This window comes from Vanessa tameamea, chromosome 22 (genome assembly GCF_037043105.1).
Source record: "Vanessa tameamea isolate UH-Manoa-2023 chromosome 22, ilVanTame1 primary haplotype, whole genome shotgun sequence".
In the NCBI taxonomy this organism is placed as follows: Eukaryota; Metazoa; Arthropoda; class Insecta; order Lepidoptera; family Nymphalidae; genus Vanessa; species Vanessa tameamea.
This window is the reverse complement of record NC_087330.1, coordinates 5,725,736-5,869,914: the sequence shown is the minus strand read 5'-3', so window position 1 is coordinate 5,869,914 and position 144,179 is coordinate 5,725,736. Positions and strand designations below refer to the sequence as shown.

Below are 144,179 nucleotides of genomic sequence, written 5' to 3'. Positions count from 1 at the left end.
GTATTAGTATTCGGTCAATCACCCTTGTTATTAAATGTAACGGTAAAGTATGATCGTAGCCACATCTTGATTGAATTATGATTATCCATAATTCAATCAATCAATTATAAGCCACTGCTAGCCGTCTTCTTGATTCTTTGCCTTCCACATTTAGTCGGCTTCCACCACCAACTTAGGTACGAAAATATGAAAGAAAGTTTTGTTAGTTGATGATATAGTCATTCAGTCAGTTCAGTAATAAATAGTTTTACTCTAGAGTTTAAACCAGTCAAATTTAAAAACCTTTGTGTATTAGTGAATAAATACACAAAAGGGCATTTATAATTCCTTCGCATTATATATTGCATTATAATTTAACTGCGAACACGAAGAAAACAATTACAAGGTCTATTTGATTAAAGGAACAAATAAACTATCTAACCTGGTTAGAGCGAGACAGCACGTAACCTGTTCCAAGCCCCGGTGTCTGACATGGCGTAAAAAAGCGAAGAAAAAAATATTAAGATACATGAAGGTATTTTATTGAGCCCCGCTACCTGAGTTACGCGGCAACATTGTTGGTAGAAATAAGGTTTTTTTAAAGACACAATGTGGTTTACCGATGCTTTTATTTGAATTTCGAAATTTAATTTAGTACGCTCTACATATTTGTTATTATTATCTGTGCATGGGAATGGATTTAATTTAATTTCGTGTTTACATTATAAAAAACCTTTAGAGTTCTATTTAACTTTTGAAAAAGGAAGAGCGAGATGTTATCGTAAATTACTCGACAAGATTTTTATAGTTATTTTTTTACGGTAGTTTTTAATAATAGCAGGTATTTTTTCAACGATAAAATTCTTTACTTACTTAAGAATAGTGTTTTTTCTATACATGTTAAATTCAATTCCTAATTACTTTTTTATAGATATGCTATAAAAGTCTAGGCTTTAAATTGATCTACCTTTGTTTAAAATATTCTATAATTCTTAAAACAAAGTTTGATTTGCGTGTTTTAGAGAAGTTGTGGGACCTATATACAGAATCGAATAGAGGTACGAGGATGTTCCTAATACATCTACGTAACAAAGCAGAGGCTTTTGACCTGGAGATATTTCTAGGTTTTTTATTTGGCAAAGTATGGTCCGAAGACCTTAAGTTCAGTCCACGTTCAAGTATTAAATACACTGAATTTTCACATGCTGTTTATTATTTTGTATTTGGCATTGAAACTATGCTTTAAGATAACTTTTGTCATTAATTTTCAATATTAATGTTTAGATTGTGATGCTGCCTCAAAACTTGGCATTAAAACATGCAGACAAGCACATTAAAATAACATAAATCAAATTATTAATGATATAAAAAAACAACAATAAAAAAAAGGATTTATAAGTCCTTAAACCCTTTTTAATGCTTAATGCGTATGGTATCGTTAATATTTAAAGATCGTCGTTTTATATTTAAACATACATTTGAAGTCGCATCATACTTTTCCGAATTGCTTACAAGTAACAACCTTATAAACATACGCCTTCAACACATAACTTAATCACATTGAACAAAAAAAAAAGTTTTTTTTTTAATCTGTATTCAATTCGGGTATTACGTTACATTTAATTTAGAGTAAGTCGTTAGATTCCTCGAAGCAAAGGTTCACTCGCCTTCCAAGAAGTGCCTTGAGCGATGTTAACCACAGATCATTTCGTAAATTACGATTGTAATTTAATGAGGGCCTGAAGATTGCTGCTGGTCATGCCATATTGGGATTTGCATGTTAGAATACTTTTATTAACACGCCTCTATTGATTGCCTTTATTGACTAGCTTGTTAAACACGTGGCTAGGTTACAAAATTACGAAGTCTAGGTCCTATATTCAAATTGTTTTTAACCTAGGACCCACATCAACACAGTCTGTAGCAGCTATATATGTTACACTTACTTATTGATTCTCAAGAAATACAATCTAACACCGATTCGGAAAGAAACACTTCAGACCTGAGAAGAACCGACGAAAGAAATAAGTTTAATGATTATATTGTTTTGTTTATTATATAATTCCCTTTGTGTTCATTGTAATTTATAAATGTATTAATAATCTTCTATTGTAAGTGTCATCGCAGTTCTAACCTAATTTACATAAATACGTACCTATGTAAATCTGTTAATCTCAGGAATTTAATATTAGGTATTAGTATTATGTTTAATAGTAGTTTAGGATACAAATGTATAGTTAAATAATTGTACAAAATAATAATGTTTACCTTACTTTATGAACGAACTTCACGGGAAAAAACGACTCTGATGAATACGGATTAAACTATTTAAATTTTTGTAATATTTATAAATAAAAAAAAAAAAAATTATTATTATATTTTTAAATCAACGCATCAGCTTTTAATTGTTTAATATTAAAATTGAATTATAATAATAAATATTACGTAATGGTTATAAATAGTATTGATATATAAATTAATTTAGAATTCGATTTTGACATATAAACCGAATAAAAAAGCACATTATAACCACAGATAATTAAAATACAAATCGCGAAATATATTTTCTTTATAGCGAAAGCAAAATATTAAACATTTGTTTATCAACAGAGCCTGTATATACCGTTATAGGTTAAGGAACTTTTGAATTAAAGAATGTCAATAGTATTGCAAATTTATAACCGCTAATCGTACATTTATATGTATGTATAATGTACGATTAGCGGTTCAGTATGTACAACGTACGTGCACTTATTCGTGTATTAATACTAGTAAAATAAGTCGACTTTGTCTAACGTTTACATATTAAAAGGTGGTTTTATAACAGGCTTTCATTTAACACAGGATTTATCCGATACATGCTTTCCTCACGATGTTTTGATATGAATTGTTGTAAATAGAAATACAGCAGCTGAAAATTCAGTGGTGCTCAGAATTATATCACCATAATGGCGTATATTGGTTACATTTATCATCATAAATCGGTTGTCAACGTTTAACGAGTGAGAAGAGAAGTGTATTCTTAGATCGGACTGCTGAATTTTAAATGAGTTCTACTAAATTGATCAGGATGAAATTCAGCATAATTATCATATTTAACTGACATTTTGGTTCTGGTTAATACAATGACGGATTCAATGTATCACAATGTGTTCAAAATGGCTTTAAAAACAAGTATTTTTTTGTTAATTTCGATGATTTGAGAAAAAAGTTGTATACTTTAATACAATAATGTTTATATGTTAACCGGTGAAAACAAAGGCAATGGCATATTATTGTTTAGATAATTGTAAGCCCAGCCTATATATTAAAAGCGATTACAAATATATTTATTATTAGGATTTCGGAGGCAATTGTAAGGGCATAATTCACGATACATATTAAAAAAAAAAGAGCTGTAAAATTTTATTTCTATATTATATGAAATAAATGTATCGTTAGCTAAAATAGATGGTATTTTGTTTTATATTAAATATAAGCATATTAAAAATATTTATATTTAATAGATTACGTAAGAATTAAGATTTGCATAAAATCCATAAATAAATTATATCGTTTAAACCAGTGATACCCTAAGTGGTCCAGTTGGACCCCCAGGGGTTCACGGGAGACTTGCTGGGGGTCTACGTAGGCGTGAATAAAAAATGGGGGTCCATAAGATGTTAATGGGGGTCCACGAAAATTTATCTGCTTTTGATACTAAAGAGCAAAAATGTAAGCATAGTTTTTATAAACTTGCGTATTCGATATTACGTACAATTTCGTGTAGACTTGCAAAGCGCTATCAGCCCGACAATGCTTAATGCTTGTTCAGACATGAACTTGATCACCACTATAAATACTTGATGCCAAAGGTACCTAGCTTTTTTTTTCGTCATCACTGAGAGAGTCACTAACAAATTCATAGATTTTAATTGCTGAAATACTCGTAGGGTTAAATTAAATAGTTAGTTAGGTAGTTTAAAATTTAGTTCATATTTTAGTGTTTCTCTCAAACTGTGATTACGGACACATGCCAATAGGTAGTCCACGAGAAAAATAAGTTTGGGAACTACTGGTTTAAACAGATAATGGCTTGTGCCATAAAGTTCGATAAACAATTAACAGCATAATTATTTTAACGATCGAGATATTTTTCATCACATACCGGTTTTAAAATTTTAATTCACTGATTTTCTTTAAAGCATTTAGAATCATCGATGTTCGATTGACAAATAAAATAGGTAACGGAGCAGTAAGTACAACACTTAATACTTGGACATGTACGTAAAAAAGTAAAAAAAAACCGTATCGTCTGTTCGCAGTCACTTGACGAAATGTCAGGCAGACATTTAAATTATACGTCATTGAATGAATGTCCTTTGTCACTCTTTTAAGGGCCATTAAAAAGTCAAAAGGATTGCCATCATTAAAAAAAATGTATTTATATCAAAACACAATTGCGTTTTTTATTACTGTGACTTAATTTCTACTATTCTTGTATTAAGTTGTTAATTTTATTTGAATCCTTATTGCATGCTGTGTTTACCTATAATTAGCTTGTCATTTCGTTTCAGAATTTTATAAATTGTTGGTGAACCAAATAGAGGAAAAAATATAAAACTCTGTATTTATGGTGTTGTAAAAAGTCCATATAAATTTTTCAATAAACATAAAGGAAAATTTCAAATCAGTGTCTCATACTACTCGTGTAACTTACACAGAAAACTATGCACATAAAATTATACCATGAGTTTGTTTGTTATCGGATAAGCCCAAAGCAGACGTTATCAGGGCACGGGCGGTCATTCACCGGCCCGTGCTTATTGCATTATGCACACTCGAGTAAAAAAGGTTGCAAAATATTTGCACAATTATATGTCATTTGCGAAATTCTAATAAATAATACGACGATTTCAGTCAAGATCAAACATATTTCTTGCGTACGATTTTGAAAATGTGACAAAATAAATTAATTCTAATGAATGAATAACACGTCATAACGAATGCAAAGATATACCTATTCATATCTTATATTTAATACTTTAATAATATAATTTTTAACTTAATAAGTACTCAAATAATAATTGATATTAAAATTATATTACTACGTTTTTATATTTTAAACCTCATATTATTTTATTTTTAATTTATGAGGTGTCTATCGGAATGAATGCGAAATGCGGCTTTCATATCCAAAGTTCCTCACGTAAATCGCCAATTGTAATACTTCATCAATCTTTCAGATTGTATTTATTAAGTTGATAATCAGCATTTCATTGCTTCCTTTAAAAGGCATGACACGCAACTTATCAGTCAACATAAAGTAATGAATAGCGGGCTGTCTGATGAAACAAAATGGCTGACATTGCTACTACATTATTCTGCGTATCATAATGAAACTCTTTGTATAAATTTTAATCCGCGCTACTTTCGACTTTGTGTCTAGCCCTTTAGGGTTTTGTTTATAATGTGACTTTAATATTTATAAGCTATCGCGTGAACAAAATTTTCAAAATTGGAATATTTCAAATTTTATTCCGTCCGCTGATTGTATAATGAAAATTTTCGAAGAATTTCTACAGATTATATATAATACCGTTTCCGGTGGTTCATTAATCGTTTTTACACAATTTTAAGCGAATTTATCTACATCAGATGTCGAAATTTAAATTTAGAATACATTACAATTCTATACGCTGTGTGCAACAGAGTTGCCAAAACGTGTTTTGAAAAAAAAGTCGAATTGAAAGGTCAATCCTCTTTAACCCAGGAGGGAGGGAGGTACGCCATTAAAGAGGTGTCAAATGATCAGTTGGTGCATGCATCCTCCTTGTTGCATTGATTAAAAAGTAATTTCCATGTAAATATAACAAAAGCAACAAGTCATCCTAAAATCTTTGAAATAAAGAATTATATATCCTTAAGATAAAAAAAAAACATACACGAACAAAATACTATTCGATTCATACATATTGTGTACTAAAAACAAAAATGTTTGTAGTTTTTTAAATAGCTTTAAACATTCAAAAATTATAGCGAATAGGTTCATTTTAAATGTTCCCATAGACCACGGCAGCGGTCTCCCTACCGTCACGGCCCGTGATCGTTACGGATGACGTCACAACGGAATATAAATTTTTTTTTTTGTTTAATTTTGGTTCCATACCGTTGCATTTAAAATTTGAAGTGCAGCTTAATTTTATTACAATATCATTTAACATAATTTGTCGTAAGAAGACTATGATTAATGGAAAAACTTCACCGATTTAGCAGAAGTGTAAGCCACTCGTAGTAAAGTAAGTAACAATCTGTAGATGTCCTACAGGGTCAGATAAGAGGTAATACCATAATTAGTTTGGTAGACACATATTAAAGATATTTATTCAGATTCAACGCCAAACGCAAAATTAACACAAATGATGTATATGAAAATTCAGTTGCATTTGGGCAGGTTTGAAGCAAAGTGATTGACTTAGGTAGGTGGGCCACTATTTTTTTTTAATGTTACACGACATATCAGTAGGTTATAAATGTATAAAATGAACACGAACTCGACAAAGAGGAAACAATAGAACAATACAAGGAAGCGACCGTCTGTCCGTCAGTCTATTACTATTTCATTGGGATTTAGAACTCGGAGATTATTGACCTTATAAAATTCAAGTTCTCGTAGTCCAAATATTAGCTATTAAAGTAAATGTATGTAATTTGTGAATTAATTCACAAAAATATTTTTTACTATATATATTTAGCATAATAATAATTAATAATAGTTAACGCCCGCGCCCGGGATAGCGGACAGGTGTTAGGTATCCCTTTACCCTTTTTCTACCCCTAACAATGTGTATGCAAAACGTCATGATGATCGGTTGAGTAGTTAAGAAGTGAAGGCGAAACAAATAAACAAACTCATTATCGTATTAAATAATGTTAGTTAAGATTCCGTTTTCATCATCGATACGGAGAACAGAATATAAACAATACTTATTTTGAATATATGTTATCTGTGCCTACATCAAGCTGACATTTCATGTATTTAAGCTTGCAAAAGAAATCGTTGTTGCTTATCAATCCTGGAATATATACGGAAAAAAAAATATCGGGTACAAACGCATCCAAGCACCACTGACTTTTCATATGCTTGATTTGTGTTAAAAATAATATATTTAAATTGTATTATGTAATCAGATTATATTTTATATCTGTTTGTTTCCCAAATATTAAATAAATAAATAAATAAATATCTTATGCTCGATGGTAATATCGTGGGATGACATGTATTGACTCACCCGCATTAGTCTCCTTAAATAAGCTCCAAGCTTTCCTCCCAAAAGGCTATTGCCCAGCATTTATTTAAAAAAAATAAATTTAAACGAGTATACTTTACTTAACTAAATAATTACAACATAATTGAATGCAAAATCTATAATAAAAGTGAGTATACGATGTTGCTATTTAAAAATATTTAAAAAAAAATCATTTTTTAATATGTTGGCGACCCTTGTAAAAATTCACGGGAACTCAATCACTAAGTACGTCGCTCGTACTGGAAAACTTTTAAGACATCCAATAAGCAATTGTATCGCTTTTAATATAATAATATTTAACAATTTTTTTAATTCTATTTTTGTGTATATGCCTCTGCTAGCCAATAAAGTATTCTGCTAGCATTTCTACGAAGACTTTTCCAGTAAGTTAGGGCACACATAATTATGTGTTTATAGATATGTAAGTATCGTACATCAGTATCGTATCACATACTCATATTTTCCTCTATTAAGGAGTCTCGTACTCTAGAATACAAAATCACAAGTGCTTGGATTCTAATTAGTAGTCTTCGGTTAACATCTCAGTTCATTATGCAAGACCCAAGTCAATTATAAAATCTAAATATTTTAAATAAAAATAATAGAACGATATTACCGATAATATTAAACTTATATGTATATACTTATAACAAATCAAGGAACATATAACCCATCAACAACTAATAATTACGTCACTTAACCGTAATGACTGACCACACCTGACTTAAAATGACTCATGTCATGGACAAGATCGAACCTGTAATGTGAATCATGCCAGTTTTTGTTTCAAATGTTTATTAGTTTACGAATCAAATATATGGCTATGGGCGGTGGTGGCCACTTACCGTCAATGTTATTTTCGAATATGCCTACCTAATTTAAATAAAATAATTATAATAAAAAAAGTACAGCTAATATCAGAAATGAAATGACAACAATTCTTCAAAGCTATTACTTTGACAAATTTTACAGGATTATCCTATTTGTAAGGCAACCAGCTGTTCAGAACGTAGATTCTACCGACAAGAATGAAAAAATATTTTTTATTGCCTAATCACATAACCGAGATAGCCCAGTGGTTAGAACGTGAGTATCTTAACCGATGATTGCGGGTTCAACCAGGCAATCAGGCAAGTACCACTGAATTTCCATTTTTATAATTCATTTCGTGCTCGGCGGTGAGGGAAAACATCCTGAGGAAACTTGCATGTGCCTAATATCAATTAAATTCTGCCACTTTTGTATCCACCGAACAGCGTGGTGGAATTAGGTCTAAAAGTAATCACCCGTGGTCCAATCCCGGGCCGTCACTTTACTTTTTTTTTTTTATAATACTACTATATACTTGATCTTTATATTTAAATAGACTGATATATTTTACAATATGACATTATATAACCCCAAACAATAATACATAAATCTAAACTCTTAAGAAAAATATTTGTATAATACAAAAAAACATATTTTGTAAGTACAAAAAAAAAGCTTAATCAACATGTAGTATTTCAGCAAGGTGATCGGTGTCAAGTGGCCAAGCCTCTATTTGCCCCCAACGGAATGTAACCTACTATCCTTATCGTGTCAAATAACTCTGTCCTGCAACTATTGGATATTCGAGTTTTGGCGCTTAGGTGGGCTATAAAATATTACTGTTTAACTAGGACAATTTTTATTGTTCATAATTAAAAAATTACATTGAACATGTCGGAATTATTGAGACCTTGCCATACTCCTAACGCTTACAATAAAAAAAAACATTCGATATTTTAAATATGAAGTTCCTATCAACATCAACAACATAAATATGAAATTCACATTTCCCGACGATTTGCTTAACCGCCTAATATGGGCGAAATTATTCAAATACTTATATATTTTATTATTTAAACTGTATATTTAGGTCTTATTCATAAATATTATAATATAATATAAGAAAAATTGAAAAGACAGCTTATTTCTTATAATCTCCACGGATGTATTGTTATTGTCTTTGGTATCCTTTTCTATTATATAATTATTAAATTTTCAGCCATTAACACAAACAAAGTTTCAGGAAATTCCAAACGACCGACAGTTTAACTAAAATTATTAATATTGTTATAATTGTAAGAAAATCGTATTTTATAATAGCAATCACTGAACATCTCCAGAATTCATATCAAAGTGTAACTACAGTTTAATTCAGTTCAAATTTAAGTATAATTTAAGCTTTAAAATTCTTTTGTATCAAACGATATTTTGGTTATGTAATACAGCACATTTTTCACTAACCTCTGCATATGGAATTACAATTCATCATAAAGTCTTCTTTGAACTGTAGTCTATTTTAATTATCAGTATGTTAAGTTTATAGTTTTTAAAAGTTAATAAATATACAAAAGAATCTTATATATGAACAGTTGAACATTGACATTTCATGTGTATATTAATACTTGTAATGTCTGATCTCATAATCTAAATATGTATGTTACATACACTAGATTTTATTTGTTTCGAATAAGAACCGTACGAATAAAATATTATTCGAATAAGTAGAAAAATATTTTTGAAGGTACAAAATAGGTTTCCAACGAGATTATATGAATATAAAATTTTCAAAGGATTTTGGTTACCCTAATTTTCGTCGTCTTGTTGTCTAGATTTTATCGGAATGTAGGTTATAAAAGAAATTGATAACTCAAATGTGTAACTGTTCTAATTTTGATACGGTAACAAAAAATTCTATGTTTTTTAAATGTTTTCTATCCTCGAATATCTTAAAAGGCAAAGGAAAAAGTATTATGCCTTATTAATCATTATAAAATAAATATATTCTAATTTATAATATTAGTAATATTTAAAAATATATGCAACGCTTGTATCGTCGAATATATATATATTTTTAATTATTTAAGTTTAGTATGATGTTTTCTTTAATATTTGAAAATAAAAGATCGAAAGAATTGACGAACCATAAAAAAAACAACATTATTACCGTTTATTAATATTATAACATTCGGTCGCTGAACTTTTAACATCGTCATATTTGTAAATTATTTGTTATAAAAACTCATTTAATTTTTACTAATTTAAGTATGCATCTGTACTATTCTAAAAATAAAAAAAAAACAAAGTCAACGTTCTGATATGATGTCTAAAAAATAAAAATGGTTTAATGAAATATTCTAAACTAGTTCATGCGTCGACTACGTGAGTTGCAACACTATTATTGACATGAATATACGTACCTATACGCAAAGGTGCGGATTTTTTAATTCATTTTCATATTACATATAAAAAAAAATTGTATCAAAAGATAAATTGATTATCTTAGTTGGTTTAAAATTATCACACTATTTGCACATAGCAGAAATTAGTCGTAGTTGTAGTTTTTGCGTGCGTAGACATGAAGTACGTGTAAGAATTTTGTATATTATATATAATTTATAGAAGTATGTATTTCAAAATGATTTAAACTTTTCACGTGTGTTTTCTTCGTTGCAGTCACGTATTAAATTGCGGAATCCCTCATCGTCACGACACGATCTAGTTACTACTAGATGAGATTGGTGTATTTAAACTTATATTATACGTATATTATGTTCAATAATACATACATATTGAAAAAAAAAAACAAACATTTCACAAATTCATATACGTTGAGTAAATGAAAAAACTACTTACTAAATGGCATTGTATCAAAAATGCTGACATAGCTTATGGTACATTTCAGTCTTAATTCTAATTAATTTTTTTAAATTATATTTTATTATTAAGAGACAAAATGTCTAAATAGCAATAAGTCATGGTTGTTATAAGTAATTATTTTTTTTGCTACTTTTATTATAAATCGCGTTAATTTTGTTTCAAGCAACACTAAGATGTAAAGCTGTCAGAGAGATGAATGTTTTAATCTTATGATTTATTTAAAAAATATATATTCAAATACGTAATAAAAACCTGATACAAACATTCAAGCACTAAGTTATCTATAACTTGGTATAGACGGCTTTAAGTTAGACCTAAGATACAAGAACGGAGATGCCGCATTCGTCTCGCCGCGGTACAACGACCTCGATGCACGCTCTCAAATCAGCTCTGAATAGACTATTATATAACATTATTTACGCTGCATTGGAAATAGGAAACGGGGCGAAGATATTTAAAATACAAGCTTCGCCGTGTTCAGTCTATGAAGAATACGAAAATACATTCAACTAAACCATTACAATCATAATTAGGACGTTAATTTTATAAAATTATTAAAAAAAAAAAGGAACATTGATAGTTGTTGCCTTTGTCATTAATAATAGAGTATTTTTAAAAATATGATACATTTAATGTCTACCGTGAAGTGTATGATTTTAGCTGGTGATTAAAGATTGCTAATATTGTATCCTCGCAGCCCCATCGTGGCTCACAAGCGTATCTGACATCAAACACATTTTCTTACAAAACTAATCGTAATAGAACTGTAAATCTCATAGGAACGAGTTCATTAACCGATGCCATAACTTGTGAGGAATCTGTTCTGTCATTAAACTCGAGTAATGATACCCTCTTTGATCTATAGGATTTTTTGTCATCACTGCGAGCAATGAAGCCGCACTCGACGTACAACAGTCTTAAAAGCGATCCTTTAAGAAAGTCGTTCACTAAACAAGAAATTAAGCAGTAAGCGATGAAAAAAATTTGACGGCTGTAAGAGAAGCTGGGAATTAGAAGGTGGAACAAAAAATGTAATGGTGTGGACTAAAATGACGCAACGGAGCGATGACCCTAAACCATGAGTCGGATTTGGACGGTCATGGTATGAATATCAAATATACAAATGTATTTAAATAAACACATAGAAATTAAGAAAGAGCTACTTCCTTCCTGTAAAGTCAAATCAAGTATTCATTTCGTGTATACTATACAGTATTTTTTACAATGGATAGAAAATAGATCGTTTAAATAAATAAAAGGTAATACATAAAAGAAGCATTTGGTTACACGTGGCTTGTAAATAGTCATCGTTGTTAACATTGATATTAGATTATATGTTTTGAATATTTTTGGTTATAGATTTAATCGAAACGGCGGTGAAAGCGATCACGAACATAAACAAAAAAGATTATTATCATTATTTACGCAAAGTTTACTCGCCTTCCCTTGCACTTGCGCAAACAGCAGGTAACCCAGACCTTAGATTTATTTAAATGCTAGCCACAGATGCATATCTCGTCAGGATCATTGAACCTCGTTCATGATATCCGTGTTATGTGCTACATTTAGACTTGATATAAGGTAAAAATATATTATTCTGGGCTGAAATGAATGATCGCTTTTAAAGTATAATTAATGGTTAAAATAAAAATGATTTTCATTCCTTAATTATCATGATAATGAGATCAATTAAACATCCAGCAATCATAAAACTTTAAATTAAATTAAAATGTGTAATTGTCGTTAGATATTATAATGTTTAGTTTACTATAGTTTTAATCAAATACTTGTTAATCCATATCAACGATGTATTTCATTTAAATAATAAAGGTTTTTAGAAAAATAAGCTACAAATTTATACAAATAAATAATTATTAAAAAAAATTTTGTAGGTTCCATATAATTGGTTCTTGTTTTATAATAATATCATTTTGAACACCAAGTACATTCTGTTCACATTCATCTAAGCGTAAAGTTCCCCTGTCGCTTAACGCTTAGCTGACTCGGGAGTCGAACCTTTGACCCTGACAATTTGTTCACTTTATTACTTATAAGATTATTTCTTTACATTACAATATAGATAAGACGAGAATGCGTATGATATACTATTTTTATCACTTGTAAAGTAATTAGGCACGTGTTACGAATTATTGTGTAATATTAATGATCGATATTGATTTATCAAATCAAACAAGTTACGGCGAGCATGTTTAACCTAATGTGACCTCATAAGCTGACAATAGGCCGATCAGCTTAAAGATATACGGATACGCCTCGAATACAAATGAAGCGAAGCGCGGGAACGTACTGTCCATCTGCGTATTTTACCGGGTCTTTTTTTCTATTTGCACTATAAATTATCTGTATATAACATTTACAATTATCATTTAATAAGTCCTTTATATCGTCAGTGTTGGGCAAAAATGTATTAAAATTTGATACTCTTAGTTCACACACACACATAAAACACTGCACGTAGAAGCGAAAGTAGTTTATTAATAGACATATTATTCATGGTTATAAGGTTATTTAATGAGATGAAAGAATGAAAAAACACGAATACTTGTGACGAATATAGATTTTTTTATAATATAATGTAAATGCTATTTTAGTGCCAGTACTAACCTGTCATTTGCAATTGTCTTCTCGACGCTGGAGTACGCGGGGTCCTCGGAGTCCTTGATGCACGAGGAGTCTTCGGAGTTCTAGGAGTCTTCGACGGGGTTCTTGGCGAGCTTCCAGCACTGCGTCTTGAAGGAGACCCTAGCATCCGGAGATCTGTGTTTTCAACACACGCTAATGCCTCTGCTCCCGTCCTAGGACTTCCATTTTCCTTATCTCCGTCACAAAACTTAACAGGCGAATCCAATTTACTCCCCTTATAAGAGCATTCTGTTTCGACGTCAAAGTTGAATCTTCGGATGAATCTTTTTCTATCTCTAGCGTACTGTTCCGCCATGAGACGTCTTGTTTCGTCTCTATCCGGGGCTCCAAATAAACACTTGCAGCTACCCCGTCTCCTTCTAGGAGTATTTGCGGTTCTAAGAGCCATACTAGAAGCTATCTCGAACCTCCGTTGCTTGGGTGTACGTCCGCCCGCTGCCATAGTATCGCGTCAGGTGAGCACCGACTGGTTCACAGAAACATCTGACTAATAATCTCCCGAGAGAAAACAGCTGTCAGGTAGCGAGACAGAGACGGAGCGCGGCGTGCGAGCGGGGGCGGCGAGTGCACCTGGCCAGCGAAACCGCGCCAATTCTAACCTAAAACACGGTGGCGTGCGCGCGCGCTTGCCGACGTTATACGACTGACGCTTCGTTTCCCGCGCATCGCCGCGTGCGCCGATTTTGGCAGCCACTTGGCGCGCAAACCCTCGAATCAACAATAGTCCCAAGGACGCTTTTTATACGTCTCGGGATACAGGTGTACTTCTTAAAAGGGGCGAAAATAAAATGTTGTGTATCAATGGTGTTCGTAAGATCCTTTTTACTCAATTATTTACAATTTACAAATAGACACAGTACAGTGACGTCGTTATCACAGCGATAACTAAAATACATGATTTATTATTGTAGTTGTTACATAAGATTGAAATGAAATAATTATATTATTAAAAAAATATTTGAAGTTTAAGTTCAAATATATTATTTATAATAATTATCTAGAAGAATTTGTAGTACCTATTTTAAGCTATCTTTCTGTGGTTGGGTTGGTACTCGTATTAGTCATAGCATCAGGAAAATTTGGTAAAGAGGTTGTTGCAGATCTGGTTTCAAGATTTTAAAAATGAATGACTTAATCAAATTTGACAACCGATGCTCGAACAAGTCCTGATTTGCTATTTCGATGCTTATATTCTTCCACTGTACTGTAGTTAATGTCAATTGATTTGATGATCGAGATCTGAGTCGAGTATCGAGTTTATTTCTACGGAATAACTATATGGTGCATTGAAAATGTCAATGTCATATTCAGAGAAATATTGTGAAGCCTTCAAGGTTTGCAATACATTATAACGTCTCAATATATAATATAGACAAATACTAAACAGCTCGGTATTTTGTTTTCCTGCGTATTTCAACCGTATCTGTTTTATATTTGGTGGTAAGTGCCACCCACTCATCATATTATCTACATTCTACCCCTGAGCAACAAAACTTAGTATTGTTATGTTCTAGTTTGTTAAAAATAACATCTTAGTTCTCAAGCTTGGTGGCTCATTTGTGACTTAAGGTATGTTGGATTTTTTAAGATGTGTTCGACCGGTGGTGAAAGCAACTACTGTCAAGCTACCTTGCCAATTTGCCTACCTAATACAAAAAAGAGATACAATTTTCCTTTTTTTTATTCTGTAGCTATTGCATAGTGTTCGATTATCATTTTTTTGGAAATAAGTGTAGATAAAAAAGCATCCTTAATACTTTCAATAATGATTGATTTGATTTTCAATAATTGATCATTTTCAAGCAAAAACTAAATGTTTGGAACTAAATCACAAGTTTTATGAGGAAGGATTCAATGACAGCATCAATACATTGAATTACGTTTTGGACACGTTATAAAAATGAAATTCGAATAACCTTTATGACACCAATAAATTGTTGACCATGAAAATAACGCATTTTCTAAATATTTTCTTAACACATTCTACTTATTTTATGGATTAAATGGATAAATATTACATACAGAAGCATGTAAAATCCAAACTACAATAGAAATATAAATAATCTTAAACAATAAGGGCCTTGATTTTTAAGCGACTTCAAAAAAGAAGGTTATTAATTTAACATGTACATATGTATGTAACATTGTTAGAATTGTATAATATTTGAGTAAGATAATTTCATTTAGGCTTCCAAGCAAGTGTGCTTAATTTCGTAAGTGTATGTATGTATGTTTGTGCACGAATATCTCAAAAAATAAAAGTCGCATTGAGGTGATCCTTTTTAATTAAAGTTAGGTACACTTCTACTTAGGGAACTGTGTAAGTTTCAAAATCGGTCCAGTAGTTTCAGATATATAGGTAAACTAATCATAAGAAAATATAGGTAGGTAGTTGTATAATTATATAGTTGATGCAAAAGTTCAAAAGAATGTGTTTGGTACTACTTCTTTACGAATGGATAAAGATGAAATTTGGTTCTTTGTCCCGAAATTCCTGGGATAACAGAATTTGATGCAGGTGAAGCGACGGGGCTCGTACTCCTATTATTATTAACTAGCAGTGGGGCTTTAATAATAATAAGGGTTACTGAGAATTATTACGTAAACGATATAATATTTTTTATATATATAATATAATAATTGTAATAAGTACCTCTAAATAACAAATAACGTCTCCGTTCAAATGGACTGACTTAACACGCTTCTGCTGCTATAAATATAATATATAAAATTAAACATATATTTTTATATATTATTATATATAAAACTCTTGACACCGAACATTCCGTGTGTGTTCACTTTAATATCGACGTTTTTGTACGATTTCGTCAAGTTTTAACGAACGAAAATCTTTGATACGATCTCTCATATGTTTCAAACGCGTAGACCTTTGTTCTTCGACTTCGAGAGCACGTGTATATCGATTTTATTTGGCGACTTTCTGAAGACGTAAAGCTCGTTCTTCTTCAGATTCAAGTCGTTTTGATGCTACCCTCTGTCTTACGATACTTCTTTTTTTAGCAGAGCTTTTCGATAAGGATCTTCCCATTGTTATGAAGTAATTAAGTGTTTTAAATTATTATCTATACTGTATTCTAACTGATTACGTTTAATTATTAGAACTAAACGTAATCAGTTAGATTAAGATTACCTTTTATAATATAATAATAAGTAATAAATACCTATTTACTTCTATATTAACTTAATATACTAAAAAAAAAGAAATAAAAATAATTCCGTAAGTCGTAAAAATATTATTTTTTTCTATTTTTAGTTAACTGGCTGTTTCTAATTTTGAAGTCGGTTTAATTTTTTTATAAATCATTTTTATTGTCAATTTCAATTATATTTGCTAATTAACTTCATGCTTCTTGCTTCGGAATATAACTAGTGAGAATTATTTGTTACAGAATGTTCGTTAATTTTAAGTATTTCGATATTTTAAATTATAAACTTATTAATTTTATCTGACAAATATTTATGTCTCGTGGCATATAACACACAACACTCCGAATCTTATATATTCACAGTGTAAGCCGATTTTTGTTCTGGTTAGAGAGCGGTACCACGGCTGTAAAGGAACAAAAGAAAAAATCGTAAACACATAAGTAAATTGTTTTCGACATACTCCAATTCTAACTGAACTAATGTATTATATAATTTATTTGATATTAAAAAAATCTTTTAAAAGAGATTTCATCATATTGGCGCCAAATTTAGATGAGTAACTTGCAGTTTACAATGAAATGAAATCGAAACTCAACCTGTCATATCTTTCGAAATTCCTAAAAAATCTTTTGAATAAATGCCAAGTTTCTCAGCACACCACTAGTATACCTTACGTAGGTAATTGAAAGACTAAATCAACTAACCAAATGCTGGCCAAGGCGGTTAATCTCTAGGATTAATCATCTGCCCAGAAGATTAGATTAAGGACTGGATACCTTCGGGTTTCTACTGAGAAGTACTTGCAAGAGTAACTCAACAATTTGTTACTGACCTGACCCAACATTTGGATCCATTTCCTCGGGAACTGCACAAACGTGGCACTCAAGTAATTACTAGGGTATCGAAAATATAAACAGTAATTATCATTAGGATGAGGTTCTTCGTACGTACGTTTCATTTTCTCATACGAAGATATAATAGAAAAAAAATATATCTTTTTGTTTCTCGTTTGTAATTTATTTACGAACACGTCCTAATGAGATCTCGTAAGATATATTTATGACTTTTATGACTCGTCAATATTTTGCGGGCGAAGATAAGTCGATGTTGTAGAAGATAACTCATTTTTGCCGCTGTTTTTACAAATCAGTAAAATATATAGTCCGACGTGTAGCTAACTTTTATTGATTGCGTTAAACGATTCAAAAGAAAAACCTAATCCTAAATAGTAAATTTTATTGCAATGAATTAAATTGCAATTATACATACTTTAATATATATACCTAGTTTCAGCGTAATAAAGTTTCCTTCTTAATCTGTTTTTATCTACAACCAAATAATTAAAATGTTAAACGAACAATTGCAGACAGAATTTGAGCTTCTATAATTGCAGAAAAGTTTTATTTAGCATAAACTAAAACGGTATCATCCTGCCATAAGTCCAAGTAGAACTTTGACTTTGAAATTTCAAATAACGAAGATAGTTATATCTTTTATTATTGTATGAAAACAATAATTGTATATTACGACATTTTATAAAAAAAACCCTGCTGAGTTTCTTTCACTGGTTCTTCTCAGGTCTGAGGTGTTGGTTCCAAAATTGGTGGTAGATTTTTGATAAACAACAATCAAATGTGCGTTACATTTGATTGTTGTTTATCTATATTGAATAAAGATTTTTAACTTTGACTTCAATTGCTAACTACTAACTAAATTAGATTCAGCCCAGTGTCCGTATATATTAAAATGGCAAAGGGTCTGAAGATGAACAAATCTTCGCTTTATGCACAACAAACACTTCTTGATTAATATTTTAATTATAATACAACACTATATGACTTAACAACTTATATCAATTTAAATTCTGCTTCTAATGTTCCTATAACAGCATCGCCGATATTCAAAATTATATTATTATAGTACCTATATTTTAAATGACTAAAAATGATGTCATGACAATTCAAGTTCTAAGTTGTTTATGTAATTTTACTCTTTCATATATAATATAATATAATATTATATTATATTATATTATATTATATTATATTATATTATATTATATTATATTATATTATATTATATTATATTATATTATATTATATTATATTATATTATATTATATTATATTATATTATATTATATTATATTATATTATATTATATTATATTATATTATATTATATTATATTATATTATATTATATTATATTATATTATATTATATTATATTATATTATATTATATTATATTATATTATATTATATTATATTATATTATATTATATATATTATATTATATATTCCATATATACTATCGACAATAAATAATATATTAAACATTTTTTCTGTTCATTTTTTTTAATTCAATAATTTTAATTTTTTTAGTTCAAGTTTTACCGTCTTAAAGAGAGTACATATTCTGTAATTATACAATTCTTTCGTATTTATATAATTCAAATTTGAATTTGTGATCTTTGTGAATAATTCGGTATACAATATCGTTAGGCTAACTGTCACTTTGGTCTAATAGTTTGCTTATAAGGCTCCAAGAGCCTGAGGTCCTAAATTTAAACTCTAATCGAGTAAAATTAAAAGGTATTGAGTTTTCTCTGTGAAATCATTCTCAACAATGGAATTTATAATTTGGCATTCTGCTGTGCTTCAAAAAGAAAGTTCCGATCTTCCGTAAGCTTCTCCGGCGGTCTCGTGTTTGCCATTCCGTCTACGTATGAGAAATGTTGACTTTTCCACACAAATTTGTGCCCTGTAATAACTTCTTCACAGACTAGTCCCACTTAAGAATAGCCGCCAGTGAAAAATCATCATCATCATTCTATAGCTGATTAATAAAATCGATGGCTAAGTGTTGGACCGTGTTCACTTGTCGCTATACTGAGAAGTATCGATATTTAGAGGTCGATATTTTTTTGGTATCGACGTGTAAACATTTGATACCATTTGAACATTTGGTTTCGATGTCCAAGGTTGATACTTCGAAACCTTTTTAAAAAAGGTAACAAAAATTTGACGTTACGTAATCTGTCCTTTTAAAAGCAGAGATGTTTTGATTATTTATTTCAAAATACAGTACATGTGATTATAACTGCCTTTAAGATCCTTGGAAGAATGAAACCTCGTACCCGTGCCCCATGTGCCCTTATGGTAAAGAAGGCTGTAATCTAAATAGACCCGTTCTTATTATTTTATAAAATTATGAGTCTAAGTAACTGTCTGGTTCCTTACTAGTTGCTAGTGATGAGGCCGCCTCTCGTACAGCTCCGTGTATATGGTCTGTGGTGGAGTATTTATAATAATAAATTTAACGTGTGAACTATTGATAGATTTACAATTAGATACCTATCAATTGTCACAAAAATTAATCAAAGATGAATCGAGTGACATTTACAGATACATACAAACAGAAAAACTTAGTATTGTTGTTCGGAATTGTGAGTGAATCAGTGTGACCACATGTTGCTATGCACCAACAGAGGTGTTAGGAATTGTTAATATTTCTCAGAGCGCCAATGTCTATGGGCGATGGTGAGTGGTGACCACTGACTTTATAACCAGGTGGACCAATCTCTCGTCTGTCTACCTAGTACTAATATTTATTTTTATTTGATCTTGGTTGAATAATAAATACTGTTTCAAACATAAAAATCAAAAAACAATAAGCATTACAAATAACTAAATATTCCACTACAGAATATCAAATTATACATTCGTAAAATATTCAACTTACAAATTATACAGAAGTAGGTAATCCTACTACAGCGAGTGAGACACGAAATTATACAGCCCATTGTGTTGAAAACTGAATAGCGGGAACAAAGTACACTTAATTTGCAAAAATTATACATCCTGAACATAACGTGAATTGTTAAAATATAAATACCTCAATAAAATTGTATTTTGAATACTAAAACTATTTATTTTATACTCGTAGAAATATACAGACTAATGTTTATAGAGAAAGCATGAAGCTGTTTCTCAACAACCATTACATACTTAATATGTATATGTTAATAAATAACATAATATTTAATTTACTAATACAAACCAAAATCAAAAATAACTAGAACCTACTGTACGGATTATGTAGACCGTTGTATCGCAATTCCTAAACTTTAATATAAAATTAGAGCATAATAACAATATCAAAAATATACTTCTCTTTAAATCTTATTAGATTTACTATAAAATGTATGTAGAGAAAACTTCATGTGGTTTTATTTATCATTTAGATAATCACACACAAGAAAAGACACACGCATAAACATACTTATTATGTTCTTTAACATCTATAGATGTCGTATCGTTGTTACGTCAATACGTAAAATTACTATACTCATATTTAAATAACAATCCAATTTTATTAAAGAAAAAAACTATGAATATTTAAATTATTATTTTGTTCATGAATTGAATCAATTAAATATCGCTCCTAGGTTACAATTCTGAATAATAAATAAAGAGACGAGACTATCCACCGATATTAATTAATGATTGCGAAATATGGGTATTAAATATACTATTAGACTATTTAATTTGGCAATAGTAGTGTGGGCGTTACATATGGAAATAAAAGTTATTAACTACGCATAAACGTATAATAAGGATCCTCTTGACCAATTTAAACGGCAGACATTCTTAACGAAAGACTCAACAGTGCGCAGGAGAAATTATTATATATGTAGTACGCAAATATGCGCGCAGACATACGTTCTACACTCCTTTGCTCTCATTGGTTGGTTCTCATTACGTCATGACAGCGATCAGGCAAACGCAACGATGAAAGTGCTTTCTGATTTTTATGTATTAAAATCTCTTATACTTAACGCATAAATTCATGCAAATATATATTTTTTTTAAATAATAAAGTAAAACCTTTTAGGAATAATGATAGTAATTTCGTGTATGTGTAAATGTCATTTTCTTTGATTAGATATATGGGTACTTTTACTAGATACTATTACATAGTATACTACAATAATAATAATATACGTTTATAGACTTAGAACACAATATTGATACTTATACAAAAATATATTAAAGTTAAAGATCGTCATATCCTTCTTCACACTTAAGATCTATTATTCCACAATTTATATTAATAAATTATTTTGTCTTTTTAAACGTGAGTGCATACGACGACCTCCGTGGTCGAGTAGTGTGTACACCGGTTTTCATTGGTACGCCACTCCGAGATCCCGGGTTCGATTCCTGGCCGAGTCGATGTAGAAAAAGTTCATTAGTTTTCTATGTTGTCTTGGGTCTGGGTGTTTGTGGTACCGTCGTTACTTCTGATTTTCCATAACACAAGTGATTTAGCTACTTACATTGGGATCAGAGTAATGTATGTGATGTTGTCCAATATTTATTTATTTATTATTTAAAACGTTGTTAGGAAATTGCTTGATAAGAAGAGCTACACGAGCTATTTTCCCTGAGGATGATCAGAAATAAGTGACTTATTATGCTTTTTCTAGTGACCGAACGTTGGCTGATAATGATATGGTATTATTTAATATAAATAAAACGTACCTAACGTTTGAAAGAGTGAAAAAACAACGGCAGTCTCTAATTGCTTAGACAAAGCTGACGTAATGTGCTACCCGCAGTAAGTTGACCGTGTATAATGTCGTACATAATTGCTTATTATATTTTTCTAATAATAATAATAATTTAAGATCCTTTTTTGTGAGTATGTAAGTCCATAAGAATATATAGTCAGTCAGTCATTGCCTTTTATACTTGCGTAATAAAAAGTCTTTTTGTTACTGTAAAAATATTACACAAGTATAATGCTTTACGAATAAAAGATTGTTTTTAATTGTTTCTGATCGGAATCATTAAAATCTCAGTATTTTTTTTTGTATTTTAAACGTCAGCAGAAACATTTCTTGCATTTAAAATGACCTATAAATGTGAAGGGAAATGTTCTTACATTAAGTTTTTCTTTTTTTTTTAATTCATTCAAAATTTTGATAATAAATGAATTTAATAATAAATAATAACTATACATTATGTAATTGTTTTCTTTAATAATGACGATAATTTCCAATAAAATTGTATATAAATGTATCAATAAATTTATTCAGATGACGTTCAAAATTTGTGTGGTCTTTCAAGGTTTAAAAACCGGGAATAGTTAGCGTATTTTCGACAGTTCCCATCGCAGCATAGTTCTGTAATGAGTTCACGAGGAAAGATTGCGGATGCATCGTTAAGTAAAGTTATCTCAAATATTTATGACACGAATGTTTTGCATTACTTCATTTATTTTTGTAAGTTCAATTAAAGTTTTTTTCATACAGTATACATATTTATTATGTATCGAGTCAAGGTATTTATCTGTGCTAATACATCTCACAAAACTTACGTATTACGTAAAATGTTTTTTTTTTTTCAACAGAATAATTTTAATATTAGAAATGTTTCTTTAATTTTGATAAAAGAATACATTACCTTTTTAATTGTAATATTTTATTGTATTGTATTTTTTATTGTATATTAATATTATGCTTAAGATTACAAAAAAAATTATACATTAAAAAAGCCGATACTTATTTAAGTGTTTAAAAATTCTCAAGACTGACAAGAATAATCGACGTGTCAATCGCTTTAAGCTAGGTTCCCAGCACGAAAAACGCATCTATATGCGTTGATCCGAGAAATTCATTGAATGCAGTATGCTAATACAAAGTTACTATAAACGTTAAAGTATTTTCAAGAAGTGTTTAGTACACTATTGTGTATTTAAGATTCTCTCCTTAACAGGTTTAATAAATTAAATGATTAAAAATAATTTAGACATTTGTTTGTTTTTTCAACTGTTGTGCTCGAAGGCATAATTTTTTTATGGTATAAAATGCATTTTTATTTGGAATGCTATTTTTATTGATTAATAAATAAATATAAAACGTAGTTAAGTATGACCTTTTTTAGGATATAACCATAGAAATTTGTAAAGCGTTTCAATTTTCATTCATGTTCACAATAATAATAGTAATTTCACCTAAAATGTAATGTTTCAAAACGGAATATTGTAAAATATATACTACAAACACAGAGCGGACCGCAAATTTATTTTAAAATGTATATAATTTGCAAATTAATTGTTGTGTTGGATCCACCTTGCACCGCATACTAAGGGCTAAGTTTTATAAATATATATGTATGTCAGCTTAGCACGTTATTATTTTGAAACAATTTTAGCTTTATTGGTAATAATATATAGAATACATATTATTATCATACGTAGTTAAATTTCGACATTTATTTCAGAGTTATTTTGTACTTTTCACATAACATAAATTTATTAAATACTAAAACTACCTTTAAATCCAATACTAGAATAAGCAACGACAACTTTCGATATCACAAAAAAAAATAGTAGTTTTTAATACCAACCTTATAATATTAATTTAAGGTGTTAACTACAATGTAGTTAAGTAGCTAGGCTCTATATGGATACTGTTCATTGAATAACCCGGTCTTTGTTGTCTATGGAGTTTAGGTGTAAACATTCGTTTCTAATTGCTAACAATATATGTGTGGCATTTACAATTGAAACACATAGGCAATAACATATAGACAGATAGTGAAAAAAATGTTCATCCAACTTATTGCAGCCGCTTGTAACAGAATTTTCGTTTATTATTTCATATAAGCGTTTTCTACCCGATCATACTCAAGGTAAACGAAAGGATAACGAATTTTACGAGTTCGTTTGCTCAAATAATGAGTTAAGTCCACGTCTGACAGACAACAGGCAAAACTAGAACACATGATTTACATCTAAACATATATTCCCAGATTTCTGTTTAACTTTAACAAATAAATTGAAAAGGATGTTTATGTAGCGTATTAAAACCCAGGGCGGTTAGCAGTGTATATATTGTGTCATGTATATCTACTGTGCTTGACCGACGTCTGCAGAGGTCTTTGCCACGAAATCATGGTCAAGAAATTATCAGTTTTTTAACATAGGTTGGCGGACGTTTGGGACACGTTAGGGTAAGTGGTCACCATCACCCAAAGACATTGGCGTCGTCTGTTCTTGATCATATTCATCATCATTATTCATCATATATTCATCGTTATTTATAATATAACACAATAGTGTTGTGGTGGAATATCCACCTAACTATTATTATTCACTTTAATTTTGCTTCCAAAGTTTCGAAATGTTTTTTTTATTCGGAAATCCATGGTTAACATCGTAGATTATTGAAACTCTCGACCAATGATATCGTCTCAATTTTTTCTTATTTACAGGTGGAAAGTGACTACCACCGCCCATGGACATCTGCAACACCGGGAGGCTTGCAGGTGCGTTGCCGGCCTTTCAGGAAAGAGTACGCTCTTTTCTTAAAGGTTCCCAAGTCGTATCGGTTCGGAAAAACCGCCGGCGAAAGCTGGTTCGACAGGTCTCAATTCGATGTCAAATGTTGTTTATTTGGGTTTTGTTCTCTATTGGGTGGAATTGTCTATACATAGCTTCTATAGATTCTACAGGGGACGACAATGAATGGTGTGTACCTAGCTCCTCGACCTACGCATGATATCGTATCATATCGGAATGTTTGTGTGAATACGTTGATCACAGGATCTACATTTATAGTCCTATGTACAATTATTTACATAAAAAGGCTGTATGCAACATCACGCTATACCCCACGTGGCAAAGCAAGTTATATTATATTTATATTTAAAGCATGTGGAACCGCGAGGAACAACTTGTAAATAGAAACTTAGTGTTATTTTTATATATTACTCATGTTCTAATGTTATTTGATTAAATATAATATAAATTTTTAATCTAAAAAGGTAATTAATCCTAAGATGACAGGTCGTGGTCACGCTTGTTGAATCTTGAAGCCACGCTTGCGTAAGCGCAGACAACGTAAGATTTAAAAATAATAATAAAATTAATGTTTCGTATATGAACACGTTTTTTTATTAACATGTTTGTGAACACCTTTAAGTGGAAGTTAAATGGTAATATATTATGTCTGTATTTATCGTATTTCTTTTTGCCTAGAACAGAAAATGTTTGACAAATATACCTCAGGGCTGCTGATGGAATATCTTGTTTTTATAATATGTTCAAAGACAGATAAGAGAGTGAAGTGGTGGACTTGTTAGATTATATGGCTTATAATCTAGCATGGCTTACTTTGCACAGCGAAAGGCATTAAAGTTATTGAGAATTTATTTCAAGGAGTATTTTTTTCTTTGTCGCGCATCCAAAAAATGGAAATCTCTACCAGCGCACGTTCCCTCCTCTTATAACCTGGGTTCCTGGACATCTTGCGGCCCGGCATGGCGAGGGCGACTAGTGCAGTTCATTCTCCCTGGCTGTACTGGCCGTATTCGCGTTCGGACTCAACTACCACTTACCATCAGGTGGAGTGGAGTCATATGCCTACTCGGTGTATATAAAAACAATTTACACTCTCGTAATTCCATTAGCAAGTAAAGACGTTGATGACACTCTCTTTTCTTTCGTATAGAATGTGAAGTTTCATTGGAATATGCGATTATTGAATTCTCGCGTTTCATTGGCTAGGCTGGACTTAATATATTCTGAAGCATCTTCAGATGATTTCATAGAGAACGAAATTAATATAATTGAACGTGACATCATCATCAATATTCAACGTTATTAGTAATCGTTAAATGAGACAGTCTGTAATTAAAATGATGGAAAAGAGTATCTACTGAGTTTCTTGCTGGTTCTTCTCGATAGAATCTACCTTCTGAAGCGGCGGTAGCTTTACCTACATTTAACTCAGCACTGTAACATGACGATTCAAAAGTGCTTTTATGAGCCTACCTGAATAAATAATACTTTGATTTTGCTTTTGATAACCTATTTTGATTATGACCAATAATATTTTTCTATTTAAACGTTATCAAAAACAAAAAAACCAATATGCAGATCTATAATTGAAAAAAAATATTCGAAACGTGACATCTGTTATATAAGTTTAGCGCGTGGTGGTTATTACGAGTTAATTTTCGGAAATCGTCAGCCAAATTACCTACAATCAATAGTTTTACCGGTAACGCACAACACGCATATTGGTTTGAAAAATGCAATTAATTTTTTTGTGTTTACATTGCTGCAGTTTTAAGGAATAATATAAATGTATGTATTATATCGGTAAAATATTTTTTTGTCTGTTTAGATACGAATATTATGTCAATAAAACAAATTTATATCTGTCTGTTCGTTTTGTATATAAATCAAGTTTCTTACGCAAATCCATATTATATTATTAATATTATAAATGCGAAAGTAACTCTGTCTGTCTGTCTGTCTGTCTGTCTCGCTTTCACGCCAAAACTACTGGACCGATTTAAATGAAATTTGGTACACAAATAGTCTAGAGCCTGAGAAAGGACATAGGCGACTTTTTATTTGGAACAAAGTGCTGTAAAGGGTTGAAAATGAGGATGAAAAGTTGTTGAAAGTATTGTTATTTTTAGAACTAGACGCATAAAACTTATATTTTAGTCTGTACGCTTATAAACTAACATATCATGACACCTACTAAGGAGCGAATTTTGGAAATTCTACCCCTAAAGGGATGAAATAAGGGTTGAACGTTTGAAGGATTGAACGTATGGAAGTCCGTAATGTTTTTAAATTAGAAACGTGAAATTTTAGTTTATAAAAATAAGTACCGAACTTTTACTTTAATTATATATAAAAAACCATTATATATCCAATCGTGGGGCAAACGCTCCTTTCTCCTCGCAGAGTATGCTCGGTGTTAGTTCCACCACGCTCCTCCAATCAGGTGGATACTAATGTGTCAGATTTTCAACCACCATTTGCTGAATTCCTTACGATTGACACAATCATATGAATGTACTAAATTCGGTCATTACCCAGTTTTTAACCCGAAGTTAGAATGTGTAGTTGGTGTTGTTTTCTTGGAGCAAATTACTATTTATCCAGAAAATTCAAAATCGTAAAACATTCGAAAATTAAAACAGCAATGTACGCAATCGTTTTCAAATAAGGGATCGTAAATTACTTATTAATTTTACAATATCGTTCAACTGTCAAAATAATTATATCGGAAATGAAAACAAGCTAAAATTAATAATTGAAAAATGGAAACCAATGTTTGGGTTCAACAGCGTGAAATTAGGGTCTTATGCTGTTATAATGTTAACTTTAAACACGTTGGAAAACTTATTTTGAATCGTATTCACTTAATATTAAGGATTTAAATACAGAAACTTGACATTAGACCCATATCGCCGGGGATAAATGTGTTTGAACATAATTTTCCAGTATGTACAATATTAGGGCGAGGCTCAGTGGATTGAACAGGTGGAGATGTGGTTTTAAAGGATTTATTTTATTACTAACAGGCCTTCTGGTTTGTCGAATATGTTAATTCATGCAAATCCATCCGGAGAGGATCAGTAGTGTCCAACTGTCCAGGTACAATCCTTTCCTTATCAAATTCATCCATAATACTGGATAATAGGATTTAACAAAAACAAACTTTCTTAAAAACAAACCTTTGGAGGATTTGCATTGGTAGGATGAAGAAACATGTATTTAGTGACAAAGAGGTTTAGTGATCAATTTTGGTGTGTGGCTATTATTAGGATGATCGTCAGCAGACTTGATTGCTTGTATATCAATCACTGTTGTGCAATCTCTAACGGAATGGCGCAGCAGTGATTGTTAACAGTTCTTTTAAATTTTTATTTTTGTATTTGTTCTATTTAGTATTATGTATTGTACGGACACTACGATCAGATAATTGTTACTAACAAAAAATGGGCATATAGTCTGAAATAAATGATTTATTATTATTATTATTAAAAGTAACAGCTACTCAATATCCTAAGCCTATCTTTTTTAAGGAGAAGGCTTGGAGTGTACCTGTTCGTTCTACTGGCTAGGCTAATGTGTGGGGTATTTACAAGCTATTGAATTACTCATTTCCAAGTACATTAAATTTTAAATAGGAGCCCCTATCATTGTTACTTTATATTGATGATTTAATTGATATATAAAATAGCTTAAAATCAAAATATAAAATAAATCCATTCACATGATATTTTTTTTAATTCTCGAAAATGGGCATTTTCGCATACGCGAACATGCCGCCCTGTCTGAGTATACAAAAATAAAATATGTTAAACTTAAAACTATCTTAATTAATCACAGTTATATGACTTAATTTGGACAACATTTTTTGCGAGATTTGACGTTGGATTTGCCAGAATGGCCTTGCATTGTCCAACAGACTTTAAATGTAACTCAAGTGTAGTTCTAACTGATTCGTTCTGAGCTCATTTCATCAACAAAATATTTTGCAACATGGAGTGCATTAGGGCATCGAGTCCCATTCATCTGCGCCTGCGCCGTAAAAATGGCGGAAACGGTCACAATAAGTACTTACATCATGCCGGCTTCCGGTACAATCGAGAATACAACATGTTATGAATACACCTGTCTCTCTATTTTAAGACTTGCAAGAAATTTTAGTTTTCGTTTTTTGTTCAAATATTTGACGTAAATACCATAAAAAAATAAAAACATTTATTTTAATATTCATTGAAAAATGTGTTTAATTAATATAATTAATACCTCAAGTACCTTAAACGGGAAGAAGTAATATTACAAGTGTCTCAAATAACACTAATTAATAGTAAATGGCTGCAACATATTGGATATGGTCTTGGTAGAGACTGCGTTTTAAAAATTCAATTATTTCAACGACAGTTTTTTTGCATAATGGCGTCTTTATCAGCAAATATTAAAAAAAATATATATATAAATTCTTTTTTTTTTTAGTTTATTAGAACTATTGCAAATTATTGTTGTTAATTAAAATTAAAAGGTGTAAAAAGAATTTTAATTTGTTTTTATTTTTTTAACTATTAACCTACTTACTCACTTTTCTCCTCGTCTCTCCCCGACTCTACCTGCAGCTCTCGGAAGTGGACGAGTATTGTCTCACGCCCTTGTGACTCGAACACTAATGCGATTTTTTTTTTGTTCTTTTGCTTTTATTACTATTTCCTACCGCTTTGTGCGAAGTTTGTGCGTTTTGCACCTTCCGTCAGATTGTCTTGAATAGGTATATATGATGGGATATCTTAAAGATAAAGAAATAGGATGGAATATAAAATCGTATTAATCATATGGTGTACACAATATTTTTTACTCATTATCTTAATATTTAGGTTTTTTTTAGATATTAGTTCTTATTAAGTACACTTAGACAATTAATATTAAATGAAATAAAAAAAATAATCATAAGTTAATTATTTTTAAATTTATTTATAGGTAGGTAGATGGGCAAATGTATCACACGATGGTAAGTGGTCACCGCCCATAGACATTGGCGCTGTAAGAAATAATAACCATTCCTTATATCACACCAATATGCCAACTTGGGAGCTAAGTTGTCATGTCCCTGGTGCCTGCAGTCACAGTGGCTCACTTGCCTTTCAAACCAGAACACAATAATACAAAGTATTGTTAGACGGTAGAATATCTGATGACTAGGTGGTACCTACCCAGACGGGCTTGCACAAAGTTCTACCACCAAGGTAATAGAAAAGTAATTTGTAAAAATGTATTGCAAAATGTTCACATTATATGCTCACATAATATGTTAATATATATTTTTCAATAAAAACATATAAGTGATTTAAAAAAGAACATGAGATTTGTATCAAAATTATTATATCGTACTCGTAGGTATATATACATGCCAATATTATAAATGCGAAAGTAACATCTGTCTGTTTGCTATCTCGCGACGTCTAAATCACTGAACTGACTGATCGAAATTGACTTTGATATTGGATCTGATTAAGGACATTGGCATAGGATTTATGAGACAAAAAAGCTTGATGAGAACGGAGTTGCAGGGAACGGTTAGTTTCACTATTTTTAAGATATTTAATAATTAGAAATATATGGTTACAAATTTTATGATGCGGGTTTGTAGGACAATTTCTTTCGAAATTTTATCTCTCAAATAGTCTCGTTTTCAGCGGTGTAGAAAAATCGTGAGATTCTTAGCACGTGTCGAATAAAAAAATATTCCAATCATTGGAGCAGCGTTACCACCTATAATTTTATATTTTTATTTTAAGTTCAAAAGGAGAGGCCTTGTAAAAGCCAGGGGCCATTTATAGACAGAAAATTAAACAATTTTAATGACGCAAGTGTATTTAAGACCTGATCAGAAAATATCAATCTTTTATAGGGTAATATTAGTGTTAGTGAAAGAGCTTTGGCCACGTACCCATATAAAAAAATATATACAGCCATTTTTAGATATATATTTTTACTAGGAACCTAAATACACCTAAATTACGATATAGGCCTTATCAAAATTAACTATTGTTCAGAAGAAATAAGCGAACAAGCCATCCGGCGAAAGGGGCTTTGATATATCCTATCTAAAGATAAGACACAATATACCTGGTTTTTTTTTAATTTTACTTTTAGCTAAAGTGTCATGTATTATTTTTTTATTGAAATGTGAAATCAAGACGGAGATGTCTCATCTATAAAAACAAATCCAAATACTTGAAGGGGAACGGGAAACATTTTTGCCCCTCGTTAAAACGGTATTACGTTTTTGTAATAAGGGTGTGTACACGTTATATAGATAATACCTTTATCGTTTACTTTAAGTAATCAAATATATTAATATATATATCGCGAAGTGATGTTAAAACGGCATTTGTCGCAATTTAAGGCATTTAACTCATATGTTACTTCTGATTCTGTAACATTATTTCCAAAGAGTTTCGTTTCAGCTTGAGTAACAAGAAGGTTTTTTTCAGTTCCATAAAAACCAGTATTCTGTTTTTTTTTTAAATAGATTCCTAACGACCACAATATTTTGTGCAATACAATAGTAATAGTTATTATAAGACGAAACGAAACGAAACGAAAGTAATAACATAATATTTGTCTGTTCATAATATCGAGTGTCTTCCGTCTGGACTCTACCTAAGGACAGTCGACAGATGTCCGGATACACAGTTCCGTTCTCACTCCAGGATAGAGATGTGCGATATAAAATAACATCGATATCCAATTAAGGATAATTATCGAAATAAATTGTCTTTAACTACAACAGCAGTTTTATTACACTCGTTTTCCTATTAGAACGAGTACATTAGCAAACAAGGCGTCTATTGAAAGCTAATAGACCCTGTATCTGTTTTAAAAAATAATTTTGCTTTGGACAAATATTCTGATATTATTGTCATTGTAGGAGTTTTGTTTAGTATAGTATCTTCTATTAATTTAAGAATTTATTTATGACGTCAGCAAGGCTTACAAATAACATGTTAAAATTCACTCTTAAATATTGAAACATACAATACTTTTGAAAAAAATGACTACACTACTACACTAGGAATTTTCCTTAGTATGGCACGGATTTCAAGTATTTATTTTTAAATATGTAATATAAACAGTTTACATATTGTAACGTACTATATTAATATTTTATTGTTTGATTTTTTTTTATTGTTATATATGTAAACGGGGTACCCAATAGTTAGTTGTCTAGTGGCGCCGAGTGAAATTATAACCATTTCTTACAAAGCGCGGTTATTTTAAAACATTAAATATCGATATTATGGTGTTTTCGATAAATATCATCCCTAAAGCAAGGCCGGTCGTGTCTAGCCCATCTCAATTAGGAAATATCTCAATGTCTCGCTAGAACCCTATTCATCTTTCATTCTTTGTTCAATTTGGAAAAAAAAATGATTTATCTTTCCTAATTAATTTACTTTTAAAGTATTAAATTATGTACTTATATATAAATGTCACCACATTCTTCGTTAGTTCTGGAAGTTTAATTTGTATCAATGTCAATTAAAAAGATTATGCGTATTTTAATTTAAGTGTGTTATCAATAATCTATTTTTAAGTTCAAATAAATTAAAATAAATAAGTTCCAATAAATAAACAAATAAAATTGACTACAATTTTATTCAACTAATAATTATTATATCACATACTAACAAATTAATATTCGTCACGTTTATTTATTTTTTATTTTATATACATGACACACATAGTACAGATATTGTTTTCATAACTTAAAAGTTCCCGAATAATTTATCTTATCTTATTTACGTAATAACTTTTCCTGTATCTTCAATCGTGCGTGAAATTGGATTATTATATATATCATATATGATATATCTCATCTCTTAACAACTTACCGCTAACTAAATTAATTGTAGTAAATATATTACATTTCAATTGCACAAGGAGTAAACATAAACAAACCTTATATTAACATAATTCAACATTTATATTTATATACAGATTAACATAAACATGAAAACATTTCTTGACTATTTTTATGTCTCTATAATACAACAATATTCTAATTTAATACTAATATCCACTTTAATTATAGTACCGATTCCGATAACAACTTCGTCGACATTCAAAGCGCCATTATTTTCACGAAATTATAATTAATATATATGGTACACATTATCCAATGATGTCATGTCAATTTCAAGGTCATAGTTGTTAATTTATACATACTCCTCCAACCATTGAAATGAACTGCATATAAGTTTTTTCTAAGGCTGCCTTGCTTCACTTTAATAGCTTCAATCGTCAACAGCGTAACAGCTTACAGAACTTTTCTTGTAATTAATTAAACCATTCCGTTTTCATTGTCTCATTGTTTGGTTCTAAACAATAGTCCCGTTCCGGATACAGGTAACTCGATCACGATACATTACATATTATGTTTTCGTTCTAATAATGTTTTCATAATGATTAATTTGAAGTATTTAAGTTCTTTTTCTAATTAAAGCCCAGAACGGTGCGTCAGAACTCTCTCAAGTTTTCTACATTGTTACGAATATGTACGCGCTCACATTTTCGTTTCGATTTTTTCTTTCTGATTTCTTTTGTCCTGACAAAACAAAAATAAGATTTAACAGCTTTTTGATTCTCAAATATATTGTTTCATTCTCTCATTTTAAACAGCCGTAAAAGATTGCTAATGTTGATAAAATGTTTTCCTGACTTACAGCCTCACCGGACATTCTCAAGAGAGACTATCTCTTCACTGCACGGGACATAGTAAACACAACTGTGACTTTTTAATCTTCAACTATTGCTTTATTGACGCTTAAACGAAACGACCTCCTGTCCTCAAACAGAAAGAGTTCAGGCACAGCTACAACGGCTTTATATCAAAGGCATTTGTTAAAACGCTGTCAACTGCCAAACTTCGGGTTGCTACTGAAAATTTCTGGAGACACCCACAATCATTTTTTCATTCAGCATCTCGAGATCGGCTTATAAGCTACCCATAGGAGAAACGAACTAGTCCTAATGTTACAATTACGCTATGTCAAGAACATTATGGATGTTGAAATTGAATGTTATAAGCAAGCATATTAATAGCACGAAATTCAAAGCTGATTAAAAAAAGCTAAGAACAAATCGTAAATCTTGTATAACGGCGGTGCCTCTCGGCAAACAATACCAGCACCAATAAACGTAAAATTGCGTTTAAGAACTGGAAACATTTCTTTGGTACGTATTCATAACGTTATAATTGTTAATACTTGAGGATTGTAAAGATTTTTTTTTATTTTCAAAGCAGTGTAGGATATCCATACTATATTATCAATTTGGACATTTTTTTTCGAAGCTATAGCCAAATTGACCATGTTTTACTTTGATAATTTATGAATACATTTCTATTGCAGTTTGTTAGAGATAAGGAAATCTGGGGAGCAATTCTTTTAATTTATAACGGACAACGGTTATGATGCGTTTTCTTTTCTATTTCGATCCAAATTCGACTATTTTTGAGGGACATTTTTAGTCATTTATATCGATACGATCCCGATTCCATTTCGATCTAACTGAGACCGAACCGCAACTGGATTTTTGTGTTAGTAGAATAGGAAAACGATTGAACGGCAACAATTACGTTTCGATTCGATTGCGATAGTGACAATTTGTTAGTATAATTGGTACCCTGCTCACTATAGACATGGCGATGGCGCTGCAAAAGCTACTCTTCACGCTTTCAATATCCCGCCAGCCATAGAATCTCAGATGTTACATAATAATTGTGCCTTAATTATTTTTTTATTATAAAATAACATGTAATATTTTATCCTTTTTGATAATTAATATTTTTCGTAAAGTAGTTTTGCTTAGAGTGCACTGACAATATTCCAAATAAATCAAAAATTCGTCCACCCTGTCATGTACGTATTAAGCCCAGATGTACCCGACACCTTTGCGAAAGGTGTGTTTTGAATAAATCGGCGTCTGTTTATGTTCCTAAAAGGATTCATTGCCATTCAAGTGTTGAAAGCGGACACAGCGTCCTAATACGGTAAAAGGTGTTTAGTGAATCTATAAGTCGATACTAACCGATGTGCCAGGGTAACGTATTTGCAATAAAGGAATTGTTATTATTTTTATCACTATCTGTGCCCATTCATTCACTCGAGTTTAATTTTAATTATACATTTATAACCTATTCAATATCAGCGCTATTGGTTACTGCCCCTTATAGGCGTGCAGTTATATATCTTTTAATCTTACTCGATAAACAATCGAGGAACAATCTCAAAAATAATTATTCAACTGCGCTAATATGACATTAGTGTGCTACCTTACAAATTCTTCATTATACAAATAAACATTATATAAATAAACAGTATAAAGCACCGTGGCACACTTGGTATTTAATTTAAAAAAAAATCGTTAAATATATATAGCTATTCTAAATATATCTACGGAACGAATTAATTATGTTCAAAAGTTAATAATTTCAAATCCATAATATAAAGAATAGGCATTTATTTAATGGAGTTGCTATTTTTTTACATAATCGAAATGTTCGAAATACTTACAAAATTTCGAACTTTAAAGTGGGGTGAGTCGAGACCGTATTCAATATTCCGTAGATGTATTGTCATAAACAGTATTTAAATATTCCTAGTTAAAATTGTATTTACTTCCATTTTATTCATCAGTTAAGTTTGATTAAGCAATTTATGTTCTCTAATTATTGTTTTTATACCACAGATAAAAAAGAACGATTATTAAGAATCAACCGAATACATGGTACGAGTTTGTGTTAGTATTACTCAATAAAAAAAAACTTAATTTTACAATCCATAAGAACGTAAATAACTTATCATTTCACATATATTTATTTCTTTAGGTGTATTTTTCAAACCATCTTGTTTATTAAATTACCGATCGAAATAAACAATACCGAGTTACAATAAAACGTTAACCTCAAAAGAGGTTTTATACCAGTAATCTTTTATACCAGTGCTCACTAAATGGCGCTCAGATTAAATATATTTTTATTACTTATGTAGTAATTTGTCATCATAAGCTATCGTACAATTATACATAATCATTATACAACATACAACATATAACATACAATGTCTGAGAAGTTATTGACTCTGGGTAAATAGAAAACAAAAGTATTACTTTTTTGAGTATTTAAAATAGAACCATTTGGGAAGTTGTTTTATTAAGTCGGCAACAATAACACGGTACATTTAAAACACTCATTCAATTTGCACGCTGCAGGTGTCGCATGCCATTTATCATTGCATTTCGTAAATAAATTAAGCCACGTGACACTCGTGGCTATTACTTAACACGTCTAGACAATTTCAAAACATGGTAATATACAAAATAACCAAAAAAATGACATAAAATCTTGTATATCTAGCAATAATTATAGTTTGTTGAGTTTTAATGAAATTTGTAGTTGTGTCGTGACATTGAACTAAAGATTTTTTTGCTCTAATTCTAAGTAAAATAAATTGATAGAAGTGATATTTCTTTAGATTACATGAGAGTAATATTTTATTATAAAAAAAAAAATGTAATATAATTCCCATATCAAACGTTTTTCACGCAAAGAGAGATTTATCTTCTGTCACATAATTTCCCTTAAACTAAGCTAAGAATTGAATTTTTTAGTTACTTATAAGTTGTAGCGTTACGCTTTAATTCGACTTTGAAATATTTCTAACAACGAGCGCGACGATCTTTGCAAAATATTTTTTCACTTATTTATTATCATAAAATATTTTAAAACCTTGTAACTGACAATGTTAACTTGTGTAACATTGTCAGTTACTAGGTTTTGAAATGTTATACCTGGGTCCGATCAAGCATAACGTTAGTGAGACTGACAAATAGTTGTACGTTATAATAATAGTTTTGATATAACAGGAAACGTTGATATTAATATTAACTCGCCATTTTATTATGTCACGCGATAATATTAATTTTACATGCGTGTAATGACACTGCGCACGCGTCGATGTAATTGTAGGTCAGTGTGATGAAACGTAAAAATAATAGTTAACACATGTTTTAAAATTTTGTAAATTTGAATTTAATGTATCTCTTGCATATTCTAACAACGTCAACACGTGAATCGCACGTGTAGGTAATTAGTGAAAAAGGTTAGATCAAATAAATATTACTGATCAATTTTAAGACATGGCTTCCCATCTTCGGGCTGCTACTGAGAATTCCTTAAAAGAAAAACGCAAATTACTTTTATTGAGATTGATTGAGATTGAGATTGAGATTATTGAATTTAGATCCAAGACCTCATAGTGCTGCAGCCTCACAAGTCTGGCATTTAGACGAAAAAAATTGCACTCGCTAGCAATATGTTCGCTTTGGCTTAAATAAGTTTTAATTACGAGTATACATATATATATATATGCAATTAAATCATGAAAAAATATATGAAATTTGAAATAGTCAGTTTAAATAAAATATGGTCCGCCGGTAATACACGTGGATCTTAATCGAAAATGATCTCAATCTCAGCAAGCGTCACTAAGTTTAGGTTATAACGTAAATATATTGTGTATTATACGTAGCAGGTTTTTTGATGAAATAATATTATTCTAAATTAAGGACGATCTAAATTTTTATATATTTTTGCCCTGATCTAACGAATTTAGGTCACGGGCATATTAGAGATATGGTTTAAAAAAAAAACAACAAAACATTATTTAGTTCAGATTTTCATAGGATATCGGAAGAACTGTTTCGAGAAATTTTTATTCGTGTATATAATTGGATGTGACGTGAATGTGATGCAATACCTTAATATATTGGGAATATTCGAATTCTATATTTCTATTTGTACTGTTGGGCGAAATACCTTAAGATAAGAAATAAAAACAAGAAAGAAAAAACACAGGTTAAAATTTCTCCGAAAATATTTACAAAAATCGCATCGCATATCACGCATGCGTGTTGCAATGGCACCGAATACTCTTGTAATATAACTGAGACAACCCTTTGAGCAGATGTGGGCCATCCTGCGAATACCGCTTGCTTTCGCCTTTTTCGTATTCTTGTGATGCTAGTTTGATATTGATAAGATTTTATTTTTATTAACTGTTTTTATTAGTTGTAATACATATCTTTAAAGCTATATAATTTTAAACATGGAAGAGTTCTATATTGTTCTAGTAGTTTAGCAATATATCACTGTATAAAATTAATTTGGCTTTAATCATCTGAACTACAAGAAGCATATACCACTGTTTACTCCGTCAATCCAAAACTAACCATGTTATCTGACGTGCTATGATATATTTAATAAAATAATTTCCAAATTTATTAAATATTAGGTAGGTACTTGATTCGTGAACATATTAACTGTTAAGAAACAGTTAATGTGCCATTGTTTTCGTGCATATATCGTATAGTTCGTGCATAAATCGTGCAGATATATATGAAGAGAAGAATTGAATGTAATTTACGACGAAATTATAACAATTATATGACAACTAGCTGAGCCTGGGACTTTACACGCGCGACATTTATAAAACTTTACCTAAACCATCAACACACCCCCCCCCCCCAACATAATCCCATGAGGCGTGTATTACAAAAAAAAGAGACCGAAGTCCATCCCAAACTATCACCATACTAATATTCACCTCTATCGGTTAATTGTTATATTAGTTTAAATTTAGATCTCATTATACGTCTTGCAATACACAGAAACAGTCGTCGCGTTAGTTTTATGATAATACAAAGATTAAAGAATATTTTAAATAATTTATTGGGGTATGTCCATATTATGTACGTCTTCAACAGTTTGATAACAGGTGGTCCGGTGAGCGCTCGCATTTTATCTGCATTGTTTCATTTCCTTGTAAGTGTAGTATGTATACTGATCTTAATACTTTTTGTATAATTGTATAATAACGGTTCACGTATTATAAAGAATATATTTCAAAAATACTATTCGTCTCTCTAATAATATATCTTTTTAGAGAAAATTTAAATAAAATTTATTCAACTGAAATATAATATATTTCAGGTAAAGAAGTCATAAAACTATTCAAGTATTTGGTGTTCTATTCATGCGTATGTTGGCATATTTCTATAACTAAATATTTCGTGTTATATAAACGAGTAGTAACATATAACCTTTTATGCAAATTGTTAGTCAAAGTAAATTTGTTTCTATAATTTGTTTCTGAACTTATTTTCATTTTGTTTAGTTTACATTTTGTTTAGTTTAGATTTGTTAAATACTTTTCGATAAATTATTTTATTTCATTGTTTTGTAATTATTAGTTTTAGTTTTTTCTTTTTCTTTTATTTCTTAAGTTTTGTTTTAGAGTTCAATACTTTATAAGTGCATGTTGTGTTCTCCTATAATTGGAGGTACATTTAATGTTTTATTGTCTTAACTTGTATTTTTTGTATTACATATGTACCTGTGTTGGAGTTCCATATTAAATAAATAAATATAATTCTATCATATGTTTCCAAAGCTGCGCAAAGATATCTTATATAGTAATTATATTATAGAGTCCTCCGGCAGATACTTACTAGCATAGGATTCTGGATTACTAATCAAAGACAACGAGATTTAAACATAGACTATTTTACTAAACTACTTTCTACAAATTTTTTTTTAAATTTCAAACAACGATTGAGAGCTTATATATGACAGAATTTCATCCAATTCCTATATAATATGCATGCACGTTAGTTCACGTTTTGCTACGGCGCAAAGTCCAAGGTGAGTTTAAAACAATTAAGTACGTGAATGTTTAATTTTACCAACAAATTATTTCATAGATGCTAATATTATAAACGCGAAAGTAACTCTGTCTATCTGTCTTACGTTTTCACGGCCAAACCACTAAACCGAATTTGATAAAGCGAGCTTGAACCACAAGGAAGGACTTAGGCAACTTTTTTATACCTAGCACCTGACGACCAACCCCTAAAACGCTAACGAAACCGCGGGCGGCTAAAAGTATATACAATTTTGTAAGTATACTATAAATAACAAACCAGGTAATTATAGATTCGATCATTTTTATTCCAAATTAAAGTTAGTTAGCTAAAGTTTTCCCTTGTACTAAATAAAAATATTTATTCTCGATAAAGTTTTTTGTAAGTTAAAACGTTTTAAACATCGTTATACGTGTAAAGTTAATTAATGTTATATTTGAACTGAACGCAATGTAAATAAAACGATCATAAGATAATAACCGCTAAGCATAATTATTATTATAAATTAATATTATAAGTACATCTTTATTTATTAAAAACATTGACTGCATCAGGTCTAATGGCTAACATTGAAATTGCATATTGTCTACTGATGAAAAAAAACGTTTTGTTTTTCACTTTGTGGCAAGTGAGTGATACTTGTGAAACCTAAAATACTTGGTATTAAGACTGTGCAATCCCATCTTTGTAGTTACCACCCACTCATCATGTATTCAATCCCTAAACGATAATACTCAGTCATGTATCCTAGTTTTAAGGTTGACTGAATCAGCGTAATTAAATAATAAGACTCAAACATTTTAGCTGCCAATTTTGGTGGCACGTTAACCATGAGAGGAATGATTAATATTTATTACAGTGTCTGTGTCTCGAGCTGGATTTTACGCATCCCCCTGTCGGGGTGTGGTGATGGCAGTTCCTAGGGCCATGCCCTATCTACTGCGGTGTCCTGTTCACCGTCCGTTACTACGGACGGGTCGATGGGGTCAGGTAATTCAGTGGAAGTATCCTAGTGGCGTGTGCAGCAGCCATCTCTTGGTCCTCCGTACATTCTCAGAGCGATCAAGCGCACCGGATGAGATCCCGTAAGTGGAGGTCCAGTGAACGACCTGCTCTGCGAATGTCTGCGCACGACAGATGTCGTGGTACAGAAGGAGGGTTCGGAGATATCTTGCTGCAGTCTGTGTCTATGTGCGTTGGTTACTTCTTAACATCAGGTGGCCCATTAGCTCGTCCATCTACCTGTATTAAAAAAAAAACTCATACCCAAAATATCAAGGCCAACGGTTTTTCTTTCACTTAAAATACAAGACACATTTATTTCAGTAATACTTGGCAATTCTTTTTATTATTAGTGTACTGCATACATTTGGTAATGTTAGTATTTTCGAAACGCTCAAATGGTCAATTTGAGCAAATTCTTCGCGAATCAAAACAACTACAGACAGTTAAATTATACTAAATAAAACATTGTATTATTTAAGAGTTTTATTGTCTTCTTGAACTTCGAGCAATAAATACACTATAGCCTATACAAATCATAAGAGGAGTAAACTTACACAACCCTTTTCTTGGTGGTAGGGCTTTGTGCAAGCCCGTCTGGGTAGGTACCACACACTCATCAGATATTCTGTACAGTACTCTGTATTTTGTGTTCCGGTTAGAAGGGTGAGTGAGCCAGTGTAATCACAGGCACAAGGGACATAAGATCTTAGTTCCCATGGTTGGTGGCGCATAGGTGATGTAAGGAATGGTTAATATTTCTGTTATAAAAAAAAAAAACAACTTTGTCTTTGAATTGACGCGATGTCATTGGTCGAGAACGTGAATAATCTATGGTATTAATTATACATTTGGGAGAAATTGCGATATGCGAGCATAGACACAAGTAGTTAAGTGTAATATTATACATAAAAACATATTAAGCAAGAAACGCCTGTAGTGTACGACATAGTAGAGCTAGAGTACTCTTAGTAAATCACATGGTAATTAAAATCTGTTTCATTTATCTTTCCTCCTCCTTCGATTGGAATAACTTATACAGAACACTATACAATTACAAGACATTAATTACAAAACATATATTACATATAATTCTTCTATAATTTTTTTTATTACGATTCGGATAAAGAAACATGACAAAGAAATAATTTGTACGGACTATTTAAAATAAAATAAAAAATATTTCTTGTTATTAATTACAATAAATTTATCACATACATTAAATAATTATTATATTAATATATTTTTATATAATCTTCATACTGCACCTATCTGAATTATCGGCAATGTCAACTGGAATGCGTTTTCTATATACTTAGAACTGTTACCAGCCTGAAAAAAAAACATATCATATTGACCTTTGCATGAATAGACTAGAAAAACCTAGCAGACAATTTACCTTTGTATATATTTATATAGCAATTGTTATGGTAATCGGTCGGACGGTAGTTGATGTGCTTCAGCGCCATCTACCGTTGAGTGATTATATGGATTGTATGAAAATGTTTTTCATTAAAAAATTTAAATGGTAATACTATTGATATCAAACAGATTTGCCAAAATGTGCTTGGTGGTAGGGCTTTGTGCTAGCCCGTCTGGGTAAGTACCACCCACTCATCATGTATTCTACCGCCAAACAGTAGTGCTCAGTATTGTTGTATTCGGGTTTGAAAGGTGAATGAGCCAGTGTAACTACAGGCACAAGGGACATAACATCTTAGTTCCCAAGGTTGCCGGCGCATTGGTAATTTAAGGAATGGTCAATATTTCTTACAGCACCGTCGTCTATGGGCGGTGATGAACACTTACCATCAGGTGGCCTATATGATCGTCGGCCAAGCTATGACAGAAAAAAAAATTACAGTCAATCCAAATATACCTTACACAAGCATTTGGTATCATCTTTGTACATAACTATATTAAGACGTAAAGCTACCATTGGTTAGGGATGTAGTTTCTACCGAATAGAACCGGCAAGAAACTCAGTAAGTACTTAGAATATAAATTCTAAGCAGTTTATTAATTAGGTTGTCATATCTTCTTTTAATATAATGCTAGGGACACCGCCCGTTTCGCAAGGATGTTATTTATAATTAACGAAAATTATATTATATAAATATCATTTATACCCCAATAGAACTCAGGAATAATATAGCTTTCTACCAGTGAAAACATTTTTAGAATTGGATCATTTGTTCCAGTGTCCACAAACATACAAACAAATTTGATATTCAATATTAGTTATAAAACCCTAGAAAATATTAAATATTAGAATTATTGAAGATTGTTAAGAAATAAAAAACCAGCTTACCTCTAAAAATACATTAGTGATGTAACCATTTATTTGCTCCTTACTTTCTGATGGATGACCACTCAGTTTCTCTGTGAACTGTGTTGCTAGATCGCTTATATGCCTTGTCAGTACTACTGTCATTCTGAAACAAGTATTATGTCATTATGCCTCAAATAATATAGATGCTGATTCTATTGTATCATAATATATAACTGGCCTAATATGTTTTAAATATAATATTAGTAAGATTACAATAAAAACAGTGTAGTTGATGATACTGAAATCTGAGTATCTTGTTTCAATGTCTTCGTCAAGTACAGGTAACAAATCAAATTTTCGTGTGAGTGAGCAAATGTAGTTACTGGCAGATATTTTGTTTACAGTTTTAGAAATTTCATTGTCTATTGGGAAAACGATACATAAACTTTCGGAAATAAAATATATAAATTGATATCAACATATTGAGTTGACAGTATATTCTACTTACTGCGTAAGAGCATCAGCTTCATCAGCGGTGGAACGCCTGTTCTTCACGAGAAGCATTTCAGCTGTCTTATGGTACAGTTCCACGCATAACGCTGTGGTTTGTGCGAGGCCACTCACTGCTCGCTTATATATTGCCTTTCCAGCTATATCTGTTTCTGTTTCTTCGAACCAAGTTAGAATTTCTGTGTACTGTCTGAAACAAGTGAATAACATTTTAAAAATATTTGATTAAACTAGTTTGAATTGATTATTATAATTTTTATTAGTGCTGGCGCCACACAGTAGAAAGAAAGCACACATGATTTATGACTCCCATCTCTGTATCTATCCTTTTAGCTTTCATGCACCGTCTCCTATATTTGATTTAAATTTAAATTAAATGATATTTAAAACTTCAAAGTTTGTTTTTCGCTTTATTCAAAATCAGACATAAACCTCTGCTATGTCCTGGCTATCATTGTATCTGGTAAAAGTGTGATATTTTGTTGTTACCCCCCGTGCTGCCTTATGAGATCTTACAAGTGAAACCTCTTGTGTGTCTGCAGCTGTTTTTAAAGCTCTAGGTCTATGGATATATTTTTTTCTTTGCCATCTGACCATTCCTTAACAGCTTGTGAGACGGTATAAGAAAATACATACAATCTTAGTAAACAAAGATGGACTCTGTCTTTGTAGTAGCGTTTAAATATATGAACATAGATTGTTCATATAATGTTTCTATAAAATAAATAATTTTCTATCTAAATTTGTAACATTTCAGGGGCTTCAAACAAACTGAGCAGAACACATTGCTATATCTCTATTGATTTTAAGTGACATTAACGAATTAATTGCAATAGCTAAGAAAACATTTATTTGGTCAATAATATTGTATCTTAGAATAGTATAAAATTTAACAGATTTTCATTCTAAAAATTAATTAAGTATCTTGTTATAAAATTGATTTTCCATATGATTTATAATGAAACAATAATTATATAGCAAATAAATTTATCTTGAATGCTATAAGCAGTTAACCAACTTTTTAATCTTTAGATGTTGCAGTTATTTTAATCTGTGACAAATACAGTAGTTCCTCGATAACTCTTACTTTGCACTTATAAATGTTTTTACCTTACAGAAGTTTTTGAAGGTAAGTGTTCAAATTGGAGAAATTTTCTTGCTCTCTTGGTTTAAAGAAGTAGACACCTGCACTACATATGATCTTTTAACTTACTTAATTAAAGGTTGAAATTGTAATTTTAAGCCAATGTCTCTTGTAGCCCGTTGCAGCCGTTCGTGGAATGCATCAGGCTTCGATGTGTCTTCTGATATTTCTTCTTGCTCCTCTTCATCATCTTCTTCTTCAGGCATTTCACAGAGTTCTGCAAAGTTTTATAACAACTATTTAGTTTTGATAAGTTGGATGGCCAGTGCAGTACATTGTTGGTTTCCACCACCATATGAATTGTGGCAGCCTTTGATTATGGTTTTTTTGTATTGATCGTTTACCCAATTTTTTTTTACTTGCAGTTCACAAACTGAGCAAGCTCCAAATAAAATGAGTAAGGGCTAATAATAACCATAACATTTATTATTGTAGGTATATATAATTTAAACATGTACGAACTTATTATATAAATATAATTTAAAGTAACATGACTTAATAGGTTTGTACGTGCATTTGGTGTATCTTTCAATCATTTTCATTATGTTAAGTTTGATATGCCTGCATTTTTTTATATCCAGACAGTTCACAATTGAAGTTTCATGATTAAAATTTTAATTGCCTCCTTTGGGTATTTCTTTTTTATTTCGATCGTTTCTTCCCAGAAGGAACTTGAACTTATTACAATAGATTTAGTAAAAAAATAAAAATAAATGCTTAAATGTTGTGTATGAAAATGAATAAAAACTAACCGGCAACCTGTTGCAGTGTCTCCTTAATGTCGTGTCGCTTGTCTGGCGCTGCGTTGCGCAGTCGCTCGTCGATACGCATGCTCACCTGCTTCGACAGCATCTCCAGCGCTTCCAGGTGCACTAGACCTGAAAAACGTTATTATATTTACATATATACTGCTTATCAATATATAATTAATACATATACTGATTATCGTTACTCACGAGAATTGAAAACGAGTCAGTACATAATAGTACATAATACTTGGTTGAAGGGTTTTGTGCAATGCTTAGTTTTGTTGTTCCAGTTGAAAGGTGAGTGTAATTACAGGGTCAAGGAACTTAATACAACTTCCCAAAGTTTGTGGAGCATAGGTGATGTAAGAAATGGAAATTGTGGTGACCACTTAGGTGGCTCATTCCCATCCAGTCAGGTGGCCCATTTGCTCATTCATTTAAGATTAACTTTAACGATCTTATTTAAAAAAAGGATTAAAATATTGTATTCTAATATATTTTAGAAATAATTATTACAAATAAATGAATTTAATTATTAATGAACTATACTTATATTTTTATAAATAAGTTATTAAGCATTTATGAAGAACATTACCCTCAAAATCATCAAACAGTGTTTCATAATGGACTTCTTTAGCCTCCCTCTTGGCTTCCCTCATAAGATCCTCTTCATCAGCCTTAGCTTTTGCCTCCCTCAACACCTGAGAAAGCACGAGTTTGTCACCAGAGTCAAGACCGAGCATAGCTCTCTTCTTGGCCAGACCTGGATCACCATCCTGAAGAACTTCCATCGTCTTCTTACCTATAGTTTCTAGGGTATCTAGTCCACCTGCTATTACTTTTGTACCTAAAAATAAGTAAAAGAATATCGGTATAATTTTTTTCAGATGGTCAAACAATATTAGAATGTAATTTGCTGGAAATAATTATGTAGAGCAATATTTTCTTTTTATAACTAAGAAATTCCAATGCATGAACCCTTGCTGAAGATGACCATTGCAATATAATATACTTTGGATATAATTATAATTTTCGTAATGATGTCTTTTAACAAGATCTTGTTCCTAGCACAGAAGATATATTAGTGATAAGTGTATATACAGACTCAGCATTCTCATGGTCCGAAGGGGACATACCAGGACCGTTCAGGACAGGATAAAGTTCCTATATTCTTTCCGTGGCATAGGAGCATAACATTAACATGTTCTGCTACTGAATTTCTTGACAGACATTTTCTCTATGGTCTCTTAAGGCTGTCACTAGACCAACAAGGCATACTGTATTCCCATGGCAGAATATAAACAAACCTTAGATTTTTATAGTGTTTGCTATTATATAATACCTTTGCTATATACAGTTCAATATTAATATTATTAATAATACAACACTATTCTACTTCACTAAATAAAAATATTTTTAAGAATATAGATAATAAATTTGTCGACAGTCAAAATATCATTTTCAAATCTATCAATATTTAATACCATATATTTTAAATCTTGACTAAAGATGTGACATCAATTCAATGTTGTTTATTGTTTACTCTTCCTGCCATTGGAATAGGCTAAAGTATATTATTTGAAAATAAGAAAAAAGTTATATCAACACACCAGTAGTTTCAACAAACTTGGTGACACCAGAGAATAAGCTGCCAAATTGAAAAGCACCATCATTCACATTCTGATCTGACTTTGCTTCTGTGTTCTCAATCTCTTCACTCTCAGCACTTTTTGGTTTACTGTCGTTATTTTTCACAGATATCCTTGCCAGTTCTTCAGGATCTGGGGCACCAATACCTGTTTCAAGTACTGTTGATATTCCCTGCAATTTAAAACAAAATATTAAAGATTAAGATTGTGTAGAAATATTGAGCTAAGCATCAGGACAACAGTAACACAACGGGTCAGTTTATACCTGCAAATATCACATAGCTAGGCAGCCTAAGTACTGTCAAATTGTTGAGGTTCAAAAATAGAGATCACACAAAGAGAGAGTAAATTTATATATAAAACAAAGAAAGATTTTTTAATCAACCCCCAATCAATACAAGTAAAATTTAGTTTTTAATTAAAGTTATAAGCATTATTACTACTACTAGATCATAAACATCATACTTCTTAAGAATACTTACTTCTTACAATAAAATAAAGCATATCAAATTTAAACAGTGTCATAACATTTTTTTTATACCTGTGAAACTTGTGTTGTTAAATTGCTGATACCAGCTGTAGCTGTACTGAGGAGAGAATCAACACCCCAACCCCAGCCCCATCCTTCACTCTTGGGTTGAGGAGCTGGATGATCTGTCACAGGTTGTGACACTTCTTGCTTTTGATGTTTCATTGTGTCCTGAAATATAATTTGAGAGTGGCTTAAAGTGTAGTTCCATAATTCTTTGCTATAAATATTGAAATGTGTATTCTTTTTTAAGAAAATTAAAGTCCAGCGCTGTATTTATACAAGGAGTCTTCGAGGCTAGAGCCCAGGGCAACAAATTTTCAGGGAAAACATAATCAGGGCCATTATCGAAAAGGCTTTTCTATCTTCCAAAATTGGAATAATTCAAAGATATATACATAATTTTCTATCATGTATGATTAATTTTACTTATTTAAAAAATTGCATATTGAAATTTTATCTACTTTATTCAAAATTTCAATAATAAGTCAGAATTGTTTACAGTGTGCAAGGGCAGTGCTGTATTTGAATCAGGAACCATTAAGTACTCTACCTTACAAAAGAAACAATATACTTCATTAAAAAAAAAACAGTAAAACTATAAATGCCTTTATTTTAATATTTTGCAGTGACTACTTGCATATCACTATATATAATTTTCAAGTTTAATATACAAGATTAAATTTAAACCAATTAATTACTCAATATGTATATCATTATAATAAACTTAATATTCCACAATGTTACTCTATTATGAATTTTTAAAATTAAGAATCTCTGAGTGTAAGCTTAGAGATGCAAAAAGTATAAATATCAACAATGTTCTTTCCTGCGCTACCTGACCTGGGAATATAATGACTCAAGTTTCTAAGCTAGCATAATAATAATAATGGTATTAAATAAAATCAAACTAATAGCAGGATTGTTAAATGGAGATTTACATCACACATGTACAATACCTTTTACAAGTCAAAGTGTGGATTATGTATGTTTGTTTTATTAATAATTCTGTAATTATATACCTGAGATTCCTCATTGACTTTACTGTCACCCCATTCACCAAAGTCATCCCAACCTGATTGTGTTGGACCCGTTTTAGCAGTTGATTCTTGTTTTGAAGTATGACTTTCTTTTTGTTCAGTAACAGTTTCAGTTGCCTCTTCATCAATGTCAAAATCATCCCAACCATCTTCTGGATTAGCCTTCAAAATGTTAGAAATAAAGTATATCAGATAACAATAATATTATAACAAAATATGCCATAAAAGAGATAACTAAAAAGATATAAATATTATATTATATAATTAATAAATGAGTGTATTCATATTTAATTTATATTACAATGTAACAATTATATACTATAATGTATAAAAAAATCTTATGTTACGAATTATTAACATTATATATTATAATTATTCTTATATGAGGACATATTTTTTTGATTTTCTTTTGCACAGTAATTACTTTTTCACTAACCTGTTTTTTTGTTGATTCTTTTAATGTTGTTGAATGTTGATCTTGAAATTTCTGGGGTTCGTGGTCCAACTCCAAATTATCACTATAATTTGACGAGGATAAGCGCTTCTTGCGCTCTTTTTTGTTAGGGCTGCTATGACCTTCATCCGCACTTTCAAAATCTTCGCTATCGCTGGAAGGCATTTTTGATAAATATTAAATATTGTAAAAAATATTGAATCCTCAGACTAACTGAACTACGTCTACGTGTTTGACAGTTTTGACAATACCCAAAAATTTAATATGACATGCTCATTATATGTCAAAATAAAAACATTGCATATTATAAAATGAAATTAAACCCTAATCAGACTTAATTCTTTATATAAAAATATTTCAATAATAATATATATTGTTACCCTCAATTTATTACAATAAATATAACACGAGCAGTATTCTTGGTACTGTTTGTGCATCATTCTTTATTAACGTGTATTGGAACGTTGAGTTAACGTAACGAATGACGGATTATCATTGATGTCAGATTTTCAGTTAAATGTTAATTTAAAAATGGAATATTATTAGGTTCATTGTCTTTTATTTGAAATCAGTATTTAACATTTATTTATTTGTTTATCGTGAGATTGCTTTTTCCTCAGTCATTTCAGTGAATTCTTCAATAATAGTAATTTAGAATTATTAAGTAAAGTTTTATTTTTATAATAATATAAGGTAACAGATATTATTAATTTAAAAAGCATTTACATTAGTTTTGTTTTCAACTTCGACCAAAATAATTTGAAATGTGTTGAAATATTAGAAATTTAAAACGAGGAAATATGTTATCTAAGGGTCTAAACTTCTAAAGCTTTGTGATCTTAAAATAATACACATAAACAATATCCTATTTGATTATCAAAAAATGATTGGTGAGTACATTAACAATGTTAAATATTACAATAGTATTTAAACAGTCAATATTTTATTTAAACTAAATTATTCATGTAATATTTCGTCTTTTAATTTTCCCATTAATAATAAAGATTTGTTTAATTTTCTCCCAGACTTCCATCTTCGCTATCGGGTTTATGTACGTAATATGGTATTAATTGTATTGTACATATTTATTTGTAAGTTTTACTTTGTTTAAAGTGTAAAGGTGAATTCTTTCTCTTGATTTTACGAAAAGTTTCTTGTAAGTTACATAATATGCGGAGTTACGCAAGGGTATGGACGTACATAAAATAACATTTTGCCGTATTCAATTTTATATGGTATATTATTTTATTTATTTTTGTTAGTCTTAGTTTTTACTGGAGTTGGAGCTCTATGCAAGCTCTAAGATTCCACCTCCTTGCTAGTTATTCTATCGCCACATACAAGTATTTCGTGTTCCCGTATTCTTAGTGTAAGGGTCATTTTCATTTTCAGTTCAACTTCCAAGGTTGACAACGTATTAATTGGACCGTAAGTTTAGGGAGCCCTGGGCTAACACTACTTAGAGGCCCATCTAAAACATATCTGAACGTAGACTTGAATTAAATTAATTGAATGGGTTTGATTAATTGCAGGACTCGCAGGGCTGCAAACCATACGATCTGTTTAATTAAATAAAGTTATGGATTCTTTCGCTTTTGTCTTTCGCTTGTTTTGACTTTGACTTGACTTAGCTGGGGCCCTTTGAATCCACGGGGCCCGGGACTGAAGCCCAAAAAGCCATATGGTAGATCCGGCCCTAGATATAATGGCCTTAGGGGCATTTTAAGTCACGGTAGTCTACACACTTCTAGCTTCCAAATTCAAGGCTATTAATTTAGAAAACTCCAATAATAATATATCGACCCGACCTGCAGTCCTTGCAGGATCTGCGGCCTCATATTGAGACTCTTGACCAACGAGGTAGTCATTTGAGACCTAAGGTGTTGGTCTTGGTGCCTGTATTTACACTGCTTCACTCACTCTTCAAACCGGAACACAATAATGTGTACTAAGTATTGCTGATTGGTGGTAAAATATGTGACGCTCTAGTGGTATCTCTTCAGAAGCCGAAGTAACCTAAGATCGAGAAATAATTCTCCAATCATACAAATAAACTTTTTTGCTCTTTATAAAATATATCAGTTTTGTTTAATATTGCAAAACAATAATAACACTTAGTATTTATATTATGCTCGCTTTGATCCGGGTCTAGAGCGCGATCTGTGTCTGCTTAATTCCATTTATTTGTATTGTCCAATATGCATAACGCGATAAGAAAATAATATAAATAACAACTAACAAAATATACTAGTCCATTTTTATATTTAATGTTTTTTTGTGTATAAATGTGGCAAATGACGCAAGTCTCATTGAAAACGTATGTTTGTCAATATATAAATGATTTATTTTTGCTGGTTTCTGGACTGAATTAAATAAAGTAACAGCACGTTAATGTCTCACACTCAGACTTCCATTTGGAGGTGATCGGTGTTCCCATAGCTTAGCAAAAGCTTCCTTCTTCAAACTGAGCGGAGGCGGTAATGATGTCGTATAACGAAATTTTATTATGAAAATTGTTGTTTATATGAGATAATTTTAATATGGCAAGCTAGTTAAAATCGGTTTATTCGTGTAAAATATTTTTAAGGAAATATTAAAGATTTTTTTTAAATTTTAACAGGTATTTTAAGTGGTCACCAATGCTCACAGACATCGGTAATTTAAAAAATATTAATCACCAATACGCCACCGACCTTGGGAGCTAAGATTATTCACCCTTAAAAGCAGTAGACAATAATGTTAACTACTGTTTGGGTGTAGAATGATAACTAGGTGGTATCTACCCAGACAGGCTTGCGCAAAGCCTTTTTTCGGACATCAAAGCATGAGCGGTTTTGGAATGAGCAGTGACGTAAATGTTTTGGGACTGGATTGTGAGGTCAACCAGATTTTTTTCTAGACTTGATGAAAACAATAATTTAAAAAAAAAAATCTGATCGCTCGTCTAGTATTTGTTCCATTACATAGCGTACTATCAATATATACTGTAATTTTGATTGCTTCCTTTATTTCCCTTCAAATATAATAGACACATAATATTATATGGAGACTTATAGTGAAGTAACTATTATATTTGTCCAATGCGTATAATAAAGTCCTGAAACTTTAATGTATTCCATTATACACCAACGTCATCTAATCCAAGCTGTAACAGCAACAGATCGAATGTATGCAAATGCAAATTGACTTCACAAACTCGACGACGACGGTTCTAAAGTATCACGATCTAATATAGTCAGATACGTAGCTATCTGTAATGTATGTATGTCTACATACGCTGTGGAATGCGCGCCATACCCATACAGCTATAAGTAGGTACGTACAGAGGAATCGTAAATAGATTGAATGGATATGTACCTACTTACTTTTTGCCTACATATATGTTTATTTTGCAGTATTGCGGCATACAAAGCTTAGTCAGTAGGTACTAGATCATCGTTGTGTGTGCCAGGGCATCGCATGTAATGTAAACATTGTGGTCAGAAGGAATGCATTTAGACAGTAGGTGCTTGAGGATATTATCATGAACGGTGATAACGTGGCGGCGAGTCCGCGCGCCTCAGTCAGCGACGCGGGTTCGCGTAGAGCGGTCGCGTATAACGTTAGTGTCGGTCGAGTGACGTGCGGAACTCTGTGTTCGCGCTCGCGTACGCGCCGCATTCCATCGTGGGGGCCCTTCGCCGCCATTGGCCGATCCCGCGTGACGTCACTCCTCGTAATGAGGTATTCAACATGGCCGTGTAGCTAGTTCGCGAGTGTGCTTCGTTATTCGTTTGAATGGATTTAATCAGTGAAATATGCCAAGGAGACGAAACGGTGAGATACCCTTGCCCGACGGATGGGATTATGCGAGGGACTTTGATGGAAAATTGTATTTCATCGACCACAACAATAGAAAAACGACGTGGATCGACCCGCGAGACAGGTAAGTTTTCCGAAGAGAAGTGTTAACCCGTAAGAGCCCCATGTCAAAACTTCACATTCCAATGCGATTTATAGTGTTTTCTAATTGAATTTATGAACTGTGGACTGTGCGTTTAAAAGTGCATGTTATAATCTTCATTATGAGCGCGTAACAAAAAGTAAACATATTTTTAAAATAGAATAAATCGTGAAAAACAAACTATTCTCGCCGCGATGCTGCCGCTGTCTATCGGAAAATATGTGCAACTGTCTCGATTTCACACGACATTCCACAATTGACTAACAACAAATGACCTAAACACAAATTATGGTTATTATCATATTGTTATCCTTTGGAATGCGAGTTGTTTGGTTTGTCTCATTTTGGTAAGAGGTCTGATTATTTCGTGAGTGGCGATGGAACGAGAGTAATGAGGCCACAGAACTGGTTCATAGTAATGTTAGGCGCTGAACTGGCGCAGAAATAATTCGATGAAGCATTTGTATTGGGCTTGAATGTGAGCCTGTTGTCTTGATGGTGCGCTCAACTGTTTCGTAAGGTGCGCGTGTGTACGTAGAGCGCGATGCGTGGAGAGCTCGGTGGGAGACGGTATGCAATGCATAGGCAAGTTGTACGGTGTGAATGACAGGCCGTAGAATGCGGCCCGGGCCTGCGGCGATGGTCGCGCCTTTCTAAAGCGGCGCACGGCCCCCCCTCGCACCCCGCGCATTGCCGCTCTACCATCGCACCACCTCATCCAAGTGCAGGTGCTCCACAACACATCCCTATTAAATACCCATCATGTCTAGCCGTATCTATTTACCATAGTTAAACCGGCACCTGCAGCATTGTCTTAAAAAGTTGACCTTAAAACTCCACCTGCACTTTAAAATGCGTACATGTCACCGTTAAAATGAATTGATGAATTGATAGCAATATAAAAACAGCTATAAATAATACTGACATCTTGTCAGGAGGTTAAGCATTAACAAGCATTACGGTAAACACGTCTACTTGTTATTCTTCTATGCGTTAAATAAATAGGATGATCGAGACTCGACCGTAAAATTACAATAAGGTCGAAAATATTGCATACAAGATAAATTTTGAAGCAATGAAAATGATACTAAATAATATTATAGTTTAAATTTTAGATTAAACTGATTAATCTTATGGAATGAAATAGGACCCAAAATAAAAAACAAAATCCAAGTTTTAGTATCTTTTGGGAAATTACACAGTCAGCAAATGATAGCTAAATATCGAAATGGTAACGAATATAGTCGTTTCCATATTATATTGTTAGTTAAGAGGAATAGAGGAAACTACTATATTACATATATTTGTTATCACTATAAATTAATACAGACCTAAGTAGGTATCGTTGACGTCGTTCTACTAGCAACAAGTACTGTAAAACGCACACAATAAACCGAGTCACTAAGCCAATTTATGAATGCTAAAAATAACTGCCATGTCTCCAGTGCATTTGATGATATTAACCATTTAAGAGAACCTAAACATAAAAGTGCTAATTAAGAAAGAGTCCAAGCCCACAAATTGTCTCTGGACTGATCGCACTCATTAAATAATTTAATCACACTGAATAAAAGACTCTTAATACATCAGTATTTAAACATTACGTGCAAATAGCATTTTGCGGTTTTAGTGCGTAATATAAACGATGCTAGAATGATCTTCCAAGCTGGAATAAAAACACTAGTGCACGATTGCTACGCATTTAAATTGAGGAAAAACCGTCCATTGTATTGTTCAGCTAGGAAACTGGGAAGACAATGATACTGTCGATTTACAACCCAATGGGAATGTATACGTGATGTTTGCCGTCTATTATTTTAATTATATCACTTGAGTGCATTTTCACTCAATACTTTGTTCGACTCGCATACTTGCATACAAGTTTAATGCATAATTCTATGGTACGGGTGAAATTCGCTTTGAATACCTATGCGTATTCTACGTACATTATAACATGTGGGAATCAGAGTCCTTACAGCAATGGAATGTATCAATACAAATTTACATGTTCATGAGCTATAAGATTTGCTTATTTAATATTTATCAGGAGTCCACTTTAGTTTGAAATTGATGAAATAAAATCCGATCATAAACAGTTATGATCGGATTCGCAACTCGTTTCTCGATTGATTCATATTTTATAAGTATTACTTATATTATTGTAATATAGCTGTCTTGTAGATTGTGTAACCCAAGTATGTGTAAAGCATCTTGTGGGTACTTCCCACGCACCACGCGCGCCTTCAACCGTAACGCTTAAGGGGCTGGGCGTTTTACAGCGTTTCTTGACTCTAATCGAATGGGAGCCCGATCGCTATGTAATTTAAAATTCTCACTTCTCGATTGTTTCATCTGTCTGAATTTAAGTAATTAAAATACCGAACCACTGTTCCGTTACTGAAATTATTTTTGATGGATAGTTTGTAATTGAATAGGTAACTAGTGAACGTCGAGCAAATAACTGGTCCGCAGGGTGCGGCAAGCGAATGCGAAGTATATTGTACAGCAATATTGACTCTAGGTATACCTCTCAGATAAAGATGTCCTTGGCGGTTTTTTACTCAGACGTACATCAACTTTGTCACTATATTGCCAATTTATTTTTATGTTTATGAATGCACACAAATTGTCATTGAGCCTTGGAATGCTAATAGATAAAAAAGTTATGTTTGGTAAAGAATGTATTACCAAATGCTATGTACGTAATCGATAGTCTGACGTTTTGTATTTAAGTGCAGTTCGATAAGCATTAAGTTTATTTGTTTAATATTCGGTGGATTTTATTGAGTTGTATAAAAATATGACGTCTAATGTTAATGACTATATAATTAATCATATTTCAGATTTATCTATGCAATTATTCGATAATAATGCTACACCACTACCGTTTATAATCAAATGAAACATTCCTCTGTTATCTGTTTGTCGTCACATGGCTATTTATTATTTACCTGCTATATCATTAGTATTTATTACGTTTATGCTTCGACTACGAACGCAATTATGAAAAATATACTTCATTAACTACAAATTAAATGATTCACGATCAAAATATATGAAAAGTACTGTTTGATGACGTCTGGGTTTTATGACGGAATTTTTGCTTGTTTTCATACTAGGTTTCACCAAAACATCAAGCTACGATAAATCTTAGAGCGATAGAGACCATAAAACTTATTTACTTAATTTGCATAAGCTTAGAGTTGTAGAGGCCGAACAAACTTGGTCAAGTGAAGAATGTTGCCCATACTCGTTTCCTCTTTAATTTTCGTCGCTTCATGCTTCATTTGACTTTCGTCTTTAATAAAATAGACTTAAAGTTACGTTTCCAATGCTAAGCCTTAAGGAGGTCTAATAAAAATTAAACTAATTTGTGCACTGGTGTCGGAAACGTTACTTTTGATTGGAAAGCAATTAATGTACCTAATTTAGTAAATGTCTAATGGTTAATATAAAAGATGAATATAGTATATATATGTATGATACGATGGCTATGTACGTGTAAGAATAGTGTAAACGTGTATAAATATTAAAGCAACAAAACAATAAATTTACTATCGATCATAGTTATTCTTATATTATATTGTTATATTTTTTATTCGAATCGAAATGATTTTTGCTATTTAGGAGTCACAAGTCAAAGCAATAGGTCAATAATTATTATTCTAATCCTTAGTTTTGAATAAATCATCGATGTATTTCAACGTGGGCGAAATATGCGACCATAACTGGATAACATTCTAATGTCTACCTTGTTCCATAAATGTACTTCGGTATTCGAGATTGTAGTGTTAAAATTGTGTAGGTACCAAGATTGTAATCGTATTGGTATGCAAACACCTGTACGATAAGATGATAGTGGCAAAGCTGGATTTTATTTAAGCCTTAAATATTAGTAAAGAAGCTCGTAATACTAGCATTTAATTATAAAAGATAATAAAGTATATCATCGCCTTATTATTAAAATTTTATTGAAAGACGAAACAGATTATAAGGTGACAAGAGAAACATTTTCTAAATACTGATTATAATTTGCCAAACAATGGACACCAGGAATTTCGTTCCTCGACAAACATTGACATTCATCGGGTTCCATTCATTCGATGGATACTGTTATCTTGTTGTTTAGTTTATGTTTAACTATTCTTTCCGGTCCCTACCGTTGCTCTAATAACATTGCCACATGAATGGAACGACTTAATACCAAACCTTATGTTTAACTTTCTATTGCTGAGAAAGTATCATTTGTAGAGTCGTGATGGTGTGGATAAACATTGTTATCAGCTATTAGAAGCATTTGTGTTTGAACTTAAGACCCTCGTTTTGAAAGGCTCAATATTTCAATGCGGCTATAGTGTTGAATGGCATATCGTGATATTAATTTCACTTGTCATATTAATATCAGCGCGCAATTGTTAATTTTAGGTGCAGCGTTCAGATGAAACAATGTAATACATATTTTGTTACGAATTCGATCTGAATGGTTGGAAATAAATTCTGTAGTTGTCTCTAAAAGCCATATACAGTGGTTTACTCACAGCACACAAGTTGTTTTATTTCCTTTTAGGCTTTATATTGACGATCAAAATTTGTAAAAATCGTGATGCACATTGTGTCGCATGCGTCCGCCGCCACCGTGACAAAGCCGGCTGGAATGCATCGTGATTCAGACAGAAACCTTATATATTCGATGCAATGTTTATGTAATCTACTACCCGTCTGTCCGTCACTTTAGATAGCTCTTAACGTTATAAATTACTAATTCAATTAATACTGGAATGTTAAGTAAACTTAAAGCTAGCCTACGCTTGGCTTTAATACAATTCATTGAAAGGATTATATTATTTTAATCTAACAGCCCCAAAGCCAAGCTTAAGACCTTGGTAAATTAAAACGACGTGTGTTTCAAGTCAACGCCACACGTTTGTTCTCACTTGACTTTGGAATGTCGTTTGTCAATGATCGAATAACGTATGACGTCATAACAATACATTAACTGCCATCACGCATACCATCGCACAGCATAATACAGCTTTCGAGCGAGTGCTGTGTCAATTTGGGGTATAAATTCAGTGATCGGTCATGACGTAAGCCGTTAAGAATGTTTATAACTGTGTGGTTACTTTAATGTACGCTTCGGTTCAAATACGTATTTTTATAACCACGTATTTGATCATCCGGTTGGCATGCTTCGTCGAACTGATTGCAACTTGTGTTTAATTTGATTATAACTGCGCTGTTCAGTTTGTGTCAGCGATTTGGAATGCGAGAGGAAATCACGTTGACCCCTAACACGCTTCCTTTTTCGGAACGGAAAGTCTAATATTGCTGTCTCTGTGTTTTGTTTAGATGTTAGCTGAATATACATTGCCATTAATAAGCTTATGACATAATATGATTGAAATATCGTTTTTAAGCCGTGCCAAAGTTAATAAAGATTCTGGAATAATCAAATTAAAATGTGATTTTTTCAGATGTCGAATGTATATTGTATTAACCACGCTATGCGGATTAAAATATTTCCCGAACGGATATTAATAGAATATAAGTAGGTGTGAGTGTCCGTCTGTCGGTCGTTCGATATGTGTGAGACAGCGTGGCACCGCCTCCGACCAGACGGGATCCAAGTTTTGTCGTAATCCAGGATTTGGTAATAGATGTTTAGATATTTTTGTGCTGATTATACGTTTTAAATAGTAATGTCGGTACAGTACGTTTTATGCGAATCCTTATCTTCTTTAAAAAAAGGGAAGGTCTTTGCCCAGCAGTGGGAAATTAACAAGCTTTAAACGTCACTAAACTAAACGACTTCTTTATATTATTGATAATTTTGATGCCTCGCTGAATAATTAAATATTTGTTTTCCACTATTCACTCAAAAGTTTATTTTATATATCCTAAATATTTTTATTTTTAGTAAGTATGTATAAAATGTATATAAATTCTTGGTTAAATAATCCAAAGCTGGTAGCAAGTTTCGCTTCTATTTGCGGATTGTGTCCGTACGTTGGCCTTCTTCGCGTCATATTCCAAAGACTGAGACTTCTACTAACAGAAGTAAACCTACTTTCCTTTGCTTTTATTTTTTTTTTATTGAAATTGTATGTTATATTAACAGAAAATATATTTAAATGCAATAACAGTTAAATATTTTATTGATTTAAGCTTTAATGTTTGTGCTTTTTACAACTTGCAGTCGTAAAAGTTAATGGATATTTCTATCGATGTATATATAAAAGACTCTTTAAGAAACTGATCCATAATAATTTGTACAATATCTTCTGTATCAAAACTTATATTTACTTATTGGAATACATTTTTTTTAGTTAAGCAACAAAGTATTGATATTATAATATTTTGATGACAAAAAACGCGTTCTTAAATATTATTTTAATTGAAAATAAATACGAAATCAAAATGAATGCAAAATAATTAAAAGCATAGCATCAGTACTTTTACTAATTTATAGATTATATTGTTCGCTCAAAATATGTGTCAAAATTTGGTTCCGATCGGTTGAAAATAGTATACGAAAACGAATGTCTGTGTAAAAGCTTTGTATGTGTGCGATTAGGGATTCCGTGACACGGGTCACCGTTTCCAAGAACGCGACTCGTCTTGATGTCCCGCTGACAGGACTGGTTTTGCCGTTCTACCACGACACGGCAACATTGTAAGATGCTACCATCTCTTTTACTCTTATGTAAAGAATGTGGTTGTCTCTTTCTACACGATGCAATGGATGCGCATACGCACGCGCCCTCTATACCCTCGCTCCGATAAGAGCGCTCTGTAATGTAATGGACGCCGAGCTTTCGGTAGCTGCTCGGAAGGAGTTACGAATTTCCATTGAAGATTTGCCGAGTATAGATTAAGTTGGCCAACGTATAACACGTTGCTCTCCTATACATATATATATTTTAAAATAACGAAATAACGTTAAAATATTATTATGTATTAGTAGTAAATAAATATACTAAGAAGTTCTAAGTTTTAAATGCAATTTATTATTAACATTTTTTCATCGAACTTAACATAATTTTTAAAGTACATAATAAGGTAATGTTATATTAAGGCGACACCTTATTATTGAATCTCGTGACTGGAAAATGTTACTCACAAAATATCAAATTAATGGAACACAATCGTCACGAGATTGTAACAATTTCAACAGACAAGGAAAAAATATCCCAAATCACCGGGGGATACTAGATAATTCAACATCGCCGTAAAAAGCGTCGAATTTAGAGACCGTTAAATGGATTGATTTATTTCGTCATACAGTAGTCGAAGTTCACTTTTTAAACCTGCCGTGGAATCATTCTTGAAACTTGTATCAAGTAGAGCAAGTTACTGGCGCCTGCACACCACGCCCAGCAAGCTCCCGGGCATCCAGTACCGGCTATCATTAATTGCTCTTGCTATTATCTGCACCTAGCTAGACCACATACTTGTAGTTCAAGAACGCCCTTTAATTTATCGTTGCAAGAATACACCTCCAGCTTTCTATAGCTGCGAAATTGCTTGTTTGTTTTAGAGCCATAAATGGGTTTATATGTAGATGATTTATTCATGCATTCACAAGTTAAATGAGATTCACATGTTGTGCGGAAATTATCTTTAATTTGCAATTAAAATAATGAAGTAATACCGATATTAAATTGTTTTACATTATAAAAGATGAAGTAATTTGCGATAATGTAGATGTTGTAATGAATTTATACCTGGATACTTTTTTACCTCAGAAAAACAGGTACTTTGGAAAGATGATCAAAATATACGGAAATCAAATACGTTGTACAAAAACACACATGTACAGAAGCTACCGCGCTTAGTGTATATAATTAAGTAACTAGTCAAAATTAGCCGGCTTAAGCTGGAAATAATTTCGGCGCTCGTTATTTTTATTTGGCTTTAATGATAGTAGTAGGAGTAATTTTAATAGGTTCGCCCCTTGATTTCGTGGGAAGTAATCATATTTCAAATTTGATTCATGGGAAATCTTTCTCTTTAAGACACATATAATTTTTCTGTAGAAATCTTCAAGTCGAAGTACAGACGAAATACGAAAAAAAGTATAGTGTAACAAGTTCGTTTAAAAGAAAAACACGTTGCGAAGTTTTGTTTTGGTCGTTGATTACGTATACTTTTTATGGTAGGAGTTATGTAAAACTGTATTGTACATTTTCATTTAGAAGAAATTTTGTTGCATAAAATCCGAGTTAATCGTATAACAAACGAGTTTGCTTCGTATCGTTTCAATTGAATGATTCTCAGTAGTGACAAGAAATAATCATTGTTTCAGATACACAAAGCCTCAAACATTCGCGGACTGCATCGGGAATGAGTTGCCTCTGGGATGGGAGGAGGCGTACGATCCTCAGATCGGTCCATATTACATCAATCATGTCAATCGTGAGTATCATTTTTATTGCCACTTCCCTTTAAATATTCTCGTTTACTTTCTTAAGAATCTTTATTTCCTTGAATGATTTACCAATCAAGGAAGTAGGGACGGGCCAAGCGTAGTACGTTTGGAAAGTTAAAGAGTTACTTTAATACACACTGGATATAGTATTTATACTAGGGAAAGCAAAATTCATTGTTACATACGCAAAATATTGTTTTGTACATTTTTTGTTATTTTACATCTTGAGTTTGATCTAATACATTATATTTTCTGAAATATATATGTTTATAGTAAAGAATGTCAGGAGTTGAAAATTAAGATTGCGCAAAACTGGACGCGTAGTGGACAAGTGACTGTAAAGTCGACGCTGACTTTAACCTTGATAATTATCTTAAGCTCACCAACGTATGAATTATATGTATAATTTCGACGAAGAATTTTTGAATATTTTTGATATGATTAATTTCGTTCGTATGATTAATACGACATTGTGAACGTTGTAAATAAAAGTAAGTCGAATGTTTACAGTATACTCTTAGCTCTGTAACAACAAGAAGTCTATCGGGTGCAACGAGTGTTATTTATGACTTTTGGATTATTCAGTACGTCGAGTGAAAAATGTTCGACGCGGGGGGCTTATGAAGGTCCTTGGTGCTTTAGTTATTCCGTATGAATTATGGAACAGTTTGATTTATGTCTAGCTTATAGAATTTTAGAAGCCTCACCGTGTACTCAGTACTTGAAGTCAAGTGATGTTTTTAGTAAAGGCCTTGCAAAAATAGATGGCGTTATGCTATATGTTGCTCTGTTATATTATGTCAATTGTTGTTGCCCCATTGGTCTAGTATCTAGTTTATAAGGCAGGTCACGAGGTCCTAGATTAAAATTACAAGACAAATTATTAATATATAATTGGATTTTTCGGTCAAAATATTCATAGCAGCTCCTAGCTTAGATTTTGGCAGTGATTTTTGTACCTTGGAAAGTACGTTAAATCTTGGAACCTACGTTCGTGCTGGATTACCGTTCTATCGGATTATGAGTTAGAGAGTTGAGAGTGCATCTGTGTTTGATCACACTTGTGTGCTATAATATTTGCTGTGCGCATGGCCAGTCTTCCTTGAGAATGACCGGAATCATTCGTAGTATTAAATTGCCATGATCGAACATGAGAATTTGTTTTGACAACGTGTTGTATTCATATAAGTTAGGGTACCATTTATTTATACTCAAACATGACATTTAGTTATAGTTTCTGAAAAAAAAATCAAATTAAAAACTAATGAGTACTTAACAGTCGTATGTTGTTTGTGAAATCTGTTCTAATTATGCAAAATAAAAAATAAAAAAAAAAACCTGACTGGTTCGGTTGCACACATCTTGAATGACAGGTGTTTTGTATGAGTAATATATTACATATATTATATTTATGTATGTATATATCGTACTATAACGTTACGATTTATGTAATAATATGACTGTACTTTCGAATTTTTCTTTCAATGTACATTATCCGTGCACAGCGTCAAAATAACATTCACATTTTTTCAATATTTATTGTAAACTATCCATTGGTTATTTATGAAATTAAATAAAAACTATCATATATATGTAACTGAGATCAATTATTGCGTGATATCTGAATCAAAAATAAAAAATAAAAAAAATCTTTATTCAAGTAGGCTCATGAAAGCACATTTGAATCGTCATGTTACAGTGTTGAATTAAATTTAATGCTAGCACCGGTTCGAAAAGTAGATTCTACCGAGAAGAACCGGTAAGAAACTCAATACCCTTTTCCACCATTATAATATCAGAATATGTCAATAAAGAAACGTTCTTTGTCAATGATTTTCTGTTATTACAACATGCGTTATCTGAGCAAGTGAAGAGCTAAACGCCTCAGAACAACTGATCGCAATGAATATACTAAATCTTAGATATTTATCGGCAGAGCCCAAGATGTTGGGTAAATCTTGATAAAAGTATGTTGTTGAGGGATAAAAGTATGTTGCAAAAATTAAAGGTCGCTATGGTATTGTTGGTTCACTTTCTTGTCTTAATAAGCTTCATACCATTTCTAACATACTATTCACTGGATAACGGTCTCACAGAACATTTCGCACGAAACGCACGCGCATTCTTTTGCATTATTTATGATCTGAGGATCTTTTTTACAATTTTCTGGATTATTTTAAATGACCAATATATTAACTGCGGTTTGTGTTTACTTAAATCAACAGAAATCAAAGGATTTTTTTTGTTTCTTTCCAAAATTCTATAACAAAATGTACTTGGATCTCACTTTAAATTGTTATTTGACAAGAAAATCAGTACTTACTCTTTTCCACCAACTAAATGTTACCTATGTTTAAATAATAATATATCAAGTAATACCAACACTGTATTATATTCGTCGTCACGATAGAACAATATATTACAATCTACTAAACATAAATAGGTAAATAAAAAATAAAGAAACAGCTATTATTTGTTATTAGTAGCTTAAACAGAATCAACAGACATACATATACTCGTACATATATAATATAATATATAATTACTAAACAAGATGGTGATTTCACTTAAGATTTTAAATCGAAACATGTTGGCGTAAATTGAGCCTTTATTTACGGTGTTGTCGCTGAGAGCACTACTCTCATAATTTAGACTCGTACATGCGTGTGCGCAGATTTCATTTGGATTTGTTGTATAGTCAGCAAACGAACAGCTAACCAAATTACATTCAGCATGGTCTTATTCTCGGCCATAGGGATCGACTTGAATTATTTATTTGAAAACATAATCAGTTCCTTTTAAGTACCATAGCAAAACTAAATTTAAAAGTCACTTATAAATGTTATCTGAATTAGGTATTTGCATGAGGTATTTATAGTATGTTTCTATAATCGTTAATAAAAGTGTGATATGAAAACACGTACACGCCGTTGATTTCATTTCGCTAAGATTTACGATAGTAGCAAAAATACCAATTGAGTAACGGGACTCGCCTGCCTTGAAGAGGTCCGGGTCAGGCGCTATCTTTTCTATTTTTGCTTACCTTTAAATCGCTATGGAATTCTTACTTAGTTTTCTATGTTTTACATTTTTTATTATTAATTTTATCGTGACGTTTGATCTTTTGTATCTATATTTAAAACGTTCTATTGATATTTTCAAATTCCCTATCGCAGGAATACTCATATTCTCCATCAACTTTACTCAATTCTTTTTCATCCTTCAACTCCGCTCTATTTAAAGGTGAATTTTAAATTTGTATGTACTATTCATAATCGAACGCTTCGATCTGAAGATAATTTACTTTTAATAATTCCTTCTCATTCGATTTCATTCTACACAAATTCCTTTACTGTTCAGGCTATATTCGTCTGTGGAACTCTCTTCCTGTTGAAGTAGGACGTGCACAATCACTTGCTTCAATTAAAACTATCTTGAAACAATACTATCTTGCACTTTAATGTTGTAATTAGTTCAAGAGAATTTTAGTTTTATTTTATATATAATTTATATCTAACGAGATACATACATATATGTATGCTTGTTATCTACCAGGTACTGTACATTATTTTATTTTAAATATATTATTATTTCACTGTAATGTATTCATATATTATGTTTATATCTGCCTTGTACACCCCTATTTCTTTATATATCTGTTTCTTTCCTTTACCCTAAGGTTGCCTGGAAGAGATCGCTGTTTAGCGATAAGGCCGCCTCTTGTGCATCTTTCTTAAATGTGATTCAACTTTATGTTTACTGGTGTACAATAAAGAGTATTTTGATTTTTGATTTGATTTTTTTTTTTTATTTCATAAATAATATACTTACACATTTAATGATTTTGTTCTAGTTCTGTATATGGATAGAGATCTATGGAGATAAACTTATTATTGTTTTTTTTTTTATTTACTTATTATGTTAACGGCACTAAGAATGTATTTTTTAAATTAAATGAACGTAACCATAAATTAGATTGTAAATAATCGATTGCTATCACATGACTTGATCTTTATTTCGTACATTTGTTAACCAGTGGTCAATTATTTCAATACCTAGGTAGCTTCCGTAGTAACCAGTTAGTAGGTTACAATTACTGTCTATCTTGTGTGTCTAGTGAGTAGTTTATAAGACCCCAAACCTAGATCTTGGATTCGAACCCCAAGTTGGATCAGTAAATTAGTCGCGAGAATTCTCAGTAGAAGCTTGGAGGCTGGAAGTTGGCAGAGCTTACGCTCCCGTACCTCACACAGCACGTATAGTCTGACCAGCGCCTGAAGTCTTTCCTGTCCTGTCTGATTTGCCATCTGATTATGAGAATACGAGAAAAGAGAGTAAATATATAAAAGCTACTCTCAAATCCTCAAATTAAGTAAGACAATCAGCTTTTCTTTTTATATAAGCAGGAAATGTTCCACTGCAGTCATCATCATCATCATCATTGTGGTGATGTTCGCTTGTTGCTTAATATTATATCATATCTGATATAACATTAATTAATTTCCTTTTAAGTTTTTAATCTTATAAATGATAAATAATAAAAAAAAACTGATACTTGAATATTGAAAATAGTTGCTAATTTAAGTTAAAAAACCCAAAGGCTATCAAAGGAACGCTGAATGAAAAAGTACCTTCTATTTTTTAATTAAATAAGTATTATCTTCCAAATAGCTACTCCTATTTTGATTTAGTATAAATTCATATCTAAATTTACATACGCAAAGTTGTTATTAAAAACTTCTTATAAATGTAAACTATTTGTTTTAATTAAATAATCAATTGAATAAATAAACAGTATTATTTATAATATATATTCTATTAAGATTCTATATAAGATTTTACTATTTTAAGAACCAGTGATGGCTCATTACTTACTTTAATGCAACTGCTCGTTAGTGTAATTATGATACCCTATCTTATAGTTAGCCCATTTTGCCTGGAGCTATTTTTTTGCATAAATTCTTGTCCGTAATAAGTTTTATACTTAATTCTCCTAGCATTCAGATTATATCTTGGTAGTACTCTTACAAATAATACCTCTTTGAACGCTTCGTTACTGGCGTCTGCTCCTGGAGTATTAAAAGATAATTAATTAATAATAACTTTGAAGTAAAAACTCCATAGAGTCATTACTGATTTATCAAACATTATAAATATCGGCTAATTGAGAAAGATGAGATATGTTTAATATATTAAAATTGGCTAATGATTTTGATGACATCGTTTTTAGATTCATTGGGATTGCAATGTCATTGAATTATAAAATCTAGCTTTAATGTATTTTTACAGTGAGTATGCATTTTCATAATTTCAATCAATACATAACACAATATAATCAGGTTGAGAGATTTTGTAAACAAAGTAATAAAATCATTTTAAAGATTCTTATGCAAATGAATACTGTATTGCTAGGAATTTCGTTTCGTACATTAAAATATTTTATGCGACCGCTCTGAATTAACTCGAGAGACGAAACACGATTAGTATTTGACATTTATATTGGTATAGCAAATTTGAAATCTATTTCTTCATCAGCCCATACGTATGTAAATTAGCACCTGACTCAATAAAATTTTAAAACTCTCAATATTATAAAATATATGAGCTCGGTTGTGGCAAGTGTGTGAACGTAAATTCGTATTTATGCCTTCTCCGTTTTGCATACTTAGTTTACTGCCTCGCGGTTTGTTATCGTGCTATGCAATCACCCCCTTACCTATTTTCTGCATACGCTTGCAATATTTATGTGTTGCATCTTCCTAGCTTTTATTTTTACGTGATTTAAACGTACCTTCATAAAATATCTGTTAATACACATTTTAATTTTTTTTAAATGCATTTCGTCTATCTCGTTTACTCATTACGTTCAATTAACACATAGGTACCTATTTAAATCAGGTCACAAGTTGATCACTTTACACGTTAACAAAATAGGTCAACCTAATTTTAACGATCATTCCAAATTGAAGAACTCATACTAAAATTGAATTTATTGTTAAACGAAATACATATGTGTTTTTTTAATGCTTTATTATATGTGTGGTCGTATTTAATAAGTTTTCCAAATACAAAGCTCATTGTTCGATATTCTTAAATATAATGCGTCTCACGTTCGATATTACTTTGATATCACTGTAATTTATTGTTTGTTTTATGGTTGGGACTATTTGTTTGGAATAATTTAATAGTTCGTGCATTATTGACACGATTTAATTTAAAATTTAAAACAAATGAAATTCTTTTGTACACCGACAGACGAACGCCATTTTTAACAAGCTCTTATTTCATTTTACCTTTATGTGGTGGGTTTATTCTCGCAATTGAATCACTACACACCACTGGCAATTTTACGTGCTTAAAATTAAATGACTGCTAACTCACAAACTCTCGTCTAATAGCAGGACTTTCTTAATTAAAAAAAAAAACGCACCATAATATTTTATAGACTGCAGGTTTGTAAGTAATCTACTAGACAAGTTCAGACGATGTAGTTGTCGAAGTCACAAGTAGTGAGTATAAAGTTATACAAAAGCATTTTATCAATATTTACATCTAATAATTGTGTACCAAGGCAAAGGCAAGCAATATCTCGGTAACTGTTCGAAGTCTACATTGTAACAACATTGATCTGATTTCCATAATTTATATATATCTTAAATAAATGAAGAGTTACACAATGTTCTGAGTGATACAATGTGTATACTAATTAACAAACTTAGTGTTATTAATTAGTCTTAATACACATATAATAAAATATATAATAAAAATATCGTTTCGTTTATTTTATGTGTCGAAATCTATGATAATCACTTAAGAAATCACATTTGTATAAATCGTTGATTTATATTATTGGTAGACTCAAGATATCTTCTTGTGACATTTTGTTTTAGCAATTAATTAATTTGCATCCTTGTCATTAGCGACGATGAGTCAACTTGCATTTATTAGCGAGTAACGGAAGTTTGCTCGGCGAATTAAATTCTTTATTAGAATAAGGTGATTCATTTGTTGTTCCTTATTATTATCTAGTTTAGTAGCGTTTTAGCGACCAACCGTTGGTGATTATAAATATTCACCATTCCTTACATCACCAACGCAAAACCAACGTTGGTAACTAAGTTATATATACTGGCACACTCGCCCTTCAAACCAGACCACAGGCATACCAAGTATAGCTGTTTGGCGTTGCAATATATGATAAGCCCTAGCACCGAGTAATTATGGGTAATTACAGTAGTTGTATAATGATTTAAAATAATGATAATTTTATATATTTAATACTTAAATTAACAGTACTAAATTCCTAAAGCCAACTTTAATGACATCAATATTTATATCTATGAAATTCAAAAGGAATTCATTGGCCTTATTATAACGACGTTAGCAATTTACGCTTTAGTTGGAGAATTATCAACAAGCTATTTTATCACAGCAAGTCCTTTTCCAGCTATTCGATCATCTAAAGCGCTTAAATATCTCGTTATTTCATCGTCTTGAATGTAGGTAGGTAATATTGTATTTCTATAAATTCCGTGACCGCTTTTGATGGTAGATATTCAATTGCCATTGTCTCTAATCTGATTTGAGTGGCAATCAGTTAGCCCCGGCCTTGTGTTGAGAATTGAGCATAATAATTGAAAGATCGTCCGCGCACTTTGGATGACACGAGGATGGAGAATGGGTTTGGAATGCAAGTATTATTCCATTAGTGATTTTTATTACCGTTGACGTTTCATTGTATCTCGTATGTCTGAACGTTTTTTCTTATCGTTGACGGTAAATTAATTTGGCACTTTTAAGTGTCAACACAATGCTGATTGTATATTTTCATCAATCATATGTTTTCTGATTTCGATAATATTTTTCATTTAAGGATCGTTTCGTTTTTTCGTAATATTTAAGTTCTGTTCAAATTTGTTTTGTATTTATTTTTTCATACTTGAATTCCATTCGTTTCTTTTATGTATGTTATGTTGTGTTTCGTTTTTTTTTTTTTTTTTTATCTACGCAAATAGTGTTCAAATATGTAGACAAACATGTTGAGATATGTTGTCGATTGTAAAAATTATCGTTTTTATTGTTTTATACGTTACCGAAAATATGATGTTTTATTGGTTCCAATTTCTTGTTTTAATGTTTTATTTTGAAACTTTAAATGTCATTTCGTGTTATATTTTTGTCTCGGAAGTAGGTTTACAATCGACATAGTATAAATACTACTTCAATTATATTTTAATTTTGGTATAAGCCCGGGTATCGAGACCTCGGATTATTTTTATTTACGTTTCAAATTCCACTGATTTTATGCATATTCCATAAGTATTATTAATTGTATTTTATGTTTTATGTACATTTTATTGCAACAAAATCTGCTTAATCTAGACTAAGCTTGTTTCGAATGCAATATTTATAATTACTTATTGTGTTTGATGAATAACATAAACATATAACATAATCAGCCTGTAAATTTCCCACTGCTGGGCTAAGGCCTCCTCTCCCGTTGAGGAGAAGGTTTGGAGCATATTCCACCACGCTGCTCCAATGCGGGTTGGTGGAATACACATGTGGCAGAATTTCGTTGAAATTAGACACATGCAGGTTTCCTCACGATGTTTTCCTTCACCGCCGAGCACGAGATGAATTATAAACACAAATTAAGCACATGAAAATTCAGTGGTGCCTGCCTGGGTTTGAACCCGAAATCATCGGTTAAGATCCACGCGTTCTAACCACTGGGCCATCTCGGCTCGATGAATAAGTATAGGCCGATTCATATAATTGTGATATTTCTTTGTGCCTGTTATCATGTGACGTTTTTATGTGTCAATTTAAATACAAACCTACGACGTTGTTAATCAAACAATATCAAAATAATTTTATTTAAATTACAGGATCTTTTGAATTTTCTCGATAGAATTTTCATTCTGAACCGTTTCTAGGTTTACATTTAATGATTTAACTCGTGTGTCTTGTTTAATGACTATTCGAAAGTACTCCCGAGAGCCTACTTGAATAAAATGTATACTGTAATGCTGTTCTATACTTACCTCGTATCTCACAAGTGAAATGTTGTATATCGACTACGGCGATACGAAATTTTGACTCGTGTATCCCTTAAATGTTATAATTATTACATTCAAAATCGCATATCATTTTGATTTTTGACATTTCACAATCGTTTTCTGTGGCCAGTTTCGAGTATGTTCCGATAGACCAAGAGTTTTGTTGTGATATAATTTTAATAATTCTATACAATTGATCCGCATGGTTTGCTCGGTAAACGTTCTTGCTCTGCTATTGTGTCTACGGCACTACGGCCTATCAAAAGTAAATATTTTTCAAATTCGTTCGATAATACTATAAATTAGCGCGTTCGAACGAACTTTTCAGCTTTATTATATAACTATAGATTCTTCTCATTATTGTTTCAGTGTGAAGTAACCCTAACAAAAAACAAAAATGAGTCCATGAAGCGTGATATCTGTCTTTATTGTTCAGTAGCCGATCGCACTGATTGGGTAATACTTTTACGATGATACCGATACAAAGATCGTATATCAATTAGTATAATAAAATATTAATAAGTAATGGAATTTATTTATTATAATTTAATTAACACAGAAGATATACATTTTATGATAAAATACTAGCGACATATAGGACACATATATTTTTTAAATAATTTTTAGCATTGAAAACTTTTTTTATATCAACCTCTTTGCACGCAATAACAATAATCTCGTAAAGTATTCTGTCTGTATTTCATAGAGTTGGTATTTATTACTATTTATGATCTTGTGAACAATAAATATAACTAATGATAGATACAAATTGGTTAAGACGTATGTAATGTAATCGTGAAAAATGTTAATAAGTTATTACTAACAGTTATTACTAACTTTATGGAAATAGAAGATTAATGAAATAAGAGTATGGACTCTTATGATTGGATGGGACGGCAATTTCATACGACCGAAAAGAGTTCAGGGGCAGGATCACCATTATTGTTGACTTGTGTACCGTGCTACAGTGATTCGAATATAATGAATTAAACAACACTTACAGAATAGATCTACTGTTTTTTTTTGTCCTAGACATCATGGTATATTGTATTTCTAGTATTATTATTTTTTTTTAATTTTACTTAAGTTATCTATTAAGGAACGCTTGCGTTCTGATCAACATCAAGCAGATGCGTCGAAATCACTTTGTTGAATGGTGGAACTGTAGACTTCCCGGAACATATCGAGTATTCCTCATCAAATAAATCTGATAAACCTGGAATGTTTAATAATAAAATAATAAACACTTAATACTTTTATTTAGTAGCAAACCATATTTTGTTTTTGTTTTATATTATGTATTTCAAACTTCTGAGACGGCGTTTCGATAATCAATACGTTCGAGGATTACAATTAAAATTAAAGACGCGTCACGTTTAGGCTCATTTAGTTACATGAAAGAAAAGAAAGATGCGATGATACGTAGAGAAAGAAAGAGAGCCATATATTTAAGCAGTTTCACGTCTATCATTTGTATAATAAGGTTAGATTATAATAATTACCCAACTCACATACCGAGAAACTACATATATGAAAAAGTCTAATTGCTTTGATATTTATCTATATTTTGAAACAAAATACATAATATATCAATAAAATATATATTTAAAAAATGTGATACCTGTATCATTGCATTATATTAAAATTTATATTAATTATCGAGGAGTTATTTTATCGTGCTATTAGGAAATGTTTTGTTGGAAATGCGTAAAACTCAAACGCTTATTCATGCCGATAACTTTTAACGATCATGTGATCGCGATTGTGAAATTATTTGAACATAATACGTGTTATTAATGATCTGTTGACGTGTTAATAACATACCTATTTTCAATTTTTTTTTGTTTAAATGAAATCCAGCCAGCACCACCTACGTTCTACCAGTGATTTTATTCTATTTGTTATTAGTTCCTAAGTACCTACATACAAACAAACACATTTTAAATATTTATAAGTATTTATTACAATTTTGCTACTGTTACTCATTTGAGTTAATATCAATTGGATGTAAAAAAAAATTGTGTAAGTTATAACATACTTACATCTTATTTACAATATGTCGGTGTGTCTATTTGTGGTTTTTATAACTATATCTATGACTATGTTATTTTCGACCGCTAAATATCATGAAATGTTGAAAAAATATATATATACTTTTAGAAGTTTACGTAGAAACAAAAATTTAGTTTAATGTTAAAAATACTCGTATTTAATTAAAGAGTTAATTATTTATTATATACGTAGATATATAATGCAACAATATACTTAATTGAATTTAAAAATTATAACAATATAAATCATAAACGAATGAGTTAGATCAATGTCGTATTGATATCTCAAATCGAATAGAACAGAAATAAAATCTGTTTCAAAGATTAAATGAATCGGTGACCGCATACATTACTATCTAAATGGCATTACTTAAATCTATAACCATTAATAATCTAACATTCGAAATGGTTTCTAATATTATTAATATATATAAAAAAAAAAAATGTCTTTTTCAGAGGTGACGCAGCTCGAAGACCCCAGGCTAGAATGGCTGAGCATTCAAGAAGCGATGCTAAGAGATTACCTCCATACTGCCCAGGAGGCTCTCGAGGTGAGTTATTAAATTTAACAATTGAATTAATGTTATGTAATAATCTCGACTCTTATCTCGCCCAGTGGTTAGAACGCGTGCATCTTAACCGATGATTTCGGGTTCAAACCCAGGCAGGCACCACTGAATTTTCATGTGCTCAATTTGTGTTTATAATTCATCTCGTGCTCGGCGGTGAATGTCTAATTTCAACGAAATTCTGCCACATGTGTATTCCACCAACCCGCATTCAAGCAGTGTGGTGGAATATGCTCCAAACCTTCTCCTCAAAGGAAGAGGAGGCCTTTAGCCCAGCAGTGGGAAATTTACAGGCTGCTAATGTATGTATGTAATAATACTCATGTAAAACATGACAAAATACCTCGGTGATATGTATAAACATTAGACTTCTTCATTACGCTATTGATGATTAAGAATCTATTAATTATGGTCATTAATAATCGTATCGTATGACCTGATTACGACTTACATAATTATCATATTATAATATCGATTAATCTATGGAAAATTTGCAGACGTTCAGTTTTTTTTTTTTTTTCTTATACGCTGTGCGGGTGTATTTTTGTATATCATTTATGATATCGCTTCGGTATTTTGATATAATTATGTTTCTATTTTTTCCATTTTAGTGCATTAAAATTTATTACACATGCCCCGTTACTTGTTAACGATAAACAAAATATATAGCTCCATCTAAACTCGACAAAGATTCAATTAATAGTCAACGTAATTTTTCTACTCATCCTTATCTAAATCTCGGAAGTCGGAAACCTGTTCCACTGCTCAATGAATCTTGGAAAGCAATTGACTTTTAGCGTAGCTGACATCATTTTCTCGTTTAGGTAGGCGACCTGTCATTCGATATTATTCGAAATTCATCCGACGGAATGTCGTAATTAAAATGAGATAATATCAATTTAATTGCAAGCTATCTTCAAAACGTACTCAAAACTACATTAGGTGATGCTCTCTCGGAGATAACAGAGGTATGCGATGGCTCTGATAACGAATGATAAGATAGGACTTATATTGTTTCCAATTGAATACGCAATAAGATATGAATATCATATATGAATACCGCTTATAAAGACAGAAGGAAATTATATTATACTAATTATTAATTATTGTAATTTATCTATTAATATATCAAAACATTAAATAGCTATGATATTACTCAGACCAGATACCATTAAGTTTATAAAGATCGTATGTGTACCAGTTTCTATGGAGTCATGTATCCGGATTATTTGAATCGTAATGGTCATGTAGTTCGCTAAATACATCACGTCTGACGTAAGTTCCAGGTATCATGTTATCATACATCTGTGTTACTTTAAAATCAAACACGATAAAGCTTATTATTAATCAGAATAGTGTCAGCTGATTCTTGCGATATAAATTTACGTTATATACGTTATAATGATCCTTTAATCATAGCTACATAAAATATTGTCATACAATGTTTATTTTTTCATTTCATATGTATTTTGTTCATGATCTTATCAACTTAAAAAATCATAGGAAATATATATACACCAGCATACCTTTCTTTTCGTGTAAGTTAAATATTCATCTGTCGTAAGCATCCAAATATGAAAAGATTTAAAAAAGAACATGATGTATATCAATTTTGACGTTAACACGTGACCTGACCTGACGCAGACGTAAGTGATAACCTGACAGACGTCAAATGATCGATAGGCAAGTAAACAAAAAGATTTAAAATCAGATGTTAATTCACCTTAGACCCCACTTTGCCAGATATCTTTGGAATGTGACCTTCGACCCCATTTCTATTATTATCGGGATTTATCTAATTCACTTGATCGAATAAGAATGTGTATGTTACTTATATGTATTCCAAGGATGTCTCATTTTTGGCTTTCAAAATTTTAAAGATTTACAATATATTTAGTACTAAAATGAGTGTATAGTTATAACAATTCTAGCATTCTTATTTTACCTCTACCAAATGTAAGAGGTCGAACTAGAAACTCAAGGGTTAACGTATCTAGAGGTCAAAAGTGTGACACTGATCAAGATCCAAGGTAGAAATATACCAAACTAAATAAATCGAAACAATTGAGCTACGAATTATTTTTTAATATAAATTTAGGAGTTTCACTCAGTGTACCCGAACAGTTGAAGTTTACTACAAATATTTGTTCACACACATGCAAATTATTTTCCGTCATCACGCAAAAACCACTGTTACAACCAATACATTAAGAACGATTTTCAAATGTACGAGATTGTTACCAAAATTGTGCATACTCGATGTGATAGGAATTTGCTAGATTTCGACCGGAAAAGCGTCGCATACCAACCGTATTTTTTCCGCTTTGTTGGTTTACAGTTAGTTCAACAATACTGTGAATCACAACGTACTGTATGGGAAGAAGAGTATTTGTATTTAATGTATGCGTCGAGATTTCCCAGCGGATTGAAGATGTTGATCTTAATCGAAGGTCACGTACTAGCATTACTGAGTTTTTAAGTATTCAATTTGTATTTGGAATTCTTCGCATGATTGGTGAAGGTAGGAACGTAATCCGCACATAATCCACAATACTCTACATACATATGTCCTCCGTAGTAAATGATTTAATTATTAAGACCATGTTATTCCTTGAAAGTCAAATAATATTAAATTAACAAGCGAAAATGTGAATTTGGGCACACAAGTGTTTGACGAGAGAGGTTATAAACGACGATATATTTTTATTTCCATGAACATCGCTTATGCAAGACTGTTTGGATATTAAAATTAATATAAACATTGGCTGAACGGAGTCGACCTTCGATAGGCTTAAAAGTTGTCGCACTTCAACTTGTTACTCGTTTACAAATAATCATGTTATTACAACAATTTCCACTGTCAATAATGCAGGTAAGTCGCTTAGTGTGAACAATTAATTTAATAGAAGATGTAAAATAGTTTTAAGAATTTTCTATAATGGATTTCTTTTAATAGTAAGTCTTAGATCGTTATGAAATTCCATGGCTTTTAAAATTTCACTCAACTATAATTAAGTTCTCCTTTCTACACGCATAGTACTCCTTCCTTATCTATCTTTTATGGCTGCAAACTGAATTCCTTCGACCATTTTAACTAGTTTGTAAACTTCTGGTCGGATATTGCGTTCCGTTGCGCGATTCAATCACTCGATAGCCGCTCCAGTTCGCCGTAGTTTGGATTCCGCGAATAGACGCCGCGTCTGCGCCAGCGCGCATATCTGCAGACAGGCTTGACGGATTAATCCGTATTTATTTTAAACGAACAGTGTCCGCGACTTTTTTTTTTGTTCGGTGGCTGAAGGTATATTTTTTGACAAAGCGTTTCCCCTGCCGCATAAAATACTTTTTTATCGTATTTAAAAATCTTCAATAAGTATGACGTATAAAATTTCTGTTAATATCTGTTATTTTATATAAAGAAAGAAGTTATGTGCCGATTCGTTATCATATTAAGTATGCTCAATAATATGATTCTCTTAGTAACGATAGTCTTACACATATATCGGAAATCAATGAAAGCGACTACGTGCTATGTAAAAAATGAATATATTGACTGTCGAAATCTACAAAGGATATGTTATATTTTATCATCATAAGAGATCGTACCGATTACTTTCAGCTAATGCAAACATGTTTCTGATTTGATACACTTGATGTAATATTGTTTTATTAATCGAAGGCATGTATTGTAGACTACACGGTGATCGGTAGGTATGTAAAACACATATGTTTATGTGTTTAAACATAGACATAACAATGTGAAAACTTTAAATCATTCCTTACACGGACAATGTGTTTCCAGCCATGTTATATGAGATGATAACACTCGTGGTAATTACACTGGTTAATTTGATGATTAAATTTTGATGGGATGACAATTATTAAACTTAGACCTCTTTTCTCGAGGAGAACGTTTGGAGGTTAGAAAGACTGCAGGATGGTTCATACGCATGTGGCAGAATTTCATCCAAAATATGCAACTACCTATACTATAGATAACTCACTATATTCGTATATACCCAGAGTACATAAATAATTATTAAAAACGTGAAAAATTTGTTCTGGTTTTGAATACGCAATCTTCGGTTAAAATTTACATGTTCTAACAACTGGGTCATCTCTGCTCCTGTCGTATATGGTCTGCAGGATTAAATTTGCCCCGACCCTAAGTGATATCATTTAACGAATGCGAATGGAATAATTTAGTTTGTTTATTGTTATGTAATCACGATTGCGCTGGGTACTGACCTGGCCAATAAAATTGAAGTAATGGCCTATTACCGTTCCGCGGAGCAAAGGCCTCTCGCCTTCGTTACTTGCTAAGTGATACTCCTAGTTTGTTTTTTACTTTTAAATATCTGACATTGAACAACTTAGGTTGAGAACAGTTATCAAAGCTATAAGTATGTTTTTTGGCCACGGCATTTTCTAAGAGCACTGCCTCAGTCTCATAACCCAAGTAGTTCGTTAATCTGATACTATCAGACGCTTCCTACCTCCAACCTCCTACTCAGCGAGCCTGCAGCCATATTTGCTAGCTACTAGACTAAACGGGCAATCAAAACAACAAAATAATTATCTATGTTCACACATATCAAAAATTTGATATGACTATAGTTACAACTATTGCCTGATTAGTGATTACAGATCGACTATCATTGGATTGGAGGTTCAAAAATTATGACTTAAAGATTTTTACTATCAGATTTCAAATGCAAGTGTAATTAATGCATCAATTCTCGATTTTCGAATAGTTACTAGACCACACATACATATTTCAAAGCACACAAACCCTGCCTAAGTTCGTGGTACATGTACTAAATAATTAACGTCATCATAAATGGCCTCCTATTTACCTATTATAAACTTATTTTTTACTATATCACACGAAGGTTGCATAAAGATCTGTCATAAGTCACTTAATATGCTGCGAGCATTTAAAAAATCACCGTCTTATCTTTCCCCGAGTCTAATACATAGCTGCGCGGTGGTACCACTTCAGACTACGTGGAGTTATGCACACAGAACAAATTTATATCAAGCGTTACTTAATTTTAATTCAACCAATAAAGAGCCTTATGTCAACGGTGTAAGATATACGATCTTCAAGTCCGGTTTCGTTGTAATGGTTTCTTATGCATGTGCTAGGTTCTACTTGCGCAAGGCAGATGTGACATAGTCCTTGTAATAGTATATTTGGCAATGGTAACTCGTGAGCTAAATAATTTAAAGAATTATGGCCGATAAGACAACACACAAGACAAAATTGTTGAAATAGAGAGTCATAAGATATTTTAAGGAAAAAATATATCTTTTTTAATTTTATAATAATTTCACCGAATAAAATGGATTGAGAAAAAATCGTATATAACAGTCAGGGCCGGATCGACTGGACTTTAGCCCAGGGCCCCGTGGATTCAAGTGCCCCCCAGCTAAGTCAAGTTAAAGTAAAAAATAGACGATAATGAGAAAGAGTCCATCATTTTATTAAATTAAACTGATCGTAAGGTTTGCAGCCCTACGAATCCTACAATTCATCAAACCCATTCAATTAATTTAATTTAAATCTATGTTCAGGTGTGTCTTAAGTAGGGCCCCTAAGTAGTATTGGCCCTGATAACAGTAGATTAACTCTTTTCATAGGCGTTGGGTCAAATCATTTCGCGGAAGGTCCCACCATCTCTCGTTTCTACGAAACTGTGCGCGTGCGCATCTATATCATATGACTTTACTACTATCCGCTTACGGCTATTGCAAATTGCAGACTTGTTATTTGCTGTTAATTATTATCAGCTTAATTATTAATGATTGAATTCCATTATTAATATGTCATTTATATATCAGATAATCTGTAGAAAAACGTCCGTTAAATTCAGAGTAAAATAGAAAGTTTCAAAACATTCATTCAAGTCTACGATATTAATGTACGCCATGTTTCAAATATAATATTAATTCCTTCATACTTAATATTAAACTAGATTAATATACATATGTTTGTCTCATATATATTCCCAGGAACACTTTAAAACTATTATCGTTATACAAAGAAATGGCTTCCAGGTAAGTATAAAAAAACCGTTTATTCGTATTGAAAGTCGTGATGTACAAATCTGCTTTTTAATATTATATAACATTACGGCATTTTAATTTACCGCCTAACGGAATTTGTCATTTCGAATTTCGAATTTTAATGTCGTGATATTTTTTAATTTACCTGCCAGAGATTTTATGGAAGTTTAATAGGATTTAAAAAAAGTTATTTCTTTTGTGGTCGACTAACAGTGACTTAAAAGATATATACGAATAAAATGTCTTATCTTCATTATAAATGCGATTGTTATGGTTATTTAATTACGAACAACAGGAATGATTCTGATATAATTTCACAACTTGAAGTAATCAATTATATTTATAATAATTCACAAAACAAAAAAAAAAAGACAAATAACTACACATTAATTTACGTAAACAGAACTGGAATGCATATGTATAATACAATGTATATAATTTTATACGATGACTCTATACCACGATTGCTGCTGTTCCCAACCTAATGGGGTATGATCTTTGAGTGGTAAAAGTTTTAAACAGAAGACATGAAAAAATATGCAGTTCTAAGAAAGATCGTCGCCGTGCAAACCAGCTGATGTTTTAAATCGTGACTAGTTTAAACGTTAATAATAAATTTCCGTTCTTTTTTTTAAATATAAATCAACTTTGACAAGTGCTTTTGAACTCTAAACAGGTGTTGAAAGAATATTTCTTTTGAAAAAGGCTTTATATTAATGGAAATTACAAAACTAATTGTTTTTTTTTATCATTTGATGATCATGATCATGTTTATTTTTTCGTAAATTTTCGCGACGTGAACATACTCAGGGAATGCTAAACTTTTATTTTATACGATAGAGTACATGTGATTATAATTTTTTTGTTTATAATTCATCTCAAGTTCGGCGATGAAGGCAAACATCGTTGAGGAAACCTGAACGTCTCGCATGGAATTATGCCACAGGTGTAACCTTGTCATAAAAAGGACACCAAAGGCTCTTTACCAAGTATTGGGTCTGTTATGAATTCTGACAAAGAGTATTGCTCAATAACTGTTTTACAAATCAAAATTATACTTTATTCAACCAGGCTCATGGAGATATCTTAAATTTTAATTCCGGATCATCTTTTTACATAAATCACGTACGTCATCAGTATAAATTTAGCATAGAATAAAACGTTTGCAAATCATTAGTATTCTTAGTGCATAATTACAGAACTAATAAAGAACGTTTCAAATCCGATATGGCATGGTTTGTATTACGCTTCCATTTTGTAATTTGATCGTGTTAACTTTCGGGCCAGTGTTGACATTATGATGTCACTCGTGTTTTGCTAACGTACAATCGAGCCTATATTTATTTTTTATCTCGTCATTCCAGATGACGTGTCATTAAAACATTCGAGATGTGTCTGTTTATGGTTATCTAGGGTTCGGAGTATAATGAGGTTAATTAATATCAAAGACGTGTACAAAAATGTAAAATATACCTACGATATTAATGGGACTAAGGTGTTCCTTAAGCTTACATGTTGGTATGTATAGGTCAAATTTGCAACTGAATTTTGAACGAAATCCACCCAATTGGTAAAATTTCAGTGAATCTCCATCTCAGCAACGTAACTGGATCAACTAACAATTATTATAACTTTGTGTTGTTTTAAAACATTATTTTATTTAATTATACTTAATGTTCTATTTTATAAGAAGTATTTATTTGTATAATGATGATATCGTATTGACCGATTTCGGTCACGGCTTTAGAATAATGCACAAGTGTGTGCATTATACTATGTTTAACTTTGCCGTTTCATAAATTGAAATCATTTGTAAGAAATACATTGTTAAAGATAATATTATTCAATACAAGATTATATAGATGATAAAAAAGCGTGGAGTTAATACTTGGTGACTTCCAGACTGGATATATTATATACATATAGAATGTATTTAACTAACATGATTTTGTATTTTTAAATGTTGAAAAAGAGTAACTACAGAATTTCTTGCTGGTTCTTCTCGGTAGGATCTGCGTTCCGAACCGGTGGTAGTTTCACTTAATATAGTTGGTTAAATGACGATTTAAAAGTGCTTGTAAATAAATAAAAAAAACCTAGTTGAATAAAGTATATTTTGATTTTGTGCGCAAACATAGTTGCACTCTCTATTCCGTCACTGGCATAATCCGATGGGATGGCAAATTCGACACGACGAAAAGACTTTTCGCGAATGACATTTTTACGTGCTTTCCGAGACACGGTAGTATACACACTGCCAGATTCTGGGATGTTATCGAAAGTTTTCGAATTCTATGTAACTCCACATGTTATTACGTCTTAATTTTAAAATATTTCGACTTGATTAATGAGCTGATATTTTACCCTCATTTTTAGTGCATGCAACAATAACATCTATATTTCTAAATACTGTAAATTATTATAAATATCAAGTACTTTATGAAGAGGTTTCCTTACCTGTCGCTTATGTCAAAAACATACGTGTACATTTCCTACGTAGATAACCTAACTGTTACGATTTCAACAATAAGGCGACTTTTAAAAATATCTCGCGTGTTATGTCACTATTAAATATAAATATTAGTAATGTAATCTTCTGACAGATATACAAATCATTTTAAAAAAAACAGTATTTTGTAAATCACTGATAAAATTACACGATAATAAAAATGTTAGATTACATATTATGATATTATGTCATGCGTAAGTTATTTCATTGATTTTTTTTCTTTCCCATGTTGTGTAATTCAATATTTATGTTTATATTCAGGCAACATCTCTGTGCCGACATCGTAGAATAAAGTTTCTACAAAGTTCGGCTCCTATTTCCCTTTCGTTGAAATTAACGAAAATCCTTTCTTAGGATGCCGTCATTATAAAACAAACTTATGTTCCAAATAGTCGCTTTCTTAACTTAGTAGGTTTGGCAGTGCGCTAATAGTCAGATTTTATAAGTATGATATGACAATAACAATAATAAAATTTACGTTATCTATTTGACTACAAGAAGTTTATTTTAAATGATCGCTATTAAGTTTGTTTAAATATATTTGAATAAAGAAGCAAAAAGATAAATGAAAAGGAACAGGATGTAACCTTATTCTGAAAGCTGTTGTCTCGTAAAGGGAATTAAATCGCTAACTGTTGTTTGGCGGACGCGCCGCGAAAATCAACTCGTGTGATTTCGATGCAAATCCACGCTTAAGGAGGCGTTGAAAACTTCGTGTGTCCTTGCTTTAAAGATGCAATTATTCAAATGTCCGCCTCAAGAAATGCTAATACATATTTGATTGCGCACACCCTGATTATTTAGAGCGCATAACGACTGTTTGAATATACATCGTATTGTAAGATAATCATCGTTTCAAATGAACGAATGGATAATTGAGAACTAAATTTGATGATTTAACTGATTTAGTAAAAGTCTTCGTGGATTAACTCGAGTTACGGGTTTCTTAGAAAAGCGCATTAGATATGCTTCAGATTAGCCAATTTTTTAGCACTAACAACATCGATAAATATCCAAGCATTTATTTTGATCAAGATTTAATTGATTAAGAATTGTTCTTTTTTGTAAAAAGGTGCTCTTTAAGCTTGGAGTATTTTAATTTAATTTCAATTTTAAAGTAGTTTTAATATCGTATTGCAAACCTGTTTTATATAACTACCAATGTACAGGAGTAGCCCAAAATGTTAGTAATTTACATTTATGGTGTTTTTTGTTGGATATCCATTAATTATTGGGTGTTGGATCAGTGTTCTTTGTATCCTCGGGCTGAACATATGAGAGGGCGGGAGTCTGCTTTTCGTTTTGTTTTTTTATATAATATATTTTTAGATTTAATACAATGAACAGTGGCGATAATAAATTATTAAATTTATTATTTTTAGTATTTACAAAATGAGTTCTGTTTATGTATATGTATAAATACTAAAGCGTTGATTGATTTTTTTTCTAATATTTATGGGCGGTTTGGCAAATGAGCTATCTGATGGTAAATGGTCACAGGCCATAGACAGTGGCGCTGTAAGAAATATTAACTGTTCCTTACATCGTTAATGTGCCACCAACCTTGTATACTGAGAAGTCAAGTTTCTTGTGTCTCACTCATCCTTCAAACAGGAACACAACGATATTAAGTTGTCTTATCTTGTATTTAATTGATGAGTGGATATTGTATCTCATTAAAATCTCAGACTTATAGTAGATAACACTTTGATGACATGACAGAAAAATATTGGTAATACTAGTAAGACTTTTTTTGTCTTCAGATAGTTATGTATGATTCATCAAAAGACGTATGACATGGACAAAGTCGCGTTAACCAAATGGCAACCGATGTAGGTTTTTAAATTCCAAATGTATTTTATGGACATAAAACAATTTTAATGATATCCTTCTTGGGGTCTGCTGAAGAGGTAGCAATTTATGTTTTTTTGCTTTTTGTACGCTTGATCCTAATTGTTGGGGTCGGGAGTTTGAGATCGCTTTGCCTTGGGGCCAGCTGTGTGATGAAGCGAATGAAGCTTCTGTCATTTATAAACGGTTGAATATAATTCAATGTTCTTAATTTTTCTTATTTATTTTTCGTTCTGAATTCTAGAACTTTGATCTTTAACATTAAAATGTATCATCAAACATAAGTACTCAAATTGTATATTTTTCTCTTCTTTTAAAGGCGTACTATACTAGTATTTATTTGTTGTCAAGGAATTTCTGTTTTCCCTTTAGATAAGATCAGTATAGTATTGGCGTGTATGAAAATGGCCTAAGACGACGGACCCTGAGACTTTCACAAATATAATTCTAATCAGCAATGTATTAGTTGCTCAGATAAAGTAATACAATAGTTCGCATTTGATAGAAGTCGGTATATCTTATTCATAACATTTTCTTCGTCGCCAACACCTTGAATCTTTCTCGGAAACTTTGATTACTGTCATTATATACAAACGTACAAATGTCACCAGATGCTTGTACCAAGTCAAGGCTGAGTTATTGTTCTCATGCCGATGTAATTGGTCATTTTTATTATTAACATTATTACCGTTTGTTGCAAGTTCACCGTATCCGGAAAATTAATCTAGGTATCTAAACGTTGAAGAAAACTATCAACTATCTGACTAGCATTTGAACTTTTTACATAGTTGACCAAATCAAGTGAAAATTGGTATCGTGATCGTTTTTTTGTGATGAAATTAAGAATAATCGCAGCAAATTTTATGTCTGTCGTATTCAATAACACAATTTAGATATACGTATGGAAAGATCTATGTTTATATTATATATAAAAATACTTATAGATGTGTCCACAGAAACAGTGATTTAATTGAAGGTGGCTAATATCATTGCAGTTAGATATCACAATGAATTCCTTATCATGAGTTATTTGTGCTATTTTAAGACAAATTATTACATAGTCTTCTATGTGTGTAATATCGTATCTGGTTGTATAATTATTTAAAGTAGAATTATTATTCGTCATATAATAGTAGTCTGTATAGATTTTACTGTTTTCAAAACTCAAACTTAATTCAATGAAGATATTCTATACTACATCGTGGATATAGTTTTTGATATAATTAATATTTATATTATCAATGATTTAACAGTTTTAACAAATACATCATTTTAGATGTATAAGATCACAGTAAAGTTTTTTTTCTAACAAAAATATTTGACGCGATGCTCAATCTGGTAAAATATTAAATACCGTCTTCAGTTCAGTAATTTTGATGCGTGTATCCTACACGTATCAGAATCAAAATTATAAAAAAATATGTATTATATTCGATGCAGCATATCACTTTCTGACATTTCACTATCGAGTTCTACGTTAAATTTCGAGTTTGTTCGTACAAATAGATCAACGGTTCTGTATACAATAACCGTGCCAGCCGTAATATAAATTATCAGTGAATATCTTAAATTTTGGTACATTATAACGCCCATACGCCGGCCGGGGCGATGTACGGCGGCCGCATTCCATGTGAATCTACAATACGATAAATAACTCGGCCCATTTATCACTGGCATTGTTTTCTCTGAATCATTATCGGTGTAATTTGTATCGGTTCAGCGTTTTACCTCACAAATCTTTAAGTTTCAACTGGAATTTCAGAGCGCGATTAAGAATAATGGCATCTAAGAATGCTGTTGCGGTGTTGGTTATTCGGGGACTTTTTAAACTTATACGCAACGATTATCGAAATTTTATTTCTGTTTTGGGTATATGCAATGTCAAAAATAATTAAATTTATATATCCTGTATCAAAATCAACGAAAAAGTACTAACTCTAAGAGTTATGTTTTATTGTAATGAGTTATTAATACTGTTTAACGTCATTATTTGTTATTTTATAGTTAAACGAGTATATCTTGTTGGTTTGTATTAAACAACAGTAATTAGAAAACAATGTGTTATTGTTTCTGTACTTAATAGATTAAAAGTATTTTCCATTGTTACAAAATAATCTATCCACGTGTAATAATGTGTAACTTCAGCAGCAAGAGATTTATTGTATTCGTCGTACTCATTCAAACGAATTTACACGAAAAAGTGTATCGAGTCCCCCGTCATGACAAGTTGTATGAACTCGAACCACGATGATAGTTATTACATTAGGTGAAAGGTAAACATACATTTTGAATTTAATGCCTTTTCTAAACACAACGGATAATCTTACTCTACCATAAATTATTTGGAACGCTCAGACCCATAAAACCACGGAACGGCTACTTTCGTTACTAAGCTTCATGAAAACTATTAAATGTATCACAGATAAACTAAAACCCTACCAGTTTTGAGTTATACAAGAGTAAATTTATTTTTATTAAAATTTTTATTTAATTAATATATATTTAGTTTGTATGGAATGCGTTTATTGTTTTTTTTTTTTTAAACAAATCCGGTATCGTATTCACGTATTAGCGGATAATGGAAACGTTTGAATAATGTCGCCATAGATTTTATGAGAGAATAATCTTTACAATAATCAGAAACTCATGGGAACAGAGCAGCGAACTAAAACTAGCTATGAATTTAAACGAGACGATCAAACGTATTACCATAATATAATCGATACAAATCACATGCGACCGCGCATTTGTCATTAGAATCGACTATATATCCCCGTCTGGATGCGTTCGTGAACGATATTAGCAAATTTAAATATTTGATTATAATCTTTATGATTAATTCGTTTTTTTTTATTTATATATATAAATTAATACGTCTTTTTTATTCATGGCCTCTTTTGACTTTCCCGCCCATGAATTGATTTAAACATCGCGTCCATAATAATCGTGTACTGATCCGATTATCGACGGACGCTGTAAAATGTATAATTTTAACATCATGTAAACGAGATTTTTTTTTTCACATTTATTAAGTTAATAAACGCCTTTATTAGTGAACGACTATTTAATTCCTATATATAATTTTGATCGATATCGATTAAAAATCACTTTGTATTCATCGATAAATAATGTGACATTACTAGCTATTATATTAAAATGATTATTTATATTTGTTTTTATGTTTTTTACTGTTTCATATAACGTTATTGTAGAATCATTTGTATTCATTCAATATTATAATATCACGCATCTAAATCGATTGTTTAGTGTATCACCAACTAGACTGACTGTCTCGTCTAGAATTTTGAGAATATTTATCTAAAATAATGTATATATATCCTCCGCCCGCGACTTCGACTGTGTATGAGGGGCGATCAGGTGTGTAAAGTACCCTATGTGTTTTTAAAATATATTAATTTGGGTAATTATATCTGATTTAATATTTAAAAGAAATGAAATTCTTCGTATTATTTTATTATCACGTATGTACATTAGGTTTCGGAACAGTTTTGTGTTGAACAATCTTTAACCATTTCAGAACAGAATTATCAGGTTGAATGCGCCTTATAATAATAAACACGTCTGCAGACATTACCCTTCATATTTGAATACCGTTTTAGATTAGGCGTTGTACAACCTCGCGACTTATTTTTAAATGCAATTCGACATTGATCTTTTCATTGATGTCTTTCACGTGTTTATTGGTGTTAAAATATAAATATTATTTAAAAGATAACAAAAATTTAATATATTTTTATGCCGCTAATATCGATGTGTCTGGTAGGTACCACCCACTCATCAGATATTCTACCGCCAATCAGCTACTGCTGTTGTGCCTAGTATTGTTGTGTTCCGGTTTGAAGGGTGAGTGAGCGAGTAGTGAACAACTACAAGCACAGGGGACATAACATCTTAGTTCCCAAGGTTGGTGGCGCATTGGCAGTGTGAGGAATGGTTAATATTTCTTATAGCGGCATTGTCTATAGGCTGTGGAGACCACTTAACACCAAGTGGCCTATTTGCTCGTCCGTCTACCTATATCATAAAAAAATATTTTAAACTTTTTTGGTGATTTGACTTAATCGTTTTTGACGCCTTATGACTACAACAGCATACAAGCACGTTGCGACATCGTGTAACGTTGCAATGTCGCACATTGTAAAAAATCACGTCACGATATCTTAACGTGACACGTAGCGACGTGTCATAACGTGATTATTTGTGGTAGCCCTTATTGGTTTGAATTCTGCCATAAGGAATGCCTACTGAGTCTTACGCGCTAAGATTTTTGTTTAGTATAAGATTTTAGTTGCATTTTATATATGTTAGATTAATTAAAGTATTCATGGAAACCCTTAATGGAAATAAATAGGATACTTTTGAAAATAATGTACTTTAAATGTTCAACATATTATGTCTTAAATTTGTAGACATTTTTGAATGACTTGCGTTTGTTTTAATATTTCAATTGAACAATCAGATGAAATTGTCGCTTACGTGCGTGCATCCTATAATTGTTTAGGCCACGTGTGACATGGCTCATACCCTCGGAATGTCTATAGATATTACATGCACTCACCATAGAATAAGTTTATGCTTTTAATTCCTCTATATCATTCCTGAGTCTTGTGACTCATACGCAAGGTATTCGAATTATACCGGATTTTATTTGATGCTGCTACGTGACGTCTATATGGTCTCCTTTCTGGTATTCTATAATTGCGGTTGTTTGATCTAACGTTGATTAACATAAATATTTTTTGTATCGTATGACTTAAAAACTTTTTGGTATATTTTCCCGTGGTTCCCATATTATCCAGTGAATTGTATGACTATATCGATATTCTGGTCTTAGGTCTATACCAAAGATCAATACGATCATTCTGTTTAAGTTCTTTATAGGAACATCAGAACGATCGTACAAATAGAGATAACAGTTGTTTATCAACGAAATAAAATCGAACAAAGAAATTAATATACATACATTCGAAACTCAATAAAAGTAATCTTTCAAAGAATGCATGTAACAATCAGTTAACGAATCGTATCTTTGTTTAAAATACACGACATCATCGCCCCGGGCACGGGAGATGTAACTTCGTATGGTCGTTCATATTGGAATTTTAAGAGTATTTTAACAGTAATTCCGTTTTAAACTCCGCCCGGTAGCGTTTTAAATGTTCATTTTATAATCAGGACTGGATATTTTAAACGTTTTTGAATTTGTTCTGTGTTTTATACGTTCTTGTATGTGTGATGTGGCCGTGTGTGTATGCGTCTGTGTTTTTTCGCCTAAAACACTAAAACCTTAAGAAATTTGTGTTTTTTTTTTTTGTTGAAACGATTATTTTTATGATATTTAGTTTGTTTCATGCTTCCCTTCCAGTATATTGTTGGTGATGATATAAAATATATTTTTTTTAAAGTCATGTAATAGCTTTTATCTATATAGGCTTAGGAGTCGTCTTAGGTTTAGAACTTATTCCTCCACGCCGCTCCTTACGAATTGGTGGCTAAACATGTGGTAGATTTCCATCCTATACATGCAGATTTTGTCACTTGTTTTCAATCTATGTTGAATGAGATGAAACAAATTAATCACATGACAATTTTATGATACTTAGATTTGATTCAAGCAATCTTTAAAAATCAAGCGTTTTAACCACTGAGCCGTTTTGACTCTTTTCTTTAATATATTAAAAAGGTTAAAGGTATTTTCAAGCGAAACACTTGACTGTTTCTATTAAATTATTACAAGCTAGAGGCTGATATATAACTGTTGGTTATTAGCGTATCAGTTAACTAGCATGTAAACTATTCAATATTTTATTTAAGAAAATTACATTGAACTTAATGAAGCCAAAATCTAACCTATATCTAATTCATTTATTCTGTTCACTTGGTCATTTTGACCTTATAACTTTTTTAGTTGGATTTCATTTATATGATTGATATTTTAATTATTATATTTCATTCAATACGCATATATAAATATATTTGTTCCGTGGTTATAAATACATCTATAGCGCCCGAATTTAAACAAGAATTATGAGTTAACCTGTGTTATAATTATGGGTTAAAATCTACTTACGACGAGCAATTGGATAAACTGATGGTGAGAGATCACCTCCACCCATTACTTAGAAAAATTAGTTATTACTTACACTGTCAATCCACGCCATGGGAACTCAGATGTTATGTCCCTTCTCCCTGTAATTTTACTGCCTTAATAATCCTTTATACCGGATACCAGAAACACAGGTGGTGCTGTTTGGTGTGGTACTGATGAGTGGGTATCAATCCTGACGAGCTCATTCGAAGCGTTAAAAATAATCAACCCATCTATCAACTTAGTTATCTCAGTAACGTTATTAAATAGTTTTCATAGTCAAAGAATTCATGGAAATCGATGTAAAATGGCTAGTGTTACACAACTTTTGCAACATTCGTTCTATGAATTTCGATTCGATCATAATTAGACATTTGTATTTCGTAATTTATGCTTGAAATATTTAACAGAAAATGTTTACATCATAGATTCATTGAATAGACGAGGAATGTTCAACCAAAACAGCATCTAATTAATTGTATTTGCATTGAAACGATGAAACTAAATGCTATATTCGTTTGCATTTCGATTCGTATGGATGTTTCTCGTGAATACGAAATTTTGTGCGCTCTTATTTAGCCTGTGGTTAATTTGACACGAAAATACAAAACATTTTTTGAAAGAGAAAGGCTTTAGCGCTTAAATATAAGAAGAACTTACTGTGGTTTAAATATGTATATTAATTCAAAAATTCAATACTGTTATGATTACTTCGGTTATACTTTGTTAATCATTCAAGTACATTCTCATTATAGTATAGTTTTGTGTTCAATGCCTATTAGCGTTACTATTTCTAGAAGTGTAGTAGTTTTGCCGCTAGTCGTCGTTTCGACATAGGATTGAAACCAGAAACAGTCAGATAGGCAAAGCGAGATAGACGATACTGAAATAAAATTAGCGACCCATCGCTGACTTGTATATATTTTAACTGTTAAGGCGTTCACAATACTAGTTGTAGCTCGCGGCTTCGCGTGTTAGGTGTTGGACATCGTCAGCCGTTAGGCATAAAAAGCCTATGTCATTTCTTGGAGTTCAAACTTGCTTTATACCAAATTTCATCAAATTTAGTTCAGTACTTTGGTCGTGAAAGAGCAACAGACAGACAGAGCTACTTTCACATTTATAATATTAGTACAGATTGTAATAAGATTAATTAAACTTACATAACGCCGTTTGGTTGGTACACTGTTTGAATGTTTTTTTTTTTTTGTTATTAAATGTACAATCAAGTTTTCATTTAAGTTGAAAAGGAAGGCTTATGGTAAATTTCAATTTAGGTTTATAACTGTATTCATTTATACGTCGGCTGTGGCTTTGTTTCTTGATTAGGGGTTGGTAGCAATCAATAATTGTTGTCATGGTTACCGAAAATCGACACATCATTATCATTCGATTTTTAAAATGCAATTATTTAAATCTTAAAGAATAAAATAATATAAATATTACAGTTATTTTCACGTTTCAACAGATTAACAAAAAGTATATATATCGAGTTCCGTTTTCGTATTCTCTTATTCAAATTAAGGGTATTTTAAATAATTACAACGAACAGACAGTGCTACTGTTGATAAATTATACACTACGGATGAATGATTGTCGAGATGTGGACGAAATTGTCCGATTAACTGACGGTTTTGACGGTCCCGGTGAGAATCGTGTTTCAGTTAAATTAAAAGATGAACATATTATTTAAAATCTTTTAAATTTCGAAAGTATTTATGGGATTTTTTTTTCGTGTTTATCGATTAATATGATTTCTGTTATTAATTGTTATTAAGATGATATTTCTATTAGAGGAAAGTCGTAAACGCCACTAATTTGGTTTTTCGTTGTATCGAGTAATTATATATTGTATATTGAAAACATGACTATTCGTTGATCAACAAACGAATGATCGAAATATATCAAGATATCTCGTTTCACGTTCCAACGATAAACGTTTAGATTTATGGATGTCACTTAGTTTTTTAATGTAAGATCACTTAAATAAATTCCGATGTGAAAATGAAGATCAACGCCTAAAATCCTTGTATATAATTTATATATATAAAATATATTTTATTTTATATATGATATCTTTAATACATTATCTGTACCTAACTCTCGAACGTTTTCACGTTTCGTTACAAAGGCTCAGATTAAAAAAATCTCATTAAAATTTAACCATATAATTGTAATTTAAAAATAATTTATCCATTTTTAAGTATATTTTAAAATAAAGCCAGTTACAGACGAGAAATTAGATCGGTCGAGAGGTAATTAAAATTTTATTCATATAGCGTCTCGCATATTTGAACGGGTACAGTTTCCTGCGTGCCTTGGATGCTTTTTTGAGAACATGTGGACACCGCATTACACGGATTTTACGACTTTTTGCCATATACTTGTACAGTCAGCATAATATTAAAGCATATTAAATTATATGTGTATGATTATAATGTTCACTAAATTATATATGTAAATGTATATTTAAATAGAATGTATAATATAATTATGATTATTATATATTCTATTTAATTCTAATGAGACGAAATATTATTCTTTTGTTTAATATCAAAAGATGATTCAACATATTTTTAAATTTAGAATCTTATAATGTTTTAAAATAAACTCTAGATGGTAAAACTGCATATAGTTGAACCCCTTTCCATAGTCTTATTACAAGATTCGTCTTTAATAATAAGCGATTCATATTCAATTACGGTGGAAAAAAACAGTTAATTCATTGAAAGTAATAAAATTTGAGCCATCTTATAGTTAAATGAGACGGGTAATAAGTTAGATGTTTTGTGTTGACCCTACACCGGTCGTAAACTGTGGAATCACCAATAATAAACATTCCACATTTCATCTTAAACCACATTGACCGTTTTATGTTCGAAACAAGTATCGTCCGTGACTTTGTTCGTATTGTTTTATAATTAGTCAATTTCCAAAGTCTATTGCAAATGTCAAGTAAACATGTTGGTAACGGTAATTTTTATTTTATACAGATACGATTGTAATTTCGAATTACCTCTGTCCTGTATTTTGAAGTATTGCTTTGCGATATAAAAACAATATAATAGCTATATTCAATATCCATTCCAACCATACTTATTCTAGTTCAATACTTATATGGAAACCGTTCTTGCATTAAAGTATATCAAATTTTTCTTACTATTTATTTTGCCAGTACTAGAATTTTAAAGTCTACAATTTATGGGAGCCTTCCATAGTTATAAATAAGTAAGGAATGTCACCCGGACGGGAGCCAGTTTATTTGTTAAGCTACAGGGCGTCTCAGGTGTAACGTTATCGAATATAGCTCTTATTCTCATAGTGATAAGTGCCAATAAATTTTGGTATGCTTTTCCCTATACAAGGACAATGGGACAGCTTCTGTACTACGCACAGATTAGATAGGTGTTGTCACGGCTGATGGACATACATCAGTTTAATTAATGGAGCTGTCTGTAAGGTTTAAGGTACACTTTTTGCTGAATTCCATCAGATACTAACTCCAAAAAGTCGTACCGCAATTGGGAATGTATTTCTTATGTTAATTCTATGACTTTTTTATTCGTATTAAGCTTAATTTTATTCAATTAAAATTAAACATATGTCTCTTAACACGTTTTGGAATAAGAAGACATAGCTAGAAGTGCCTTACTAAAATAAATATCAACTTTGTAGTAATTATGACCGAAATATACCTAAAGATATAATGTTTTTCTGTAAAGCGAAGTTGTTATGCTAACGCTTTTCTAGCACAACGCCGTATGAACGACTATTTTAAGTTTCAAAGATAGTAATCTAAATAAAGCCATTCAAATTACACACATAATTACCATTATAGACTTAAAGTTTTTATTCCATGGAAACACGTTTCTTTGGAACGTCAGAATTCTCCACCATTGCAGTCAAACTCAATGACGTAAATACATATGTAATGGACCATCAACGATAATCTTAATGCTAATATTTAAAGTGACACAGCATAACATCCACTCATCTCTGAACGCTTGAAATAAAAGTATCGCTTTTAGATAAAGGTAAAAAACCTTCGAAGAATGTCACTTAACAAAGGCCATGTCAGTTGTCAACAATTTATGATCGTGAAAGTCGCATTCCATGCCTCGGATTCCTATCCTCATGAATTCAAAAGGGAAAAATAAAAAAAAAAGACGCATAACAAAATGATCTGTATTATGTACTCGCAAATATCATAATCGCGTGACGAATAACACTCCGATGTGGTACGGTAGGAGATGGGTGACGTATTTGAGTGATTGCCCGAACCGGGTATTAAGGGATTATTCTTGGGTGATACGAAATTCGTGAGGTCAAGCGTTATGTTTTAAAATTGTGCTCGTGATCGTAAGTACATTTTAAATTTCGAACGGTATCTTAGTTGGAGTCTTAGCGTACATAATAAATTTAAATAGTAATTAAAACAAATAAATGTAATCTTGATTAAATGAGAATCGACACTGGTGTTTTCCAATTTGTGCATTTGTATAAGCTCTTCGTCGTTAATGGTTTTCTGTGGCGAAGGCTTGACGGGTGGTGGGGAGGGGGAGGGACGAAGGACGGGGTGCGCGTCCTCGACCCGCGCGGCCTCGGCGTGTGCGCATTGTTTCAGCTTGCGTTACTCATAAAAACGTTAGGGTCACCACGCGAAAACAATGGCTTTATACTTTTTATAAATCGCCACGTAGACTATACAATATTTTTTAAATTGATTTATAAAATGCATAAAAGTCTAAATTATTATTGAGATGAAATAAAGTAATCTAAAAGATTAATTAATTCGTGTTTTAAATTTTTATGTTGTCTCAACTTGACTTCTCATATAATATAATATTATATATAAATAACGTAATATTATATGTGTCTGTTTTAACACAAAAACACAAACTGCAATCATTTCACTAAATAATATATGGGACTTACTGATAATCCCAATAAGTAATTAAATAGTAAGTTTTCACACTCTGATGATCTCATACAACGTCCGGTCTGTACAACAATATATCTATATTGAAGATATTATTTATCACTTACTTCCATAACTCGTAAATCTCATAATCTATTATCAATTATTTAAATGTTGTATTGGAAATGTATGTTGTTTGTTTTGAAGAGTGTTTGAGATATATTTTAAAGTTGATATAAGGCTGATTACAGATTCTATTGCAGTAGATTTTTTTTTTCGTTTGTACATAACAGATACAATAGAAAAAATAAGAATGTTATTGCTGACGATACAAGTACTTACCTAAGTGATCCTACAAAAGTATACAATAAACAAATGATATAAGATTTTAAATTAACATGGTTATTTTTATTACTAACAGTATTTAAAACGGGATATTTACCATGTTTTTTATTTTTATTTGGTGGAGCTCGATATTTCGTAGACATCTACCCGCAAACGTCAGTCTCGTGAACAAGACATTCGTAGATAATGTCGAAATATCGAACTCCACCAAATAAAAATAAAAAACATGGTAAATATCCCGTTTTAAATACTGTTAGTAATAAACAAATTATTTACAAGATCAAAGTTGTTTTTCCAATTAAATAAGGATATTTAGAATACCGCTTTTTATATACAAGAATAATCGCTACACAACACATATTTGATACAGATAATGTCGCCTAGAAGTTTGATTTATTTTATACAAAATTTTATATTTCAAAGTATCTAGGTTTATACAGTTAATAAATACCTCCATATACCGAGTCACAATAGTCATTAGTCATCTGACTAATAGTCATTACGATTATAATCTATTAAAATGAAGGATTAATTATAGTTCTGTGCATAAAAGATGTATGTAGTGTTGTGTTGTGTCTTTTATGTAGAACAATTATATGAGGTATGCAATGATCATATCCTTTATGAGTCCTCCCAAAACCCTTCCACATATTAACCCTACACGGTAACCCGAGATTGTTTTTACAGTGTGACGTGCGCGTGCGCAGGCGATGTCGAACGACCTCCGATACGGGCCTTGAAGCAAACGCACTTGGATTATGTGATTTCATAACAATAACTGAATACGCGCAGTCCCTTTTAAATGGATTTAGATGTACAAACATTTTGACAAGTTAAGCTTTAAAGCTTAGTTTTAATCTTAACTAAAGTATACTTCATTCCGTTTAATTTGTTTAATTTGATGTTTGTTTTCAATTACATTATGTTATGTAACGACGTAACTATATATACTAAAGTTTGCTTCAAAAGATAATCTTTATTGTCTGATACTTATTTTTTGTTTTCCTAAATTAGACATTACGGGACATAAAGCTATAAAGAAGTTTATGACTCAGAAGTTATTATTTAAAAACGTTTGTTTTTGCACAGACAAAGGTTTGTGCTTAGATTTTGTTTTGATAATGCAGTTGTTCAAGGAATCTTTAATTATATACTAATATTGGTCGTAAAAACCGAGGGGGGTCGATATTATTAAAGGTATTCGAAAGAAACCGCGGATACAACTGTTATAATATTTTAAGTGCATTCCTTAAGAGACACACCCGTCATTTATCAAGCTATGCGTGGGCGCACTAAACTTAAATGTGTAGCTAATTGTTATAAATGATCTAATAATTAATTTAGTCATGGCCCTAATGAAAATAACTTCTAGACGTTTTAAAATAAGCTATGTTTTTAAATTTATTAATTTAAACATAACTTTGGTTACATATTTATGAACTGTTTTCTGTTCGACTTGTTGGTGTGTGGTTGCATTAGTTTAATGGAAATTATATGATATAGGTTCTTGTGTTTAAGAAGATAATTTTATGTAAATGCTATTTCGCTGTTGCTAATATTTTAAGCGTGAAAGGTTGGATGGATGTTAGTTACTCGAAACACGCCAGAACGGCTAAATGGATCAGAATGGGATTTGGTTCAGAGATAGATTATAGTTTGGAGTAGTACCTACATAGGTTACTTTTTATCCCGGAATATGGAAGTAACACTTGCATCCCCATGCATTAAATGAGTAATGTTATATATGTAAAGAAGGATAAAACAAAACACATTCATATCGAATTAATAACATTTTGTAGGGATGGTATTTTTATTGCCTGTAACCAAATTGTAATCATGTAACACTGTTGCCATTAATTTACCAATAAATAATATTCACAATGATTTATTCAATTTATAACAGCAAGGTCTGCAAGTAGTAGACATAGATGTATTAACAAAACTAGAGCCTCGAGGGACATGGTTATAAACGCCCCTTGTTAGAATGTAACGGCTTGTTACTTAGTGAGTTAGTATAGAAATGAGTATCTGTAGTCGCTGTGATTTTATCTAAGTTCCAAATAGATTCGTGTATAATGTTAGATGTAAATTATTTATATTAACTATGTTTCGTTATAAGTAACTATATGCTACTCGTCCCGGCTTCGCACGGGTAGAATAAGAGTTTATATATATAATTATAAACATTTAATGATTATTTTTTTGTCCTAAACCTTCCATTGTGTAGCCAAAATATCTTACTAAAGTTTCATCACAATTAGATAAACAATTTAGGAGCGTTTAGAGGACATACACGAGCCAGTGTAACAGACAAAAGGCAAGACATCTCAGTTACCAAGGTTGGTTGCGCATTGGCGATGTAAGGAATTGTTACAATTTCTTATGGCGCCAATGTGGTAAGTGGTGACCACTTGTTCAGGTGGACCATGGACAAGTCCGCATACCTCTGCTATAAATAAAAAAAAGGATAAGAAGACTGGTTGTGCCCTGTGGTTCTCACTCGACTTAATTTAGATTAAGCCAGTTTAATATATCCATAATCAAGTGCATCAAAATAACTTAAAACCAGTGAGGTTTGCCGTATTGGTTTAAATTTGTCATTACCCCTATGCTCCTTATGGTAATAAAGTCAAACTTCCTTTATAAACAGAGTGTAAAGTCCTAAAATAAAACTCGATTCATTTTAAAATTCGATCTTATATTTCATGTGAGTACGTTCAAACATAACCAGCTGTGTTATAAATATATATAAATAAAATACGCATGTCATAATTACTTGTAACTGTTTTATTAATTAAATACGGAATTTTTACGCTTGGTCGGTTAATACTATATTGTATAAATTATATATATTTATGAAATAAATTCATAGCAATCCGTAACCCTCAAAACTATAAATGTGTATTATAATTAAACATCAAAATCTCAAAAAAATATTTGTTTAGAACGCGTAACATATATTATTAAATCGTAAATAGTATTACCGGAACGTAAATCGAAAATATAACCAAAAACCGTTCAAGCATTACCTTATTCTATACAATAGACCATTATGGGACCCTAAACAAAGGAAAGGCTGGCACGCGAATTCCTAGAAGCAGAGATTCCCAACTCGATCTAAGAATAGTTTTTTATTCAATTCTCACGAGGGTTTTTCCTTTTTTTTCACCGCATTCCTGAGATAGTTGTAGATGGCAGGTAAAGCTGGCAACACGATGGAATCATACCGATACTTCGCCATATCATATAAAGCTATTTATATGTAATTATATGCTATTTAAGATACTACGGAATTTTCTGCCTCTTATTTTTTAAATGATGAGATAAGAAATACGCTTAATGGCTATTTTTTAAATGGTCGATATTTCTCTAGAATTTTAAACGTTTGATTGAATCGAATAATTTTATATACTCACAATCTCAAGGTAATTTTAATATTGAACAACTGGTTAATTAACATATTTCAATAATAGCAAAATATTCATTCACATAGCTTCGCTTTTTTTTTCGAATATACCGAAATAGACAAAGGAATTTGATTAAATATTTACCATGGAGTTTGAATATTGCTTGGTTTTCAGTACAGTTGATTTATTGTATAATTTTTAAACGATAACATTAATAAATGACTTTACGAATATATTTTCTAATTGCGAGAAACGAATGGTGTCATTTCATATAGTTTAAAATGCAATTATCTTGTAATGGCCGTTCAGAATTTGATAAATATTATAAATGATAGGTTGATTGCTATAAAATATTTATGGAATTCGATAACTGTACGAGGTTTGAAGTTAATTTGTTATATGACTCCGTCTCTACGAAAACCAGTAGTAAAGTTCATTACACGCTCGACGTACATAAAATACTTTTAATAAGATTGTAAAAAGTTTTACAACCGCAACTAATCCTTACTAGACGTACATTATATTTATGTGTTCAGACACAAGACATGGTTTTCAATACAAACTTAACACCATGCCTTAATCGTGAAACTCTCCAAGTTATTAAAATTCACGTATATATTATATCCGATACTATTTTTTACATTGTATACGATTACGAATTCAATTACCATAGCTGTCATGCAAACTATAAAGTACAAGCGTGGTAATAATATATGCCGCGTCTGTGTCTAGTGTATTCTGTGGCGCATTCTTTCTCCGTAACACCGGGAGCGCTCGTTGGCTCAATAATAATATGACCGAAAAAAAAAAAAAACGAAAACGTCAGAGCGAACGTTTCGTGCGCCCGCGCCTCACCCGCCCCGGCCTTCTGTCATATTTTTTTTACTTTTTTCTTTTTTTTTACCTTTTTTTCTATTGCTCGATGCTTCGGGGGATAATCACGTGTAACGCTAGACTGCATTCGGGAGTATATTAATATGAAAATCATTTGTATTGCCTTTTGTTGAATTGATGGATAGAATGTGCAGCAAATTGAATTCGGAATATGTTCGATAAATTCGTTTGAAGTTGATAACGCCAGATGGTTGTATTGTTGACGCGTCTAACTTCGCCGTCAGTGATCGACGCTTACGGGTTCGATTCCCGTGCATGGTTCCACAGACAATGTACTATTATAGTCATGGTCTTCTAAGAACATGCAATATGAACATATGCGTTTGTTTGTTGATTGTTTCTTACATAGAGATTAATCTCCAAATGCATGTTACATTATTTTTATTATAAACAGCAACTAAATCTAAACTCTCGTCATTTACGCCGTCTCTATTTGATGACTCGTTGGCAGTACTCATGTATATTATCATTTCTATCTGTTTATAGTTTTCTTGTAAGATTATAATGAAGCTATACCGTTACTTCTAGATTACTTTGGAAGAGAAATTCATTTACAATTATATATTTTTTTATCAATCTTTTTATTTATTTATTGTACCTATACTTAGACATCTAACTTAGATACTAACATTAGGGTTAGTTTTTTTATTTGAGTTTATTATTTAGAAATATATTTTAAGTAATAATATCAGGCCGGTTTAAAATAATAAATAATTTTAGTAGATATATTTTCTACACTTTCTACTTGTATTATTTTTTATAGAATAGCTGGTTGATTATAAAAATGTTTTTTTTTCTGTCAGTAATTATTTAGTAGTTTTGATTAATTTAGTATATTTAGGCAGACAGGCTAACAGTGTAACAGAGGCCTAAGGGCCGGCAGGCGTGAGGCCAGCGAGGAATTTTAATCGCATCCAAGCTGGCCGATGCCGAGGGCAATAAAAAAACCACTGGCAACCTGCATTTTGGATATGAAACAACTGCTAGGTCGTTTTTAATATATAGAATAACATTTTTAAATTAATTTACGTCGAATTTGTAATACAAAAGTTTCAATGATATTTTTAATAGAAATACTTTCTGGCTGTATAGTTTAGATTCATTACATGAATTTATCCAATTCTTAGTAGTTTTCATGTTCAATATTCAACTGCAAGCGAATGTCACATGTAACAGTGTTATGTTTATATATTAATCAACATAACATTCCTAGCATACTATTGTGTAATGTGCACTAACAATAGTGTGGAATATTTATGACAACAAATGAGATTATATAATATAAATTTATAATGAAATATTTATAGATATATCATTGTAAATTCTTGCAAGGTCTTGTTATTTATTGTATGCTATGTGTACGTATAAAATAACTTTATTGTGTGATGTACATAGCTGAGATGGTACAGTGGTTGATACGCGTGAATCGTTATCGAATATTGCGAGTTCAAGTTTGGCAAGCGCTACTACAGAATTACATGTCATTAATTGAATGATATATCTGTATGGTAGTGGAAAACTTCTCAAAGGAAAGTAAGCCTTAGCCAAGTAAACCTTAGCTTAGTGAGCATTGGCGAAGCCAGAGTTTTGTTGTAGGAGACGGTGTGTTTGGGAAGATCTACGCTTTTACAAATTTGGTTTTGGATATAATTGTGGCTTACTAGTTATTTTTTTAGAAAGGACACCAGGTTTACTTGAAATGGCTGTGCCCATAATCTTTCCTGGCTCTCTTTGGAAACTTACAATGATATATATCTTATTCCTCTCCAATAACATATAATTTTTTAAAGCTTTTCAATTATTTGATCGTATTAATAAGATATGATCGGCATAAAAGTATGAAATTTTAATTTATTATTCGGTATATTATTCCTATAAATTGTCTATATATAAATAATACAACTATTAGCTACTGGAGAAAATCTCTACCCGTTTCTAGTAGATAGGCAAAGGAGAAAAAAAACTAAAATTAGTTTCGTGGGGCTACGAGTACGAAAGAGAAAGAAGTATTGGAATAGGATCTGATGTTAGAAAGAGATGGGAAAAACTTTGAGTTGAAATGTAACCGGTCCAGGGGAGGCAGATGTGTCTTAAAACCCCCAAGGCATTACAGATTCCAACAATAAGAAAATTGTGTAAAAAAAAAACAAACGCGTTCCCTCAATACGAATGTATTTAGCTAAATTCAAAGTTTCTGTCAAACATAACGCCTTTAAGTATCATTAAAGGTAAGACTTATGTATTTTTATATATGTATGTTTATACAAAAATGATAAATTCCTATAAAAAAATATACGTAAATATTTCACGGGCCGTTTAAATTCCAAGCAAGTCATGAACGTAAGCAGTCGATCGCAGTTGGATGGCATTATTTTCACTTTAGGTAAATTTCTGTTCGAGTTGGCTAACAAAAAATATATAGCTATTAGTCGAACATAGCGTGGCACCGGGCCAAATTACCTGTCTGTTTGTACAAACTCGTTAAAGTTGAATGTTATGAATTAAATTACTTTTAGAAGTCGACTTACAATTTTGTTCTCGTCCGCGAACGATGTTCTCGAACCACGCTTTAAAATTACAAATAACGCTATAAAATAACAAGTATACGTAGTATAGTTGTATAATTCGACAATTTAAGGAGTCGTTTAAAGTAAGATAACCATTGGCATAGTCTAGCAGGCGACATGCGCTACATAGCTTCGTAAAAATGTACTTGTAAGTGCCTATAGCTAAGGAATTATGTGGTTAGTTAGGTAGAAAAAAATTCCAAGTATTTCGCTGTCAGAATGCCTTCTGGTTGTGAAGACTATAGTCTTACTTAGATGATTAAATGAAATGGAAGGCATTAAAATATATTCTTTGTCGCAACATTTTAATGGGTCTATAAAAATGTATTTTTTTTTATTTATTCGTCAAAATACCGTTTGAATGCTCGTTATAGCAAGTAGGCTGCAGAAATGGTCCGGGACGGGATTGCAAATGCGTGTAAAGGAATTCCGGAACAAAAATGCCCGCGTCTACCTGCAGACGCACCCGCCAGATGTGCTCGCATCTCGCGCATACCAACAATAAGCCATGTAAATTGTTTACGTGGAAAATCTGAGAAAATCGCCCGCTAACTACGCGTAACCGCCTCATTGCGACGCGCCGCCATATGTGAAATTGTCAGCTTTTTTGCATTCCGAGCCGCTGTCCTGTCGCCGACGTTCAGAAGCGATTACGACAATTGTTTACTGACCGGTAATTAGTCGCATTGCAAAAACTGAGGGGTATTCGGTTGATTTAATATCGGGATTTAAAATTAAATTGTTCAGGAATTCGTAAGGTGGTGAATGATTCGCGTGCGGAGGACACGGGACGAGGTCACAGGGGTCCGTTACGGCGTCGGCCGGGCCAGGCCTCGGCGGGCTCGCGTTTCGTCGAACTTATTACGACAGATGGCCGCGGCCCGGGAGGCGGGAGCGGGCGCGGACGCCGGCTCTTCGGAGAGATCGACCTCCGAAATGCGCCCGAGATTGCATTCTTTCGGCGGCGCGGGCGCATTCCACTGCGCGCCATCCGAGCACCGCGCGCCCGCGCCAGTCGACGCGCGCCCTTTTGGGGGTTAAGATGTGTCCGTTGCGGCGGGCGCTCACTATGTGGTCCCAACCGCCGCCTCCCGAGCCGGAGCTCGAGCCAACCTTCCGCGCCCGTGCCGCTTCCGTTGATACTCACACCTGGTGTAGAGGATGTTTCGGCGCGCGACATATAGCGAGAATGGTGCGCAATGAACCGCCAGAGTATGGAGTCTGCGTGGACCCTACCTCTGCTCGTCCTGCCGGTCTATGCGTCCGTGATGAACCCCAGTACCAAAACTTGGATGAGCTGCGAAAGCGTCCCGAATATGCTAACTTAGACGAGATCAGTCGCGAGTACGGATACCGACTCTGTCCGGAAGGTCAGAACCTCGAGGACGAGGCGATCTATGAAAACATTTTGTCAGTGCGTCAAATTCGTTCCGCGGAAGTGCGTTTAGTGCCGGTGTCGGAAGTACCATACTACGAAGGTCAAGGTTACGTGGCGACTCAAGTTCTCAGCAGAAATGGAACCTTCCCGCAGTGTCCACCGCACACATGGAGCCGGCTTCAACACGCCGGCAGGATGACGGGATCGTTGAGGCTGTTCACTGTAAATATAATTGTACCAAATAATTAAATATATAACATAAAATTTAATTCTCAATAAGAATTCAATCCGTTATAGAAAATCTTTATATACTCCTATAGACGGGTGCCTGTATAACATTTTGATTTCTTTAGGCAAAACCGGATATGTGTACGAGTGATGAGGTTACTTTTTATACGCATTCCGAGCAAAAAGTTGTTGCTCAGTATGTATAATACCGTATTTATGTCGGTCGCAAAAAATACCTGGTGGAATTCTGCTCTAATGATTCGTTAATTTTAGTGGTGACTCGATGAATTTCGTACGTACCTGTGAAGTATCGTGACCAGGGATTTGAATGTATATTACCGAGGAATGTAGTATTTTCTTTAACTAAATAATACATACTTGAACGAAATTAGCTGATTTGAAACAAAAAAATCACACGTCTTTCCGAAAAATCAACACTTTTTACCTACCAATGTTTCGTATTGACATACGATATATAGTTTTACGAATATAATAGTATAATTTATATTTATTTTACGCTCGAGTTTGTGATGGTTATTGTGTTTACTTATACGCCGTTAAAGCTCATATTACAGCGAATAAAAATATAAAATATTTGCAAAAAACATATTAAAATTCCAACCAATTGTATATTTTAACATCTGCGTCGGAAGTAATAAATATTTATTAGGCAAATGTTTAACAGTTTAATGAGAAAACGTGAAATGAGTATAATAATTTTATGTATATTGTAATTCCTAACATTTTTTTACAAGTCTGAGATATATAATCGTACACAAAAACACGTTTCTCAATAACGTTTGTCAATAGATTTCCTTGTAATCGAATATATATATATATATATATACATATCTATCTTAATTATGTAACGAATCATTCTAATTATAAATGAACATACTCTTATGTGACTTAAGTATTAATTTATCCAGTGTATTTAGAGATATATTTGCCGCAAGCGATTTTTGGAGCGGATTTTGTAAATGGTTGTGACATGTATATGAAATTTTGTTGTAGATTCTTAAGTATTTCATTTCTAGATGTGATAAATTGCCTTGTGTTTATTGTTAGAGTATAGTATAGTAATATCTAGTTGAGTTGAGTCTCTGTGCACTCCCTTTTGGTGTTGCTGTGGAACCAAGAAACTTGGTAAACAGCACATAATTAAAAAAGATACCTCATTAAAAATCTATAAATACTGCTGCTACAAACACTGCTGGCAGGAAAACAACCAATAAGCAAAAGTAATTAAGCATTCCTCGCAATGCTTCAATGCGCAACCAACCTTGGGTGCTAAGATGTTCTATCCACAAGGTATATAATATCTTAGCTCCGTGGTTACACTGGCTCACTCACCCTTCAATCCGGAACATAAAAATACTAAGTAACGCTGTTTGACGGTAACATAGCTGATGAGTGTATATATAAGATACCCAGACGGGCGCGATCAAAGCCCTACCACAAAGTAAAAACATGTCTGTGGAATGTAAAGCTACCATCGGTACGGAATGTAGATTCGGCAACTAGTTATATTTTTTAGGCGGCAGTAAAAGTCAACGCAATCCTATTTCAAGCAGTTAAAAAAACGGACTGCGCCGACTCGAACAAAAATTGATATCAGGATAATTATGATGAAAAAACGATAGATACGAGCTAAGCGATATTCGTGTATATATTCAAATTTGATGCGTTCACGATAATGGTAATTTCCTTGAGTACTCTATATATATTTTATTTTTATTTTTTTATTGTCAACAGGCAAAGCGGGAAATGTACGATGTCAAAAAGCAGAGGCTGTGTCTAGCACAAGATGAGTACAAGCACCTAAACAATGCTCTGTCCACCCTCGCCGCGTCTAGAACAAGCCGTGAGTATCTTCAATACATTATGTCACCAGATAGTTGTAGGCACTAGTAGTTTATCGCAGTGTATCGCGAATGTAAAATGAAGAAAAATTGTCTACGGAGCAAGTAATTTATAATAAAAACCAAACACCCCAATTATTTATCTGTGATCTTTTAGTTTTACTTTCATCACCTAGTAGAGCAGCATTCGTTTCGACTACGATTGCTTACGAAAAAAAAGGTATTAACGAACTTTTGCCTATTTCTTTGCTAGAAAGTAGGAATCTTTAGAATTCTTAGACTACTGTTTTTTCATTAAACCAATTATTCTGAATGTTATTTAAATGAAATCCATATGCATCTTTATTGATTGGCATAAGAAACGCCGACGGCACATTCACATTTAATATTAAAAAAATAGGACAATATTACGCAAATACATTGTCATAAACATCACAGGCATTAACAACCACTTAATCATTTCAGCATTACATTTAAAACATAATCCTTTAAGAAACATTCAAATAATTCATTTTTATAACTAGATATATTTTCACGACATGAAATAAAACTCTTAATGAAGCTAGCTCAAGATTTACCTTACCTGCACACATTGAAATTCCAAATAAAAGGCATTGTTTAGGTAAAGTTACGAATCAAGCTTTTTGATCCCCCACACAATTCTCAATGGCTCGGTGCTGCATTCAATTCCTTATACAATTCTATACAATACAGCGCGCACAATGGGATATGCGATTATCCATGTTCAAAAGGTCAGTTACACGGAGGCTCGAAGTGTGTTTGAATCGAAACTTATTTTTTACTATTTTTATTAAGTAATTTCAATCGGTTTGAAAATGGAATTATTATGAAGTATTATTTCATATTTATTTAAATGTTTAAACGTTGGGAATGCTTCGATTTTTGTTTGAATGTCGACAAATATATAAGCTAGTAATATTTTAATAGGGTCTATTTTTTGTGTGTTTTAATCTCTTGTAGATAATATATGAACGAAATATAGTTTATTAAACTAAATAGGTAGTTATTAATATCAATATTATATTGTATTTATATAAATAATTATACATAATTTATAGTCTACAATTAAATAAAATGCTTTAATATTATATGTAATATTTATCATACAGTGTGTTCATCAACAACTTCCGTGACGACTACATCAACGACGTCACGTCATGATCCCGAACTACTTCGGTCTGAGGTGACTCAGGCGCGCGGTAGAGTCGCGCAGTTGAGGAAGGAGCTAAGACAAGCCAGGGCAGAGGTGGCGTGTGCCAGAAGAGGGGTTGACACGCTTGCTGAGTGAGTTATTTTGTTGGAATTATGTGTTAAGATTTTATAGAACTAGTTAAGTAAAGTGTAATTTAACTGACTCGATCAAATATTGATAAATCTTTATACTGTTTTCATCTAAATAAAAAAAAAATCCAATTCCAAATAGTAAATCTTTCAGTAATCACACATTAAAATATTCAAAGGTTTTTAAACAAATCATAAAAATGGTAGTTACGCAAATTCTTTCGCCGTCAATAAATATTTGCTAATACCTCATTCTGGTAATTCTAGAAAACCCCAAGTCACGTACGAGCTGTTTCGATATCTACTCGTTGATGCATGATTTATTAGAGTGGCCTCAGGTCAATGGGTCAATTATGATTGATGATGTCGGGGTGTCCGATTTTATTTCTGTTTACCATTGTGTACGGCTATCGAAAGACAGATACGGACTGTTTCTCTATAAAATGTATTTCTTTCAGAGTGGAGCAAAAATTGAGCTCTCAGCAAGGATGTTATAATATAACCGAAGCTCAAGCGATAATGACCGAATTGAAGAATGTTCAGAAATCTCTTACCTCAGGTGAAAAAGAGCGAGCTGATCTTATGCAATCGCTGGCTAAGTTGAAAGATGATTTAACGAGGCTACAATTAGCAGATGCTTCGCCCGATCTCTCAACTCTGAGCTTACCCCAGGAAAAATTGAGCACTGCCTCCCAAACCGATTTATGTGCGGACTTAGTCCCTATTGGCACAAGACTAGCTGAAATGGCGCGGGTTCGCCTACAATACGATGAAGCTAGAAAACGGATACAGCAAATCCAGCAACAGCTTGCGGATCTGGAGGACAAAGTCCAACCGGGTCAAGCGGAATCTGATAAAGATCGACTTCTACTTTTTCAAGAGAAAGAGCAGCTCTTACGAGAACTGAGGAGTATAACTCCGAGGACGAGATCGAAACAAGAAATGAGCGACATCCAATCAGAATGCAAGAGATTAGAACAAGATTTGAAGAATGCATTCGAGATGTCGAATAAATGTATAGCGGACAGATTAAGGCTACACGAAGAGAAACAGTTATTGTTACAGCAGCTTAAAGATGCATTGACGTCCATGACGACTTTGGAAGGACAGTTGAAAACCTTGTCAGCGTCTACGTTGTCCGTATCTAGTAGTTCGAGTCTAGGGTCCCTTTCTACAGCGAGTAGTAAGGGGTCCTTGAGTTCGGGTATCAGTTTTACAGACATTTACGGTGGGCCGCAGATAGCAAGTACCTTTCAAGCTGACAAACCTATTGATATGGTGGATCTACATAGACGAGTGGAAAGGTAAGATTGTCATGTTAATTAATTTATATTTAATAATATTCTCTAGCTAATTATTTTGCCCAATGTTATCTTATTTTTTGTTTATCTAATAAACAGTTTATATTTTTTAATATATGTTGTTTGATATTTTGTAAATGCAATGTTATTTGAAATTGAAACTTTGAATTATATTGTTGATTTAAAATATTAAGAAATTAAATATTAAGGTCTTAATTCTTTCTTAGATTACTTCGCGGAGCGAGCTTCCCAGACAGTGCTACGCCGGGCGCAAGTAGTTCACCATCTCAACCTTCTTTATCTCCAAGAAGCAGTTTATCATCAGCAAGCCCACCACCGCCACCGCCATCTTATAATCAGGTATTTATTCATTTTTATACAATTCATACATTTTTAAACATGAATTCTCCCGCATTTATTTTTGTTATTTTTCAATAACTTTTTATGATAGTAAAGTAAATAAAATTAAAAATGTATCTACAGGTGGAGAGGCAAAGACGTCAGCAAAGAGAGCTCGAAGAGAAACTCGCTGAAATGAGGATAGGCGTCGCCACGGGACTTAACGAAGTCACTGGGCTGTCTACAAGTGAGTACAGAGATATATAAAATTCTTAATTCTCTATGAAAAATATGACTTATTCGATATTATTTCATCAATTGTCCAGTAGTATCACTCGTCTTGCTTGTGCTATGATTATTAAAATTATTATTTTTTTTCAGTTCCTGTGCAACTCCAAGGTCCTGGACGACCCTGTGAGCCTCTATCCCCCATTTCGGAAACACCCCCGCCACCGCTCTCACCGAGAACTCCATCATCTAGTGGTGAGGATTTTTGCAGAGCTTTCTAGACCATATATAATTTTATAGAATGTGAGCACCTTCGTTTAATTCAAAGCTGCAGACTCTTCATTAAAAACGATTTATGTCGTGAATTTGGAGATTAGACAGATATATATCATAATATTTAAATGAATTTATTATTAATAATAAAGATTATAATGTATATTATTACTTTTATAGGTACAAACACTAGATCAGTATCGGCAGCAGTAAGCGACGAGTCGGTGGCTGGCGACTCCGGTGTATTCGAAGCCGCGCAGGCTGGAGACGCAGCTAATGCTGGTAAGTCATATTAAGCCTTAAATTATAGAGTATAAGATATATTTTTAATTATACATTAATTAACTAATTCCCTTTTGGTAATTACTTGCTTAAATTTATTGGCATTTTAATTTGTAATTTATGTAATTCTAATGTCATTTATTGTTGTTACAGTGAACAGTGCACAAATTGAGATCAAATTGCGCTACTGTTCCGACGAGAGTGCGCTCGAAATCGGCATCCTGAGAGCTCGGAACCTTCACGCTTTGTATATCGATATGGAAACAGAAGTGTGAGTCGTATATATTATTTGTTAACTCATACTGCGAAATTATTCGAAGTCACTCTCATTGCTCGAAAAAGTTCAAATGCATTTCCTGATCGAAAGCTTAAGAAAGGACTTTTTTTTAGTGTATAAACGTATGCACGGATACACAACGCTCGATAAGAACTCATGCGTAGGACGAACTCTACTGTACTTGTATCAATATGTAAATGTAAATAAATAATGAAGAAAAGTCAAACATGTAGTCATATAACTTCAAAATCTGGAATAATTGGTTCATATTTTGGTTTGCAGTCCAATTTAATTTAGGGGTTCCAAAGGGTACGGTGTTAGAGCCATTATTTTATGTAGAGTTAATAAATTAATTAAGATCATAAAGTTACAGAACTTTTTACTTATAAAATAATATGTAATATAAGAAAATCACTAGATATATTGAATAATAATATATTATAATTAATATAATATAATTCAATTATGTTACGTGACGATTATCTGATACAATATTAAGTAAAACTATTAACTTTCCAGGGCAGTCCGCGGCGCACTCGTGATGGGTGGGGGCGGAGGTATCGCCTTCAGTACCACCGCTTTAGCTTGGCGGGGTACCACTCTGCTGTGGAGGAAAAACCAGAGAGCATCTCTGGGACCTAGGGCATTGAGGGCTGCAACGCTACAGCTGAATTTAGCTGCTGGAGCTGAATGCTTGGTAAGTACATAATAATTACGATAAATGTCCTTGATATTTTTTTTTTCGAAATAATAATTTTAATTATAATGCAATGGCAATACTAACAATTTACAGATAAATCATACATTTTAAGCCATGTGACATTTAAATTTAATTCAAAAAAATGTTTCAAATGATGATACTAGCCAAATTCGAGTATTCGGCTATCAGCCTTGAGTGCCATGTGATGAATCCAGAGGCGAGAGCGATATATTAACTGATATATTTTTTATAAATCAAGACGAATTCTGCCACCGTCGTAATGATATTAAAGACTAAATCGCTTTGCAGGGTTGCACGCAAGTCAGCTTAGCGGACTTCGACCCGGATTCCGTGTCCCAGAAATGGTACAATGTGTTGAGTTTTAGAAGCATGAGACGAGACGAGAGCTCCGACGAATCTACGGTCATTAGTTCACAGACCTCTACTCTCACGAGGAACAGAGGTAAGAGTTCGATTAAAAAAAAATGATTTTGTATTACATTATATACATTTATAATATATAATATACCTTGGTTTAAATGTGAATCGTAATACATTATTTTTGGGATATTGAAAAAAAAAACCAAGTTTTCTATCTCGTTTCCATTGGTATTAAATTACGATAATAAATTTTAATATTAAAATAAACGTTTTCAATCTATACACTTAGGTATTGCAGTTCTTGTATTTCATTGGTTTTTTTTTTTTGGTTGTTTAACAGGACCAGAGAGTATGACAAGTGCGGAATGTAATGTGGACTGTGAGAACTCTGCCTCCGAAGACGAGGAGTCAAGGGAACCTTTAAATCAGGTAAGGTAAACAAATAATTTAAAGCGTACCTCTTAAAAGCAAGCCAATGCTTTCATAGAACAGTTCTCCATGTCCATTCGAGTGTTTAATTAAATTTCCCCTAAAGGTTAGCCCTTACGACACGTACGTACTTCGTGGTAGGGCTTTGTGCAAACCCGTCTGGGTAGGTACCACCCACTCATCAGATATTCTACCGCCAAACAGCAATACTCAGTATTGTTGTGTTCCGGTTTGAAGGGTGAGTGAGCCAGTGTAACAGGCACAGTGTAACAGGGACATAACATTTTAGTTCCCAAGGTTGGTGGCGCGTTGGTGATGTAAGGAATGGTTAATATTTCTAACAGCGCCATTGTCTATGGGTGGTGGTGACCACTTACCATCAGGTGGCCCATTTGCTCGCCCACCTACCGATACCATAAAAAAAAACCTACAGGCTGATATGGGGCTAGTATTCATATAACTATTATCTAATTAGTAATTTCCCGCGCAGATCGTTGAAGAAGATTCGTTCGAAGATTACATTCCTGAAGAGGACATAACGTTGGAGGACGAGTACTTACATCCAGCCACCGCCGAGAAAGAGACAAACACTGAGTGCAATTTCTGTCCGGAGGGAGCGAGACAACTGCACAGACGGTACGTACTCCTCACTCGCTTCAGTTCATATATACGTGTATTAAAGACTCGCTGCCCGCACCCCACCGACTACGTTCTGAGCCGAGGTGCGATCGCATAGGAGACACCCTCAGGACGAACGTCACTCTCGAGCCCAAAAGGGTTCGCCTTAAGGCAGAGTCTTAACACTCGCCCCGACGTTCGGTGACGCTGTAAAGGCCAGTAGAGCCAACAGCACTACTCAATCCAGATACAAAAAAAAAATCGCTGCCCGCAGTACGTCGCTTATCGATAAATACCACTATTGTATTTTGTGTCATTGTCATTAATTAGTCTTATTTATGAAGGAATATACTATGGATTTTAGATATTTGTTATTATTTGTTACCATAATGGGTTTAAATGTTACTTCCCTTATTAATATCTGTGCTTTTGCATTTTTTATTTACACATCGATACGTGGAACGTCACTATGACGCTGTCTCGCTCATCCCGTTGCCGGCGGGTCTTTAATACTATTATGGGTCGTATGTTCTATGGTATAGTCAAATATAATTTAGGTTAGTCAATAAGGTGGTGTATAATGGTGGTGGATTGGTGGAAGTATACAAGTTTGAGGATATTTTGTTCCTGTAATTTGAGAAAATTACTGTTTAAATGATATTTTTATCCTAAAAGTTTTTCTTGTATTTTATAATTTTATCTATTGATTAGATGTTTTTTTATCATGTATCACAGAAAATACATTATGTGATCCAAAGTGTATCAAAAATATATATATGTAGTGTGACAAAAAGTGATCGATTTTGATACTTGATCAACTCTAGTACCGATTATAGGGTCCATATTATGGGGTCCCTAGAAAATGTATTTCTGCTTCCTTCAGATACTTAATGAGGCGGGAAGCCGACGGCAAGCCTCACGTGGATATGGCCTTAGAGAAATAGTTATATACCGTCCAAAAATACATATCTGTAAATATTGTAACGTAGGTATGTTTGCATCGTGTCTGATAAAGGCTTTGATCAGAGTGTGCATACTTACATATTAAAAGTTTTGTTTAAAGTGTTTAAAGATATCACCTAGAGTTCACAAGATGCTTAACAATTTTGTATTTTGTCATATTAAGAGGGACATCTGCAATGAATTACTTAGCTGATATAATTGTATAAATGAATTGATGTTTTAAAATATGCATGGAGAGCGTGTAGCATGGCATGAAATCACAATGTTAGTGTATCTATTCGTACGCAGTATCAATAACACTATCTAACGCATGACTCTACATTTAAAATTGGACCTTTGGATTGATGTATTGAATCTAAATACTAACCCCATTATTTAATCACAATTGATCAATTGGTTTACTTTCTGAATTAGCTCGTGATCGTTAAAATATTTTCGTTGTAATTGCATTAAAATGTAATCGTTGTTATAATTTATTTTACAGCAAAAGTCAACAAGTTAGCTCAAACCCTGAAGAGTCGCTCGCGACTATAAAACGATCTCAAACGTTCTCGCCTCAACCTCAAAGCATCAGCAAAGGCCAGTACATTTGCAGGTGAGACCGTGTTTATATTACTTACAAACTTTTCAATATATTTATATGTTTTGAGATTGAATTAACTTATACGAACATTTAGATATCAAGTATTTGATCATCTTAGATAATAACTTTACCGTTTCACTTTAGGTTATTTAAACACTGATTTCTCTCTTCCTATTATAATTGATTTGACTTAAAATAATTCTAAGAGAAAATAATTCTGTCACTAATAATCCACCAAATAGTTAGCTTAAAAGCTTAAAGTCTAGCTTAGAAGTCTTACATAAATTTTTGGCTAAATTTTTTTCAAAATTAAATTTTTCCATATTGATAGTCTTTGAGACGAGACACTATTTTTGACTATGGACTGAAACGTGTGATTTAAAATTTTTATTTTTGACGAATAAATGATCTTTGCTCTGCAGATTAAACCGATCTGAGTCTGACTCGTCCATGGCGCAGTACGCGCGGAGAGGCACGCTACAACCCCCACCTGTGGGCATTCCGTTCGATAGAAGCGTTCGAGAAAGGAGATCCTTGAGGTGTGTAGATTTTGGCAGTTAAACATGCAATTACTTCTGAACTTGTCGTCGGTATGCCGCCTAGTCTACACATATATAATACGCGAAGGGAAACTTTGTAAAACTTATTATGCGAACGCGGGTTTTTTTTTAATGTAACAATGACAAGGTGCCAACCAGCTCAGCCACATCGTTTTTATCTTTCGAATCATATTATCCGATTATGAACCGTACCCTACAGCGAAATGATTTCCGAACTCGGACCAACGGGCGAGCGCCAGTAATAACAGAGCATTTCCTATCGGTCAGGTGGGGCCGCAGCGGCGCGGCGCGGCGCGGGCCGGCGCGCAGCCGCTCGGCGCGCACGTCGCTCGACCTGTCGCTGGACCTGCGCGCGCAGCACTCGCGCCTCACCGACCTGCGCCACGAGATCGCGCACCTCACGCACCTCAAGAAGAGGTAAGCGCGCCGCGCTCTCTGAGCGCCTCGTCGCACGCATCGCTGTCGGGTCGTGAGCGAGACTGGTAGGAAAGAGCGCCGTGGTTCCTCAGGAGCCGAGACGGCCCGGTGGCCAGAACGCTCGAATCTTAACCGATATTTGCGCGTTCAGACCGAGGCGAGCACCACTGAATTTCCTTGTGCTTAATTTGTGTTAATAATTCATCAAGTTGAAGGAGAATATCATGAGGAAACCTGCATATGTCTAATTTCAATGAAATTTTGCCACACGTGTGTCCACCAACCCACATTGGAACGGCCTTGTAAAATAAGCTTTAAGCCTTCTCCAGCAGTAGGACACTCCCAGGCTGTTACTTTTTGAATTGTAATTTCCTAACATTTAATTTTTTACAAAAACCAAAAAATATATACATATATGTACATATGTAAAACGCTCAATTGCTTTCAACAGATTAGAAGAAGCTTGCGCTCACGGTGACCCAGCTGTTGCCGCGTGGGTGGCTGAAGACGAAACTCTTCGAAGGCTAATCTCAGCGCCGTTGGAATCTGGAGACAGAGTGTCCAGACTGTTTCATCGTACGTGTAGAGAGATATATCGGCTACGGAAGTCCAGGCAGGGAGGAAGGAAACCGGATTTGGTGACTTTCAAGTAAGAATCGATATGCCAACTCCTTAGTCAAATGTAAAAAGTAGAGCCAAAAACTTAGTTTTAATTTTTTCTTATTTACTTATATTTGAATTTCAACATAAAGATCCTTTAACAAATGTTATATGCGATCAAAATGTTACCAACATTTTTGCAAATTGGCTCATAAATAACATATTCGTTATATTATTACAGAGAAAAGATGGCATTCTTCACGCGCGCCAAATCAACCGTACCAGTTCTACCCGACGAGGAAGGTGACTTATCTGAAGACGATTGGGAGGAACTCGAAGAGAGACGGACCCCAGACGGAAGATCGTCCAAAACCTCCTACGAACTACGCAGGGAACCAGCCAGCAGCCAGACCGATAACCGAGACCAAGTGGCCCAGGTTATCGAATGCAAAAACCCGTGTATACCTGAACCATTTAACTTGACTATCCATGAAGATAACAATGAGGAAAATAACGAAGCCAAGACTGAGGATGTGAGGTACGACTTTGTCGTTGACAGAGTCCTAGGTGTTCAAGTTTGAGTGGACTAGTTGGACGATATAGAAAATGTAACTAAATATTATCAGCCAAAATGGCTTTAAAAAGCAGTCTTAATGGAAATTTTAATATAATGTTTATGAAATTGTCTTCCAACGGCTGCTACTAATTCTATTTCAATAGATTTTTTTTCTAAAATAAAAAAGATAATTAACATTTTTTTGTTAATTAAAATGATTGTAAAGTTTTCGTTTTCAATTGTGTCCAACTAGTTATGTCTGTTATTTGTTTAGATGTAAGATTAGTTAAGAGGAAAGATCAGTATGAACTGTGGCTACAGACGTGCGGTTACGTTAGGTATCTTAGTGGTCTGTTACTTAGGACATTCGATTTGTTAAGGTATACCAAATTGTGATATGTGAAACATTTTATTATTTAACTAAAATGTAACTGTATTTGTTATGATTAGATAATTCGACCTCGTCAAAAAATTTCCACTACCTTTGATAGCAATGTGAAGGAAATATTTATCATTTCAATATTTAAACTACAATGTAAATTTAATTGCGCTAATTTGATCTTTAGACCTCGCAAAATTAATTAAAAAATAATTTGTTGCTTACATAAGATAAAATAAAAAGACAAACGTCTGTGTTGCCGTTACAAAAAAAATATATATATTTTATATATCACAATTAGGTTTAGTAAAAGGATCGTAATATACGGCACCATAATAAAATTTCACTTATTTACTGTGATTGCAATTGCCTTTTGAGATTTCTAGATTGAAGACTGAAATGTAATAATTATGTATCTATTATATTATATATAAACCACAATCATGTACGTGCACATGAAAATGGGGTGCCATAATGAAATCAGTAGAAAATCGATCGGATATATAGATCTATTCACACACGAAGGATTGAACCACCCCCCCCCCTCCCTACGCTAGATTATCGGATAACGTAAAAGAAGTTTTTTTTTCTTGTATTAGTAATCTTACGCACACTTTGACATATTTTTATTTATTAGGAAGCCAGCGTTATATACTGAGAATACATTTCTTTAAAACATATATATACATATATATGTTATTATAAATAACAGTGTGTTTAAGAAAAACAATACTAAAATTTAACTGAATTTATAATTAACGTTAACTAACAATGATTACAAGGAATAGTAAGACCCAATGGCGATAAAAAAAACCACAAGTGCAACTGTTTTTTCATATTATGTAATTTATTAAAATTTGCATTTTTGCTCATATTAATTGCGCACCGATAATTTAGCGGGTATATATGTGTGTGTGTGTGTGTGGGGGGGGGGGGTAGGCCTTTGCGAGCGAACAGATCTGTAAGTTTTATTATATACATTTTTATATATTATTGTACAAAAAAAAAAACGTGCCTTAAATTTCGGTGCCTTGTTCGTTCGGCCAACCGTGTGCCATAATGGGCAAAAAACATCGGTGTACAAAGTAGTGTATGGAGAGTCACAAAAAAAATGCCAAACTTTTTTTTTTTTAATAATAGTGGAAGTGTAAATAGATACGTAAAGACCCACCGGGCTATATCGGTTGTATATAACGAATTGTAGGTTCCACCGAATAAGATGACTTGATAGGCCAAAAAGTTCGCTTTTGTATATACGGCTTCGATTGTTGTGCTGTCCGTTGTGTCGTGGGTCACACGAGGAGATGACGACGATTATTTTGTAGTATTTGTTTTTTTTTTCTCTATTAAATTTGAGATTCAAATTGTCAATTTCATTTTTGACATTAGACAGATTATACTAAAATGTATTACTTTTTGTTACTGTAGAGATTTTATTTAAAAAAGGTGTGACCGATTTTTACCCGCCATAATTCATTCCTAGTGAATTGTTTATTTAAACCGTCATTGGGACCAACCCTTTCCAACCTCTTAGTTAAGATATTATTCGCCAACTTTTCGTCCAAATGTTGGTTGTTGGAATCGCGTTGTGTATTATTCGAGTTTTTTTTTTTTAATTATAATTCCATGAAATCGTGTAAACATTTGATCTGAAATTGTACTGATGGCAGACATCTCAATATTTCGACCTCGTACGAAAGATGTGAGTTAGATTAATTATTGTAAATCTTGTAAATTGAAAGCGTGTAAATAATTCGAGATTAAATATGCATTCTGATTTTAAAATTATTAATTAGATGTATTTTAAGTATTTTATAACGAAGCAACAGCTCCGTACATAGTTGTAATAATTAATGTTGCATTATTGTAAAAAAAATGTATATTTTATATAAACATTTATGTGAAGTTTATACATAGTTTTTTTTTTTTTTTGTAATTGTTACGAAGGTGAACATTGTTTTGCCAAATTAATTTAATGTTTTAATTCTTCCATTAAAGAAAGGGATTATATTTTGTAAAGACGCCAACACCGATGATAGGAGGTTGATATTAATAAAAAGTGAAAATAAAAATAATAAATCAATAATTGCATCGTTTGATTTTATACCCTCACGTTACAGTAAACTAGTATTCCTCTTCCCTCGCGTTAGAGAGTTCGTAGGTTTTAGGTATAAAAAGTACCCTATCTCCTTCCTTGGGATTCAAGATTGATTCATTGATCAAATTTCAACAAATTCTGTTCAGTGATAACAGACACACATTTCCGTTATAGAAAATTTTATTCTCTTACTAAATATTGTAAATAAATTTAGTGCTAGGCGGAAGGGTAACCTGATGGTAAGTGGTCACAATCACCCAAAAACATTAGCGCTTAAAGAAAAATTAAATCCTCCTTACATCGCCAATGCGCCACAAATCTTGGGGACTAAGGTGTTATGTGTCCTGTGCCTGTAGTTACTGGCTCACCCACCCATTCAAACAGTGGCCTAACGAGCCGTAACGCAAAACAAATCAGATGATCATTCTTTACTGCAGCCCATCTCAGTAAACTCTGTGGGTTTTGAATTCGAAAGCAACTTAAATTTAAAATCTCGAGACATTTCACTCTCCTCGAAGACCAAGAGAGTAAAATTAAGAAAAAAAGTGAGCTTAGAGTACCATTCGTCATTTTTTATAACATAGTTGCAGTCTAATTCCGCTGGGTCCACGAAATAAAAAATGCGGTTTCAAAAGCGTGTGCCGAAATTTAGGACACTTTAGGTTAAAAAATACTGTATTCCCTCATTGCAGTGGTCCCTCCCTGAAAAAGTAGTTTTAATTAAAAGTATTTTTTATAGCCCACCAGGACTGCCTTGGATCAGGGGGCTACATGCGACTGCATTGGCATAACTACGCCAGTTGGTATTGCTGTTTGGCGGTATTCTACCGATCTGATGGGTGGGTAGTACCTACCCATGGCTTGCAAGCAGCCCTACCACCAAGTGAAACTTGTCATACCTGTTTCATTCAATAGCTACCGTGAAATATAGATTAGAAAGCAAGCAATGATAATTTAACAATTAAAAATTTAAAGGTAATCGCGAGGCTTCGGTTTTCGTTACAGTATTTATTCCATTGTGTTACGCTTCATTCTAGTTATTAAAAAACAAGAAGATTACGCAACAATAATCGATACATAATCGCTTATGTAACATGATCATTGCATGTCTAAAGCGAAAAAAAAAATTTAAAACTATTTAAAACGCAATTTAAATGACAAAGTTTTCAAATATTGCATTATAAATATGCATTGCAGACATTAAAATTCCATTTGTACAGCAAAAACTTTCAATATTTAATTTATGTGTAGCAGTTAAAAGCATAAATCAAATGTGATTTCGTTATTTTTAAGGATTCCGTATAAATATAAACTTAATTTAGTAAAAATAGAGTACCTACCTAAACATAAACGACCCATTCTTCTCTCAAAGTGGTTGATATGTGTGTCGTATGTTTCCTGAAGACGTTTATCGCAGGCCAGTCATGAATACCTAAAAAATAATACTAATAATATCTACGATAAGAACAAGACAACATATATATATATATAGTCATGTAATAGATTTGTTTTTAAAATGTATACAACTTTGTCTTTTAACATTAGGTACTGACTGATTAATAAATATATCAGCGCAACAGCATTATTTATTTATGTTGATGTGTTATAAATAATTTCAATTATGTTTTAAAATCATAAACTGATTGCTATGTTTATTGTTATTTGTCAAATTATTATTTTATTGTTAAAATTAGTTACGTTAAATTATAATTATTATGAATAAGTACGGTGCATGTAAACAGTAGGGTAATTGTAAAAAATCATAAGATTGCCCCAATCTCTTTTAGTTATAAATATGAGTGGTTGTTGTCACAAAGGGGACTTCTGTGACGAGTAGCCGAACAGGATAGAGCTCTCTATTGTCAGTATTATCTAAATAAAGCGATTAATTTGCAGAAGTTGGTTTTACTTACTTTTATTATGGAAAGTTACGATAATAATGAAGAGCATGGCATCAGCAATGCTGACGTCATTATTTTTAAAAACAATATGGTACACGGGAATCCGTCAGTTATTTTCAAATCTCATTTAAATATAATAGTTTAATATAAATAGAAAACATCATATTACTTTAAAAAAGGTTTAACTACTTTTTATCAATAAAACTTCTTCGTTAAAATTTCAAATGTAGGCATTCCTTAAATATTACAGCACGGTGCCCTAACTACAATATACATATAGCACATAAGCGTTTTTGCTAAGGCATACCTACAGTCAAATTTCTTACATAAGGCGTTATACAATGCTAATGGCGCGGGGCCGACTCCACTCACGCGAAGGGGCAATCTTATAATCTACAATCGTGTAGATTACACCTCCTACTGACTAAACTCGAAGAATTTACTGTTATATGGTGCATCCACTAAAGCTATTTTGAAATACATATACTCGTGTTGTTTATAGAGTAAGCACTATAGTATGTTAAATTTCCAATTAACTGGAATATTTTTATTGTTAATATTTTTTTTTAGATTAAATACATAATTTAAATATTAAACATGGCAACTAAAAGCGTTAGGAATGATTGTGACGTCATATTGTCACTGTAGGAAGTGCTTGAGATGCATAAATCGTTCACGAAGTGCTTTAACATAGTGACGTCATATGCACTCGGAAATTATCTATGCTACTTATACATGATTCTAGTTGTCGCCCGCGGTTTCGTTCGTATTTCAGGGCTTGGTCGTCAGGTGTTAGAGATAAAAAGTCCTATAAAGCATGTGTTCTTCCTTGAGATTTAAATTTGCCGCTTACCAAATTTCATCAAATTTAGTTCAGAGGTTTTGCCGTGAAAGAGCAACAGACAGACAAACGGACAAAGTTACTTTCGCATTATAGTATTAGTATAGATTATATCATCAAGCTTTTTTAAGCTATGTAGGTACATTTAGTTTTAAATTAAATAGAGTATACAATATATGACATGGGAACAAAAAATCCCTATCCGTGAATGCATTTTATTTTAGTTCAAATTACTGCTAAAATATTTCCAAGCAAAGAATCGTAAGAAAATTATAGGTGAACTTTACGAAACTAATTCTCTTTAATGAACAACAATAATAATTAAAATATTATTTATTTAAAAAAATATTTTTAACAATACATTTTTCATAAAGTTCATAAGTAATAGTATTTTAAGTAAAATTTGAGGGTTGCTCCTACATTTAGTGACTCAGTTGTAACAATAAAGTTAAGGTAGTTAAGCGCTCACGCACAGGATATGTTTTAATATAACCTACATTGGAAACTCTTGGTTCTAACCTTTTTTAATATACATTTTTTATTTCACCATTTCTAAGAAAAGGGGAAAATGATTTGACTCTATCGTTAATCTTTCCCGTTAAAATTAGGGTGAATTTAATTACAAGGGCAGTGAAATAAATTAAACCGTTAATTTCGAATTTGCCTAATTAACATAGATATATAGATATATCTCATAAGATAACTTAAAGTGTATCAATCACGAATAGACTTTGACTTTGAGCGCCGTAGAATATAATATTGGCTTAATACCGAGCGATGTAGTTATACGTATATATGTTCAAATATTTGTACCTTCTGGGTCCAAAATAACCTAGCTAGGGACCTCTCAAACACATACACAAAAATGTTATCAAAATTGGTCCAGCCGTTTAGGAGTTTAGAGACATAAACACGTACATAAGAATTATTTTTATAAAGATATAAATCGTATTATAATATATTAAATGTATGTATATTGTTATTTATAAGGCGTCGATTATAATTAGTTGTAGCAATAACAACATATTTAAGTAAAATGTTAGTGATTGTAGTACCTTGAAAGTTAGTCGAGGGTCGTAAGTTCAAAAAAAATTATGACACAGCTAATCACAGCGTTCTAACGAACATTTAATTTTAAATTAATGGTTATAAAAATATTCCCCTATAAAGTAAAGTGAATATATTGCCCTATATTGCTACGCTAACTATGCTAAAGAATATTGAAAGGAAAAAGTTTGGATTCTGTTCAACCTCTTTCCTCCAATACTCCAAGATTTTTCATAATAAATAAAAAATATTGTATTATTATATCAGGAGTGAAAAGGCATCTTGCGGGCCGGCATGGTGAGACTGGTGCAGTTCAGTCTCCCTGGCTGTACTGGCCGTCTTCGCGTTTGGACTCCACTACCGCTTACCATCAGGTGGAGTGGAGTCATATGCCTACCGGGATTGTATAAAAAAATGAATAATCTTTGATGTTATAAATTAGAATGCGCACTAAATACCAAATATCTTTGTTCATACGAAGTAATTGAAAGTTTATTAGTACTTGCGTGAATATTTATTTATTTATTTATTTATTAAGGACCATCAGCAGTCACTACACTTACACATATTATACATAAAATCATATTTATACTTAATATAAAGTGTGCGACTCTTTAAGACGGCCACGACATCCATTTTTAGGTACAATACACAGGTATATTTTTTTACTAAAATAATTTTATAATACTAAAATACTAGAGATTAACTACTAGCTAGATTAAATAAAGCAATTAATATTATAATTAACAAGTTCAGTAATATAATTGATCACGTTAATAACATACAACAAAACAAATTCAATAAAAAATGAATAGAATTAGTAAGTAGTAATAACTTAATAAATTGAATATTAAATTAAATAATAATAATAACTTTAAATACATTTTTCATTGATATCTTAAACTAACATGCTTACAATAATTTGTTTTGTAATTAAGATTCTAAAGTTAATTCCATAACTATTTTTCTGTATTTATTTATGGAATCCCCGAAAATGTCAAGCGACTGAGTATTTATTATAAGTTCTACCTAATCTTACAAGAGGTGCATTTTGTCGTAGTTTAGTTTTCGATGGTCTAATGTAAAATACCCTTATTGGATAACGTGGACATACTTTCCTAGGCACATTAAAATTAATTCCCTCAACAATTTGAGGGCAGTCGTTTCTATGTCTGACAATTTTGTGCAGACAAAAGATCCAAGAGGACTCTGCGACTTGAAAGGCTATACATGTTATAAAGTTTTAACTGATCTTTGTAGTTGTAATTTAGTTTTGAACCTTTACTTGAATAATTTAAATGTCGCATAAATATTTTTGTATTCTGTCTATTTTTAATTGACTCACATTATAATGCGGTGACCACACTGTACTACAATACTCTAGGATGCTTCGTACATATACATTGTATAGCATTATTTTTGTTGATACATTTTTAAATATTTTAGCATTTCTTATTTTGAAACCTAAATTTCTTGACGCTTTAGCGGTGATGCAATCTAAATGCGACAAAAATGTTAGCTTTGAGTCCAATATGATTCCTAGATCTCGAATTTGTGTTACCTCTTTCAAGATGCATCCCTGAATGTAATAATCTATTGATATGTTTTTTATATTACGGGTGAATTTTGTATGAAAACATTTTTTTGGATTCATTATCATTTTGTTAATTTTACACCACTTTTGTAAGGCATTTAAATCCTCTTGAAGTTGTGCAGAGTCTAAATTACTCTTAATTGGTTTAATAAGTTTCAAATCGTCTGCAAAAAGGAAAACCTCACTGTGCATGATTGTATTTGTTACATTCCCTATAAAAACATTGAAAAGCCATAGCCACCTAAATGTGACCCTTGAGGAACACCAGAACTGACTTTGTAAGAGACAGATCGAAAACCACTTACAACAACGTATTGTGTACGATCGCATAAATACGATTTAAGCCAATCGAATAAAGCTCCATCTATACCATAACTGTACAGTTTTTTCAAAAGTATATCAGGACTTACTCTGTGGAAGGCTTTCGAAAAGTCTGTGTAAATTGCATCGACTTGCATTTGATTGTCCATTAACATCATAATATGATCTGTATATGCCACCAGATTTGTGTTTGTCGATCTGCCTTTTAATGTTGGTTATTATTTTGGTGTTGCTTAAAATAAAAAGTAAGATGTGGAAGAACCAAAGCTTCGAAAGTTTTGGCAATTATTGGTAAAATAGATATTGCCCAATAATTTTCAATATTATTTACGTCACCTGATTTGTATATTGGGACAACCTTTGATATTTTCCACTTCGAAGGAAATGTTCCTGTTTGCAGACTCATGTTGAATATTAAGCATAACGGAGAGTTTAACTGATCAGCACATCTCTTCAGGAATATAGGTGGAATGTCATCTGATCCTGGGCTCTTGTCTATTTTAAGACTACTTAAATGAAGCTTTATTGATTCTTGTAATATTCAATTGATTCAGAAGAGCTGTGCCCATCAAGTCAATACCTCGCTCTTCTATGACTGTTTGTGATGGTGGGTTGTATACTGAAGAAAAATGCGACACAAACGCGTTACAAATTTTGATTTCACCCTTTACCTTTTTACCTTGCATATACATATTATTAGGATAACTTCTATGTTTTTTTCTTTTGTTTTTTAAAAATATCCAAAAATATTCAGGGTTTCTGCCTATACAATCTTAAATATTTTTAATATAATTATTATAACATTCCTTTGATTGCATCCTCCAACGTTTATTTAATATTTGCAATGATATTTCATCTAATGGATTCCCTTATATTCTTAATTTTATTAATATTACTGGATTAGTAAATGTTAACGTACGATAATATATTAATATATATATTAATGATGGCACGCGACTTGTATGAGACAATTTATTTAAAATATTCATGAGGTATTGTAACTAATGTCATGTTACTAACTTAATAATACAATATTATAAATGCTAAAGTTTGTGTTTAAATGTTTTTTGTTCAATAATATGTATCAATTATTATTCAGTGGAAGGCCTATGCGCAAGCCCGTCTGGAAAGGTCAAGACATAAATCATAATCCGCTAAACAGTGTTGTCCTGATCCAGTTTGAATGGATTTGTATTACTACAGACACAAGGGAAATATCATTTTCGTTCCTAAGGTTGGCGGCTCATTGGCGATGTAAGGAATGGTTAATATTTCCTGCAGCGCCAAAGTCTATTGATGGTGGTGACCTCTTACCACCAGGGGGCCCATGTAACCGTCCATATATTTATATATATTAAAGGTATTTATGTGTGATTGATTAAACAATGTTGTCTTCGTTTTTTTTCGAATGTCAAATCTAAAATCACATAATGAGAAAAATCAGGGGTTTACATCCGCTAAACAACCCTTGTAAGTAAGGCCGTTATTCCTAACACTGTTAAAATTAGGGGAATAGTTAGACGTAAAATATGTTACGAACATGCAATACCGCCATCAATTGAATTAAACAGCGCTTTATGAGAAGGCAACAAATAAATCAATTTACTATAACTTCAACACCCAACAGACCTTTAATCCAGGAGTGCAAATAGCCTGAACATTACGCGTTCGGCGCCTTGCTGATTATGATCAAGTCTTGGGCCATCAGTGATGCGCTCCGGAAGGTTTCATAAAATTTGTGTTTGGGGCATGGTCAGAATCCTGGTTTCGCCCAAACGCTTGTTCCGCTTAAAATAAAAATCCAATATAAAAATCGTCTCGCTTTCCTTGTTCGCTGCAAATATTTGAAATAACGAGTAATGATTATTTACAAATCAACAATAATAATTTAAGATGATGATAAGGGTTAGTTTTGATTGTGTATTAGATCGAATTTATAATTATTAAAGCTTAACACGTTCGCTGCGGCATCATTTTTTTATTTTTTCCATTCCTTCGGTACGGGGCGTTTAAGACCTCGTATGAAAACTATCATAGTACCGTTACGGGGATTATTAGACCCCGTAACGTTTAAGAAACTAAAACTTGATGTGATGTGATGCTGTGATGTGATCGAATTTTATTTCTTTAGTGCGGTACATGGTCAAGGCGACCCCGTATTAAGTAGGTACACCTTAGCATTCTGTTTTCAATTGGCATCATATAAATATATTTATCACTTTCCTACAATATATCAAATAGACGTTACAGTCTCCGCACGACAGAGAGGTCTATGATTTTCTAAGCCGCACCGTAAGGAAGATGCATACGAGGCGCATTAGATCTCCTTCCGCATTGAACGTGTTAATTATAATCTATTTAAATAAATAATTATTTATCCATCGTTCGTTTAGTGTTATAATTTAGCTCGCAACAAATGTATTCTGCAGTATTATTTTATAAAAATCCACTTCGTATCTCATTCATAAAACTTAGACAATAGATTTATGATGACACTATAACTTAATTCATCAATTATTAAAGTATCATAGTCATCATTATAGACAATGTCGCTCAGCATCATTTTTTCTTACAGAAAAACTTAAATGATTTTCAATCGTTTTGTTATGTATGTCTTTATGTGCATGATCTTTTATTACAGGGACAAAAATTGTCTAAACGAAAAATTAATTGTTTAGATAAAAGGTAATTGAAGATTAAAATATTGGTCCTTGAACTTTTGTCACTTTTACTGTTCTATAAAAGTAATAAAACATATCAATAATTGTACCTAACCCATATAGAAGTATAGGTTTTACTCTGATTTTGGGCTCTCATCATAATTTGTTGAATCAAAGTAAACTCGCATTTTGTTTTGGGAAAAAAGGAACGTTATCAACAACTAATTGGAGAATATCCTCCTGACCAATTTCGTTCAATCAAATTGAAGCTTTATCGACTGCACAGAAGATGTATTTATTGTTCAAGTGTGTGTGTGTGTATGTGAGTAGTCACACAAGTGCAAACGTCAATACGATACGATTGGAATTCGTTCAGTAAAGGTATTCTGTAACCAAAAATTCGGAACTCACCACATACACGTGTAAAAGTGTTTGGTATGAGGTAAATCGATTGTCAACATTTCATGAGTGAGGTACGAAGTGACTATGATTACAGAATCACACAGTTTGTACAGACTTTGCTTGCTTTATCATGAATGAGTGCGTAAAATACTACCGAGACGTTAAGCAGCGTTATCAGCTATTAGACCAATGAGGCATTTGGTAGAGCATACGACGTATATTTAAGTGTCCATATATGCTATTTAACAGAAAGCAATTGATATGGGTAAAACGTAAATGTGATAATAGCTCTGAATAGAGTAGATTTTGAAACTAATTTAACTTACAAAAGTACTGCATAACATTTCAATAATATTTTATGAACTATAAAAATAAAAGGAACGCTTTAAAATGCTTTTTTCTATACAGTTTCGGAATGTTCGGAAATTCAAATTGTTTATTTTGTGAACTAAAACACTATTTATTATAGCAGGAGGATAGCATTAGATTGGTTCAAATTTGCGGCAAAATTAATAAATAACAGTTTATTTAGAAACGCTATATAAAACCTTTTTTTTAATTCGGATATTGAGATTAAAATTTCTGCTAAAATAATATCCAAAATATGATAAAATTACTTTAAACATTTACAATTCATTACACTTTTTAAAATGTATCGTTAAAATAATATAGTAATCAATTCCGTGTAAAATATCATAAATATAACATAAATTGTAATCACAGAATTTTCAGTAACATCAACAGTAAAATAAGAAGTTTTAATGTAAAGTCGCTATCGCTTACGACTCGCACCATACAGTTGCGTGACTGGCTACCGTCACGCGCCGCTTCGCCCGGAAATGTCCGGGTGGTGGGGTGAGGGGGAACGTGCAATATACCCACTATTGGTATTATGGAAATGCTTTACTGACCGACAGTATGGTATTATGTTTATGGTAAGTTATGAAATTTTACTGGCGAATAATTTTAAAGTATACGACACATAATTTGATATTAAATTATTTTTTCATGGATAAGGGTTCATGCTATCTGCTATGTTGAAACTCGTCGTCAGATGGCGTTGCTGTCATTTACTGGGTGGTACGACTTTGGGCGAACCCGTCACTCATAAGATAATCTACCGCAAAACAGGAATAGGTACTGACGTGTTCCGGTTTGAACGGTGAGCAAGCCAATGTAGCTACTCTTACAAGACACATGAAATCTTAGTTATCAAGATTGGTAGCACATTCTCACTATGCCAATGTCTTTGGGCGGTGGTGATCACTTACCATCATGGCCAATAAGATCGTCCGCCTTACTATATTATTAAAAAAGATAACTTATATGACATTCAACCTTTTGCCATGGCAATACTATTGGTATATACGATTCAAACATAAATGTTCTTATTGTTATTGAGATTATTTTTCACTGTGCCGGGAAATTTTATCACATCGAGGTGGCACACTCGTAATTACATGACAACTATACTTAATAGAAGCAGTAGACTGTAGGCAGGTAGCAATTGTCAGACTAGTATTGATAGCATGATTCAGGTTTGTTACGTATCACTAAAAAAAACTACACAGAATATGTCGGGTTTTGGAATTTTATAATCAAATTAGTAAAGTTATGTAATTTTTAAATTGATGTAGAAACTTATAAGTAAACGAACGATTTCATTTTATTTACCAATTAACAAACTTATTGAACACTCTGCATAGTTGGTGTTAATCATTGTTTTATTTTGTTATATTCAAAGTTCTAATTTATAAGGAGTACTTATAGAATCATGATGATGTCGTTCTGACTGTTTTCGATCACAGCAGACAATGTCAAGGGAGAGCAGCCATTTTTACAAGACATATTATGGTGCAAATGTGTGTGAGCAAACACAGGTGCACTCTGTATTTCCTCTATCTTAAAATCCGACACGATCAGAAAGACTTTAAGAACAGAACCAATGATTTTGCGTGTCCGAGGCACATACTTCCAACTCCCAAACTCCGGGCTGTTGGGGTTGTTGAATGGGGATTTGTCGATAACAAAAAATCCAATAACTTATTTTTATAAAAAAAAATAATAAATATAAAAAAAGTAAAGACATGCAAGCTTTTATTATTGATACAAATATTTAATTTTAAACAAATTAATGCATTGTTTATTAAACATTAAATTTCTAACTAAACGAATCAAAATCAGCAAAGGAAGTACTAGGGTTTAATGGTAAAGTTTGCTAAATGATTTTTTCATGCAACTACACACACAGACACACAATAAACCGACCCCAAGTAAATGGAATTGAAATAATAATTATAGACTAACTGAATTACTGGTTGGTTTGTATTCCTAGAAATTACATTGCGAATCGGAGACCTGATATGTTAAATGTCAATTTCATTGTATTTATAAGCGCATACTTTTATAGAGGTGCTTTTGAAATATTTGTATTGTCATATTTATTAAAATGATATCATAAATAAGAACATGAAATTAACGTTAGTCAATAGTTTAATATTAAAACGGATGAAATTGCAAAGCACAGTTATTTATTTAATAATATTTTATACTAAAACCTTCTCCGAAACACGTTAAATTCCGAATTCACTTCCGATATGAGTTTTATATATATTAATTTTGTATTTTTCATAAATATTAACTTGAACTAAAAGTTTATCAGTTTTTATTTAAATAAAAGAAAGTGAAAATTATGGAAAACATAATTTGTCCGTCGTTTACCTGTGTAGTTGACAACAATGCCCTAGTGTCACAATGGCAGTCAGGTATGTCATTTAACTCATGCGCGGACGAGCCCTGAATACCGACCTCCGTCGACGCCAGCCGCGGCGCAGCCATACTTATAGCGATGCGCTGTTTGATTTCTTTGTGATTTATATTTTGGACCACAACGTCAAACGATATGGTAGTAGGCCAGTCAATAAAGCCCGTGAAGGTCAAATAATTATGATTTTATTTATATAATTATCATTATGATTTTTTCATATGTGGTTTGGGACTTTAAAATAATAACAAATTAAAATTTTCAACCCTCTGGAGTGAACGCTAGGGGGTTGAGAGGGTGAAAAGCGTTTTTGTTTATAACTTTGTGGAAAAAATTGTTAGATGGTTGAAAATTGGACAGAAGGTATAAATAATTATAACCTACCTTGTATTAAAATTTCAACCTTTTTTGTTTACTGCAAAATTAGTTATTAACAAAAAAGAATGTTTTTTGAATAACAGTGGTAAAAACTTGTTTAAAAGGGTTAAAATGTTTATAGAAAGTTGTTAATTAGTAATTAATTGATATATAACAATTTTCCTAAATTGTTATAAAAATTTAAAGCGACATCCTACTAATTATTAATAAATGTTTAAATCAATGTTACTAGACTATTGTAATAATTTAAATATTAAGTTAAAAAAGGTAACGCCGAAGTTTGAATACATTTTATGCATATCTATGATGTAAATGACAAATTGTATTGTAAAGCGTGGAGGTAACACTTGTTGACTTCAAGTCAGAGTCAGGAGACATAACATACATACATATATAATTGTATTTAACTAACATGACTGTATTTTTAGATGTTGAAAAATAGTAACTAGTAAACAGTAGTTACTGCGTTTCTTGCCGGTTCTTCTCGGTAGAATCTACATTCCAAACCGGTGTTAGCTCTACTTAAAATAGTTTGTTAAATGAAGATTCAAAGTTGCTTGTAAAAGCCTACTTGAATAAAGTAGTTATATTTTGATTTTGTAATAGATTTATTATTTATAGTTTGCCAGATTGTAGATTTAATTTAATGTTTCCAAAATATATTTTATATCATAATTAAAATACATTTTTATTATTAAATTTTCGTACAGTTGAAGGCTGATTAGAGACAACAGTTGAGTCCCATATCCGAAACAAGGAAATATAAATAATAATGTTTGTTCATATCATAACTTATGATAAGTCTTAAGCAAAGCCAATTCCCTCCAGAGTAGAATAAAACTTGCATTAGAAGTAGGTACTAAAAGCTATTGTATTGCTAGTACACACATCTAACGTTTAATAAAAAGCAATTATCGATATGTCTTTGCTTGCACGCCAACAGTGTGACCACACGTCGCGCGGATTTTAGTAAGAAACAAGCGATACTAATTCTTATGCGAGACATTATACTCTAACGCATGCGATAGCGTTTTATCGACGATTTCTTCCTATTGTATGCATATTTTACATCGTTGCCTGTGAGAATTTAAGTCTTACAGTTAATAATAATCATTTAGATATAAGCTCATTATAGAATTCATGTTAATGTAGTGCGGTGAATTCGAAATGCCCAATACGTATGAAAGTAAATGTACGTCATCGAGTTTTAATAATAATTATCTGTTTTTCTTAATAAATACGATGGACGCGTAAATGGACTGCCTGATGGTAAGTGGACCGCCGGTAGACATAGGCGCTGTTCGAAATATTGATCATTCCTTACATCGTCAATGCACCACCGACCTTGGGAACTCGTGGCCGGCAGTAGAATATCAGATCAGATGGATAAACATCAAATAAAATAGATTATTCCGAAATGTCCCGATGTCACAATACATTTACCTTCCCTTAACCGAAGATTTCGAGTTCGGACCGGCGATTAGTAACTCTCGCTTGACTCTATAAAATTTCAGTCTTGTCACTTCACTGGCAACATAACTGGCAATACAATTTGAATTTCTAGAACGATTTTAGATAAATAGACGATCTACCGAAAACATGGCAAGTGGGCGAGACAAAAAAAGTTTGGAGACCTCTGCTATAAACTTATCAAGGTTTCATACCTTTGTTTAGACCAAAAAAAATACTAATCAAACTGTACAGTTCAAAATCCATTCATTACTTCAATCGATTGTAATATCTTTGTAAAGTTGATTAATTTGTTCAGCGTTCGTTCAAAGCTTCATCGTGCATTCAGGCCTTTGAACAGACTGGTACAGTAATGGTTTCAGCTGAACTGTTGAACCGTTTGCAATGACTTGCTAAAATTATACCGTACTGTGGACATGTGGTCGATATATTACTGGGGGTTTTGTTTAAATACTAGTTGTTCATAACGACTTCGTAGGGTTCGAATAAAGATACGTGATATTACTTTACAAATGAGACTATAATAAGTCATAAAAAAGGAATGAAACATATTGAGAAAATTTACAGCCCGTAAATTTTGATTGAAAATAATTATTCTATGCTTTGATTGTCAGTCATTACTTTTAGAATAAAAAAAATGCTTAGTAGAAATTACAAGTTATTTATATTAAAAGCAGTAAGCAAGCGGTTCTTCGTTGTGAGCTCGCAAAATAATTCCTAATTTTGCATAAAAAGTGAAATTAGTGGTATTCATTATAGTGCATAATATCAATAGAATACATACAGTCGTAGTGTAATAATTTCAACAGTGATTTAAGGTTTAATTAACATTGAAATAAAAAAAAACAAAACAATTGAAAAAAAAACGGTTATTAATTTTGTGCATTTTTAGTGTTTTTGTTATTAACGTGTAAGCGACGTATTCTGCATGGCGCTTACGTCCTTTCTTTCACAAAGTCACTTTATTTGACCAGTGCTGCGTATACTCCGCATTTTTTATTTTTGGAATGTTTTAACGCTTTATGCTTTATTGTGTGCTGCAAGCGCTTAATATACCATAACCGATATTCAAATAATAGCGTCTATTTTGTTTTTTTAACGTTTTTTAATCGCACAATACAATGTCAAAAAATTGCAAGAACTGCTTCAATGCAATTATAGCTAAGAATGTTCAAAGTGCCACCAGTTCTATGATTATTTAAGTGCTAATGTAACTAATAAACAAATAAAATCCATTAACTCAACGCAAAAGATTGCTTGGAAATGTCCCGTTTGTATTAATAAACAATACCCGTTACAAAAAAGGGAAAGATGATTCGAACGTCACAACCTCGTTGAATGACTCTAATGTAACATTGCGAAACAAAATTTCTGTAAGCCAAACTCAAGATTTAATTAGTGATGCTGATAACGATACGCAAATTTCAATTAACACAGTGAGAGATATAATTAAACAGGAAATAAAAAATGCTCTTAAAGAAGTAGTGACGGAACAGTTTATCAAGCTTTCAACAATCCCTTAACTTCTTTAATGACCAGTGTGAGTTAATGATATAATGTAGTTTGTCATTTACAAGTTAAGTCTACTATCAGAACCGATTTTTTTAAAACAGATTACGACATGATTTTGGAGTGTATTTTCTCAATAGATTGGGAGCATGAACTTTAGAAGTGTCCATCGGTTAATCAAATGTTAGACTACTTTTACAAGTCTCTAAGAGAAATCATTAAAAAATGCGCACCCATGAAAAGACTACGTAACTCAAAATATCTCACCTGGTATTCTCTAAATCTGATTCGTCTTTTTAAAGAAAAATATAAACTCCATCGTAAGATAAAAAAATTTAACAATCCCCTTGACTGCTTATACTTTGACAGACTTCGCGACAGTTGCCATAAATTATCTGTTGATTGTTATAATGAGTATATAGCAAAGTTTGAAAAATCTATTCGTTCTAACGCTAGAGTTTTTTGGTCGTTTATCAAAGCTAAAAGAAAAGGAAGTAGTTCTTATCCAGCCAAAATGCAACTTGACAATAAATTCACCTCTGACGGTAAAGAAATATGTAATTTGTTTGCTGAAAACTTTGGACAAGTGTTTTCAAAGTCCGATAAAAACATAAATACATCTAACAGTATTAACACTTTATCAATTTTTTTTGCCATTTTTCATTTAGTACACTAGAAGTTTATAAATCTCTTAAAACACTTGATGAACGCAAGGGGGCAGGTAGTGATAATCCTCCACCGGTCTTTATAAAAAGGTGTGCTAAAGCGCTAGCCTTACCCGTTACTTTAATATTTAATCGTTCTTTAAAATATGGAGTATTTCCAGACCAATGGAAAGAAGCTTTGGTTGTCCCCATATTTAAATCTGGTGTAGAGCATCTTGTTTGTAATTACAGACCAATCTCGTTACTTTCAACATTAGGCAAAGTTTTTGAAAAGATGATCACTGAAAGATTATCATGGTATCTGAATCGTAAAATCATCCCCCACCAACACGGTTTTATAAAGTCTATATCCACTACTACCAACTTATTGTGTTTTACTTCCGCTTTATCCGAAAATGTCGATAAACGAATACCTGCTGATGTAATATACGCAGATTTCAGCAAAGCTTTCGACAAAGTTGACCACTTGTTTTTAATACATAAACTATCACAATTTGGTGTTGGTGGAGCGCTTCTCAATTGGTTTAAATCATATTTGCATAATAGAACTTTTAAAGTGTCATCAGTGGTCATTGTTCTGATATCTTTGAAGTGGTGTCAGGCGTTCCACAGGGCTCACATCTCGGACCAATTATTTTGACGTATTTATTAATGACATCACTACATGTTTTCACCACGCAAGCTATTTCTTATTTGCCGATGATCTAAAATTAATGAAGCCACACGCTAATTACAAACGTTGATATAAATAAATTGCAAGAAGACATTAACAGATTGGAGATTTGGTGTAGCGCTAACAATATGATATTTAATATAAAAAAATGTCACTACGTACAGTTTACCCGCAATATAAAGGCTGAGCCAAACAAATATTATATTAACTAACAACAAATTTTACCATTGCACTATATACGAGACCTTAGAGTTACTTTAGATTCTAAACTGAGATACGACACACATATATTTAATCAAATCAAATCAAATCAAATCAAAAATCTTTATTCAATATAGAAGTGTTTACACTTGCTTATTGATTGTCAAAAATCTACCACCGGTTCGGAATTTAGCACCTCGGACCTGAGAAGAACCGGCGAAAGAAACTCAGCGGGATATTTTTTTTTTTTTTTCATTTTGCATGTACAATAATTATTATATTTTAGTTATTTGAAACAGCCATTATATCTAAGGGATTTAAAATTCTTGGTTTTATACTCATTGTTCTTTTTGACTCTAGTTCTTCCCATACTGGAATACAATAGCATTATATGGAATCCACAGTATGATATCCACATCAATAGATTCGAACAAGTTCAAAAACGCTTTCTTTACCATCTCTCCTCCAGCGATTTACAGGCTAAAAACATCACGAGTTATAACGACAGACTTAAATATTATCACATGACCTCTTTTATAAATCGTAGACATATCACAGATCTTATATTTCTGCACAAAATAATACATAGATTGTAGTAATCTGTTGCAAAAGATTCAAGTTAATGCTCCTTCTCGTATGCCCCGTATAAAACCATATAACTTATTTAAAATTCCTACATTTCAATCAAACTTAGGCCATAACGCTGCTGTTCCAAGGCTCTGTAGACAATATAACATACTTTCTAGATATAATAATGACCTCGATATTCATCGTTACAGTTTGTCCAAATTCAGAGTGTGTCTAACTAAACTTTTAACCTAACACAAAAATATGTTCAATTGATAAGCTATTCTTAATTTTTAAGTTACTAATTTATATTTGTTTTTTACTGCTACGTATATATTTTTTTTCACTTTTTATCTTAATTGTATTTAAATTATTATTTAGTGCATGCTGAGGTCTCCTATAATTGAAGGAGCACACAACTTGTAACCCTTATATTGTTTAATTTTAAGAATATGTATTGAGAGTGTATCTTTTGTTGGAGACTCGAGAATTAAATAAATAAAAAAAATAAAAAATATGTCCTAGATAAGATGTGATGCCAGTAAGTTGGAACAATTATTTTTTTTATTAATTTCTTCAATGTGTTGTTGGAGAAATTTGAAAGACGGAATACTAAAATCCAAAGGTCCAAAAATCGAAAAAGGACAAATGCTCGAACGGATCATTGATTGAGGGGTGATCATTTGAATCATGATAACTGCGGCTGCTCAAGTAACGTATACGACAGGTGTTTTGTTGTTATAAAGTAACAGATAGCCCTTAGCAGACCAGTTGCCCGATTAATCGTTGGTGTTGAAACAGTCACTGGGAAAACCTGGATGCGTCTGGCACAGAATAAAGAAGACTACGTACAGTCAACAATTATACCATGATTTATGGTTATGAGATTTGATAGCCTTGAAGTAGCGTATTAGTAGTAAAGTATGAAAACTCTGTGTTAATGTATCATCCTCTTGCATTAGTATGAGTTAGTGACGCTCGTGCTTACAAATTTCGTAGTGTGAGTGAAAAGATAAAGAGTAAGGTCAGCAAAAAATAACAAATAAGATTTGTTAAGTTTATTTTATAAAAAATACTTATTTTGACGTCCTTTGTGATTGTGATTAAAATCTAGGTATAGATCTCTATACCTTTTATTATGTATAAATATGTATATGTTATAAGGTAACTTGAAAATATTCTAATATTTTTATCATAATATATTAATGTAATATAATTTATTAATGTAGACTAGAGTTTGAACACTTGTACTGTTTTTCCTCGTATTTAACCTGCCTTCAGAACAATATAAGTTCACAATATTTATTCAAAAATCACTTTTTCCGTTTTAGTGACTTTAATAATAATGTGTCATGTAGTCATAATATCGAAGTAGATCCGATACGATTCCTTATCGAAAAAGACTCGTACATAAAAAAACCGAGCAACGTTTTTTATACGATAATTTCTTTCGGTACCGCTTCGTTACGTAACGCGTTACGGCGCCAGTCTGTCTTCTCTTTTGCATACGGCATAAATAATAATAATTTTATATTCAATAGAATAGTTTATTAATTAATAACCTTTTCTGACATTATCATATTATATAAATACATAATTATACAAATTTAGCCTAAGCTTTTAACAAGTTAATCAATTTCAATATTAAATATTTATAACTGTGATTATTTTTTAATTAGACTTCATTTGAGGAGAACGTTATGGAGCTAACTCAACCTACGCGGATTGGTTTATACACATGTGGCAGAATTTCATTGAAATTAAACACATGCAAGTTTATCCACAATGTTTTCCTCCAACGCCGAGCACGAGATTAATGAATAAACACAAATTAAGTTCATGGTAATTCAGTGGTACTTAAGAAGCACGCGTCCTAACCGCTGAGCCATCTTGAATCTCAAGCAATATTAAATTATATTTTATTTCATATATTATATTTTATTTAAAACAAAAATATAATATAAGAAATTCTTATCTATTTATGGCATTTTAAAGAATCTTATTTTTATTAACTATTCCCATATATTTTAAAATATTGATATATATGTTATATACAATATATCTATATACTTTATAAATCGTTTATAAGTTGAGCTAACAGAAACAATTTTAATGACGTGTTTCATTTTGAATTTGAATATTGTATAATGATTCAAAACTAATTTTTAGAGCCTACTTTATTCATAAGTAATGATTCTATTTCATGCATCTCGTCACATTCATTTGTAGATGCAATGAACTTAGACGACAAAAATCAAATCAATAGAGGAAAATGGGAAATAATAATACTCATAGCTAAGATATTCCGTCTGTGGCAAATGACATTTAAAATAAGAAAACATACTTTTTGATATCATCACAATTCCTTAAACCGTCTCAATAATAATACAAGACACGTGCGTTCACGGCTCGGTAGCGACAGCTGGTCCAGCACCTGTGCACGTGCCTAGTCCTGCGTAGATCCTTTGAAGGGGGATCAAATAATAATAATAGACCTCCTTCGTCAGGTTGAAGTCGTAACTATATGTAAGCCCCATTCTCTTAGTATCGTATTTTATAAAAACATACGTAATATTGTGAATATAATGATTTTGTACAGTATCTTTACCTTTTTAGTGAGTTATTTTAATATTCCTAAAATTAATACAATTATTTTAAGGTTCATGATTATGAAAAAGGTCGTATGTTCAAGTTACAAAAATCTTTGCAGAAGATCCTAAAGATATTTTTTCGTATCTCTTATAGTTTAAGAGTAGTAATTTCCTTCTGATGTTTTGAAGCAATTCATTCAAAATTAAGAACACGGCATTTTGCAGTTTAAAATTAGAGCATTTTTTTTTAAATAGACGAATTGCCCTTTGTTTTGATAGAAGCGAGTTATTCTTTCTAAGCGTAAGAGACAAACTCTAATATATTGTTCTCGACTTTGACATTACGCTTAGGTACGTTCGGTCTCTATCTAGATGTTGTCAATAAACAAACTATCTCCCTCTTGCTCTAATATGCGTGTAAGACAAACGAACAAACAAACAGCAAACATTCACACGAGTGAGGATGTATTTAGTTATACCTCACTTATACTTATGTACTTGTTACACGTATGTCATTCAATATAATTTACCTCATTCAAAGGAACTCGTAACGCCAACAAATAATAACGAGATTATTATATGGTCTGTCGGTCTGTCTGTGCCGGACCGTGACAATTGCTGCGGATGTTGCGAAACTATGAGATTCTGTGATTTCTATCTACAGTTTATATCTCAATTTGAAAGAGTGGATCTTTTTTAACGATATAAGAATCGTAAATTATTCTCTTCTATTCAATCGTAAGATCAAATAGAATATGAATATTCTAAATATTCATTTAGTTTAGATACTTCTTATTCTTATTTAAATTATAATATATATTAAAAGTAAATAGTAAAAAAGTAAAGAAACAGCCTGTAAATGCTTCACTTCTTGGTTAAGGCTTATTTTTTGAAGACAATGTTTGGAACTTAACCTACTAATAAATAATAATAGTGCCTTAATATTTTTATATATTTCTGTTATTTGATATTTTTTGAGCAAATATTATAATTTAATAATATATAAACTAACCCAAATCACTCAGTGAGTCACTATAGAAAATACTAAAAAAAAATTTTTCATAAAAGAAACATAACTCTGAGTTATAGAATATTGTTTTGTAAAAGTATGTGTGAGAAAAATTATACATGTATTTATTATGATTTTATACAAAAGTAGGTTAGCGCTTTAGTACTTTGTGAAATATACAGAAAAAAAAATACACTAACGATTAAAATAAACTTAAACAATCAAGATCGTTTTAATAATTTAAAAGGTCAAATTTATAAAATAATTAAATCAACAAAATTAAAATAACTTTTTCATTTTAACCGTGTAACAACTAACAAAACGTTAATGTCGATTTCGTTTAATAGACTCATTGTATTGCCATAAGTAATACAGGCTAATGTTATATTAAATATGTCGTGGAGATTATGGGACAAATTGATAATGATGGATACTGTTCGAAAGCGATAGATTTCTCTATTAAAACTGGTATTAGTTGTCATTGTAGAAAAACAATTGTTCAAAATGACCGAGTAATACTGTAATTTCGATTGAAAATACTTTAACAGTCAGACAGTCCGACCGGCAACGTACAGCTAAGCCTATAAGTCGATAAAAATTAAAATTAACAAATATTCCTTATCAAAAATTTTAGCGGTGAATTCATGGTTCGACAATTTCGACATTTAGAATTATTAAATGTGTATTTTATTTGTATAGGATTTACATCATTTTTATAGTTAGACACGTATGTAGTTATTTCGTTTTATTTGTTTGAAAGGAACTTGTTGAGACCAAAGGATAAAGAGGATAGCTATACATAGTCGGGGCATACATACATATCTAATATTTCAAAAAAGTAAAGTGAGCCCAGAGATGCTGCTACGATATCTAGGGCAGCAATTATATGATAATGATGATCATGAATGGTAATTGCCGCAGAAGTAGTGAAACAGTTGATTGTCTCCTGGTATCTGTTTAATTTCACTCAGAAGTATTGTGAACAACAATCCTTCACAATGCCGATTCGCTGTCACACGTTGGATTTAAAATGTTTGGTGATAAGTTCTATGTGTTAATAACACTGACTCAACGATTGCTAGAGGTAAAATATTACACGATGGAATCCAATGGTAATCCAATGGTATCCAAAAATAAATTTCTTACCAAGAGATGTACCCCTTCATTTTATTTCTCTTTCCTTGCTCCTTTGGAGGTACAGTGAAAATTTGGAAAGCGCGTATTAAAATCAATAAAAACACCAATTAACAAAACTCTACCTACTGTACTAATAGTATTATGAAAAACATGAGATTAATATTAAAAAATCCAAAATATTAATATTATTAGCGAATTAAAAAAATACTAATATTTTAAAACAGAAATTAATCAAAAGATAATTCTGGTATAAAATATATATTGTTATACAAATCATTTATTATGATTGTCTAGATAATTTGTTTTACGATGCGACGTATTGAAGTCGTTCTTGTGTTTTTTGTGTCATTGATAACTTGGTTCGTGTTTACATATATCGCTATGGCTAAGAACTAGATTATAATTTCATATTTTTGTCCTTAGATTATAAATATAGTATATTAAATACTAATTAAATGTATTTACAACGCTTTTCAATGCTAGCGTATTAATACGAAGTATATATTTGAATGATATAAAATAAAAGAAAATAGTTCTAAATATAAAATGAAATTCTGAATTTTAAAATTAAAAGTGTCAATTTTTTATAATGATGATAAGAATTTTGTTTCTTAAATAAATCAGTATTCATATTTTGTGAATTTTAGTAGAAATGACCATTAAGTCCCCTTATCGTTAAACCAGATCGAATCGCGTGGGGTTCTGTTGAGCCATTTCGAGAAAACAGGCTCGCGTGGTTCAAAGAATGCCTTAATAGCTGTGATTATTGTTTCATGTTTGACTTAATAACTAAATATGATTTATCATAAAAATAACGTGTTATATTTTTATCAATACATTTATTATTAATTAATTTTAAATTATTTTTCACTTTTTAAACTCGAATATTTTATTTTATATTCTCAGACATAAATCTGAGCTACATTTTGATTTTAAAGTATTTATAGTATCGTGACTTATCGTGACTTAAGTTGGATTAGTGGATATATATGAACAAAAATTTCATCCGAATATGATGTTTACCTTAACGGAGCACGAGATGAATTATCAGCAAAAAATTATTAAATTAACACTCAGTGGTGTTTTTGTACATTAACGGTAAAATGCTCTGCAGACTTGTGTATAAAGGCCGCTTAAAGTTTTACAGCAGCAGTTTATGGAACTATTTAATTTATAAAGCTACAGGTTAGCTTGGCTAACAAATATCAAGGCTGGTAATTGCTAAATATATTTTTCTAAATCACAATTAACAATTAGAATAATAAACTTAATTTAATAAGGCATCTGAATTATGTAAATTAATATCTGTAATTAAAATATCAGTACTTTTGCACAGGATTCACATATTTTAACCTAACAAGATTACTTGTTTTGAACAGATATTAAGTAAATAAACTATATATATATTCTCTGTCTGTTTATAATGAAATCGAAATATAATGTGATATCTCATATGGTATTTTACATTATCGTAATATTTCATGTGCTATTTATGTAAATATCGATATGAGATTCACATCACTATGATGCAAAATAAATGGTTCTCAAACTTTTATTCATTTTTCATTCAACATCACAACATGTTGATATTTTTACTTTCGAATTACATAATATTCGAATACAATGATTAATTGTCATTGCTTGGTTAATTTATAACCTATTATTTATTCATCAGACACCAACAGAAGTCAATCTTATCTTCATCTATATATTTTGCATGTACTATAATCGAAATGGTTTGACAATTTCGAACCTTATTGTATTGATAGTGAGTTATTTTTTGCGTGACAGGTGTATTTTTTTTTTTATTTATTAAACCAGTTTTTGATTAATAGACGATGAATGCTTTTACAAAATGGCTATTATATTGTATTCAGATTTAGTGTTATATACCACTGGCGACTGGTTGACGCAGTGACTGCAATTGGTTGTTGCTAAATCAAACATAGATTCGATTCCCGCCGCGATTGTTTTAAATGGCCTTCGTCTGTTTTTTGGAAATCAGACACTGGAGTAATTTAACGTCGGTTGCATTTAAATCACGTTAAGGGTAATTAGGCTAAAAGTTATCATTATTGCAGAATAAATTGTAAATAACTTGCCGTGTACCGTAAATTTTCCACCAAGTTCTTGGGTTTTATGACTTTACAGAAACGCTTTAACAGCTCATTTACTCCTAAAAAGGAACCTAAATACCGATTTCTTTATTCCTAACATAAAAAATTGTATACAATCTTTCACCCTCCATTTAACCCCCTTAGGGGATGAATTTGGAACAATCCTATCTTAATGCTCATAAGAAATTCTCCTAAATTTCATCCTGTTAGACCTAAAGGCTTACGCTGTTTGGTTTATCAGTCAGCCATTATATCTTACTAAGTAGGTTTATAGAATTAAATGTATATATATATTGTATACACCGTTACAATATATACATGTTGTTTTTATTGTAAGCAAAATAAATTCTGGAATTTCATGTCAATGTCATTCAATGTACCCACATTAACAGTTTCGTTTTGTTATGCTTGCATTATTTTGATAAATACTTATCTAGCATGCTTATTTCTAGCAAAATGCATCGATTAGTGTGCTAGTTTAATTGTGTTTCGTTACTTATTAAGTTTTTCACTTTCAGAAAGACAAAATTTTAACAAACTTTTATGTTTTTAAGAATCCAATTCTGTGTCGGACTGATGTCTTTATAGGTATATAATAATTATGTATGTTGGTTCAGTGGTTAATTTGCAATAAACAAGTTAAGCACTTTCAATGCGTAAAGACTATCTATTAAAGTTTATGAAAATATTTTTGGAAAAAATAAAGTTTTTGAAACTTAGATGACGGTCTATGATGAAATAGAAAATAATATTATTCAGCAAATTCAAGTTAAACGTATCAGCCAACAAATTTACCACAGCTGGGCAAAGGATCATTTCCAAATAATATTTTTAAGTAAATTTAAGTGAAAAGTATCAGCAACTAAAATTCCCACATATGAGCAAATATTTCTTGTCAAGTGGATTGGTTTGTATTTTATTTCATCAAGCTATTCTAATGAGGGTATAGATACACACGTGGTAGAGGTTTAATCGACATGTGCATGTTTCCTCATGGCATTTCACGTCAGAAAAGCATGCTAAAATGGAAGTTGACAATAATACGAGGTAAACGAAATCATATCGAGACTACACATGGAAACACATAATTAAAAAAAGTAAAAATAAATGAATACAATTCAAACGAAGTTTCGGCTCCTATTATATTTTTATTTCTTAATTTAGACATCGCATCCGGTCTTACGCATCGGGCATATAATATAATATTGATATTTATTGCTTTTGATATAAAAACTATAATAAAATTACATGTGTTTTTTAATTTAACATCAATACATTAATCCTTTGAATTTAATTACTTTGTTACAAAACTGAATTAGAACCGGTCAGGTTTGTTTAATGTTTTCATTATAAACTATTATTAAAATATTAGAAAACATCTATTTATAAAAAAATAACGACACAGACATTTGTTTGAATTTATTTATCCAATACACTTAAAAATAATTATTTAATATTGTCTTTGGTAACACAATTTGACTGCAAGAAAAGAAAAATATGTTGTTGTGTTTTGTATAGCTTCTGATCTATTTTTACTAAAAGGTAATCTTTATAAGAAACAATTGCTAAAGTAAAACGGAATAAATTTCTATAAAAAGCCATACTTATTATTGATTATCTTTTGTTTTTCAGTTTTAAGAGACTCAACATTGAAGTAATTAATTTTATTGCTTAGTTTAGTTGATCGGGTATAATGTTATATAACTAAAATGAAATATTCAATTATTGTGAATTCTCCTCACTTCATTTCGATTTGATGATTAAGTTTATAAGTTTTGGTCTTCAAAATGGATATTTCATTGTTAAATAATATTATTTACTATTCGTAGAAAAAACTATCTTAGTTATGCCACTGGCAAAGTGTGGTCATAAAAATAATACATCTGAATTTGTACATACATATATTTTTTTTTATTTCGGACAATCAAACAGCTGACGTTCTCTTAGTGATGACTGACCCGATGAGAACTATATTTAAAAAGGGCTTAGCGCTAACATCTTAGAGACAATCAAACATACTTTAGGTCTGGCTTGCTCGCTCAAAAGTACATTGAATGTTAGAAAGAGATAAAATGCTTACATCTGAACAGTACCTAAATAGTATTATTATTTCACGTAGCTTTAATAACTTAAATATTTATAAATCATGCGATCTTGAATATATTACGAATAAACAATAAACAAATAAAAGCGATGCATTAACATAATATGTAAATTCAAAGCGGCGTAGTCACGGGAACCGACTAGTCTAGTCTTATGTGTTTAAGGTGAATGCACTGTTTCGGTTCTATACTCGGGTTGAGTCATCAAACAATACGAGGCATTATTCTTCCCACTCGTATGACGTTAGATATTAACTAAGATGTTGCGTTCAGGTTTGTCTGTTTTGATATTTACTTACACATTTAAATATATAATATTATATAAATACAGATATAGTATGTTTTTACAAGACATGGAAAAACTGAGATAGTCCAGTGGAAAGTATACGTGAATCGTAACCCTTAATTGCGGGCAAACGCCAATGAATTTTCATATGACTTATTTTTGCTCCTCATTAATCTTGCTTGGCGGAGACGGAAAACATTGTGTTTAAACCTGCAT

At 31.9% G+C, this 144,179-nt stretch overlaps 3 protein-coding genes across 6 annotated transcripts in view; 1 reads left to right on the top strand and 2 right to left on the bottom strand.

The window, feature by feature from the left end:
• The window catches only part of LOC113396581 (uncharacterized), a 17,589-nt gene extending 3,179 nt beyond the window's left edge, over positions 1-14,410 (bottom strand). Inside the window, exon 1 of the mRNA XM_026634574.2 lies at positions 13,581-14,410. Coding sequence (XP_026490359.1) covers positions 13,581-14,061 — 481 coding nt within the window. The 5' untranslated portion in view covers positions 14,062-14,410. The remainder of the gene's footprint in view (positions 1-13,580) is intronic.
• Positions 14,411-42,061: 27,651 nt separating this feature from the next.
• LOC113396574 (protein FAM114A2) lies at positions 42,062-49,489 on the bottom strand. Its single transcript, XM_026634565.2, has 10 exons — positions 49,235-49,489; positions 48,781-48,960; positions 47,771-47,929; positions 47,191-47,401; positions 46,176-46,427; positions 45,584-45,709; positions 44,901-45,048; positions 43,686-43,877; positions 43,217-43,340; positions 42,062-42,237 (listed from the first exon to the last, which is right to left on the bottom strand). Exons 1-10 carry the CDS (start codon positions 49,415-49,417, stop codon positions 42,163-42,165), a joined length of 1,650 nt encoding a protein of 549 aa, XP_026490350.2. The 5' UTR covers positions 49,418-49,489; the 3' UTR covers positions 42,062-42,162.
• Positions 49,490-52,780: 3,291 nt separating this feature from the next.
• On the top strand, positions 52,781-115,314 carry Kibra (kibra). 4 transcript variants are annotated; one of them, XM_026634544.2, is made up of 20 exons: positions 52,781-53,177; positions 61,501-61,610; positions 73,193-73,287; positions 105,336-105,444; positions 106,573-106,747; positions 107,203-108,048; positions 108,273-108,405; positions 108,529-108,631; positions 108,766-108,867; positions 109,066-109,167; positions 109,321-109,438; positions 109,964-110,141; positions 110,454-110,607; positions 110,866-110,954; positions 111,445-111,590; positions 113,020-113,130; positions 113,541-113,657; positions 113,946-114,095; positions 114,547-114,744; positions 114,937-115,314. In XM_026634544.2, the coding sequence occupies exons 1-20, from the start codon at positions 53,050-53,052 to the stop codon at positions 115,274-115,276; spliced, it is 3,504 nt and encodes a 1,167-aa protein (XP_026490329.1). In that variant the 5' UTR covers positions 52,781-53,049; the 3' UTR covers positions 115,277-115,314. The 4 variants fall into 4 exon arrangements, 3 of the variants coding, with proteins under 3 accessions (XP_026490329.1, XP_026490328.1, XP_064074621.1); XM_026634543.2 differs by lacking the exons at positions 52,781-53,177; positions 61,501-61,610; positions 73,193-73,287 and adding an exon at positions 103,002-103,574; XR_003368764.2 differs by lacking the exons at positions 52,781-53,177; positions 61,501-61,610; positions 73,193-73,287; ... (1 more) ...; positions 114,547-114,744; positions 114,937-115,314 and adding exons at positions 103,002-103,574; positions 112,456-112,561 and having other exon boundaries at positions 113,541-113,635.
• Positions 115,315-144,179: the final 28,865 nt, after the last annotated feature.

Coding starts and splice junctions, on each gene's coding strand:
- LOC113396574 (XM_026634565.2), bottom strand. CDS start 49,417: ATGCCTTCCAGCGATAGCGAAGATTTTGAAAGTGCGGATGAAGGTCAT. Junction 48,961..49,234: donor AAGAATCAACAAAAAAACAG/GTTAGTGAAAAA, acceptor AACATTTTGAAG/GCTAATCCAGAAGATGGTTG. Junction 47,402..47,770: donor TAACAACACAAGTTTCACAG/GTATAAAAAAAA, acceptor TTTAAATTGCAG/GGAATATCAACAGTACTTGA.
- Kibra (XM_026634543.2), top strand. CDS start 103,017: ATGTGTCCGTTGCGGCGGGCGCTCACTATGTGGTCCCAACCGCCGCCT. Junction 108,049..108,272: donor CTACATAGACGAGTGGAAAG/GTAAGATTGTCA, acceptor ATTCTTTCTTAG/ATTACTTCGCGGAGCGAGCT. Junction 109,168..109,320: donor TGGAGACGCAGCTAATGCTG/GTAAGTCATATT, acceptor TTGTTGTTACAG/TGAACAGTGCACAAATTGAG.